This window comes from Tamandua tetradactyla, chromosome 3, assembly GCF_023851605.1.
Source record: "Tamandua tetradactyla isolate mTamTet1 chromosome 3, mTamTet1.pri, whole genome shotgun sequence".
NCBI classification, from domain to species: Eukaryota; Metazoa; Chordata; class Mammalia; order Pilosa; family Myrmecophagidae; genus Tamandua; species Tamandua tetradactyla.
In genome coordinates, this window is record NC_135329.1 from 1,688,749 (window position 1) to 1,832,255 (window position 143,507).

General features: G+C 47.5%; 2 protein-coding genes and 1 long non-coding RNA gene across 12 annotated transcripts; 1 reads left to right on the forward strand and 2 right to left on the reverse strand.

The window, feature by feature from the left end:
* Positions 1-9,146: 9,146 nt before the first annotated feature.
* NT5C1B (5'-nucleotidase, cytosolic IB) lies at positions 9,147-92,757 on the reverse strand. Of its 9 annotated transcripts, XR_013172268.1 has the most exons (11): positions 92,414-92,750; positions 90,619-90,711; positions 90,151-90,333; positions 89,453-89,590; positions 87,216-87,644; positions 86,828-86,995; positions 85,842-85,971; positions 83,647-83,769; positions 82,533-82,717; positions 81,497-81,609; positions 77,225-77,334 (listed from the first exon to the last, which is right to left on the reverse strand). XR_013172268.1 is itself a non-coding variant. In XM_077152153.1 (10 exons), exons 1-10 carry the CDS (start codon positions 92,444-92,446, stop codon positions 9,233-9,235), a joined length of 1,512 nt encoding a protein of 503 aa, XP_077008268.1. In that variant the 5' UTR covers positions 92,447-92,750; the 3' UTR covers positions 9,147-9,232. The 9 variants fall into 9 exon arrangements, 8 of the variants coding, with proteins under 8 accessions (XP_077008268.1, XP_077008265.1, XP_077008264.1 ...); XM_077152153.1 differs by lacking the exons at positions 77,225-77,334; positions 81,497-81,609 and adding an exon at positions 9,147-9,262; XM_077152150.1 differs by lacking the exons at positions 77,225-77,334; positions 81,497-81,609 and adding an exon at positions 25,201-25,524 and having other exon boundaries at positions 92,414-92,751.
* On the reverse strand, positions 68,355-74,093 carry RDH14 (retinol dehydrogenase 14). The gene is made up of 2 exons (XM_077152154.1): positions 73,734-74,093; positions 68,355-69,585 (listed from the first exon to the last, which is right to left on the reverse strand). Exons 1-2 carry the CDS (start codon positions 74,088-74,090, stop codon positions 68,968-68,970), a joined length of 975 nt encoding a protein of 324 aa, XP_077008269.1. The 5' UTR covers positions 74,091-74,093; the 3' UTR covers positions 68,355-68,967.
* Positions 92,724-110,957, forward strand: LOC143676891 (uncharacterized). 2 transcript variants are annotated; one of them, XR_013172270.1, is made up of 5 exons: positions 92,724-92,959; positions 102,280-102,402; positions 103,234-103,356; positions 107,888-107,970; positions 109,856-110,957. It is a non-coding gene; the product is annotated as an uncharacterized LOC143676891 (long non-coding RNA). The 2 variants fall into 2 exon arrangements; XR_013172269.1 differs by lacking the exon at positions 102,280-102,402.
* Positions 110,958-143,507: the final 32,550 nt, after the last annotated feature.

Consider the following 143,507-nt stretch of genomic DNA (forward strand, 5'->3'; position numbering starts at 1 on the left):
GAAAGGAAGTGCAGGGTTCTGCGGCAAGTGCCTTGAGAACCCACCACATCCCCCAGGAGCCTCTGGACCCTGCTGGAAAGTCCTGCCATAGCCGAGAGAAGCCAGGAGATAGAGAGAGGCAGGGACGGCCCCACGTCCAGCTGGTGAAAGGCGTCTTTCTAAACTTCCTAAACTTGGCACAAGCAGGAGGAGCGTGGGTGGGCTCCCGTAGGTACAAACCGCAGTTCCTGCTGGCCTCAGGGCAGCTGGCTTCAGGAGCGCATTGCAGCATCTCGGTGGGTCTTGCTTGGCAGCACTGCTTGCTGAGTCCCTTCTGTGGAACAGGTGCTTGGTCTGCATGTCCGGGATTCAGCAGTGTGCACCCCCCACCCCATGCCGGGGAGATGACCGAGACCTCTGGGCAATCGAGATCAGTGTCCTTTGGTGTTTGTAGTTCAGTTGCAGATGTAATGTCCACATCGAGATTGCCGTATTTGGTAGGGCCGAAGGGACAGAGCTGCACCCCTGGCCACACAGGCAAGACATTGAGGGGCTGGCTTGTGAGGACAGCTGGGGTGCTAGGTGGAAAGGGGGGCCAAGACCACGAGTCTCCGGAGGGTTAGGATTTTAATCATTTTAAGAGAATAGCCATTTACCCAGTGTGTTAGCTGGGCTTCTCTAGAGAAACAGAAGCGGCAGGAGATATCTGTAAGTACAAAGTTTATAAAAGTATCTCACATAACCATGGGGATGTAGAGTCCAAGGTCTGTAGGGCAGGCCACGAGCTGGAAGCTCCGATGAACGTCCTCAACGAACGCTCAGGAGATGCCGGCTGAAGCAGGAGGAGTGACTGCCTTTTCTGAATCCTCCTTAACAGCTTTCCAGTGATTAGATTAAGCATCATCCATTGCAGAAGACACGCCCCACAGCTGATTACAGATGCATTCAGCTCTGGATGCGGCCAGCGTGATCATGATTTAGGTCCATGAAATGTCCTCACAGTGGCAGCCAGACCGGTGCTTGCCTGACCAGATGACAGGGCACCACCTCCTGGCCAAGCTGACACATGAACCTGACCGTGACAGCTGGTGAACCTCCCTGGCCTGAAGACACTCCTTTAGTCGTTGTTAGCCCAAGCTTAGATGTGGTCTGGTGGTCCCTCCCTTCCCTGCTCCTTCATTCAGCGTGAACGCCACACCACACTACACGCGAAGCGCTGCGGTTAGACAAGCACACAAGACGCCGTCCTGCTCCTCGAATGAAGGTCCTCAGTGCACATGGTGCAAGGAGCAGGGTGGTCTGGAGGCAAAGGGGGCTCCCCAAGTGGCCTGGACGCTGCTCCCCTGGCCACACAAGCAAGACATTGAGGGGCTGGCTTGTGAGGACAGCTGGGGTGCTAGGTGGAAAGGGGGGGCCAAGACCAGGAGTCTCTGGAGGGTTAGGATTTTAATCATTTTAAGAGAATAGCCATTTACCCAGTGTGTTAGCTGGGCTTCTCTAGAGAAACAGAAGCGGCAGGAGGTTTTCACGCCTCTCTCCATTCTGAACTCCTTGGGCTCCAAGAGTTTTGCAACTCTGACAGGGACCAGAAACGAAACAGGGATCTCGAAACAAATCAGACCTTCACGGAAGGCAGCAGGCTAAGAACCTCTGAAGGCCCCACAGCGCTTTGCCCCGGGAGGTGTGGCGCTCGCGGTGAGGGCCCGTCTGAGCTGACATGGGCGCAGCGTGGCTGGCGTTTCCCTGCTGGCCCCAGCTGTCAGGAGGGGCTGATGGCACCCTCACACTCACGTGCACCCCAAAGCCACCGACGTTTAAAACCTCGTCTTTGTTTACCAAGTCCTGTCAGCCCGAATCGGGGATTTCTTGCATTTACGTGTTTGAAGAAAAAGTTATTCTGCCCCTGCTAACCACCCGCCTTGCAAAAACAGGGAGCAAGTGTTTAAACAAACCAACTACACGCAGTGTCCCCTCCTTCGGTTGAGGGGGGACAGGTCCCAACTCCAGTAGAGAAATCAACTTGGTATTAGAATGAGTAATTACACGCAGACAGCGCTTTAGCCTAGCACATCGGCTTTAAAACCCTTTCTGCGAAGAGTCCAACAGACTGTAATGTGTCGAATGATGCTTTGTAAATTATAAAATGATTTTAAAGATATTTTTAGTACTTAGGCTCTCCCACAACCCTGCAAGGGGGTAAAATTATTTGCATTTATGGGCAACGTTCAGAGGTGCTTAAAACCCCTCCAAGTTTCCATAGTCTGAAGACAGAAAGGGTGGGATTGAGTTAGGTCAGTCTGACTGCAGCTGCAGGCCTTGCCTCCTTGGCCAGTGTCCTGTGGCTGCAGCTCCCTTCCTCTAGGACTTAGACAGGCTGGCCCAACTGGAGAGGCAGCGTGGGCACAGACAGAAGGCAAAGTGCAGATGGGGGAGACCCGGAGTCTCCGTGCCTGCAGTGGTCCCGGGATTCGGGTCACCCAGGCTGATGACACCCGGTTTGAGACTCGCAGTGCACAGGACAGGGCGCTATGAGAGCAGTGCAAGTTTTAGCACAAAGAGGAACGTCCAGCCATCAGAAAACACGAGAAAGGACAGCACTGCAAAACCAGCCTTGATTTCTAGAGATGTGATGGAGCTGTTGGCAGGTTCTGGTTTCCAAATGGCTCAGGTAACCCCTCCTGCATGTGCAAAAGATCTCCATGGAGGGTTTAGGTTTTGTGACTTGGAATGTAGAAGTTCCCTTTCACATTTCCATTTCCAGCTCTCTGTGTGCAGTGCAGTATGTTAAAATGGGTAGAAAATATTAAAACCCCGGCAGATATATTCTGACTTGGGGTTTCCCAACCTCCGCACCATCGATGTTTTGTCCAGATAGCTCTGTTGTGGGGCCGCCCTGCAGCACGGGGTTAGTGGTCCTGCCCTCCCCACTAGAGCCCACAAGCACCTGGCTGTGGCCACCAAAACTATCTCCAACCATTGCCGTATCAGTCTCTCTGGGTGAAAATTCACCCCCTGTTAGGGACACCACTTTAATGGTTCTCTAGAGTGAACACTTACGTGTTTTTGCTGTTTGTAATTTCTCTTACTGATCTGGAAGACGTTAAGAATATCACATGCCTTTGCCGTCATCCAGGAGACAGACTGGAGTCCTCACAGCTTCCAGGAGCTTTCTCCCGCTGTCGGGGTCATCAGTCTAGAGCTAAGTTATTTAATGGTTCAAGGATGGCAAGGATGTTCTCATTTTCAGGCCTTGAGAAGATAGGTCAGGCTAGAGGCTGTGGAGCAGACACCAAGGGGTGAGGGACATTTCCTAGCTGGGTGACCGGGGGCTTCGCCTGGCCGTCACCCGGTCTAGCCCTTGAAAGAGTTGTTGTGATTATTAAACAAAACAACATGAAGCAAACAGCCATCACACGCAGGGCTGCCAGATTTAGCAATGAAAATATATGGCACTCGGTCCCATCTGAATTTCAGATAGACACTGAATATTTATTTACTATAACTGTCCCGTGCGATGTCTGGCAACCCTGGTGATACAGTAAGTGTGCAGTGGCTGCTATTATCACGTGCAAACTTAGAATTAAAAAGAGTCCTTTGAGGAAACCACGTGTCGCTCCAGCCTTTAAGGCTAATGGCTATTTAAACCACCCCAGAGCAAAAAGATTTGGAATCTTCCTAAGGAGCCAGTTATAAACACTTCAAACGTTTCCCAGCTTCCAGTTGTTTGCCTGATTTCCCTCTCATTACTCACTACTCAGAAGTTCTATCACGTAGTGACATAACTTCTACTTTATTTCGCTCCTTTCTTGTGCACATCTCCAAGGATATGTGGATAAATAAGAAACAACCTTCCACTTATTTTGATTCACAGCTAACACGGCAGTCCAAGTGGAGGGTCAGGAAGCCATGCCGGGACCCCCGTCCCCTAGGCAAGGCACTGGGCGGTGGGGAGATCGCGGCCCCTCCCATGGGCAGCGCCGCAGGGGCTGAGTTAGCTCAGCCCGTTAAGACCCAGTTAGGAGGTGATGCATGCGAGTTCAGTCCCGTCCCTGCTTTGCGTTTCTTTGCTTCCTTTCTCCCCACCTAGGGAAAAGATGTTTGATTCTTTTAAACTAAAAAAGCCAATTAAAGCCATTCTTAGAAATCAATTGAAAGTAAAAAAAACAAAACGAAACAATTTATGACTCAGCAGGCAGAGTCATTCTCACCTGCCATGCCGGAGACCCAGGTTCGATTCCTGGTGCCTACCCACGCAAAAAAAAAAAAAAAGAAATGAAAGGAATGATTGGATACAATTAAATGATAGAATATGGAAGATCACAACTAACTAGTTAAAAAATAATTCTGGATGATTGGCAGTTTAACAGTCTATTTTCAGATTTGGATTCAATAATCCAGTTTCTTAAAAAAAGAGCATTGAAGAGCGAGCTGTGGATTAAATCTTGCCCCAGCTCCTTACAACTTGGTACCTTGGAAAAGTTACTGCCCCTCTCTGAGCCTCAGTTTCGTTCTTGTGTGACAGCCACAAAATATGTACTTCTCATGATTGGCGTAAAATTCAAGTAGATAATGTAAGGGACCATTGTTTTTCAACTGTGTACAAATATTGGCCAGAAATATTATTTTTGTGAAAGTAAAAGAAATTTTATCTCTGAATTTGAAATTCAGAACCACCAATTGACAACCAGCCTCGTCAATCGGTTGTTTCGGTTAGAATGTGGGTTGTGAAGCCCAACTGTGGACGGGACTTTTAGTTGTCTGTGTAATATTCATTCTTCCCTTGTTGTTAGCTAACAGCACACTGATTTTACCCAGAGGGACGCTGGGCCGAGATTACGTTCCCGGCCTGCTTTGCATGAGTGACCAACAGGACACAAGAGCAGCTCAGCCACTGGTGGCCGGGCAGAGCCTCCCACGGGCTCTGGGACCGGGTCGCCCGAGACGTGTGCTGCTCTCGCCCCTCCTTCTCTCCTGCTGCTCGGATACGAGCAGGGTGGATAGAGCCACCGCTGAAGACTTGTGACCATGGAGTGGCCTTGAGGATGGAAGCTGCATGACAAAGAAAGTGGAGAGTAAAGGTAGAGTTGAGCTGTTTCTCGCGACACTGGGGCTCTGGTGTCGTCCCCAAACTACCTATTTTTTCTCATCTCATAAATACGAACAAACAGCCATCACCATTCCTATTGTGTTGAAGGCCCTGGAATTGTTGTCGCTGTTGTTACATGCAGCCCTATTTATCCTTAAACAACACCCCTGGGAAAGGAAAGGAAAGGGCATTCAGATGCATCCCTCATTTGCAAGCAAGGACCCTAGAAAGACGACTTTGCATCTTCAGTGCAAACCAGAGGCTGCACCGCCCCATGAGGGCAAAGTAGCAGCTGCCTTCCATGTCCGAATCCACAGCCACCGCTCTCCGCCTCGTGCACGGTCAGACTGGACACATGGCCGGGACCCCGCGGACCGGCTTCCCTGCGCCTTCGGGGAGCAGAGAACGTCCCCGTGGCCCCTGCACGTGCCAGGGCTGACGGCCAGCGGTTTGTTTCTGCCACATTACTCGTCGTGTACGTGTGCAGAATATTGTTTTATGAATTCAACTTTTGGATTGTTTTTCAGTTTCGCAGAAGATTATTTCCATCGTTGTATTTGTTGTCATCTACATATCTTGTTTCCCATTTCTAGCTTATTGACAAACACCTATTAGTCCAAAGCACTCCCTCCTGCTTTTGCATAGTCACAAGAACATTCGGTGGTGGGCCCTCATAAGCCTCAAAAATCCTGGGAACTGACCAAAATGAGACCAAATTGCTTATAAGAAATCTAACTCTATTCTCCTGTTTTTCCTCCCTATTTCAGGAATTACTTAACTGTCCAAGCATTAGGGAAAGCAGAGACTCCTGACTGTGGCACACAATCCTGTCACATGCTGTTGTTGTTATCATAAACCACCTCCGTGGACTGGCCACGGTGGGCTGGGCCGGGGCTCAGGACGGGGCTAACTGGTCCCAGCACAGAGGCTCCCCCGGCGGCCCCCACCGTAGGCAAGACCCGAGGTCTAAAGGGGGTGGCGGCCCCCAGGCTCACAGAGCAGGGTCTGCCCCTGCCTCGGGACCCGCACGGGCAGAGGGGACAGTGAGGATGCGAACCCAGGCTCAGACCCAAACCCCACATTATCCGCGTTAGACTCTGCAACGTCTCATCCTATCACTCTCATTTCATGGCACACTATGACAAAACACCAAAGAATGGCTCAACCTCAGCTTCCCCCTGACAAAGCCTCACCCACGCCTCTCGTTCAGGTCGGGAGCTGCCCACGGAGGAGGGGACGGCCTGTGATGTCAGCACGTGGCAGCCTTGAGGGCAGGCTGGTGTGGCCCCGGGGAGGGGAGGTGCAGAGGGGGTGGGGGGAAGGGGTGGTGGAGGGGCGAGGAGGGGGAGGGGCGAGGAGGGGGAGGGGCGAGGAGAGCCCACGGCCTGGGGGGAGGCTGTTCTCTGGGCTGGGACCGGCCACGTGCCCTCGCCGACTGGCCGGTTGCTTCCTCAGCGGGACAGGGACGGGGCCAGGCAGTGCTGTCCTTCCTGACTAGAACACACACTGCACGTGCGCCCGGGACCCGCGGGACCCTGTGCCGCGAGAAGGTGCAAACGGAGGGGCAGGTGCACGGGTCTCGAGCTCCTGCGGTGCTCGCCCTGAGCAAGGCCCTTTCCGTTCACGTTCTGGAGAACGTCACAGGGTAAAGAACTCTGAATTTGAGGCAAAAATCATCCTGTTCTTTTGTGATCAATTAACAAGGTGTCACCGCGTGCTTTCTCCCCGGCACAGCCGCTGTCGGTGGCACGGCTGTACAGGCTGGCTTTGCAGAGGGCAGGAGGAGGGACTTACAGAATTACAAAACCAACGTGTCCTTTGACCCAATTCTCTGTCCACCCAAAACTGACCTTGTCATTTCAGTTTCCAGAGGAGAAGAAAGACAAATTCAAAGATTTGCTAATACAATCAAAGACTTATTATTAAATTCCTGTGGGCTTTTGTGAATGAGGGTCATAATAGTCATTTCCACACAGCTGAGATGCCAGCGTTGCCACTTTCTTTATAGAAATAAAGGTAACCGCGTCTCTGACTTCTGGAAAGGCCACATCGACCTGTGAGTGCTGTCTCTCTCTCTGTCTTTGTCTCTCTCTGTCTCTCTCTGTCTCTGTCTCTCTCTGTCTTTGTCTCTCTCTGTCTCTGTCTCTCTCTGTCTCTCTGTCTCTCTCTCGGTGTGTAGATGTGTGGCATTTGGCAGGTGGGCTGTAGCGTTTTTCCGTTCATGTATTCACACCTGTTCCACTGTTGCTATGCAGGGCACCTGCGAAGTAGCGCCGTGTGCCCGGAGGGGGAGGTGAGGGGCTGGGAGCTCTCCCCATGGCCCCGCCATGCCCAGGGGACCCACGCTCCATGGGGGACTCGGCGGACTGAAGTAGTGCCCACGGGAGGAGCACAGTCCTCACTATAAAGCAGCCCAAGGCCCTGCGGTGGGGCTTAGAAGAGGAACTGGCGTCTTGGCTCTTTGTCCTGGACAGAGGCGAAGATTGGAAGGAAACACGTGCCCCAGGCGCAGCCCCGATGGGAGGCCATTCGGAGACGTGTCTGTCCCCTTGGCCATCTGTCCCTGCTTGACGTCACAGTGCCTGAAATGACACCATAGCTGAGAATCGCTGGAGAAAGAATCCTGAACAGCAAAGAGGTAAATTTAGACCCTAAATGTCATCTTGGGGAAAAGGAAGCAGATCTAAGCAGCTTCTCTGCTGACAGCCCCAACCGTGTATAAATATGCCACGTCTACACGTCTGTGTGTTTGCATCCGCAAATGGAGAGACTGAGCTCCATTCCCCGTTAACTCACTGTTCGTTTTGTAGGTAGTTGATTGACCCTATTGATTTCAGTGCCTCACGGACAAAGTAGACCAATGGGGGGTGCTGGGGGGCGGTGCGGGTGAGTTGACAATGCCTGTGAGCACAGCTGGCTCCCTGGATCGGCCCGCAGCCTCCTGGACAGGGGACATCTTTGTGGCTTGTGTCGACGCAGACATTTGGTTCCATCCTTCACTGCTGTTTCCACTTGTCCTGACTTTTCCTAAAGTCCTCTTTTTGCTCTGAGATTCTCCAGGATATTTCATACCACTTAGGGGACTTGGAGATGGAAATTTTGAGTAAAATGTGTTCACTCGTTTTCATGTTATGCAAGACTGAAAACAAAATAACCTCAAACTCAATTTGGGAGGGAGCGGGATGGGGCGGAGTGGCACCCACGCAGTGAAAACTCCCAACCGCTAACGCGCCAGAAGCAAAACTTTCCTGGAGGTTAATTTTTGCTGTAGGAGATTCTCTGGAGGGATTTCAGAAAAAATGATGGAATTTTAAAGCAAATGAGAAGCACCGCTGGCACATGTCCTCACTGACACAGGCTTTGAGCGACATGCGTATTTCCAGGTGGCGGGCTGACAAGCACAGGGAGTTATGCCAGCGGGTTCTCGGGCCAGCAGGCAATGATTTTAGGAATTGTGTCTCTCCCTCTTCCCACCACCCCTTTGTCTTTAATGCCCCGGGACCTTAACGCTCTTCTATGTTTTGATGTTTGTTCAAAATAACGCTGCAGACTAGGTTAAACCTCGGAGACACCTGGTAGAGTTCCTGTGGGAGGGAGCTGGAGCTTTTGATGTCCATGCAGGAAGGGCAGCTCAGCTCGGCCTGGCCACAGGGCCACAGGGCCACGCATCCGTGCTCGTCAGATACGCCCGAGCAATCTGGAAATGCTCCCGACCCACCCGCCTTCCTTCCCCTCTCCTGACGGGTACTTTGGAAACTGCCTCGTGCTCTCATCATTACCCTTTCCTGCGGGGCCCTGAGCATCATGCATGCATCCCCTTTCACCCAGTGCCTGCTGCTTCTCTGTTTGGGGCCCATTGCAGAGTTCTCAGGGTGTGAAAAAGAAAAACATAAAAGCTGGGTGTGTGCCTGCTATGACCTCCTGTCAATCAAGTTGGGGAATCCAGGTAAATATCCATGAAACAGAACAGGAAGCACTGTGAGAGGGGATTGCCAGGGAGTTGGAGGAAAAGCTGGCGTGGATAATGAGAACTGTCTTCTCCAGCATCGAGAGCCCTTTGGGCAAGTACAGTCAGAGAAGTTTCCTGCAAATGACAGGTGATGTGGGGGAAGAGGGTGACTTCAGCTGCTTCTCGAACATCAGGAGCGTTTGCACTAAAAGCTCAGTTCATGTCAGTTCTCTGAGTTCCAGTTTCCTCTGCAAAGAAATGGTACATATCAGTGTGATTACTGAGGATTAAATTAAGTAGTATGTATCAATAAACTAGCAGAGTGCCTAATACCCAGTAGTGGCTTCATAATTAGGGTTATTATCATTGGTTCCATCTCAGCTGGAGCAAATCCTAATAATAAGCTGCATCCAGGTACAAATCAGACCTCCTCGAACTGCTTTTGTATTATCTATGTGTTAGGAGCACAGACCTCACAACTCCTTAGGCCGACAGGGCCAGTGGCCAGCTGGGCATGAGTGCGACCCTCACCTGCTGCCCTGAGGTCGGGAGCTGGAAAACCACACTGTGTAAGGTGCATCTTCTGTTCACTTCCAACTACTAGTGAGAAAGTGGCTGCTTTCAAATTACGCTAAAGTGTGTATAAACTGATTTCCATTCTCTGGGGCCCCCTAGAAAGTACATCCCACCCCCACCTTGAGATTGCAGGAGGTCCTTCTCTCCTTCTCCTCACCGTAAAGGAGAGGCTGGCACAGTAGAATGGCTGTGACTTCACCTTGGAAACATGTGTCAAGCCTCTCTGAACCATGTCACAGAGTAGGAGGTCAGGAATGATGCAGTGTTGTGAAAGAAAGCGAGAGGGGAAGGAAGGAGGGAAGGGGAGAAAGGAGAGAAGAAAGGAGGGAAGGGAGAGGGGGAGGGAGGAAGGAGGGAGGGAGAAAGAAGGAGAAAAAAGAAAGGGCAACGTGACAATATGTTCTTCGTTAGCAGGCTGCAGCTGGAGAGAGAGCTTTGATGGCTGGAACTGGACCTTCTGTGGCATGGTCAGGGAAAAGAAATCAGATTTCTTCTTCTCCTGAGGGCAAAACATTGGCAGGCCCTCATGGAAGATGAATGCAAGGCCTTGGCATCCCAGGCGATGTCTGCCGGGGGTTGCTGGCAATCCAAGATGGAAGGAGGGCAGCATGGAATCTGGAACCTGACATTGGCACTGCACTGGCAACTTGGAGTGATGACCGTTCACTTTCCAGAGTGAGGCATCCAGAAGGATTACTGCACAGCTAATCTCTCAGACCATGAGCAAATCCCCACAGCTTGGGAAGAGCTCTGGGGTGGGGGTGGGACCTGTCAGGGGGCTGGGTGAGTCTGCCCAGATCCCTGCCTGCCTTTCTCCTCCCTCCTCTCTTCCCCCTCCCTTCCTCTCTTTCTCTCTTCTCTCCCTTACTTCCATGTCAGAACATGTTCCTATGGTGAGATGCAGATTGACAAGTACTAACACAGATGGGCTGTGCTTAAGGAAAGAGTAATGAGGGGGCGTCTTTATGAAAACATCCCAGGTGAAGAAATACACATCTATATTCTAGAGAACTCCAGAAGCCCTGCTCTGCCTCAACCATTGCATGCACGGGGGCCAAGCCCTACTAGTGTCACTATCATTTCTTTGTTTTCCCAAAGAGCTTTAACACATATATTTTCCCAAAAAATGTCATTTAGTTTAGGCTATTTCCAACTTTTTCCAAGAGGATTCAGAGTGTGTGAGTTTATCTACATACATATGTATAGACGTTTTCCCGTGGCTTGTTCCATTTTCAACAGCCCACGTGGAGATGTATCTGCTGCTGGGCATAGCTGCCATGCATTTATTTTGGTTTCATCTAGACTCCGCTGGCAGGGGCAGCCCGCAGTGGATGGAAGCGCTGTACTGCTGGTGGTCAGCTGGGGTGTCCCGGCTCAACTTGTTGTCGATAGGCCCGCCCCTGCCCAGCGACACGGAGCGCAAACTCCTGGAGCCTGGTCAGCGGGCGCAGGACGGCCGGACCACTGGAGGGGGATCCTCACCCTGAAGCCGGGACGCCGAGCTGCCCCCAGTGACCGCATCGACGTGCGCTCCAACCAGGAGGGAGGGCAGGGTCCCAGGACCTCAGTCTTGCTGAAGTGGGCATCGCCCAACTTCTTAATGTTTGAATTTCTTCTCCGTATTCCGGTTAATTTCATTTTTCCGATTGCCACCGAGGCTGAACACCTGTTCATCATTACGGTCAATTTAGTCCCACCCTTTTGTGAAAGGCCCGTTCCCATCTTTCGGCCTTTTGGTGCCGACCTTTTCGTGCGGACGCCTAGCTCCTCACATATTCCGGACAGCCGCTCTTTGTCAGTTGCAGGCATGCAGGTATCTTTTCTAGTCTATGGCTTGAATTTTTGCTCTTTCTATGGTGTCTGTTTCGTTAACTGTGGTATCTTTTAATAAACAGAAGTTCTTTATTTTTATATCATTCAATTACTGATTTTTTACCTTGTAACTGGTGCTTTTGTCTTCTTTTTGGCAGACCCTGAAGATATTCTCTTGTGCTGTTATCGAAGGTCTTTGTATGGCTTTGTCTCTCTTATGTGGGCTTTTAACCAACAGAGAATTATTTTTGTATAAAATGTGAAGTCGAGATCTGACTTCTTTTTTCCCATGCAATTAGTCAATTATTTACACACCATTCATTGAAAATGCCATACTTTCTGAAATAAAATCTTATTTTGATTGTAGTTCAAGGGTTCATTATATATGTGATTCTACTTCTGAGTTTTCTATGATTTGCTCGTGGCCTGTTGTGCTCCGTGAACCAGTAACGCACTGCCTTAATTATTCCATGTTCACAGAAGTATTCCGTCTTTTTTAGGCAGATACTTTCCCTCTGGCCTTCTGTGGCCGCAGTGTCTTGGTCACTTCCATCCCTTTGCTTTTCGATTTACATTTTCAGAACCGCTTGTCAAGTTACACACGCGCACACACAGATACATAAATCTTTGGAGACGTTTACTGACATTGCATTGAATCTGTAAATGAATTTGGGAGGAATGGCCACCTTTAAAATATTAAGACTTCCATGTATCATAACCACAGTCTATCCTTAAGTAAGGCTCTGCAATAACGCTTAAGTTTGGTTATTTTTTCCCAAAATACCTAATACAACTTTTGCAAGATTTATTTCCAGATAGTTCATATTTTCTAACATTATTATAAATGATATAATTAATTTCCTTTTTTTCTAGTGATTTTGTGCAGGTAAATAGAAATATGCATATATATATATATTGTCATGGTTAGGGACAGGTGTCAACTTGGCCAAGTGGTGGTACCTGTTCATCTGATTGGGCAAGCGCTGGCCTGTCTGTTGCAATGAGGACATTTCATAGGATTAGGTCATGATCATGTCAGCTACATCCACAGATGATTCCATTTGTAATCAGCCAAAGGGGAGTGTCTTCTGCAATTAGTGATGCTAAATCCAATCATGGGAAGCCTTTTAATGAGGACTCAGAGGAGACAGGTTGCATTCCTGCTTTGGCTGGTGAGCCTCTCCTGTGGAGTTCATCCAGGCCATCCATTGGAGTCATCAGCTTCGCAGCCTGCCCTGTGGATTTTGGACTCTGCGTTTCTACGGTCACGTGAGACACTTTCATAAATTTTATATTTGCAAGTGTTCCCTGTTGATTCTGTTTCTCTAGAGAACCCTAACTAATACATCTTGGTACCAGGAGTGGTTCTTAAGGAACAGAATCTTAAAAATGGGTTTTTATGAATGGTTTTCTACTCTGACTGGGCTCAGAGACACTAAGGACTGTGATTCCCGTAATCAGAATGACACTCCCAATCCATGGACTGAGTTGGCAAAGGAGATAGTCAAAATATCATCATTCGATTCTCCTAATGCTTCGCTTGTACGAAGCCAGACTCTGGGGGATAATGTTTTTGACACCTTTACAGAGTTTTGTAGGAATAAGAGTTATAGAGATGTTGGTTTGTTGTTGTTAGATACACTGTCTACATTAAAGGGTGAAAGGGATGGGCTTAAGGCTTCAAACAAGAAGCTTAAGTGCCATCTGAAAGATGTAGAGGTTTCTATGAGTATCCTGAAGGAAAATTTTATTTCCTGTAGCCGTAGACTTGAGATCTCTGAAAATCAGACTCAGAATCTTATTGTTAGAGTAGCAACTTTACAACGTAAACTGAAATCTCAGTCTTGCATGGTGTCTGCCGTTAAAGTGAGGGCATTGATTGGAAAGGAGTGGGACCCTGAAAAATGGGATGGTGACATATGGATTGGTAATGATGTTGGGGGTGAGGTTGAAACCCTAGACCATGCTGAGCCTTCTTTAGATAACCCTGTAATAGTCTGCCCTGAGGACATAGCCGCCCCACCTCCAGCCTGCTTTGAGGAATTGGCCACCCAACCTCCTCCTGAAGGGATTAGCCCTAGAGTTATTAATCCTGTTTCACCAGATGAAACTGCAAATGAAAGCCCTGAAGCAAATGGCTTGGAAGATATTTCTAATTCTTTTCATGACCCACCCCCACCACCCCTCATTTCTTCTAGACCTATAACTAGACTAAAGTCCCAACAGGCCCCTAAAGGTGAGGTACAAAGTATCACACAAGAGGAGGTACGTTATACTCCAAAAGAACTGTGTGAGTTTTCCAATTTATATAGACAGAAATCAAGGGAATATGTGTGGCAATGGATTTTAAGAGTGTGGGATAATGGTGGGAGGAATATAAGGCTGGATCAGGCTGAATTTATTGATATGGGCCCACTAAGCAGAGATTCTGCATTCAATGTTATAGCTAGAGCAGTTAGAAAAGGTGTTAACAGCTTGTTTGGGTGGTTGGTTGAAACATGGATCAAAAGGTGGCCAACATTACCTGAGGTTGAAATGCCAGAACTGCCCTGGTATAATGTAGATGAGGGGATCCAGAGGCTTAGAGAGATTGGGATGTTAGAGTGGATTTATCATGCAAAGCCTGCTCTTACACCCAAGGAATGTCCAGAGGATGCACCTTTTACCAGAACAGTGAGAAATAAATTTGTGAGACTAGCACCATCATCCCTCAAGAGCTCTGTGGTTGCACTTCTCTGTAGGTCAGATATTACTGTAGGAACTGCTGTCACTGAGCTGGAATCCTTAAACACAATGGGGATGACAGGATCCCGAGTTAGCAGAAGCCAGGTGGCAGCACTTAATCACCAAAGACAGGGTAGACGTGGGTATTATAATAGACAACAAACTCAAAGGAGGCATCAAAATTATATGACACGCAGAGATTTGTGGCATTGGCTAGTAAATCATGGGGTGCCTAGAAATATAATAGAAGGGCAGCCTACTAAATTCTTGTTGGAGCTGTATAAACAAAAGAGTTCTAGGTCAAGGGAACAGAAGTCTAACCTGAATTACAAAAACACAGAGTCACGGCCCCTTAACCAATTTCCAGACTTGAAACAGTTTACAGACCCTGAGCCCCTTGAATGAAGGGGAGGCCAGGTCCCTATGGGGAAGAAACCTGTTACACTGCCACAAATTTATACTGTTAACCTTCCTCTAAGTCTTCCCCAAGGAGACCGGCGGCCTTTTACCAGGGTAACTGTGCATTGGGGGAAAGGAAATGATCAGATATTTCGGGGATTATTAGACACTGGTTCAGAAGTGACATTAATTCCAGGGGACCCAAAACGTCACTCTGGACCACCAGTCAGAGTGGGGGCTTATGGAGGCCAGGTGATCAATGGAGTTTTAGCTCAGGTCCGTCTCACAGTGGGTCCAGTGGGCCCCCGGACCCATCCTGTAGTTATTTCCCCAGTTCCGGAATGTATAATTGGCATAGACATACTGAGCAACTGGCAGAATCCCCACATTGGTTCTCTAACTCGTGCAGTGAGGGCTATTATGGTGGGAAAGGCCAAGTGGAAGCCACTAGAACTGCCCCTACCAAGCAAAATAGTAAATCAAAAGCAATACCGTATACCTGGAGGGATTGCAGAGATTACTGCCACTCTTAAGGACTTGAAAGATGCAGGGGTGGTGATTCCCACCACATCCCCATTCAACTTTCCTATTTGGCCTGTGCAGAAAACAGATGGGTCTTGGAGAATGACAGTGGATTATCGTAAACTCAACCAGGTGGTAACTCCAATTGCAGCTGCTGTTCCAGATGTAGTATCATTGCTTGAGCAAATCAATACATCCCCTGGTACCTGGTATGCAGCTATTGATCTGGCAAATGCTTTTTTCTCAATAGCTATTAGTAAGGACCACCAGAAACAGTTTGCTTTCAGCTGGCAAGGTCAGCAATATACTTTCACTGTCCTACCTCAGGGGTATATCAACTCTCCAGCCCTACGTCATAATCTTGTTCGCAGAGACCTTGATCATTTCTGCCTCCCACAAGACATCACACTGGTCCATTATATTGATGATATCATGTTGATTGGACCTAGTGAGCAAGAAGTAGCAACTACTCTAGATTTACTGGTAAGGCATTTGTGTGTCAGAGGATGGGAGATAAATCCAACAAAAATACAGGGGCCTTCCACCTCAGTAAAATTTCTAGGTGTCCAGTGGTGTGGGGCTTGTCGAGATATCCCTTCTAAGGTGAAGGATAAATTGCTGCATCTGGCCCCTCCCACAACCAAAAAAGAGGCACAATGCCTAGTTGGTCTTTTTGGATTTTGGCGACAACATATTCCTCCTTTGGGTGTGCTACTCCGGCCCATTTATCGAGTGACCAGAAAAGCTGCTAATTTTGAGTGGGGACCTGAACAAGAGGAGGCTCTGCGACAGGTCCAGGCTGCTGTGCAAGATGCTCTGCCACTTGGACCACATGACCTAGGAGATTTGATGGTGCTGGAGGTGTCAGTGGCAAATAGAGATGCTGTCTGGAGCCTTTGGCAGGCCCCTATAGGAGAATCACAACACAGAACCTTGGAATTTTGGAGCAAAGCCTTACCATCTGCTGCAGATAACTACTCTCCTTTTGAGAAACAGCTTTTGGCCTGCTACTGGGCCTTAGTAGAGACTGAACGCTTAACCATGGGCCACCAAGTTACCATGAGACCTGAGTTGCCTATCATGAGTTGGGTGTTGTCTGACCCACCAAGCCATAAAGTTGGGCATGCACAGCAGCACTCTATTGTAAAGTGGAAATGGTATATACGAGATAGAGCCAGAGCAGGTCCTGAAGGCACAAGTAAGTTACATGAAAAAGTGGCCCAAATGCCCATGGTTTCCACTCCTGCTGCCACATTACCTTCTCTTTCCCAGACCAGAGCTATGGCCTCTTGGGGAGTTCCTTACAGTGAATTGACTGAGGAAGAGAAAACTCGGGCCTGGTTTACAGATGGTTCAGCACGATATGCAGGTACCACCCAAAAGTGGACAGCTTCAGCATTACAACCCCTTTCTGGGGTGTCCTTGAAGGACAGTGGTGAGGGGAAATCCTCCCAGTGGGCAGAACTTCGAGCAGTGCACCTGGTTGTTCATTTTGCTTGGAAGGAAAACTGGCCAGAGGTGCGTTTGTATACTGACTCATGGGCTGTTGCTAATGGTTTGGCTGGATGGTCAGGGACTTGGAAAGACCATAATTGGAAAATTGGTGACAAAGAGGTCTGGGGAAGAAGTATGTGGATAGACCTTTCTGAGTGGGCTAAAAACATGAAGATATTTGTGTCCCATGTGAATGCACACCAGAGGGTGACTTCAGCAGAGGAAGATTTTAATAATCAAGTGGATAAGATGACCCGTTCTATGGATACCAGTCAGCCTCTTTCCCCAGCAACTCCTGTTATTGCCCAATGGGCTCATGAACAAAGTGGTCATGGTGGTAGGGATGGAGGTTATGCATGGGCTCAGCAACATGGACTTCCACTCACCAAGGCTGACCTGCCTACAGCCACTGCTGAGTGCCCAATCTGCCAGCAGCAGAGACCCACACTCAGCCCCCGATATGGCACCATTCCCCGAGGTGACCAGCCAGCTACATGGTGGCATGTTGATTACATTGAACCACTCCCTTCATGGAAGGGGCAGCGATTTGTTCTAACTGGAATAGACACATACTCTGGATATGGGTTTGCTTTCCCTGCACGCAATGCTTCTGCCAAAACTACTATCCGTGGGCTTACAGAATGCCTTATCCATCGTCATGGTATTCCACATAGCATTGCTTCAGATCAGGGAACACACTTCACAGCAAATGAAGTGCGGGAATGGGCACATGCTCATGGAATTCTCTGGTCTTACCATGTTCCCCATCATCCAGAAGCTGCTGGATTGATAGAACGGTGGAATGGCCTTTTGAAAACTCAATTACGGTTCCAACTAGGTGGCAAAAACTTGAAAGGCTGGGGTAATGTTCTCCAGGAAGCTGTGTATGCTCTGAATCAGCGTCCACTGTATGGTGCTGTTTCTCCCATAGCCAGGATCCATGGGTCCAGGAACCAAGGGGTGGAAATGGGTGTGGTGCCACTCATATTACTCCTAGTGATCCACTAGGAAAATTTCTGCTTCCTGTCCCTGCTACCCTGAGTTCTGCTGGTCTACAGGTTTTAGTTCCAAAACGGGGTGTGCTTTCTCCAGGAGAAACAACAGTGATACCACTGAACTGGAAGTTAAGATTGCCACCTGGCCACTTTGGGCTACTTATGCCTCTGGATCAACACACCAAGATGGGGATTACATTACTGTCTGGGGTAATTGACCCTGACTATCAGAAGGAAGTAGGACTGCAACTACATAATGGAGGTAAAGAAGAGTTTTCTTGGAATATAGGAGATCCCCTGGGGCGTCTATTAGTACTACCATGCCCTGTGATTAAAATCAATGGAAAACTGCAACAACACAATCCAGGCAGGACCACTAATGGCTCTGAGACTTCAGGAATGAAGGTTTGGGTCACCCCACCAGGCAAAGAACCACGGCCAGCTGAAGTGCTTGCTGAGGGGAAAGGGAACATGGAATGGGTAGTGGAAGAAGGTAGTGATAAATATGAACTTCGACCACGTGATCAGTTACAGAAACGAGGACTGGAATGCTGTTTTGTTTGTGTTATACTATTTAAGTTGTAAGATATCAAGTTTAAGAATGAATGTTGCCCAAGGATTTGCACGCTATTCTGGAGAGATTTAATGTGTTTCCAGTTATATGCAGGACAGTTGAGTATTGTCAGGTAAAAAAAAAAAAAAGTGTGCTTATTTGTTTTCATTTGGAAATTAAGTATGGTCTAAGGTGATATATATATATATATATATATATATATATATATATATATATATATGTGCCAAGTTGACAAGGGGTGGACTGTATGGTTAGGGACAGGTGTCAACTTGGCCAAGTTGTGGTACCTGTTCATCTGATTGGGCAAGCGCTGGCCTGTCTGTTGCAATGAGGACATTTCATAGGATTAGGTCATGATCACGTCAGCTACATCCACAGCTGATTCCATTTGTAATCAGCCAAAGGGGAGTGTCTTCTGCAATTAGTGATGCTAAATCCAATCATGGGAAGCCTTTTAAGGAGGACTCAGAGGAGACAGGTTGCATTCCTGCTTTGGCTGGTGAGCCTCTCCTGTGGAGTTCATCCAGGCCATCCATTGGAGTCATCGGCTTCGCAGCCTGCCCTGTGGATTTTGGACTCTGCATTCCTACGGTCACGTGAGACACTTTAATAAATTTTATATTTGCAAGTGTTCCCTGTTGATTCTGTTTCTCTAGAGAACCCTAACTAATACATATGTATTATGTGTATGATTGTTGCAAATTTTCTTCTTTAATCCCTATAATTTATGTTTAGAGTCTTTTGGATATTCACATAAAAAATCATTCTATTGGCAAATAGTAATTTTGTTTCCACTTTTCTAATTCTAGCATTTTATGTCTTTCTATAGCTTTGTCATACCACTTTTGACTTTGGTACAAGGTTGAAAAAAGTGACAATAGCAGCCATCCTTGCCCTGGTAAAAATTCAAACTGGAAGCTTTCAAACACTAATTATGAATTTTTTAGCAGGGTTATTATTTATAAAAATAATTTTCAATTTTCAGACTACATATCCCCTTCAATTTCTATTGCTAAGATTTTAAAATCATAAACTGTTGTTTATTTTATCCAACGCTTATTTTCTTTTTGTTGTTGTTTGCTTTTTTTGAGAGTGGGCTGGTTTTACCGATTACTAAAAGAAGTGTGGTAAAATCTCCTATGATTGTAAATTTACCTACTTCTATGATTGCAAATTTACTTATTTCTATGATTGCAAATTTATTTATTTATGGTAATTTTGCCAATTTTAGCAAAATATATTTTGATGCTGTGTTATTGAATGCATATAAATGTAGAATCATTATTCCTCAATCAAAAAATTTTCTCATTGTGAAGTGATCCTGTTCATAGTAATATTTTGCTTTTTGCCTTAAAGACGTCTTTGCCCAATATTAGCATAGCTATACCAGCTTCTTTGGCCTGTATTTCTTTTCCATCCTTTTACTTAAAATATTTTTGTATCCTTAGAGTTTATATATGTCTTTGTAAACAGCTTACATTTGGATAATTTCATCGTCTGATAACCCTTACTTTTAATTAGAACATTTCTTCCATTTATATTCCATGTCACATTTTTGGATTTATATTTTTCACCTAATTATGGCCTTTGTATTTGTTACAGATCTTTTTTTTTTCCTGCCTTAACTTTTTTTGGTGGAAATTTATTTAATTTTTATCGTTTCCCTTTTTAAAATCCTCTAATAACTGTGCACTCAACTTATATTATTTTAATTACCTTACAAATGGAAGCTTAAATACTGAATTTATCAAAATCTAAAATCCACCCTTTTTCTGGACCAGATGAAGACCTCAGACCACACTGACTCCAGTTTCCCACTGCCTGACGTGTGTTTATTTTGATTTTGCAGACTCCCCAGACACGATCCTCATTTTTACATAGATAGTGTTTGTTTTAGTATAACCGCGTATTTCCGCTTCCTCTCGCCCATCGCACACCTCAGGCCCTCTGTCGTCTCTGTTCCCTTCTGTCTGAAGCAACATTTTTCAGAATTTCCTTTCCTGGAGATCACCTGGTGTAAAGTCTCTGTTTTAATTTGCCTGAGGAAATCTTCATTTTTTTTTCATTCCTGAGGGATGCGCTTGTTGGGTAGAAACCTCCAGCACAACAAAGAATTGCCTCCACTTTCCTTTGGCTTCCACTGTTGTTGTTATAAATTAACTCAGCCACTGTTCCTTTAAAAGTAATGCATGTGTTTTCTCTTTTAACTTCAACTTCTGTTTACCTCTGTCATTATGGTATTCTGCAGTTTTTCTATAAGGTGTTTAGGTTGAATTTCCCTTAATTTAACCTGTTTTTAATTCATTGAACCTCCTGAATTTATAGATCGGTGGGGTTTTTTAAAAATCAATTCTGGAAAATTCTAAGCCTTTATAGCGTCAGATACCTCCTTTTCAGTATTATTCCTGTACTCTCCTTTTGGATATGCATTTTACTTTATCCCCTTTGTCTCATAACTTCTCTTTCATAGTTTATGTCTCTTTCTCTGTGTTGCACTGTAGATAATATCTTCTGAAGCTGACCTACAGTTCATTAATTTTCTTCTTACTTGTTTCTAATCTGTTGTTAAATATGATCATGGGGTTTTTAATTTCAAATATTGTCTATTCCTAGAGTTTCCTCTTTTTTCAAATCTACTATGTCACTTTCTATAGCTTCCTATTCCACACAGGTACTTTTAAGCTTTTCTTTTTATTTCTTTAGACAAAGTAGGGGTAACTATATTTATAAATTGTATCTTGGATCTTCAAAAAACTATTTCTGTTGCCTCTATTTTTTTTTTCTGGTTCTTGCTCATAGTTCATCCTCTTCTTGTGATTTTTGACTGTGAACTGGTCCTTTTGCTTGGAAAACTATTTGTGGGCCTTCTCCCAGCCTGGGATGATGGTGTGTTCCTGGAGAGGGCATCCACTGCTCCTTCTGCAAACTTAGTCTACCTGTAGGAGGCTTCTTGAACCCAGCTAAGGTGGATTGGGATTGCCAGCATGTGCTCAAGGTAACTTGTGGGTACAACTTCTCAGAGACTTTATTTTTGCTCATTACCAAGGCAGCTTTCCACTGGCATCTCTCCCTGGGGGAAAGGAGGGATGCGAGTGGGGTGGAACAGATAGAGCAGGTTTATTTGGAGAAATCGGACAAAGCAGGTTTATTTCTGGTTGGAATTCTCCTCTATTGGCATGAGTTGCCTATGAACCTGCCCTCTTGGGAAACCTTGAGCCTAGTCTCATGCCTGCCACACCTTGCTTTCTAACCTGGTTTCCCCGATGTGCTCAGGGCAAAAGGAGCGGTGGGAGTCCCTTCATTCATGGGGTTCCATGGAGGTCTTTCTGTAGATTTGGCCAGATAATCCTTTATCATATTACTAGCTTTTTAGTGTTTGTAATATAAATAAATATTTCATGCATCAGTGTAGCATTTTCCAGAAGGACAGTTTATTCTGATAACCAAGGATGCCACATTACCGAATCTGAAATTTCCTTACTTACTGACATCATGGATCTGAAAGGAAAGGAACACTGTTTTATGTGGATTCCATAGTTTTGCAAACAATTAAGAGCAGAAAATAGTTAATGTCTTTGATTTGTAAGATAAATTGTATATTTTCTCTGATAGTTAAAATAACATGAATTCATTAAAAAATTTCTAGGAAAAACTACATAAGTGAGAAGAATTGAGACGCCCAGAGATACTCAGTGCTCACTTAGGGTTTCGGTCTTCTGCACACGTGTGTGTGGCTGTGGATCATATCCATGTGATGTGGATAAGAGTGACAGCCATGTCCACACATCAATTATAATCAGGGGTAGACGTGCGGACATGGCTAGTGTATATTATATATCATCAGTCCACCATCCCTTATTTAACTCTTCTTTTTTTAAAATTTCTTACTACCCAGCTGCAGCCCCTTATACTGGAGAGTGAGTGTGTGTGTGTGTGTTTATGTGTGTGTGTGCATGTGTGAGTGTGTGTGTGTGTGTGTGGTGGGGGGAAAGTGCCGGATAGGGCGGGGCGGCCTGGAGACGTGGCTCTGCCTTGGACGTCCAGAGGCGGCTCCTGAGTCAGTGGTGTCCCCCAGTGCCGCCAAGAGGTGACCCCTCCTCAGGCCGGAGCAGACCTCCTTCTGGGTGCGAGAGGACACATTTGCAGAAATAATAAAGTTTCTCGGAGCCAAACATACGCCTTTGTTTCGAAGGGGCTCCCCAGGCCACCAAGGACTGAGCCAAACAAAATACTTCCGACGGCTGGATGTGATCTGTGACCGCCAGTTTGAATCCTCTTTTCTACGGAAGGGAAATCTGTCCACAATCAGCTTCTAAGGACTGGCTTCACCTTATTTCAAAAAGTCACTTCACTTCCTTTCTTTATCTCTCTCTTTTCTTTTCTTCTTTCTCTTTCCTTCCTCTCTCTCTCTCTAGCTCCCTCTCTCTTTTTCTTTCCTTCTTTGGTACCGTACAAGCTGTGTTCCCTCCCTCGAGCCTCCTAGTCCTGCATTAACAGCAGCAGCACCAGCCAGGGTCTGCCGAACTGGACAGAAGAAACAGAAGCTGCTGCTTTCCGAGGGTGTGGCATTGGCTATCTTTTGGCAAAGGAAGGAAAGGGGGAAGCTGGAAATGATTTGTTCTGCTTGACTCCAAGTGCCAAAGTCTCTCTCACACTTTGATACTTTAGAAATGATAACCAAATTCATTTCAGATTTGCTCTCCAGACCTTCCACCCTGGAGAGATGGCTGCCGGGCACCAGTTTGGAATCTGCTGCCCGGCACACACACACTCACACTCACACATGCACACACACACATAAACACACACACACACACTCACTCTCCAGTATAAGGGGCTGCAGCTGGGTAGTAAGAAATTTTAAAAAAAGAAGAGTTAAGTAAGGGATGGTGGACTGATGATATATAATATATGCTAGCCATGTCCGCACGTCTACCCCTGATTATAATTGATGTGTGAACATGGCTGTCACTCTTATCCACATCACAGGGATATGATCCACAGCCACACACACGTGTGCAGAAGACTGAAATACTGAGGTTACAGTGGACGCAGCTCTGCCTCTGGGCCCCTGCAGTTTCCTGGAAGGAGAGGAGAGAGCTGTCCCCATGAGCTCCCTGCAGAGGTGGCCAGAGGCCGACCCCACCCGTGTGGCTGCACTGGCCCTGGGCCTCGGACCTTCCAGAGCAAGGTGGTGTGGTGACTGGACGGGTGTGGGGCTATCGCCAGGACCCGCGGCAGGCGCTGGAGGGTGGCAAAGTCCTGCCCTGAGTTGAGCCTCCAACCGTAGAGAAAAGGTCTCTGGTGGGTGCCACAAAAAGGCCCCGATGCCATGGACCATAAGTGGGCCTCCTGCCCCACGCGCTCAGGGCTCCATTTGCAGGTTCAGTCTCTGGGTATGTTTACTTGATGTTGTCCTCCCAGGGGCTGTGGCAGGAGGACCGTGTCTGCTGTGGCTCCATGGCCGAGCATCTGATGGACGGTGCAGGTGTGGGAGGGTCCCCGGTGCACTCGCCAAAGGTGCAGGGGCAGCAGGGAGGTGGGCTGCAGGGAGGTGGGCTGCAGGGAGGTGGGCAGCACGGAGGTGGGCAGCAGGGAGGTGGGCTGCAGGGAGGCAGGCAGCAGGGAGGTGGGCAGCAGGGAGGTGGGCAGCACGGAGGTGGGCAGCAGGGAGGTGGGCAGCACGGAGGTGGGCAGCAGGGAGGTGGGCTGCAGGGAGGTGGGCAGCACGGAGGTGAGCAGCAGGGAGGTGGGCTGCAGGGAGGTGGGCAGCACGGAGGCGGGCTGCAGGGAGGTGGGCAGCAGGGAGGTGGGCTGCAGGGAGGTGGGCAGCAGGGAGGTGAGCAGCAGGGAGGTGGGCTGCAGGGAGGTGGGCAGCACGGAGGCGGGCTGCAGGGAGGTGGGCAGCAGGGAGGTGGGCTGCAGGGAGGCAGGCAGGAGGGAAGCGGGCAGCAGGGAGGTGGTTAGCAGTGAGGGGGCGGCACGGAGGGCAGCAGGAAGGTGAGCTGCCGGGAGGGGGGTAGCATGGAGGGGGCGGCATCCAGTCTGACCTGCAGGAGTGTAACCACCTTAAACCCGGAATCCAGGGTCTGACCCACAGACCTGCGGGGGACGGACCTTGCGATGTTCAATCTGCCTAATGCAGTCCAGCAGCATTTAAAGGCAGCTTTGTGGATTTTAACTAATATCTCAACATTCACCGTCAGGCTGGAGGTTAACAGGCTACGCAACCCGTAGGGTCCCAGAGCATTTCTGAGGCCCCTGAGCCACCTCCCGGCGGGGGGGGAGCCTGAGGGATCCTCTCGAGGGTGGGTGCCACTGCGCTGCGGAGGGCAGTTGGCCGGAGGTCTGGGTGGGAGGTGGGTGCTCACAGGAAGCAAATACAAACTCAACCACCCAAGAAGGTGTCCAGAGGTACAAGGTCCAGCCAGGTGTGGAAGGGGCTGGGAGGGTGTGTTCACGTTCTCCCCGCTACTGGGGGCGTCAGGTCTGAGAGAGGAGCCTTGGGGGCCCCGCCTGGAGACAGACACCTCCTCACGCAGGTGAAAGCATTGGGGGTCTCTTCAACGTGCCACCCTGAGCTGCTGGGTGGTAGCTGCAGGGGCGCTGCAAAGGGAGAGGGGAGGGCAGTGATTCCTCTCTAGGTGCTGGAGTCCCTCCTTTGCCTCCCCCCTTCCCGTGCCCCCTCCCCAAAACCCTTCGGAGCTGACCACAGAGCTGAGGATGAAGGGACAGTCCCACGGTCCCCCTGTGTCCCGTGCCAGCTCATTCGCCCTGAGGCACCAGGAAACTACCTTTCCCCGGGCCTTGGTGAGGGCCTGGAAAGTTCTCTTCCCGAGGACATGTCAGGGTCCCAAAGTCAACCAACCCAACCCCTAGAACAAGTAGAAACAGGCTGTTCCGGCAACAAAGTCTACTTTAAATTTAACAAGATCATTGTATAAAGTCAGCCTTAATTTTTCCTGCTCCTTACATTATAAAAATAGTTGAAAGCAAACCAGATGCAACTGTGTATTTACACAACTTTAGTCCTTTCCAGAATCTTTAAATATAGAACCGCCTTAAAAAGAATCTTTCTTTTTTTTTGCCCCTGTAAGTTTCTTTGTTTCATGGACATGCATGAAAATAACAAAAATATTTCCGCTCTTTGATAATGCATTCCAACGGAAGAACTGTCAGTGAGAACGGAGGCAGTGGCTTCACTCGGCCTCGCTGGCTGTCCCTCAGCACCTGCGGCATGGCCCCTGTGCCCAACGCCGGGCACAGAGCAGACATGGTCCCTTCTGCAGTTCTCCACGAGGCTGTGGCGAAGGCGTGCTCTCTCTTTTGTCGGACAAAGAGCTCCCCAGGAAACACTCTAAAGCATCTTCCATCCCACTTCCTCGTGACTCACAGCAAAAATTTGTGGGCTGGACTGAGTCCGAAAAAAGAAATAAAATGGGAAGTAAATACATTTGACAATAAATTCTAGATCATAAACCCTGGGATTTTTTTCATAATATATGCACTTCACAATCAGCAGTATTTTTCATTTGACGTGGATTTAAAGGTAGCTCAAAGAAAACACAGGATTAGCTGTAAGGAGGGGGACAGTCCGCATGAGCCAAACTCCCAAATAAACACATCAGGGGCTCGGTCTAAAAAAAGACAGAACACAAATAACCTCGTCTTGAGGGGCCCACAGTTTCGGGTAACTGTTCCGAGGTCATGAACCAATTTGCCAAAAAGAGGTTAACTGCAGTGCAGCCACGCAGCCTCTGGGGACGCGGGCTCGCGCGGGCTGGCGGGCGTCTGTCTGGGAAGTGGCCTCGGGTGGGCACTTCTAAAACGCTCCAGCGTGAGTGCGTGCGTGCCTGGGCAATGCTTCTGGAAGTTGGAGAACACGGGCCCTAGCGAACATGGCTTACACACAAACGACTTCCCCAGATCAGAGAATTAGCCAGAATAAATCTGTTTTGAGAAGACGCGTGAGCTTGGGCAGCTGCTTCCCCTCCCCAGAGTCGGTGTCCTTGCTGTAAAACGAGGAGCTGCTTTCTCAGAGCCCTCCCCAGGCGCAGAGGCCCTTCTGCAGGGGCTCCACCAGGAAGGTCTGAGGAGGAGCACAAAGCCCTGGGCCTCAGGGAGGGGCGTGCACACCCCCTGGGAGCCCAGGGACTGGAGGACGACCCTGCTATAGTATAGCATTCCCAGGCGGAGCCGAACTCTCCTTCTCAGTCCATGTGCTTGCTCCTTGCAGTTTGCACCTCTGGCTTGCTGCCTCATCTGTCCTAACTCAGTGAGTCTCCTGATTCCAATGTGTGCGGAAGTAACACACACACACTGGGGACTCTGTCAGCCCTGCACGTCCATAGGCCCTGCCTCCCCGCGCTCTCTTCCAGCAGGACTGTCTGGGCCAGGAAATGGCCGGTCAAGCCCCCGGGAACCGATGCTCAGGGGTTCCAGGGACACTGGTCTAGCTCGGCGTGAGGTAGGGGTCTGTCTCCCTCGAGACTCAGGCCCAGGAGGAGGGGACGGAAGGCAGGGCCCAGCTCAGAACACAGCAGGGAACAGAGCAGGGGAAAGGACGTGCTGGGCATTCCCCCTCAATGTGACGAGAGTGGGATCCACACGGTGGGGAAGGCCGCTGTGACCGTGGACGACACGGGGTTCGCAGGCCAGGCCTGAGAGGCTGAAGTGACTGTGGGAAGTGGAAGGAGGGGCCTGGGGGCTGGGTCCCTGGGGCGGGGCGGGGGGCTCCTCACAAAGGTGCTGCTTCTGGAAGAAACACTTCTGTCCAGGGGGAGTCCGCTGGGACTAAAGGGCAAACAATTGTCAAATCTCTCCTGCTCTGGTGGCGCTCTGCTGAGCATTTGGGGATCTGGGGCGGCCAGGGGGAGAGGGTGGGAGACGGTCCTTGACAGGAACCGAGTGGGAGGCTCCCGGTGCAGGGAGCCCGGGGGGCCGGGGGGCCGGGGGGCTCGTGCAGTTCCCAGGCTGCTGCTCCCCGGTGACACGGCCTTCTCTGGGGGAGAGCCAGGGTCTTACACTCATTGCTTCCAGATGGGAAGGTTGGACAAGACAGAGAGGCCTTGGCTCTGCGGGCCGGGATGCTGGGGTGCGATATGGATGTGACATATTGAAGTAATCGAGATAGAAGATCTGGCTTTAGCCAAGGCTGTCAGAGAGATACTTTTTAAAACATTACATGGTTTGTAACAAGGTCTTGTGTGCCCTCCCAGAAACCTTGCAGCCTCAGCCTCTGGGAAGGCAGTGGGGGGAAAACTGTGCTTATTTTGCTTGAGTTACTAAACTCCTTTTATATATGAGGAATTTGGCGTCCCCTGGCCGGGGCGGAGCCAGCAAGGCCAACGCACTTGTACTGCGGCTCCTGCTGGCGACTTGCTGCTGCTCCCCTCGAGGCAGGGTCCTAAGGACGCCCCGAATCTGTGGACTAGATCCTTTACGGTCACCCGGGGGCCACGCGCGGGCCACCCTGCTTGGATCGGTCTCAGCTGCCCGCACGCTCCTTAGTGGTGGCTGCCCTTTGCGTCCAGGCCGGGGAGCAGGCAGCAAACGCAGGCGGCGGGGCACACAGCCCAGGTTAGCCGGCGGGGCGCGTGGGCAGAGCAAGAGCGGGTCAGCTTGCCGGGTCCGCTGCGGTGAGCTGGCTTCTGTGGGGTGCTGTGAGTGGCGAGCGGCCCCTTCCTTGGCTGACTTCACACCTGAGAACATGTCAGAGCATCCCCGCGGACAGAGCGTCTGCTTCGCATTTCAAAAGTTGGGAACTGTGAAGCTTGTATTTTGATTAAAATTTGTATTAGCTTTTTTTTTTTTGTCGCCCCCGCCCCCCAACAATGTAATTTCAGGATATTTAATTTCAAGCAATCATCTGAGGGGCAAGGGGGAGGAGGCACTTGATGTGAAACAGCACACGGGGAAAGTCAGCCAAGTTAGGAAACAGAGCAGCGGGGGCTGTGCACATGTGACAGCTGAAACCTCTTTTGTTCTCCCAGGCCATGGCTGAAACCAGAGCCCCACAAGGACAGGAGATTCCGCTCTGGGCTGCGGATCAGCAGGACCAATTGTCCACTGCTCTCCCTGCTGCCTCTGGGCCCCTGGGCAAGTCCCTGGAAGCTTCCCGGCTCTGGTCATCTGGTTGCTGGGGCGGAGGGTGGGGGGGTGGCGAGGGGAGGGGGGATGGGGGCAAATGCCCGCTGCTCCCACAGCCCGCGGGGTCTGGGAGGAAACCAGGGGTCTTCCATAGTTCAGCTACAGTGTCCTGGCTTCAGAGCTCCCCAGCCTTCCCGTGCCGCTGGCTGCACTGCGAGAGAGAAGGGACGTTAGTCAAGTATTAGTCCCTCCCCATTCTTGCTCTCGGGCAGAAGTTACTCATTCAAATGTCCACAGGGCCGGCAGGTGAGGGCAGGGCCCTGGACACAGCAGGTGCACTGTAAATATTTGTTGACTAATTAATGAATCAAAGTGGAGCTGATGAGACAACACGAAGTAGTGTTAGCCACGTCAAACGGAAGGTCTGTGATGTTCAAATGATTGCTTTTTTAAAACACAAATTTATATACCTTAGGGCTCAAGGCTGCCCATGTGAACCTCTGCATCCAAGTTAATACATTTTAGGCCCACTTACAAGACCAGGAAAAGAGGGAAATAAATCTGGTAGATAAGAAGTCCTGAATCTCAGCAGTTCTCTGTGGCTTTAATATCCTGTCTTAGCTCATAAATACAGTTCATTCGCCATTCCACTCCCCTACTCTGCATTACGTACATCTGTCGCTTTGGAAACCACACTTAGAGCTGGTACCAAATGGGTTGCAGGGTCGCAGCAGCATCCTGCCTTGCAGACCTCTGTATGGAGGGCAGAGTCTGCCAAGCTCCAGATCACTCGCTCCTGCCTCGTGCTCATGGGATGCCCCATCAACAGAACCAGGGTGGTCACCATGCAACCAGAGGGAAAGCTGGCCTGATTGTATACCTGGCCAGGGGGCCGCGCTGGTTTCCTAACCTGAGCTTTACACTCCCCCGCCTGTGTGTGAAGACCCACGGGGCAGGGCCCCATGAAAGCAGCACTGAGCCAGCATGAAGAGCCAATCCTGCCCGATTTGGGCGCGGAAGCCGAGGGATGCTCCTCGCACTGCTCCCCCCGGCCCTCAAGTGCTTGGGCCGTCCGTGCAATTCCCTCTGTAGTTGAACCATGTCCTCTGATTATGGAGTCGACCTTTACTTTTTCCTAAGGTCATTTCGGACTCGAGTCAGTGAGTCCCAAGCCCATGTTTGCGGGTCACCTCTGACCCTCCCGGGTGCTCAGCTGCCCCTCGCCTCCATTCCTAGAAGGGACGGAAAGGTGGCCCTTGAGCTGCTTCCTGCACTCGGCCGCCCAAGGCCCCAGCAACGGGGCGTGCTCGCGGTCACCTGCTGTTCGTGTTTCTACCGTCTCTGTGTTCACGGATATGTGGCTGCGGAGTCCTACATCCCTGCAATTTTAGGGAAATGTGCAAAACGACTCCATCCTGGAGTGCGGGGGACGTGCCTTGGATGGCTCACAAGCAGGTGAAGTGGAAGGGATGGTCGGAACAGAGCGAGTGCTCTGCTCTGGCGGACGCAGGTGCTTGGAGGTATGTTTCCAATAAGAGGCGTGGATTTGCACCGCTTAGTGATCAAAGCCAAACTCCTAAGACTGGAATTTGAGGCTCTCCAAGTCTGGCCCTCTCTTTCTTGCCTTATCTTTCTCTCTTCCTCCTGCCCACCCCAGGCCGCAGGCACCTTGGAACAGCCCTTCTGGTACATGTCCAACGGCTGTGCATTTCCAAGCCTTTATAATTATACTTTCTTCCTGTCAGAAATTATTGTTTTCTTGAATGTCTGCCTGCTAAAATCATGACCACTTTGGGGAGAAATGCTTATGCACCCCTCATATTGAAGGGCTGGCAAGTGGGAGAATGTGGAGCTTTCCAGCTTCTTTCTCCATCCTCTACTCGTCCTTCCCTAGGGGAAGGCGGTGACCGAGACACGAGGGACATGGCAGGCTCGGGGCCTCCCCCACACTCCGCAGCTCATTCTTCCCTAGGGGAAGGCGGTGACCGAGACACGAGGGACATGCAGGCTCAGGGCCTCCCCCACACTCCGCAGCTTGTTCTTCCCCAGGGGAAGGCGGTGACCGAGACACGAGGGACATGGCAGGCTCAGGGCCTCCCCCCACACTCCGCAGCTCGTTCTTCCCCAGGGGAAGGCAGTGACCGAGACACGAGGGACATGGCAGGCTCGGGGCCCCCCCCCACACTCCGCAGCTCGTTCTTCCCTAGGGGAAGGCGGTGACCGAGACACGAGGGACATGGCAGGCTCAGGGCCTCCCCCACACTCCGCAGCTCGTTCTTCCCTAGGGGAAGGCGGTGACCGAGACACGAGGGACATGCAGGCTCGGGGCCCCCCCCACACTCCGCAGCTCGTTCTTCCCTAGGGGAAGGCGGTGACCGAGACACGAGGGACATGGCAGGCTCAGGGCCCCCCCCACACTCCGCAGATCGTTCTTCCCCAGGGGAAGGCAGTGACCGAGACACGAGGGACATGGCAGGCTCGGGGCCTCCCCCCACACTCCGCAGATCGTTCTTCCCTAGGGGAAGGCAGTGACCGAGACACGAGGGACATGGCAGGCTCGGGGCCTCCCCCCACACTCCGCAGATCGTTCTTCCCTAGGGGAAGGCGGTGACCGAGACACGAGGGACATGCAGGCTCGGGGCCCCCCCCACACTCCGCAGCTCGTTCTTCCCTAGGGGAAGGCGGTGACCGAGACACGAGGGACATGGCAGGCTCAGGGCTCCCCCCACACTCTGCAGCTTGGAGGGTCCCTCCTGCCTCTCACCTGGCTCCTGCTCCCTGGACAGGACCTGGGCTGTGTTCGGAAGCAGTGATGGGGACAGGTCTCCATGCACAGCTTCCATGGGGCAGGACTGGCAGGAGGGCGGCGGCTGCATGTGGCAGGGTAAGCCCATCTGCTCTGCAGACGCAGCCCTTGCCCCTGGGGTGACCCCAAGTTTAGACTGCAGGGGGGGTTGTGGGTGGGTGGCCCCTGCTCCCCTCTCCATCGCCGGCCGTATGCTGGTGTCTTCTGCTCCTTCTCTGTGCCTCTTGCTTAATTGGCTGTGAGTCCTGAGGGGAGAGTTATTAATTACACCCTCAAATCTCAACATGCACGCACCATCTTCACAGAATCTTCTCCGGTTCCCCCTGCCACAAGCAATCATTCCCTCCCTTTATCTTCTACAGCATTTCCATGGCACTTCATTCATTCACCCTTTTGTTCAACACATATTCACGGGGTGTGAATCACTGGGATTCTCCTGAATTTGGGGTGTGATGGAGGTTTAATTTCGAGTTGTGATTCCTCTCAGACCCAGTCCTTGGCATCGGTGTAGTGGACAAGGGCCCACCTGCAGCGAGGCCCGGGCTGGATTTAGGGTCTGAGTCGAGGCCTCAGAGCCGGCCGGAGCTGCAGAAGGGCCTGGCGTTCCCGGACGCCCAGCCTTGGAGAGTTGATGACATCATCTCCTTTGCGCAGTGAAGATAACTGAGGCTCCCAAATATTTAAAACAAATAAACCAACGAAGCCAAACACAGCAATGAAGGCGTCGGGACTGGCTCGGGCCGCTGGGCAGTAGCTGGCGGAGCCTCAGCCACCACGCTCCCACCTCGTGAGGATCCCCGAGGAGACTCAAGTCGCCCAAGGCGGTCTGAGTGTCCGAGCCGAGAGCTGATGCAGCACGGGCATTCGGGTTGTTGGTGTGCTGAGGATGGCGAGCAGCCCAGAGCCGGGGCCTTGTGCGTTCGGGGGGCACTTCCCGGAAGGGCGGGAGTGACGGGGCTGCAGGTGAGACCTGGCGTCTGCCGGTGGCCAGGGGAGAGCCCAGGAGCAGGCCCTGTGGCAGCAAAGGAGCAGAGGCCAGACCGGCAGGAGCCTCAGAGGGCAGGACACTCCCCAGCCTGGCCTGCTCAGTGAAGGAGGGTTAGGGCAACCTGCTCCATGAAGTGCAATTTTCTCATTTTAAAGAAGACGATAACAGGGTGGCCACTTCCCTCAAAAGGCCACCTGGATTAAAAGCAGAGTTTTGCGTGTGAAAGTCCCACCACAGCACCTGACGGAGCAGAGGCCATGGCTGGGGCGTGAGCTGAGCCGGGGATTGGGCTGAGTGGGGGGTGTGTGTGTCGGGGCGTGAGTACGTGGGGGGAGGGGGGCGGGAGCGTACCTGCAAGGCAGGGGTCCACTGTGAGCCCCAGAGCTCCGGGAGCGCGGCCTGGAGGACTCGGTGTGGCCCCTGGCCAGGTGGATGCGGCTTCTCTGTGGGTGAGAGGCAAGGCAGCCTCCACACCTAAAATTAAAAGCAGCCTCTCCCAGCGCTGGCCTGGGTGCCTGGAATGATCGGCGGGCAGGGGGACAGAATTCTAATTTTAAGAAAGTCGGCTCTTTTCAGTACAACAGCTGGACTGAGGGCGGGGTGGGGGCAGTGTGTGTGAACTGCCCACCCATTTAGCTTTCCAGGAGATCGCCAATGATCCCAAAGAGGTGTGTGTGGGGGTGCGTAGGCATGAGGCCCTGGGGTGTCCGGCTGGAAGCGGGGCAGATGACCCAGCCCTGGGGGAAAAAGCGGCGAGTCATTTTGCGCCGCTGTCCCTCCCACGTTGGTCCGCCTGGGGCCCAATGACAATTCCCTTTGATCCTCGGTTGGGGGGGCAGCTCTGCTCTTCCTGCTTCCCTCAGCTCAGGACCCATTATCTCGTGAACTTTCCCCAGACCTGGGAGATAAGTACTTCCTTATGGTAATGCCTTAGCCTCTTTCTCAGCTCGGGCTGGAGAGAGGTCGGTCCTGGAGAGAGGGAGCCCCCTCTTTCCCCCTCTCTGGACTCAGGCAGGTGCAAATCCTAAAGCGGATCGTGCAGGTAGGCACCGAGCATTCCTAGACTCCAGGTAGGAGTGACACTGGGAGAAGGAGCAGGGCATGGGTAGGGAGAACTGTGAAGTTTATGCTCAACCTGGGGGCACGGGGTGGGTGTCCTGGGTAGGCAGCCAGCGGCCATTTTCCTGTGTCCATCAAGAAAGATGGGGTTCCTGAAATAATCTTCACTTTACACATAAGGAAACTGAGGCCCAAGGTGGGAACTCGATAATTAAGCAAGGGGAGGGGATGTGGGGGGGAGCAGAGCCCCAGGTCCACATGCCCCGTCCCGCTGCCCACCACGCCCCCCCCTCCTGGGTCCTGCTGCCTGGCCCAGGGCGCTGTGAGAGCCTGGCTGGACGCGGGACTCGCTGCCAAGTTTGGGAACCACATGGAATTATCACCACCTGCCATGCCGCTGCCGTGTCCACCAGCGGTCACCACCTAATCGGGCACCCGGACTTGAGCCTGACCGTGGTCCTGGGCACCCTGCAGCCTTCGGCCCGGCCCCAGGCCTGGGCGAGGGGGAAGGGGGTGCTGGCTGCGCAGACCCCCAAGCCTCTGCCCTGCGTGAGGGTCTGCACGCCCTCAGGGGCGCCCAGCTCCACATCCTCGCGTCGTCAAAGCGCCGGGAGATGCGCGGCCACGGGGATGGACACTCGCGGGAGCCTGGAGGCTAGGGCTGGGGCTGGGGGGCCGGGGGGCCGGGGGGCGGGGAGCTGGGGCCGGGGGTCGGGGACTGGGGTACCGAGGGGCCGGGCGCCAGGGGGCACCCACTCTGCACCGAGCCTGGATCCGCGGTACCTCCAGCGGTGCACACGGGGTCGGCGGCGTCTACGCAGGGGATTTATTATGGGGTACTTGGCACAGTTACAAGTTTGAATAATTGAAAGCCACTTTTGTCACAGGCTGCAGAGTAAAGAAGAGAGGATCCATTTTTGAAGCTTATAAATCTGTGAACGCTGCTAAAGAAAACTAACTTTGCTTTTGCTTTCAAACTTACTTTTGAAGCAATAAATACATAAGATGTAAATAAACGTGGGGAATTTAGAGACGCTTGTTTAATGCTTTCTCTTTTCTCACGGTTATCTCTAATGTGTTCCTAAATCACCTGCTGTACGTTATCCTGGCAGATACTTGGTTGTCTTCATAGTATTATATCACTTCTAACTCTGTTTTCTTATTTTTTTATTCTCAGGAATGTTTTTGACCAAATGTCTTATCCCCACCACTTAATCCACCTTTGGATGCCACTGATATAAGATGTAGGAAAAAGGCTTAAATTCTAAGAATTTCACTTGAGTGGCGAAAGAAATGACAGCAAAAGTGCACCCCTGCCGGCAGACATCAGTCAGCATGGGCGAGGAATCTGTGCATGGGAAGGAATGAAATGCTGTCTCCAGGGCAGTACTGAAAACAGAGTTTACCTCTAATTCCGCTCTGCTGATCATTATAGGACTCTCATTATTCCTATACATTTTGGAGATTTGGATTATTTCAAATTCTGAGCACTTTATGTACTATTTTTTAGATTCATCTAAAATTCCACTCTATTATATATGTTTGGTTTATACAATGTAAAGTCTCAGAGGAAAGGGTGGGGGAAATATTAGAATCAGAATATACAATAACAGCTTTATCTTCTGGACAATTTCATCCATGATTTGGCCAGCCACGTAGCTCTGCAAGGTACACCATTTTTACATTCTGAGTGGATTTCACATTTCCTCTTTAATCACTGCCGAGAAGGCACAGTGTTTGCATGTCGATGCTTACAGTTTTATTAAGGTATCACGATACAATGGCGCTGGTATCCTTATACCCAAAACCCAGGGAGTACTGTCTCCTGACCCTGGGCCTCCAGTCTCTCCAGAATTGTGGCCCCTGTGTCTGGGCTGCCCGGGCACCTGTGGAAATTCTGACTTCACTGTTTGGATGCCCAGCAGCTTAGGGCTGTCCTTAGCAACTTCCCTTGGGCAGGCTTGCGGCCCTCCCTGCCCCAGGAGTTGGCGAAAGCACCCACTGAAAAGGCTGTTCAGAGGACCGTGTATACGCCTCGGCCGCACGAGTCTTGGCTGCCTCAGCAGCTCTCTGCAACCTCCAAGCAGATCTTTTATTTTATTGGACCTGCTTTTCTGTGTTCTCAGCTAGGGCACAATTCCACAGCTTCTGCAACCACTGCATCATGATCAGAAGTGGAAGTCAACCTGTTTTTGAGATTTGTATATATAGCTCCTAGTCATTGGTTTTAACAGATGAGTAGAATTTACGTATTGGTAGGCTGTATTTGTTTATAGATGGATATTTAGGTGTGTAACAATTTGTCACTGTTGAAAGCAATACCGTGATGAATTTTCTTGCACATATTTTCTGCTGTCCATGCTTGAGGGTTCCTCTAGAATATACATCTTGGAGGAGAATTACAAATCCAGAGAGGATGCTCATTTTTATGTCACTATTTATTGCCAAAATTGTTTCCAAAAGTAGATGAAACACTCTACACATTCACCAGCATTGTGTGAGCGATTGTGTTTACCTCTAGCTAGGATAGTATTTGGTTGTGAGACTTTAAATTTTGTCCATCAAATGGGAGTGAATCTGTATCTTCTTGTTTTCGCTGTTAGTGCTGCTCTCGAGTACGTGCATTTCAGGGCGCCTCCTTTAGGAACTCTGCTACCTCTGGCAATGCCTGGCCGCATCTCTGTTCTTCATTTTCGTTGGGTTTGTGCTTCCTGCCTGTGGTAAATAAGGACCTGGCAGTGGGTGAGATGGACTCTTCCTATTTTCATGGTGCTAGTACAGGGAAGCAGTGCATCACGAAGCAAAGGCAAAATTAGTAAACCAATTTCAGATCATAAGAAGTGCCATAAAAATAAAATAGGAAAATGAGGCAGAGAGTGGAAGAGTGAGAGCATGGAAGCTGTGGCTATAGAACGAGGGGCTGGTGGGTTGTCAGAGCCTCCAGCTGTGGCTTCTTCAAGATGGGGGAGCACCCCGTGGTGTCCAGCTCTTCCTTTGCTCTACGCTCAGCCTCCCCGGCCAGGGACCCTGGGGAGCCTGCTGTCCTGGGCTCCAGCAGGGCCGTGGTCATCTCTGGCCTGAGCCTGAGCTGTGGCAGCGTTGCTACGGCTTGCTGACCCGGTGGAGGAGGTTTTGCGCACGCATCCGGGCAGGGGAATCAGCAAAAGCAGCAGCCTGGTCTTCACGGAATAGCCCATGCACTCTGGAGAGCGTCCTGGTTAAGAGAGTGACCTCTGGAGTCACACAGCCCAAGTCTTGTCTTGCTTCCACCACCCTGTGACCTCGGAGAGAGTGACCTGAGCTCTCAGACCTCCGCTGCTTCTTGTGTGAAATAGACATCATGTCTGTAGTAAGCAGGTCTCAGATGCTCTCTGCCTCCGGGCATTCACACCCTCGTGTGACTCCCTCCCCTGGAGTGTGGACTAGACTTAGCAACTTGCTTCTAATGTGCAGAGTATGGCAAAAATATTGGCATGTCACTTCCAGGTTCTAAACAACTCTCCTTCCTCTGAGAACCTCCCACGGATTTTGGAGACGGCTGTACACAGGGTGTCCCCTCCACCCCTACCCTTTGCCCTCCCCACCCCATCAACTCTAAACCCTCAAGAATAGGGTGTGGGGCCCTCCTGGCCTCCGGGGACAGGTCAGGCACGAAGCTCTACCTTCAATGAAGTGTCATCTCATCTCGGGCACACATATAAGTGAAGGTCATTTCCTCGCCTGCTAAAGGAGGAAAGCAGCCGAACCTGCCCACATTGCTGGGGAGGTGACGTGAGGTCACGCCTTCCAGCCCTGAGAAGGTGGCCTGGCGACACCAACCCTCAGAGGACCTTGGCCCCTGGCCAGCCACCTTGCCCTTGTGTCCTTCCAGCCCCGGCAGCGCCTGCAGGGCCTCCACCCGTGCCCATCAGCCTTACCTAGGGGCCCCTCTGATAGCAACACTGACCTTCTCGCCATCACCTCCCACCACCTGCCGGTGGGCTCTTCCCAGCTGCCTCCCTGGACCGAATGGTCGTGAGTGTGGGCGCCACTCCCGTGTGGTGCATGGCAGGGGCTGGGGGCAGCTTCGGGACGTCTGCAGGTCTCAGGTAGCGCGTGGGAACCATTGAGTTGGCGAAGCTGGGATGGGAGTCCACGTGAAGTCCTTGCTAGCGGGGGGGGGGGGGGGTAACCGTGGACAGCTCGGCTCCCGGGCGGCGCTGTCACAAGGCTAGGAAGCGAGTTTATTAGACCTGGAGCTTCAGAAACTCCAAAGCCTCTGTGCGATGCTTTGCTTTGCGGCTCTGAGACTCCCACGTGCGTGCAGACTGCACCCACCGTACAACCCGCAGGGCGTCCACGCCTGTTGCGTCAGACGGTCTCCAAAGTGAGGCTGGGAGACACCCGGGGACCATCGACCAGAGAAGGAGGACACCTTGCCCAGGATCATAAAGCCGAGAAGGGACAAGACTGGGCTTGAATTCAGGACTTTCAAATCTAATGTTGATAGGAGTTGATACTCGGGGCTCCCGCCGTGCCAAGCCCTGCGTCCCCTGCGCTCACCTGCTGATTCCGCTCACACGCGTCGCCCACACTGACAGGACACACTGAGAAGGAGAAGGCCACTGGCCCCGGCACGCGGCTGACAGCAGAGCTGAGACTGCAGCCTGGTCTCGGGCATGGAGCCTTGAACGTGCCCCCTGCACCCCCCGCCACCGCCGCCCCTCCCCCCGCCGGGGCACTCACTGCAGCCCCACGACCTCCGGGGCCCCACCCAGCGAGCAGCCGGCCTGCCGAGGGCCAGCGATGGGCCCGAGGGAAGGAATGAAACGTTTTACAATAACTGCACGTCAATCTGGAGGTGGGAATGTGACATGGGAGCAGGCTTCGTTTTCCACAGGACTCGGCTGTGCAGGACAGGGTTGGGCAATCTTCAGAAGTCTAGTGATTTATCTAGTCCTAATGAGCTGAACTTAAAAACCTCATTTGGATGTAGAGGAGACCAGGAAGAAACGTCTGTATGGAAAATCAGCAGGGTTCATGGCAGAGCCTCCCGCCCGTTCCTCCCCAGCTGCGCGCCCCAGCCCGGGCCCCACCTCCAGGCCGTCCCCACTCGCTCCGAGCTTGCTGGAGGGGGCCGGGCTTGCCACCCCCAGGTCTAGCTGCAGGTTCCCTCGCCGTGCTGTGGGTCACAGGGTGCCAGGGCCAGAGTTCAGCTGCGTGGTGTCCCAGAGAGTGGAGGTTCTCTCAGGCAGAACCCCTGCCTGGCTCGAACCCGCCTCGGTTTCCTCAGCAGAACTGACATCTTCACGAGGGTCCCAGGCCCTCCCTGAGCTGCCCACAGCCTCTGGCCCTTCTCCTCACCCGCTGCTCTGGCTCCCTCTGCTTGCACGCCCTGTCCTTGCTGCTGACCCTTCAAGGTGAGCCCCACCTCTGGCCCTCTCCCTGGATGTGACCTTGGTCTCCTCCAGCCTTCTGCGAAGGTAACTCACCTCCTGCCACAGCAACCCTGGGAACCTATTTAAAATGCCCCCACCCTGGTAGCGCAGAGCACCCTCCCCCCGTGCTTACCTGCGTGCCCCTTAGTACCTAGCTTATGCATTCAGTTTACTTGCAGTGACGTCCTCCCTGGCAGAAATCAGGCTCCCTAAGGATGGGGTCCGTGTTTGGGTCCCGATACATCCAGGACTTCCCCAGTGCGTCGTGTGGGGGAGTTTCTCATTTAATTATTGTTGACTGAGTTCATGAATAAATAATGTGTGCACACCACTTCACCTCTGTGCATGCCGGTTTTCTCCTCTCTGCACAGGAGTTCCAACAGCCCTGCCATGGCAGCTGCCACTGCCCACCTGGCACCTGCACCCCCTCCATACCTGCTAGCACAGCACCCATCTGCAGAGAAATGAAACCCAAAGTTTTTCCCTGGAGCAGCTAAGTGAGGGCCCACAGATGCTTAGAGAGGAAGCCACTGGACTCAGAAGCTGGAAGCAGCAGAAACAGGAACAGGGACCAACAGACACCAGCCACATATTTTCCCATATGACAGGCATCGGTCTTTCTTGAGCCAAGGTATGACTTCCTGGATGCCTTAGTTTAGACATTTTTATGACCTCAGATCTGTAAACTTGTAACTTAGTAAATCCCCCTTATAAAAGTCAACCAACTCCCAGTATATTGCACTCTGGCAGCTTTAGCAAACCGAAACGATCCTTGAGATTAGATCCACATGTTTGGGGAAAAGGACCCTCCAGATGAGCCTAAGCTGGAAGAGCCATGGGGACTGCAAGCCGTCGGTGGCATCTTGCAAACATACGAAGGCAGCTTACCCAAGGGTGAAGCCAAACAGAGGCAGTGGCCTTAAGAAAGAGCAGGCGGTACACTCTTTCCATTAGTAGCAGCTGGCTGAGAGAGAGCTGAAGGAAAAAAAATCCTGAGACTGGACCAGGGAGGGACTGAGGAGCAGAAAGAAGGAGTCCCTCTGTTTGGAATGCTATCCGTTCTTGAATTTTTCCTTGGCAAACTCCTGTTCATCCTTCAAAACTATTCAAGGGTTTCTCCCTTCTCTAGCTTTCCCAGTTAAATTGACCACATTCCCTCATGCCCTGTAGTATCAAAACTCATCATTACAAACTGCAGTTTTATGTTTATGCATTTTCAGCAAACTGAGTTCCTTGAGGTGCTTAGTAAATATTTCATGAACAAAAGAATGGAAGAATGAATGAGGGAGTGAAGAAATGCATTGCTTCCATGTAAGATGGTCCCTTCAGTGGTCCACTGTGTGCACACTCTTGGCCCCTCCTCCCTTGGTAGGTCTGGGTAGACCCCAGTGCATGAGCTTAAGTCTTCCAGGGAAATGATTCTATCTGAGATTTTAGGAGTTCCTTTGAGGTGATATTGGGTGGGAGGGAAATGCCTACATTTGAATGGTCAAGAATCAGATTATTTATTTTAATTCCGCTTAAGTCTTACAAGTCTTTACTCTCTAACATTCTTCTCATATCCAATAAATTACCAAGAGTGGTCCATTATCTTTGTAAAGCCAATATAATTCCTTTCAACTCCTGCAAGGCTAGCATAAATTCTGACCAGCTCTTGCTTGAACTAGAATACCAATCTCCTAAATGGCTTGTCTGTCACCACCTTTCCCCATTTGCATATCCTCTCTTCCTTATGATAGTAATAGATCTAAAATTCACAGCCAGCCATGCTATTTATCTGCTAGAGTCCTAATGACTCTCTACTGCTTAAAAAAGTAGATCTACTTTCCATTCCTTGACCATCATTCAGAACTTCAGGACAGTTGTCCCGTCTGCCTCTCCAGACTCCTCTTCATTCTCCACCCTCTGGCACACCAGAGTCAAGAGTCAAGGCTTGGCTGGATCTTTTCCCATTGGCTGTGGTTCCTTCTCTCCCTCTCCTCTGATAGACTCGTGCTTCATAGGTCAACTCAGATGCTGCCCCAAAGTGTTTCCAATGACCAACCTCTGCTGCCCTTTGAAGTCTTAATCATCTCCTCTGTCACTTAGTGTTGCAGCATCTTTTGTTTGCATCTTTCATCCCTACTAAACTGTGCATACACTGATGGGAAAAACGTGGTCTTGATTATTATATCAGCAGCACACAGCATAGTACCTAGAATATAATAATGCTCAAAAACAGTTATCTGAATTTTTCTGGATGCCTAATACATGCCAGACCTAGAGACACATAGGGATCGAGAGACAGACTCGAACCGTGACTCTTACAGGCCTGGGCTAAGGACTGGGTGGGGGTGGGGTGGGAAGGCTTCCAGGAGAGCTGGCGTGTCACCGACTCTTGTCAGAGGGGCAGTTAATTTGGGGAGTGCGGTGGAAAGCACCCTGGACACACAAGGTAAAGATAAGGAGAGGCATTCCCAGTGGAACGGCTCATCTGGAAAGACCTCAGGAACAGCCGGAAGGAGCTTTAGGAGTACTGACTGGCTGGACTTAGCTGGGACGTAGGAACTGTTGGCTGAAAACCTTCATGTTGAAGTGGAGGTCTTCGGCTTGCAACACAGTCACCTGTTTCTGTGAACTTCCAGAGAGCAGAGTAAGGCAAGAGCCCACATATGGGAAGGCTTAAACTGGTGCGAGGGAAAGAGTGTCATTCCACTCGGGGTGGTATGTGCCGCATTATGGGGCCCAGGCTGAGGCCATAGGACGGTCATAAATCAAGAACTGGGTGTTTAAAAAACAGTGGAAGTGTTAAGGAAACATGAAGTGGCTGACCTGTGGGGCTGGGCTGTTACTCCCTACAAGAATTTCGATGACTAATGATGTGGATAAATAATTGCTTAACTTTCTCATAACCACACGTGTAATTTATTTAATTCTTAGGGTATTACGCGTGAAGTTATGGAAGTCCTTTAAGATGATGGCAATCAGTTGAGAAAGGTCTCCTGCTCCTCACAAGGGGCTGGAGCTTTGTTCTCCTAAACGAGCTTCCTGTTTCTTGGATAACTGGGATTAATGTATAGAAAGGTGGGATTTAGGAGTAACCACTCACCTTTGTAGTTTAATTTATAGCTCTTGAAATTCTACCAGTAGGTAATCATTCTGCTGGGTCTTTAAGAACCTCTTAGAAAAATAAATAAAAATAACTGGGAAGGAGGTGGGTCTCACCTTAGGATTTATTGGATCACCTTCCCAGAGATTCATGAGGGTCTGCTGAGGGAGAGACGTGCAGCCTGCCAGGGTGGGGGAAGCGAGTGCTCGAGCAGAAGGCGGGGGCCCATGGCTGCTCCCCTTCATCGACTACGGCTTCACCGCGCTGGGCCTCCATCTCCTCACTGATGGAAGGGAGCTTGTAACATCTCCCTCACGAGGCCCTGCAAGGCCCAGCCAGACAGGTGCCTATTTCCATACAGGATGAGCTTCTCAAATGGTGTGTGAAAGTCAGATACAGTGAAGCTGAACAAGCAATCTGGATACATCATAAGGAAGGGTTGGTCTCAGAGAGTTGTATAAGATTCCGGATTACATCCACTATTTTGGTATAGTCTTGGAAAAAAGTGTACTTAGCAGTCTGTTTATGATCGTCAGAAGTTTTTTTCTTAAGCTTTTGTTTACAATTGAGCACAGAGATAATGAGCTTAACTCTAAAGAAAATATGATTGAAGTTATAGATTGTTTGCTTTCTGGATGCTCATTTCATTCATCACTGAACAACAAAAAAAGTGGATATTCATTTCTTGGCACTTTACTCTTACATGTGTTAATTTTATGAGGCTTAGGCTGATTTATCACCTTTATTTTTTCTAAATTTGCTCTTACATGTGTTAATTTTATGAGGCTTAGGCTGATTTATCACTTTTATTTTTTCTAAATGTTTAACCTATTTTAGAATATGTTGACATATATATTTCAGTCCTGTTAATTATGATCACAATATTAGGCAACCACAACTTCTCTAATAAAAACATATTGACAAAAAGCAGCCAATATCCAAGTAAATTCACAAACATTTGAGAAGACGATTCTGCTACCAAAAGGCATAACTGACAGCAATGGCCTAGGAACGGCTCAGCTGCGTTCTCGTTAGTGGTGTATGGGAGAGGCCATTTTCAAGAGAGATGTGTATTTTAAGGGCACCAAGGTAAAATATAGATGGTAGAAAAACAAAAGCCGTTAGTAATTTATATACAATGTTTTGGTTAAGTCACCACCCAAATCTAAGGGAAGATCAGGAATGCGACATCAGAGAGTGATGCCAGTGGGAGAGAATAAATGTGCAGAGAACTGAAAGCCCTGTTTGCAGGCTCCATGCTCTTCTGAGAGCCAGCTTAGGTGCAGATGAGCTGGATACTCCAAAATGGCAAACTCTTGTTCCATGGCGTGCAGAGTAGATGCTTTAGTTCAGTGGTTCCCAGTTCTGGCTGCATTTTCAAAGCCCTCATGGTTCTTTTACAAAATGCCAATCCCTGGACCCACCCAAGACCAGTTATCGGGATTTCTAGGGAGGCATCCAGTCGTGGGAATGTCGTCCCAGGGGCTGACTCTGCTTCTGTCTGGGAGTTTGCACGTTTAAATGGCCCATGATTCCTGCCTCATGGAGAAGCTATGATGGTGTCTGATCCATAAATATTTCCCTCTCTCTTAGTAAATAATGCTAAAATGGGCAGATGAGGAGGAAAGAAGAGCATTCCTGAGAGGTCCTTATAATCCTATCAAATAAGGAAGGGTCCCCAGATATCAGCAGGTAGGAAGGCTGAGGCTATGCATGAGTCAGAATTTCCTGGAGGAAATAAGTGCCTGCTTCCATAGGCTGTCATACCCACTCATAAAGGCTCTGCAACGTTGAGCCTTAGACAGAGTGCCAGCCATAAGCCCTTAAGCCCTGACCCCTGATTGTTTATCTCACCCAGCCACGGTTGATGGGACGTGGAAAAGAGAGAGCTTGCTGGTGGGTTGTGGAGGAGATGCAACATTCCTCAAAGCACACCCTGAGAGGACAAGTTGCTTAACCAACCTACTTTCATCAACTTTTCTCCAGCCTCTTGTCTTATTTTGCCAGCCTGCTAGGACAATTTCCACACACTGGTTTGGCTTAAACAACTGGAATTTATTGTCATGGTTGTGGCAGCTGGAAGCCCTGGATCAAGGTGTTGGCCACCACCCAACACTGGACACCTCTTTCCTTGTGTCTGTCCCTTTGATTTCCATTTACTTCTGGCTTCCGGCTTCTCCTGACTGCTACATCCGAATTTCCTCTGCCTTATAAGGACTCCGGTCATCTGAACTAAGGCCAACCCCGATTCCATCCTGCCTCATCTCAACAAGCTCTTCAAAGAGCCCATTCCCAAAAGGGCCTGCATCTTAACTGACGACAACATCTTTGAAAGTCCTTTCTACAAACGGGTTCACACCCACAAGAACATGGAAGAAAGTCTGACTGAGATTGTTTTGGCGTACATGATTCAATCCTTAATACTTGCAAATATTCGATTGGATTACCTCTCTGTTTGGGTTTGCTGAAGCTGCTGGAATGCAGTATATTTCAAATGGGTTGACATTTTCAATGGAAATTTATTAGGTTACAAATTAACTGTCTTAAGGCCATAAGAATGTCCAAATTAAGGCTTCAAGATGAAGGTAACTTCTCGGGAGAGGCTGCTGCTACCCTGCCTCGGTCAGGTGGGGGGCACATCCAGTGTCTGCCTGTCCTTCACTACCAAAGGTCCCTGGGCTTCTGGAGTCCTGGCTTGTTTCTCTCTGGGCATTTCTGTCTCTGAGTTCTCTCCAAAATGTCTCTGTCTTTTATCCTCTCATAAAGGATTCCAGCAAGGGGATTAAGACCCACCTTGAATGGGCTGGGTCCCATCTCAATTAAAATAATCTAACCAAAATAAAGGTCCCACCTAACAATGGTTCTGTGCCCACAGGGATGGATTAAAAGAACATGGTCTTTCTGCGGTGCATAGCAGCTTTGAACCAGTGCACTCTCTTTGTGAAATACCATGTGCTTTGAAATGGAAATACCATTGGTCTGGTATTTAATTAAACTTTTTATTTTGAGATAATTGCAAATTAACAGGCATTTTAAGAAATAATACTGGAGGATCCCTTGTACCCTTTATCAATTTTTACATCTTGCAAAAGCAAATTATGTACAGTATCTCAATCAAAATAGTAGCAGTGATATAGTTAAATTCACAACACTCCATCACCAAAATGATTCCTGGTGTTACTTTTTTATAGCCATGCCTACCTACAAGGAACCAAGGGTTCTGTTGCTTTCTGCTTCTGATTCCTGTGGCCTTTATCTGAGTATCTGTGTGTCCTCTCTTAGCATCTCCGGACATTTCTCTCTAAGCTTTCTCTTTCAGTATTTCTGCCTTTTATCCTCTAATAAAGGGCTCCAGCAAAGGATTGAAACCCACCTTGCATGGCTTGGTCACATCTCAGTTGAAACAACCTGATCAAAATGTCCCACCCACAACAGGTCTGCACCCACAGGAACGGAATAAAAGAACATGGGCTTTCTGGGGTTCAGAACAGCTCCAACCCACAGACCCCAAATGAAATTGAGGCTCTCAATGCTCAAGAGAGATTTCATAGTGGAGAAAATACATGGTTGCTGTGCCAGGAGAGTGACACATTCTGGCTTCATGTGGAAAGGACACGAGCTTACACGTGAGAGCCTTCCAGACATTGCATTTTGTATTTCTTCTTTTGGTTTCTTAGTTGTATCCTTTTCTTATGATAAAACTATAATTGTAAATAGAGCACTTTCTGTGAGTTCTGTAAGTAGATTACCAAGCATGAGCAGGGGTGGGTGGGAACCCCAACTTTGGAGCCAGTGGCCTGAGCCGCAGAACTTGCAAACTGGTCTTTGCAGGACAATCTTACAGAGGGCTGCCATACGAGAATTAGTCTAGCCTAATTCTGGGTAGAGTCAGATTGAATTGAATTGAGTTATAGAAGTCTTTTCAGTTGCTGATAGAAGTTTTAGATAACCTTACAATGTGTAAGAGATCTGCAGTGCTGAGTCAGCAGTACTTGGACCAAATAACCCAGCAAGCTCTGTGTTTTTAGAGGTATCTGTGGTGGAAAATAATGCCAGGGGACAGGTATGGTAAGCCTCAGGAAGAGAATCAAAATGGAGCAAGGCCATTCCATCTGCAACCAATAATTATATCCATTTATAAGGCATCTCCTATTGTGCTTTTGGACCCTAGTTGATATAAAACACCTGAATATGGGACAAGAGTGACCACTTGGCCAGAACTACCCATCAGGAGCTGGGTTCTGTCAGATCCACCAAATCACAGAAAAAAGTGGGCTCAGCAGCAAACCACTGTAGTATGGAAGGAATACATCCACTGTAGTATGGAAGGAATACATCCACAGGTAGGAGAAGCGAAGTCAGAAGGCCTGAGCAGGCAGCATAAGCAGGTGGTCTAGACTATTATCTACCACTGTTGGTCTGGGAGCTTTGCCTAAGCTCACACTTTTGGCCCCATGGGGAGAGTGTCCCTTTTCAGCAATTGACAGAGTAAGAAATGGCCAAGTTTGGTTTACAGATAAGTTGGCTTAGGAAGTAGGAGCAAGCAAAAATGGACAGTTGTTGGAGCACTAGAACCTCATAAGTGGTGGACCTAAAAACAGTGGTGAGAGAAAACCCCCCTAATGAACCAAACTTTGAGCAATATACTTGTCATCGGCTTTGTGAAGAAAGAAAAGTACTGAGACAAGAATCTATATGGATTCATGGGCAGTTGACATATGGCTTAACTGTTTGGTCATGGACATGGAAGGAGAAAGATTAGAACATTAGGGAAAAGAGAGTGGGAAAGAGGCATGTGGGTGGATCTATGAAAGTGGACACAAAGTGCAAAGATCTTTGAGTTGTATATTAATACCCTCCAGAGAGCATGTGCCATGGAATGGCACTAAACAATCAACTGAACAGGATGGCAGGTTGAGGGGACACCAGATAGCCTCCTTATGGCCACATGGCTGGAGTAGCCAGGATGGGCAAGATGGAGGACATGAATGGGACAAGGGCCATGAGCTCTAGCTTATGATTTCTAGCTACTGCCACTGATGGATTTTCAGCGAATAGCATCTGAAGCCAGTGCTGAGCCTCTAATATAGTACCATCCCTTGGAGACATCAACTGGTCACTTAAACCTTTTCCAACATACAAGGGCAGTGATTCATCTTGCTCAGAATTTAATATTCAGGTTGGGGTTGCTTTTCCTGACCACGGAGCAGGATCATGGTAGCCAGCATGACTATTCAAGGACTTCCAGAACGTCTGGTCCACTGACATGAGACATTACATGACATCACTTCAACCAAGGAACAAACAACAAACAGCGACAGAAAACATGGCAGTGGGTGTGATCACAGGATGTGCTTGTCTTATTGTGTTCTACGTCTGTAAACTATTGACTAATGGAGCAGTGGGATTGCTTAATTTGAAGCTGAGACACAATTTTTGAAGCGAGGCACTATAAACTTGAATTAGCAACTCTTACATGGTGTCATATTCCTGATGAGTTGACTACATGGCTCTGGGAGCCAAAGGTGGAAACAGGAATGGTTTCACTTACCATTATTCTCAGTAACCTATTTGGGAATCTGTTCTTCCCTTGCCATTGCAACTTTAGGCTAAATAAACCTAAAGGTCCTTAATCCCAAAGGAGCATAACTTCCAGCAGGGGCCAAGCAAAAGTTCAATTAAATTTTAATCTAAGGCTACCATCCAGTCACTTTGGACTCCTCAAACAAAATGACCAGTAGGCAAGAAAAAGAGTCACCATCCTTCGGGGTAATTAACCTTAGTATGAGGAGAGGTGAGGATTTTGTCACACAATGTGTAAGGGGAGACTGTGCTTGATATTCAAGTGTTCCATTGAGAAGCCTCTTGGTACTGGCCTGCCGAATATTGATGGCAAGTGGACAAATGCAGTAGCCATGGCTTGAGAAGAGCAGGGTGACCTGGTACGCAGACCCTTCAAGGATGAAGGTCTGGGTCTCCTTACCAGGGAGGGCACCTCAACCAGCCCAAGTGCTATCTGAGGATGAGGGAAATAAATCTAAAACTGCTAGTAAGAGAAGGTGATGTAAGTATCACTTTCTGCCCCAAGTTTTGCTATTAAAACGATTATAGTATAGTCCACTAACATTCCCAGAAAAGAGCTGTTCCTGGAAAAGCTGTTCCCATAGGAAATGAGCTCATTTTCTGAAGCAAGAGGATTTGAGTTGCATAAGGTTAGACTATCCTGGAAGCTTTGGTCCACCATGCCCCCGAGATTCTCTCCTTTAAGACCGAAGCAGTCTTTCCCCATCTGTTAGCTGTATGGCTTGTGGACAGCATAGACTCTTCCATGGACTCTCCCTTGACTGAAAGGAGCTGACTCAAAAATTATGCCCCTCCTGGGGGTTGGGATGGGTCCCCATATGATGCAAAGGAACAAAAGTACAGGTCCCTTGCCTGGACTGGGACATCTTCGAAGGACCACCACAGTATTAGTGACCCTTATGTGATGCACAGGGGCCTTTGGTGCTGCTGCATCGCAGTTCAGCTCCTCCCACCACCCACTGCTGCTTTCCCTTATCTTCTTTCATGGGCTACACAGTCTCCAACGAGCTACCTGCATGCATACTTCCATCTCAGAACCTGTTTCCTAGAGAAGGTTCCTTGTGAGGCATAATATAAACAAAATGGTATTTTTTTTTTTACATGGGCTGGCACCGGGAATTGAACCCGGGTCTCCAGCATGGCAGGCAGAAACTCTGCCACTGAGCCACTGTGGCCCGTTCCAAAATGGTATTTTTGATGATCAGAAATTGGAGGGTGTAAATTTAGGTGGATGATAAGTTTTAGAGACAGATTCTGTATTATTTGTGACTCTGTGATGATTCTGATATGTTTCCAAATAAAAATATTTATTGTTTTATACATTGTTATATACATCAAATTAAATTAAATGTATATACATTATACATTGTAATGGAAAATGTTGCAAGTTTCAGAATACTGTGATTTAGGTAAGTGTACGCAGAGTATTAGATTATCAGAGGAAATGTAATGAATTTGGATTAGTGAGAAGGGACAATATGGATTATTATTTATAAACTAGAAATTGTTTCAAATGTGCACCTTTCCTTAGAAGACAAAGTCTAAACGAAATATAACAACATTTAGCAATGCCATTTAAATGTGTAGTTGAACAATTTCTCTTGCCCAGGTGAAACATTACATTTTGATTTTGTTTAATGTACTTTCTTGTCAGAGAGTATCATGGTAGCTCATTTCATGTCCAAATTCTCAATTAGTTGATTGAGACTTGTTTTTATGTACAATTTAAGAAAAAGATACATTTCCAGGTTATAAGCATGACAATTTTAGTAATGTTGAAGCTATACTGTAAACATCTGAAAACTTACGGGTATAAATCCAATTACTTTATTTTATTTTTTAATTAAAACATAAAATATAGAATATTACCAACCTCCTCAAAACACGGCGCCCCTTCTTGATTCAATCCTCTCTCTTCCTCCTACACTTACTATTCTGCCTTTTGTGACCGTCACTTCCTTATTTTGCTCTATTATTTTACCACCTATGCATAGATTCAAGATGATCACAGATTCTCTGAAACTTCTCCGGTATGGAGTGGAGCCTATGCCCCTCCTCTTGAAAGCGAAAGGGCTCAGTGACTCCTTTGGCCAATAGAATCTGGCAGAAGTGACATCTTAGAGGTTTCCAGGTCCAGACGCGCGAGCTGCGACCTGGCGCACTTGCTCTTGGAATCGGAGGCCATGCCATGGGGAAGGCCAGCCCATCTCATTGAGGGTCCCGTGTGGCAAGCAACCAGCTGACAGGCAGCACCAACCCTCCACCTCGTGAATGAACCACTTTGGTGGTAAATCTTCCAGCCCAGTCCAGCTGCTCCAGTCAGGTCTATCTACATCATTTGTTAGTCCCTGTGCAAAATGAAAATGCATGAACCGTGTTTAAACAGCAGGATTTTTTTTCCCTTTCTTCTATGGTCTTTGGGCAGACCCGACATGGTGTTTTCGTTTGCCATTTAATGTTGGGCTCTCTTGGACTCAGAGAGATGTACCAGGTGAGTGCAAATCCCCAAAGGCCCCTGGGGCTCCCATAAGAGTGGGGAGTACAAAGTATCTCCGGGAAGAGGCAGAGTCCCCGGCAGCTGAGTACCCATCCTAAGGCATCTGGAAGGTAGCAGGAGGATGGCCTTCACACAAGTCAACACAAACTCCATTGTCCCATCAGAGTTCACTTATAAAACTCAACTCCACACATAAGATTATTAAGAATTTGGAGACTTCAGTTGAGTCCCAAGCACAGGGCCCCCTTCTGAGTGTGAGGCAGGCCCAGTACAAATCCGCTGGCTGCCCTCTCCTGAAACCAGCCAGGGCCCCAGCTGACGTTGTGAGGGGCAGAAAGAGATGAGCCACTCACCTGCACCCCACCTGAAATTGAACACTCATACACAAACTATGTGCTTCTTGTATTTAGGAATAGAAAATAACAAAAGAAGTACCAAACATATACACTGAAAACTGCAAAACGACATTGACAGAAAATAAAGAAGACAGAAATAAATGCAAAGACATCCGGTGTTCATGGATGGGAGACGTGGAAGGCAATATGGCTAAGTGGTGTTGAGGACTGAGCCAGGCCCCCACAGAAGGCATGCTCAGGTCCTCTGGCGTGGACCCCTTAGGAAGCAGGACCCTTGAACATGTTATCCTTGTTAAACATGACCAGGCCTTCATCCTGTATGGCTGAGTTTTCATGAGCTCAGATTGGACATGGAAGGAAAAAGCCACAGGAAGGACCTAAAACCTGGAAGAAACGGAAAATGGGAGAGAAAGGAGAGGACACACCATGTGACAAGTAAAAGGCAAGGAATCCAAGGATCACCATCCAGCGAGAGTGCTACCAACCCCAGGAGGGGAGGAGCCCTCTAGCCCCTGAAAATGTGAGCTGATATGTTGTTGTTGTAAGCTAACCTATTGTCCGGCATTTCATTTATCTTAGCAGTCTTAAAACTAAGACAGATGGAACTATCCCCCAATTCGCTTTACAGATTCATGTTACATTTATCAAAATCTCAGCTGACGTCTTTGCAGAAGTTGACAAGCTGATACCAAAGTTCATATAGAAATGTAAGTGAACCATGATTGCCAAAAAAAAAGTCTTGGAAGAGCAAAACAAAGTTGGAGGACTTACACTTCCCAATTTTAAAACTTAATGCAAAGCTATATTAACCAGGACAGAGTGGTACTGGCATAAAGTTAGACTTATCCATCAAAGGAATAGAATTGAGAGTCTAGAAATAAAGCCGTACGTTTATGGTTAATTGATTTTTGACAAGGATATGAAGAGTATATGGAGAAAGGATCATCTTTTCAATAAATTGTGTTGGGAAAACTGAATATCCACATGCAAAATAATGAAGTTCGATCTCTACATGATAATATTAAATCTGAACAGGTCAAAGACCTAATTTTAAAAGCTAAAAACTATAAAATTATGGTAAGAAAACATAGGTGTAAATCTTTGTGACTTTGGAGGAATTATTAGATATGACACCAAAAGCAGAAGCAATAAAAGAAAAACACAGATAAACTAGTATCATAAAAATACAAAAAAAAACCTTTTCCCTTCAAACAACATTATCAAGAAAGTGAAGAGTCAACCCACAAGTAGGAGAAATTTTTTGTAAATCAAGTATCTGATAAGGGACTTGTATCAAATTATGGTTCTAATTATAGTCATATAAATAACTATTACATGTAAGTAATTAAAAGACAAATAATCCAGCTAAATAAATGGGCAAACAATTTGAATCAATATCCTTTGAAAGAAGATTAAAAACGCCCAATGTGTATTTGAAAATATATTCAACATCATTAGCCATAATGGAAATGCAAATGAAAATTCAAATGGGATACAGTGTCACACTCATTCGGATGGCTATAATCAAAAAGACAAATAAGTGTTGATGAGGATGTGAAAAAAAATCAGAACATTGTAGCTCTCTTACACTGCTGGTGGGAATGTAAAGTGTTAGACTCTTTTTGGAAAATAGTCTGGTTGTTCCTCAAATAGTTAAACCTAGAGTTACCATATCCTCCAACAATTCCACCCAGGTGTATACCCAAGAAAATTGAAACCATAAATCCAAACAAATCTTGTACATGAATGCTCACAGCAGCATTATTCAAAATAGGCAAAAAGTGGGAACAACCTGAGTGCCCATCAAGTGATGAAAGAGTAAGTAAAGTTGTTCTACCTATATCATGGGATATCATTTGGCAATAACAAGATGTGAAACGTTGACAGGCTACACCATGGATGAGTCTTGATAATATTACGCCAAGTGAAAAAGCCAGTCACAAAGGACCATATGTGTGGGATGCACAACTCACTGAATGGTATGCTTTAACTGATGAATCCTATGTTATATGAATTTTATATCTCAATAAAGCTGGTTTGTAAAAATTAAGATGCAAAAATAAAACCAAACTAAGCAAACAAGAAACATCATTGATCTTTTTTTTTGCTTCTACAATTTGGAAAGGGCTTAACAGGAGTAGCTCATTTGTGCTCCACACAGCATCAACTGGGGGGAGCTTTTTTAATGTAATTTTATTGAGATATGTTCACACACCATAAAATCCATCCAGAATATACAATCAATGGCTCACAGTATCATCATATAATTGTGCGCAGTCATCACCACAATACACAATCAATTTTAGGATATTTTCATTACTCCAAAAAAGAAAAAGAGAAAGAAAAAAAGAACACCCCAAACATCCCACACTCCTTATCTCCCCTATTATTTATTTATTCATGTCTTCATTTTGTTACTCATCTTCCCGTACACTGGATAAAGGGAGTGTCAGTCACGGGTTTGCACAACCACGGAGTCACAGCATAAAAGCCATGTGGTTGCACAATCCTCATCGAGACTTGAGGCTATTGGATCACAGTTCCACTAGGTTTCTCCATCTAACTATCCTAACAACTAGAAACTGAAAAGGGAAATCTACGTAGTACATGAGAATAACCTCCAGAATGACCTTTCAGCTCCGAAACCTCTCAGCCACTGAAACTTCATTTTGTCTCATTTCTCTCTTTCCCATTTGGTGAAGAAGGTTTTCTCTATCCCATGATGCCGGCACCCAGCTCATCCCAGGAGCCATGTCCCACTTAGGGGGAGGGCAGCGAGTTTATCTGCAGAGTTGGCTTAGAGAGAGAGGCAACATCTGAGCCACAAGAGACGTTCTCTGGGGGTGACTCAGGCATAATCATCCCTGGGGGGACCAGCTATTAAAAGAATTTTTTTTTCACTTTTTAGCAGCTCATTAGAGAAAGCCTCAGGCACTCTCAGTTGTTAGCACTGACCCAGGCAAGGACAGAGTTAAGATAGGTCTGAGAGACAAAGCAGCAAGTGACAGAGGTTAAGTCCATAAAGAGCTTATCTTCACCAAGGAGAGGGGGAGTGGGGCCCAGCTCAAGTGACAGTCCTCCTCAAGAGCATTCAGACACCAGGTGCTGGGAACCAGAGACAGCATGAGCTTTGTCTTCCAGCAGCCCTGTGTCAGCCACAGCCCTGGCAGGCTGAGAATTAAAGGCACCACTTTAAGCGGGTGGGGAGCTGGGGTTGACAAGTGCCACCTGCTGGGCAGGGCAGGAAAGGCACAGAGCCTAGGGGCTCCACGGGAATCTCTTATAACCTGCTGGGTCTCATCCTCAGGGAAACCTGACACTGCTGCGCCCTCCTCCTGAGACCCGCCTATCTGGTCCCAGCTAGGGGCTTGAACAGGGCTGAGGAGTCCATTTCCAAAATGGCTTACACTTGTGGACGGCAGGTTGATGCTCAGACTGTGAGCCCCACTGGCAGGCCACGTCATCCAGCTGCGTGGCACCTGGATTATAAGACAGAGTGTTTCAGGAGACAGGGGGTAGAACATGGCACCAAACCACTTCTGTCTCATTAATGGACAAAGTACACGCATCCATCTGATTAAATGAGAGGGGACAAAGAGGGACCCTCAACTCACCAGTCCACCCGACAGCCGCAAGTTACTCACACTCCTCCCATGAGTAAAATGCACTCGCCCCTTCCCAAGACCTCTGAACTGTGACCCACACCAGCAGCAGGCTTGGGCTTGAGTCCAGGATTTCATCACATGAAGTTCAGTTGAATGTGAGGCTTCTCCTATCCAGTTTATTTTTATTTCAAACTGAAAGCCCATGAAGAAGTTATCTGTCCTCCAAAAACCGTGCATAGGATGACTTCATTAAAGTATCTCATCAAAAAGAGGGAAAATGGTAAACACACAGTAGTCGCTGGTCCAATTCAATTCTGAAATCCAGCCAAGGACATGTTGGTGTTTCCTTGATTAGGGCCAGTCCTGCTTTGGAATGAAATCCCCAACAGCCCATCTCCAGGCCCTTGAGCCCTCGTGCTGAGTCATTGTTCTTTTCACACTGAATGGTCTCTACATGCAACTGAGCCATGTGCTCAGCCTGCTTCTTGTCTGTAGGCTGGGGATCCAATGCCCTGCTTTCCTTTTAGACCGTCTATGCCCTGTACATCAAAACTAGTATAGCTGCTTTGAAGACATTGTAGAGTTCCGATATATTAGTTATAATTCACCCTATTGTACAAAAAGCACATCCATATTTCTCAGACAGACAATTTTTGGCTATCTATGAAATTTTGTTCATTATAATTCTTTCTTAAATGCTTAATATATCTTTTAAATAAAATATCTGGGTTGTAATTTCTGCTTGGGAATTTTCTCTGACTAGAAATCCACTTTCTTTAATGTTTATAAGACTATTCACACTTTCTGTTTCTTCTTCAGCCATGGTTGATATGTACTTTTTCTCTAAGAATGGTTAATCTTATCTAAATTTCCAAGTTTGGTTTTGCATAATTGAGTATGGATGTAAGATGACTGTAGCATTAGCTGATGCTCCCTTTTATCAATCCTGATACTGATTATTTGTGCTTTCTTGATCTTTCTCCTCTACAAGAGATAGGTTAATTTTTTAAGCTTTTCAAATCAACAACATTATTTATCTTCTTTATTACACACTTGTTTTTTATTTCATCAACATCTACTCTTATCTTTTAAAACTTTTTTTTTTTTGCTTCCTTTGGATTAATTTTTGCCATACATTCTCTTAATTCTTGAGATGATCTCTGGTCATTCCCTTTTCCTACTATATTTATTCAAGGCTTTCATTTCATTATAAATCATTTCAAAATATTTTTTAAAATTCCACTTTGACTTCCTATTTAACCCGTGAATAACCTAGAAGTGTATTTCTTAATTTTCAAACATATAAGAAACTTTCCAATTATTGATGTTTATCTTAGTGCATTATGATTAGGAATACATTCTAGGTCTTTTCAATCACATGGTGTATGTTTAAATTTGCTTTATGCCCTAATAAAAAGTCGACTTTTGAAGTCCTTTATATGTGTTTGAAAAACTGATATATTCTACAGTTATTTGGTGTAGTTTCCTATATCTCTCCATTAAATCAAGTTTGATAAACTGAAGCTCAATTATTGACAGAGACATATTAAAAACAATTCTGTTATGACAGCTATGCCTGGATACTTACACATTCTTCTTATAGATATGCTTTTTATTTATGTATTGTATATTTAAAAATTTCATACATTTTTAATACATTAAAAAATATGTTATACCTTCTTGGTGAAGTGAAGTTTTTATTATCATGAAGTGAACTCCTCTGGTAATGATTTTTGTATTACATTTTAGTTTATCTTAATGTAATCAAGCCCGTTTTTGTCTGGTTACTGTTGTCCTAATGCCCTATCGTCTTTTTGCTTTCTTTTACTTTCAACCTTTCTTTATACTTACATTTAAGATGTATCTTTTGAAATGACAGAAAATTGATTTTTGAAAATACAGTCTAAAATTATCTGTCTTTTTTACAGGAATATTTAATCAAGGACTTTTTATAATTATAGATATTTTGGGTTAAATCTAGCACATTTTGAGCTTTACATTTTTCCCACATTTTCTAATTTTTTCTCATTTCTTATTTTCTTTCAAAATATTATACTTTGTCTTTCTATTTTTCTGTTGTGTTAGTTGAAGATAACTTTTTAATTTTACTTTAGTGGTTACTCTATATCACAACATGCCCCCTTGATTTACTAAAGGCAAATACCAAGCTTACTTTTTATCTTACTCCTGGACCATGCAAGAACTTTGGGAAACTTTAACTCGGTTTACCACTTCTTGACTTATATCTAAATACTGTCAGATACATTTAATCTATCATTTTTACATTACTATCTTACATTCATTATTGTTTGATGTTTGTACAATTTCATAATGAAATTATTAGTTTTTTACTCCATATTTTGTTGGTATTTATTCTTTCTGGTATCTCTGAACTTCTCCCTGGAATTACTTTCTTTATGTCTGAAGTGAATCCTTTAGAATTTCCATCTGTGGTTCAGTTTAGGCCAGTCCTCACAGTTCTACATGTTTGTTAATGCTCCCGTTTCTGCCTTTTGATTTTTGTGTGCTGTATGGTGGGCATCACATTTCCTTCTTTTTCCATGTGAGTATCCTATTACTGCAGCACCATTTGTTGAATTATTTGTTTGTTTGTTTGTTTTACTTGTTTGCTTGTTTGAGAAATGCATGTGCCCGGCGTGGAACCTGGGTCTCCCGCATGGGAGGTGAGAATTCTACCACTGAGCTCCCTTTGCACCCCCTTTCCCACCATTTTTGAGATACATTTACTGGGCATAGAATTCCAGGTCGCAGTTATTTTCATTCTGCACCCTACCGTCTTCCAGCCTCGACTCTCCTGGTGAAAAGACACCTGTGCATCGATTGTCTCTCATCTAAAGGCCGTGGTGGTCGGTTCAGGTGTCAGCTGGGCCAGGGGACAGTACCCAGTGCTGCTGCCGTGGACCTGAGTCATCAGCAAGTGAAACTCATCTACGGCTGATCACATCTGTGGTCAGCTAAGGGGAGTGCCTTCCGCAACGAGTGACCTTTAACTTAATTAAGTGGGTTTTAAAAGAGAGGTCAGAAGAGAGCTCAGCGCAGCACAGCGCAAGCAGCTCAGCACACCTCATCTCAGCACTGGCAGCTCAGCCAGATGTTCGGAGATGCAGAAAGCAGTCGTCCCTGGGAAAGCCACTGGAACCCAGACGCCAGGAGAGAAGGCCAGCAGACGTCGCCCTGTGCCTTCCCATCGACAGAGAACCTCAGATGAAAGCTAGCTGCCTCTCCTCTGAAGAACTGTTCATTTGTAACTGAGTAAACCCCCTTATTAAAAGCTGGTCCGTCTCGGGTGTGTTGCATTCCGGCAGCTTTAGCAAACTAAAGCAAAGGTCGTCTGTTGTTTTTTTTCTTTCTTCAGCTTTTAAGATCTCTTTGTCTTCTGCTTTTTGCAGTTTCTTTTATATGTTTAAGTACAAACGCCTTTTTAACAATCTGTTTGGAATTTGTTAGACTTCTTGAAGTTGTGGATTGCTATTTTCTATTCATTCTTGAAACCTGTCATCATCTCTTCTAATATTGTCTCTGCCCCATTCTCATTTTCTTCCTGTAACTCCAATACATTTTGAATAAAACCTTTTCATTTTATCCACCAAATATATTCTCTTTTTAAATATTTTGATTATTTGGTCTCCCTTTGCAATGTTCTAGAAAACTTCTTCTGATCTGCCCTTCAGTTCATTTCTCTCTTCTGTTGTTTTAAGTCATTCTTTTTCAAAACTGTTTATCACTTTTGCAGTTTTCTTTGTGCTCTTTTGCTCTCGGCTGAAACTTTCAAGCTTCACTTTTGTTTCTTTATATAAAAGAAGCAGAGTTATTTTATCATCTGTGTTTGATAATTCCTATATCTGAAATATGTGTAACAGTGCTTCTGGTTATTCTCACTCGTGTGATACTTGTATCCTAAGCATGAGACACTGGCCTCAAAAAGATTCTATTTATATATAGAGAGAGACCCCGTTTATATGGAGGTCCCATATATATATATATAGAGAGAGAGACCCCGTTTATATGGAGGTCCCCATATATATATATAGAGAGAGAGACCCCGTTTATATGGAGGTCCCCATATATATATATATAGAGAGAGACCCCGTTTATATGGAGGTCCCCATATATATATAGAGAGAGAGACCCCGTTTATATGGAGGTCCCCATATATATATATATAGAGAGAGAGACCCCGTTTATATGGAGGTCCCCATATATATATATATAGAGAGAGACCCCGTTTATATGGAGGTCCCCATATATATATAGAGAGAGAGAGACCCCGTTTATATGGAGGTCCCCATATATATATATATAGAGAGAGAGAGAGACCCCGTTTATATGGAGGTCCCCATATATATATAGAGAGAGAGACCCCGTTTATATGGAGGTCCCCATATATATATATATATAGAGAGAGAGAGACCCCGTTTATATGGAGGTCCCCATATATATATAGAGAGAGAGAGACCCCGTTTATATGGAGGTCCCCATATATATATATATAGAGAGAGAGAGAGACCCCGTTTATATGGAGGTCCCCATATATATATATAGAGAGAGAGACCCCGTTTATATGGAGGTCCCCATATATATATAGAGAGAGAGAGACCCCGTTTATATGGAGGTCCCCATATATATATAGAGAGAGAGAGACCCCGTTTATATGGAGGTCCCCATATATATATATAGAGAGAGAGAGAGACCCCGTTTATATGGAGGTCCCCATATATATATAGAGAGAGAGACCCCGTTTATATGGAGGTCCCCATATATATATATATAGAGAGAGAGAGACCCCGTTTATATGGAGGTCCCCATATATATATATAGAGAGAGAGACCCCGTTTATATGGAGGTCCCCATATATATATATAGAGAGAGAGACCCCGTTTATATGGAGGTCCCCATATATATATAGAGAGAGAGAGACCCCGTTTATATGGAGGTCCCCATATATATATATAGAGAGAGAGACCCCGTTTATATGGAGGTCCCCATATATATATATAGAGAGAGAGAGAGACCCCGTTTATATGGAGGTCCCCATATATAAATATATATATAGAGAGAGACCCCGTTTATATGGAAGGTCCCCATATATATATAGAGAGAGACCCCGTTTATATGGAGGTCCCCATATATAAATATATATATAGAGAGAGACCCCGTTTATATGGAGGTCCCATGCTCTTCTATAAGGACACTTTCCTCCAAAGAGGATTTGAGTTTTCTCCTGCTGGTCTTCTAGGGCACTGCCAGTCTCTGACTATTTTAGACCAAATTGATGGTTTGAGCTTTTTTTTGGATTGCCCTGGTGAAATCAATTTGGGCTACTTTTCTGCATGAGGGTCATTGATAGTTAGAGGCTTCTAGGGGTAGGTTTCCTTTGTTTTCCTTGATATGTTCCATCTTCTGCTCTGTGTTTAGGCAGCTGCCCTGTCCCACGACGGAGCTGGGCCACGGCAGAGTTCATCCTTGCTCAGCCTGGGCTGAGCGTGTCAGCCTCAGAATGCCACTTTCCTGTGCATCTGGATAAATAGCTGTCAAGCCCCAGTCTTGTGCAGGCTTTCAGTTCCACTCCTTTCCCGGCCAGGCAATTAGAGCAAAAGCTCCTGCTCCCGTCCTCTCTTCCAGGGTTACAAATACTCTCTGGACAAAAGTCATCTGCACGCTCGCTTCCCTTTTAGGGTTCTCACCTCCACGATGACCGATCTTTAGGATTCCTCACCGCCTTGTCAGAACTTTGATGTTCTGAAGAAATTATATTTATTTAGGTTTCATCCAGCATTTTAGCATTTAGATAAGTGTTGGTCTAAGTAACCTAGTCTGTCATTTCCAGAAACCAAAGTCCCTTCAAATTGTTTTATGTGTGTAAATAAAAACGCAAAAAAAAAATCATTTTCTGTTATCTCTCACTTTATTCAAAAAATTTTACATGAAATAATAGTGGCATGTCAAGTTGTATTAGTGGCATAATGGGAAAACTATTCTAAGTATTCGGAGTCTTTAATTACTGGGTTTTCACTACTACGATATGTCTAATCTCTTTCAATTCCCAGCAGATGTTGGAGAGTTAAAACTTGCATTTCAAAAGAAATATATGCATTTACTATACAACACTGTAATGTGGTTCTTTTGATCATTGTATTATGATTTAACTTAGACATCTTCATTGTTTGTGCAATTTATCCAAACCCATGAAAGATGATATATAACCCCTAGCATTCAACCAGCACGCTCGATTGGGCGCTGGGTTTTGTAACCATCCTGATAAATAATTTACATTTAGGGATATTATCCAGAAACCTTTTCAATTAACTTCTGCTGGCAGAGAAACTAAATATAGTGGCAGTGGAAATCTTTTTTTTTTTTTTAACACATTCTTGACCTATCAGGGAGAAATAATCTTATTTAAAATAATATCTACTCTAGAAAATGAACATATTAAAGGGCAAGATTGGGGATAATAATGATTCTAAATATGAGAATTAAACATTTACTGTTGTTTTTATTTGAGAGGACATTTTAATTTGTTCTATGTAAGTTATTTAGTTCCCTGAAATATGTGTATACTATTATGGTGGAAGGAGACAAAGACTCTAAAGCCTGAAAGATTTTACTTTAAATCCTGAGCTCTTCAGGCTTCGGACAAGTCTCTTAATCTTTTTTTTGGCATGGGCAAGCTTCAGGAATAAAACCCGGGTCTCTGGCATATGTCTCTTAAGCTTTTGAAGACCATTTCCTTATCTGCAAATGAGGAATAAGAATAACAACCTTGCAGTGTTGCCACAAAACCTCGAAATAATGTATTTTAACTATCTCACACATAATTAGTAGTTATTATTATAGACGGAACCTTCTCTAGTGAATTTATCACGTCCTGATTTGTCCTACTGATCCATGGTCTTAAGGGTCTGCAAGGATGTGACATTCTTTAAAAAAAAACACTCAATTTTTTTCAATGTGTATAAACTTATTTGAAAACTAATTATCAGACAGCGTAAATACATGTTGGTTATGGTAGAATTAATCATTTTAGTTTTCTAGGCTGCTGAAAGCAGACACCATAAAATGGATTGGCTTTTAACACTGGGAATTAGTGGCGTACAAGCTTACAGTTTTGAGGGAGTAAAAATGTCCAAATCCAGGCACTATCTGCCAATGCTCTCTCCTGTAGGCTGGCTGCCGGTGACCCTGAGCCCCTCGGCTGCACTGCGAGGTATGTGGCAGGGTCTCCCTTCTTCTCTGGGTTTGGTTGCTTTTAGCATCTTGCTTCCATGGCTCTCTCTCTCTGTGTTCATCCTGTTTATAAAGGACTATGGTAAAAGGAGTAAGACCCACCGTGGGCCACGCCTTAACTGAAGTGACCCCGCCACAGGTCCTATTTGCAATGGGCTCACCCGCACGGGGACTGATCGTCTTTAAGAACATGGTCATCAGGGTACCTGCAATTCCAAACCACCGCAGTCTGGGCTCGTTTTAGTGAGTCATGTCTAATCAGCTGAAGGCAGGCTGTTTGCTAGAACAGGCATCTCCAGAAAGAACTGGAATGCAGAAATCAATAATTTGTCTGAATAAAGAGGCTCCCAAGGGAATTTGTGACAGGATTACATTTGTTCAGTCTTTGACGCTTCTTTGAAAACATTTTAGCTTCCCTCATACTGATTCCCAGTTCTCATCAACGACAGTATCAAAAAATGATGACACAATTACTCATTGCTCCTATTTACCATTTTGTGCGTTGAGTAAACATCACCTTAGCAAGCCAAAGGGACTCTCTCCTTCCAGGGCAGTTCAGCTCATTTTCTAGCATGTAGGAAGAGACCATCCGCTTCACTAGCTCAGCTCCATCTACCCTGGACTTCAGTAGGTGATCATCAATTACCTAATTAATCAATAAATATTCATATCTGCTGGCCCCATGACGGGTGTCAGCAGGATGCAGAAAAGATTCAAGACTCTTCCTGCCTTCCATGAGCTCCTAATCTTGCGCTTGACAGTTCCATGTCAAGCCTTTGATTCCCCTTATGTTTACTGATCTGATTGGATTTGCAGCAGTTCATTAGAAATAAATATTCCTAGGGTAGCCAGGGCTTCAGTGATGAACGTCTTTCTAATCCATGCACACTGCCCAAAACAGCTGGGCAGGATTAGCCTCACAGGCGGTCCTAGCCCTCATCACGCCGCCTGCTGCAGGGAGCCCGCGGCACCTGTTTCCCGAGAGGCCAGCAACGGCCACGCGCAACCTGCAGCGCCACCTGCAGCGCCACCCGCTCAGCCCCTGCAGCCCTCCAGAGGCCGCTGGACGCTAAATGTTTCCCAAGCCAAACACAGCCATATCAACTGGTAAATACCTACTTTAAACAGGGCGACCACTCAGCAGTGGCATGGTCAGCAGCAGGAGACCGCGTCACAGGCCTGCGTCGAGGGCTGCTGGCAGCGCATGCCGTGGCTCGCGGAGGCGCCCGCTGCAACCCTTACTGCCAGTGACCTCAGGTCGCCTCAGAATCAGCTTCCGCTGCTCTGGGTCCTGATTAGAATTCAGGTGCCCAGATGGCCTTCAGTCGGGTCAGATATGCTTCCCAAAGAAAAGACGTGTCCAGTTCCTTTAGTGCTTTCTCATCGTCAACTGATATTTTGATAAATTCAAATACGTGAGGTGGAAAAGTCAAGGCCCAAACATCGTAATGTTGTGACCGAAGCAATGCCATTTGGTGCCAGGGGACGGGCCAACTGGTCAACTCTCTTTTCCCACCCCCCTCTCTTTCAAGCCGTAATACTCGATGTTTTTGTCTGTACCTTCTATATGCGTTGTGACTTAGTCATTTGCAAAGTGCTTTGTACTTGCAAATTTATGGTTCTCCTCTATTGTCAGTAATCCTGTGAGTATCATTTCTTTTTAGGAAACAGAAACCATCCCAGATATTTTAAGGAGAAAGGCATCTGATACAACAAAGTAGATGCCCACAAAGTAGTGGGCAGAGCCAAAAAGAGTGGACAGGCTCTGATAACAAGATTGACTCCAAAACACTACAGAACTGATCTGCTGGGGAAGTCACAGCTACTTGTGTTATGACCAGGGAGGTGGGAAGCCGGGGGACGCTGCTGGGAGTGCTGAGTCGGGACACACAGCCGCCCAGCTATGGTCCATGCACAGGACACTGGGGCCGCAGTGCTGTGCCCCGCACCCCTCGTGACAAGGAGGAGGGCACGGACGCGGAAACGTGGTGCCTGCCCTAACTGCCTCTTGTTGTTCCACACAGAACCAAACATATGGACAAAAACCCCGATTATGTTTCCGTGACCTTTCCTGCTAGCAGAAAATAGCCAAAAACAACAGGGAGAAGCCTTCCCTCTCGATTCTGCCTTCAAAAGCTCACTCTAGGGGCATCTATTTGGTGAAGCTGGTTTCCATCAAAAAGGTTTTTCTTTTATTTTTTTTAACTTTCCTGCCTGTGCAAGGCAAAAAAAAAAAAAAAGACATTCTATAGATGTAGATAGGAAAGGAAGCTGAATGACCATCAACTGCATCCAATTGTAGTTCAGGTTCAATTTGTCTTCCTCTGTGGCTGTAAATGTTAATACAAGTTGTGTGCAAGCTCTCCTCTACTGAATGCATCCTTCTGTGTGCAAGCTCTCCTCTATTGCACGCATCCTACTGTGTGCAAGCTCTTCTCTACTGCACGCATCCTACTGTGTGCAAGCTCTCCTCTACTGCACGCATCCTACTGTGTGCAAGCTCTCCTCTACTGCACGCATCCTACTGTGTGCAAGCTCTCCTCTACTGCACGCATCCTACTGTGTGCAAGCTCTCCTCTACTGCACGCATCCTACTGTGTGCAAGCTCTCCTCTACTGCACGCATCCTACTGTGTGCAAGCTCTCCTCTACTGCACGCATCCTACTGTGTGCAAGCTCTCCTCTACTGCACGCATCCTACTGTTTGAATTATCTCTTAACGTACGTTTCTGCATGTGTGGATATGATCAACACTGCACTGGAGTTGCCTGTGAGTTACTGACTGAGTGTAATGAACTGTGCAGTCCTCAGCTGATAGCCTCTGTATGCAAAGCCCGAGCATGCTACAAGTAAGTATTCAGATGTAACGTGGGCATCGCCCAATGTCCCCAGGTCTTCTGTAGAGTGAAGAGATGGCAGGACCCACAGGCCACATCCCCAGAGCACACTCAGTCCTTGCTGTCATGTTAAGAAAAATAGGCTCTTTGACTTCTTGATCTCCATGTCAATTTAATGAGATAAAGATTCCCCAAATCTGCTTTCTTTCCTTTCTACTCTCTACATACTTTTCTTATTTAAACATAGTAAGTCTTCATGACTTCAGTTATTTTTAATATCCAAATGTAGCTGTCTTCTTTTGCAGTTCACAAAGAGAACTTGCATGTAAAACAACCTGCATTCAGAGAATGAAAATATACATTCCAGCCTTCACAAGCCCTTCCCCAAAAGGCCTCAGTGACTTCTGTGACACCCCCAGCTTCGCTTGTCCATAGGATGGCTCTCCATAGCTTTGTGTGAGCTTTTTAAAGTTCAGCCAAGCCAGCTGCATGCTCCACACAAAGACAATAGGTCCCCCCCACAGGGTTACATGGATTAAAGAACCCGACCCATCAGTAAATCTGCCAGATGGCAGTGGAAGAAAGGTTGTAAGTCTCTCACTTTCATTCCAACAGCAGCAAACAATGTTCAATGTTTAAAATAAACTCTTCCAGATGAGCTAAAGATAAACTCTGAGGTGGGTGGACTTGAGCTTGCTAGGCTGCAGCTCTGAAGTGTTTGATTTTATTAACACAACCCCTGGGCAGGACCCGCTTCTGTCAACAGAACACTGGGGCTGCAGTGCCTACTGCATGGAGCCGTTTCCTGTGCTCGCAGGGCTGGGGGCAGAAACTCGCTTCGCTTTTCTCAGAGACTAATAATGATTATATATTTCTTTGTGCTCAGTATTTCCTCAAACCATGTGCACAATTTCAAGACACCTAGAGCACTCATAACCGCAGGTCTGAACAGACAAAATCCTATTCATTTATTTGAAGCTTAAAATTCTACTTATTTGTTCATCTAACTGCTTCATGTTCAGGGAGCCCCATGTGACAGAATTCAATTCTTCTAATCTCTCAGAGAAGCAAAAATCAAAAGGGGGGGGCATTAGAAGGATTTAGAACAACCCCCCCTGTGCCAATAGCTGGATGACTGTCTAGATTTGTGAGGTATGCCAAGAAAAAAGAAAGCTACCAAGTACAAACCTTTTTCTTAAGTCGGAATTCATAAAGGAAATTAAGACGTTGTGTGTTGGGGTGTGTGTGTGTGTGTGCGCGTGTTTAATAGACTCTAAAATCCGCAACTGATACCGTTCTTTGACTATGCATCCACTTAAAAGTTCAAATCCACCTTCTTATATTATATCCACTTAAATAGTATGGTCTGTTTTCCAGTCTTCGTGCCTTTAAAATCACTTGCAAAGTTTAAAATTACTTGCAAAGCACTAAAAATACACTTTTTAGATATTTACAATACCTATTTTTAGTAGTTGACCATTGTTTTGAAACTTTATTCAATAGCAGATTTCTACTGATTTGTCTTTATTTAGCCTTTACAAAGCACTCGGCTTAATTTTCACAGAAATTCTTTCTCTTTGCACTCTTACTTCATTGGCTTGTATTATGATGAATCACTCGCATTGTGATACATAATAAGCACAGCTAGCACACCCAGCATTGATGGTGGGGCAGGGGGCAGGGGTGTGCTGGAGGGGAGGTTCAATGGTCAGTAGGTTTCACTGAATGAACCGAGCATCGCAGCAAGTCTGCTGGGCGGTGGCTGGTTCAGAGAGCTTCTTCGGGGCTTCTGTTGGCATAGTGGAAACTTCCTTCCAGTCTGCATAAAGCTGAGAGCTCCATCTCACTGGCCTCTAGAAACAAACCACCTTCCTCCCCGTTAACCTGAAACTAATTTAGCTCCCCATTGTCCAAAGAAGGTTTGGGAAACATCTGAGGCTGTGTGTGGGGGCCACGCTCCTGATGGGTGATTAGTAACATGTTCTCTCCTCAGTTCTCTACAACATTTGGAAGCAATTAAATATTCAAATATGGGTTCTCTCAGATCTCTGGCCAGGCCCAGCAGGTTTTTGGGGGGAGGGAGTTGTTGAAGGCTGATAAATGCTAGTCCTCACACCAGAATCCATGGCTGGAGACAGATATTAAAAATACACTTTCTAGGCTTCCTGGGCCTCCAAGGAAACAGTCACACAAGATTAGAGATGCTCTGGGAGAACAACCGATTAGGAAACAGGCGTTACAATGCACAGGAGGACTAGCACAGTTGGGCCTCTGAAAGCAAGTAAGTCGCCACTGTCCCCAGCTCATCACACAACGGACGCTGCCCATCAGCCATCAGCCTGGAGCTGGGAAAACAGCACTCATGTACGGTTTGCATGCCCATGAGCTAAAAATGGGTTTCACATTTTTAAAGGATTGTTTAAAAAAAAGTTAACAGAGACTGCACATGGCCCATGAAACTGTAAATATTTAGAATTTGGTCCTTTACAAAAAAAGTGTGCTGACCCTTGGGTTAGTGTTTTGTTTCCGTAGGTACTCACCTAACCGCTATGATGACGAGTTACCGTGACTCTTACTATTTCTAGTACTGATGGGTGCATCAAGGAAGGGGGAGTGGATGAGTGCTGCTTGCAGGCACTTCGCTAAACACTCTTCACTTTCATTCATGGACCCACCCCTGAAGGCAGGCATTTGCCCAGAAAACTAAAATCAGAGGTTAAAAGTGGCGTTAATACAGTGTTCTAAGCAGAGAAGCCCTATTTCCAGGAAATGGTACTTAGAAACCTACAACACAGAACAGCTACTCTAAGTGGAGCTGGGGCAAACGGCCCACCAGTCTCACCCCCTCAGAACAAGTCGTTTCAAACAGAAGTCAACTTTTCAGAAAATGAAGCCAAGGACTGACACAACCATCGCCTGGCCCGTTACACCCTTCCTTTCCTCCCTAACAAAATGCAAGTGCGGGCGACAGCAAGTATCCAAGTAGCAGAGACGATTTTTACTATTTCTTTGCCCAGTGGAATGGTTGGGAGTGACTCGGCAGAAGGGAGAAAGAAGAGAGAAGCAGGGGATTTAAAGAGTCCTGGAAATCTAACTAGTCATACTTCAGCTGTTCGTTCTCCGTTCCCTCAGACACTGGGGTGGGGATGACATCTTCCAAATGGCAGCTCACTTTTCCTTAATACTTGGTGTTACCAGATGAGTTCCTAGTTTCTCATTAGGACAAATTAATGTGGCCTATTTTATTAGGGTGCCACAAACAAGAACTTGGAAAGGCTCAACCCTTACAAAGAGGCCCAAATCTCCTGAAAAGCATCAAGTATCAAAATGAAGCCAGAAAGATGGTATGGAATGAAAAAAAGGTTCCTTTTTAATGAAGTCAAGGTGTAGGACAGATTTATTAGCTTTCATTTTTCCAAGTTGCATTCTGGTGTATTTCCTGCCCATATTTCTAAGTTCAGCAGGTCTCTTTGTAGGATTACTTTTTAAAAAATATGTTTCAGAGAACATGATGCAGCTATACCCCCCTACACCTGCAGAGACACACCTGTGATGATATAACAGTGTTTCTCATATTCACAACCCAACCTTCTAACAGAAAACAGGACTGCTGTATGACCTGCCAAGATCCTGCCATTCTCAAAAAGAACTGGTCCTGGTAACCAGATATTATAAATTGTCTTAAAAACTGTTGGTAAAATCAGTGTAGTTCAGCCTGTCCTTCACTGCTATAACTCCTTCCCTAACATGAGCGATGGCTAAAACAAAGTTAAGATGGCAGGCTGGAGGCTGTAACAGATGCTGGGAATACTCCCATCTAGATGTAGTTATCTTTCACGCACCCCATCCACTCTTTAGTTATTGAATGTTTACTTGTGCTAGGTGCTACACTTGATTCTTCAGGGAGGAAAATTAATAAGAGTTTCTTTCTTGGAGAATTCTAATTGTGTAACTGGACCTGTGAACAAATAATTAGCACAATCAGCTCCTGGGAAAGCTACCAAAGTCAATGAAAACAAGGCAGAAAGAGTGAATTTGTTCTGACTATAGGGACTGGAGAAAGGTAATCACTAGAGACTATCCTTAAAGCATAAGTAATATTCCCAGGGAAAGGGAGAAGGATATTCTAGATTAAAAGAACAATATATGCAAATGCCCAGAGAAGCAAGTTTGTGGACTGTTCTGAGGTCTGGATTATTCTCTGGAATGTTTAGAGTTGTGCTGCCCCAAATACTAGCCACTGGCCATGTGTGCCTATTTACATTTCAGTCATATACATTAAATAAAACTAGAAACTCAGTTCCTCCGTTGCACCGGCCACATCTCAAGAGCATAATAGTCACGTCTCTCTTCTCTACCCTACCCTGCATATAAAATGATCTCCATCGTCGCAGAAAGTTCTACTGGGCAGTGCTGAATACAGGAGTACAAAGCAATCTATGGCCAGGCCACGGAGACCTCAAATGTGTGTTAGAGTTTATACTTTAAATAGCAGGGGTTTATAAACTACTCTACAAAATCCCTTCAGGAATAACCTTCGGAGAGTCCACCCCTGCAGGACCGCTATGGTTTTCCACCCATCTGCTTCTACATTTGTATAAAAGTCTTCTTCTGAATAAAGAAGTCTGCAGCCAAAAAGTAAATAATAATAAATTCTGAAACCCACGGCTATGGGTTACCGGAAATGACCAAAGGTTTTTAAGCAGGGAAATGATATAATCGGATTCAGGTTTGAGAAATGTTCCCTCTTGAAAGCAGTGTGCACAACATGTAGAAAGAAGAGACTGGAGATAACAAAATTAGCAGAATGATAATAAAGGACTGCATTCAGTGCAGCTTGTAAAGAAATATGCAATGAAGATTATGCATCAGAAAGTTTATTCGGGCAAGAACTGTAATTGCACACACATTCCAGGCATATCGTTTTCACACAAACACCAGCATTGTAGTAACAACATTTAACAATCTGGCCATGAAAGTCAAAGATAAGTGAAAAACATCTCCAAGTGTCTCTTTTTCAGTCACTTAATTCTCTAATAATACTTATAACCCACGCTAGTTCAGTCATAATGTCTAAGTTACACTGTGTATGGTTCATTTTTAAAACAGGTTGCTGAAATTTCATATTATCTATGGAATAACTTTGAGATATCCACATGAATCTTTTAGCAGTACCATGGTAAAAACAAAACTTCTTTTTCAAAGACCAGGTGATCAAGGCACGCTGGTCCTGGCCACACACAGCCGACACTCAGTCTCCTAAATGGTTCCTTTCCTCCCTCCCACTATTTCAGGATGCCAACCATCACTTCACTGATATCCCAGAGTTTTCTTGCAACAGACTCATCCATAGCTTTGGGCAACAGCTCTTCCTCTTTACAGTCCCCGAAGTACCTTCCTGACACACCTTCCACGTCAGGTGAAGACGCTAAATAAACAGACGTCTGGGCGCCTTCTAGAGGAGTTTTGAAAAAAGCCCAAGACACCAAATCAAAGAGTGGCTTGACCAGCAGTGGGAGGCGGATGTGCCTCCCAAGATTCGTTCGCACAATGCCGGGATGCAATGCGTTGGCGGAAACCTGTGTGCCTTCCAGGCGGCGGGCGAGCTCCCTGGTGAAAAGAACATTAGCTAGTTTGCTCCGACTGTAACAGAAGCTTTTATTATAGCTTTCTTCACTATTCAAGTCTTCAAAGTTGATCTCTCCATATTTATAAAGCTTGGAAGAAACTACCACAATCCTGCTGGGAGCTGAACTTTTGAGGAGTCCAAGGAGAAGATTGGTGAGCAGGAAGTGGCCGAGATGGTTCACTCCAAACTGCATCTCAAACCCATCTTCGGTCTTCATGTAAGGACACTGGAAGATCCCTGCGTTGTTAATCAAGACGTCCAGTCTGGGCTCTTCCTTTAAATGTCAGAAAGAAGGCAGCGGCATTATGAACGGACAGAGAAAATCCAGGGCGCCCAACATGGAGGTGCCCATACTCAGCCCCATGTTGGGAAAAGCACAAAGCTAGGCGGGTTTCTATTTTTTTGTAAACCTGCCCTGCTTGCCCAGAAAATCAAATGTAAATACAGCCCAACAGTTGCGGCCCACTACCTGCCTCATTCCTAAACAATCACCTGCTTCCCACTTTGTAAGACTCCCCCAACCCCCGCCAAGTAAAATGGAAACTTAACGCCAGCCAATCGGAACACTTCCTTATTTGCTTTAGAATTAGCTCTATTACAGACTTCTCCTCCATCCCCCCTCCGTGTTTCCTTCTGTTTCTGAATAGGATACTGCCCCATTCACGAACTGCTCATAAAGCTCTGGGATCTTACACTGCATGAAACATTTTTCTTTTATCAGAACACAGTTCTTTAATCACTTTTTCTGTTCATGGAAGTAAGTTTTAATAAAAAAGGGACTAGAGACTGGCACTTTTGAATTTCAGTTGTTAGCCTATGGATTAGAAAACTATTTGAAACATTGGCAATTTTGTTTTGAATCAGTGGGACTAGGAATTCCTTTGTGGGGATTCCTGGTTAGTATTGATAGTCAAGATTTTTCACCCAACAGCCCTTTTTTCTCATTTATTAAAATCATATGCAGAAAATAACCTGCCAGCAGGAGATTTAGAAACTGAATTTAAGACTTCATTTCTGGTCTTATGCTTTTTTAACTTAATGACAGTTGCAAACACCAGTGCGAACTTCATAGGAAATTGGAATAATCTAATCAGGGCCAAGAGCTACCTAAGACAGAAAGGCTGCTGGTAGGACAAGCGCTCCTTTGATTTCAGGTTTCTCCCCTTAAGTTCAGTTGATCTACGAAAATATCAATTTGGAAGTTATCATGTAAATACTCAGATCATACAAAAATCATAATAAATGTACATATAAAATTGAAAAAAATATTGCAAACCATTAAAATTCTACTAATTAGCTCTATGAGTACAATTGAAAGAAAAACAAGCTTCCTAGGGACCTGGTCCTCAGCGCTTTTAGCATGTTCTCTCATTTACTTCTCTCCAACCTTCTAAGAACTGAAACATGGAAACTGAGTGACTTGTCCAATGGTACAGTGCTTGTTAGATGGCAAAACAAAGGTTGCAAGATGAAAATTTGACTCAATGCACCTTCTGTAAATTAGTAAATTAATCTGCCTCTCGAGTTGGGATTTTCAAACCGTAGCTAGCCAGTCCACGTGAGTCAGAGTCCATGGACAGCAGATAACAGGTCAGCACCATTTATTCCCCGAGTTTCCAGTATCAACACCAGGAGTAAAGTTAAGAATGCTCTATTCTGAAGTTGTGTGAGGGTAAATGGCACCACGGGGAGAGGCTCTTCAAGTCATTTCCTTAAAATGGAGCAAGCAGTAGCAGTCAGAGGAGCAAACCAAGGATAGAGAGAACATCATTAATAACTCAGAGAAAGCCTAAGAAAAAAATAGTTTAAAAGGCAACATACAAACACCAGAAACAACCCAGCGGATCATAAACACGGCGTTTCGTAGTAACAGCAGTGAAGAGTAACAGAGCTGGGTTAACAAACACCTCTACTTCTACTTTGACTCTAGAATTCAGTGGTTTTTTTTTCTGATTTGAAAATACCTCTTTCATGCTTCAAGGGGCCGAGACCTAAGAGATCATAAACTGAAAACTGTGTACTTTGACCACATCTCCTTGCTCCTTTCAGATTAAAATTCTAAAATTCAGACTGCCCTGATAGAGAAGTCCTTCCATTCCCTAAATGATTGAAGCTGGACTTATCTAGCACCTCCTGGCTTCTCTACATCTCTTTTGATGGGGTAGAGAAAAAGAAATGCATAACATGTTCCAGGCGCGAAGACACAGCGACGACCCACTATTAAACTAATTCGAGGTTAAATTTCAAATTTCACTCACCCTTTGGCCAAGTATAAGTGAAAAGAAAAATGAGCCAAATTTCACAACTGTTATCAAAGCCTACCTGTCAGAAGATTAAGTATCTCTCATTCTGTCTGTCTCAGCACCTTTGGCTTTTCCAATAGCGAACTTCAAAAAGAAGGCAAGAGTTCATTGGTGAGGGGAAAGCAAGGAGTGTTCTTTTTCACTAATCCTTTGGAAGCGTTTCTTGAATTAATCATTTCTGAACCATCATTCTTTGCTGAGCTTGTGTTATTCTAAGACTATCATTTATTATTTTTTAAAGTTCTAGGAGATAAATGGCATAAATACCAAAAATGCCAACCTCTGTGAAATCTACATTTCGGGTTTCTTTTTTGGTTGTTGTTCTGTTTTGTTTTTCCTTCTCCTTATAGCCACTGAACATGAGTCCAGTAAGAACTTAGAGAAAAACCTTAGAAGCAAGGACCTTACTTATCCCTTTATATAAATAACTTTTAATTGGTTCTGCCCCATATTTCCAAAGCAGCACAGGTATCAAGGATGAGAAAGCGACTTGGCCCAACTTCATTTTAATGAATACAAAGGCCTACTTCTAATGCTTCAAAAATCTTCTATCCATTAGTGTAATTTCTTATTTTCCTACCCTTTGTGTGTTACTCCACAATGAAATACTTGCAGTGAGAAGAAACCCAACCTGCTGTGGGATATTCTAAACATCTGCTCGAAACCCAGTGACACTTTGCTCAACACCACAGAACTACCAGCCCCAGGGTGTTCCGAGTGCCCACATTGTACGGTGCTGTATTCCTTCTCATGAGGTCAGGTCTTTGCAGAGCTGAGGTTACAGCACTCTGTAATAAAAAGTAAACACTGTGCTAAAAACTCAATGTGAAATAATAAATGAGAGTGGCAGTGTCCAATCTGATTCTAAAGTTTAAAAGTTGGTGTAGTGACCAAAAGCCCCTATTTCCCAGTAGCAATGTTTATTTAAGAATTTAAAAACAGATATTTTTTCTTTCAATTATATGTATTATTTTCTTAAGACAGCTACTAAGTTCTTAGGACATAAACACTTAATAGGTTCTTTGGACTTAACTGCTTAGTAAATGAACTGGTGGGTGATTATTTTGTCCTCAGGACACTGGGTGCTGTTTACTAAGGGTTCCCTGCTGCAGTTTCTCCTTCCTCGGGGCACCTATGCTAGCTGATTTACAATCTCTCTCTTTTGAATTGAATGCCCTGGTGCATGCCACCCGGTAAGAAGCGGGCTCTTACTGTCCACAGAGGACTGGCACTTCTGCAGACTACAGACTGCCACCCCCCTGCCGGGAAGCTGAGTATACAGCAAGGGCCTTGGAGACAGAGCTCCGGCCAGCGGCTTAGTTTACCTATGCCTCAGTTTCCCAGGCTGTAAGTGGGGATGTTAATTCCTACCTCGTAAAGCCACTGTGAGGATTCAAAGGTAATCAAATTGCCAAGGGCACTTTAATTTGGTTGAAACTAAAAGAAAATATCTGAAATGCCTGGCACAGTCCCGGCCACAAAGTCCTTCCTAAATGTAGATGTTGTTTCTCACTGCTGTCCCGTTTAGGAAATTCCCCTGGACCCCGAGCTCCACTCTATTTGGCTGAAGACCTGGGTCTGAGTTCTCTGCGAAACCGGCCAGCGGGGTAGGGGATGCCCAGGTGCCTGGCCTGGCCACTGGCGACCCCGCGCCCGGAGGCGGGGGGCTTGGCGCAGTCACTCCTGACCCGAAAACGCCAGCCCGGGGCCTGCCGAGGCCCGCCGGGCCCTCCGCACCGGGGTGAAGCGTCCTTCCGAGACTGGCTTAGGGCTTTCCTCTGGCCCCTCTCCCGAGACTCTGGGGCAGCGGACGGGCCTCGCAGCCGCGGGGGCAGCCCTGGCCCAGCGCAGGAGCTCACGTGCGTCCGATGCGCAGGGAGCTTAGACAAGCGTGGCCCGGCCTTCCTAACCAGGGCGGGGCCTGCGCTGTCGCGGGGGCCGAGAGCACCGCCGCGGCCCCGCAGGCCTCAGAGCGGGTCGGGTCTCCGCGCGGTCGCGTCCGGCCCAGGCCAAGGCTCCGCGTCCCCTGCCGCGCCTCTCCGGCCTCAGCCCCACCCGGCCCCGCCCCGGCGCGGCCCGGCCTCCCCGCGCGCGACCCAGCCCGCGCCCAGGCCCGCACCTGGAGCACCTCCTGGCAGAAGGCGCGCACCGAGCGCAGGGAAGCCAGGTCCAGCTCCTTGACCACCAGCTCCCCGGGCGGGCGGAGCTCGCGGCGCAGCTGCCCCGCCGCCTCCTGGGCGCGCCCGCGGTCCCGGCAGCCCATGATGACCCGCGCCCCGAGGCGCAGCAGCTCGGCGGCCGTGGCGCGGCCCAGGCCGCTGTTGGCCCCGGTGATGAGCACCGTCTTCCCGCGCATGGGCGCGGCGTCCCCGCCGCCGTGGAGCCGCGGGGCCCTGGAGCCCGCGAGCCGCCGCGCCGCCAGCCACAGCCCCCCGCCCAGCGCGGCCAGGAGCGCCAGGCCGGTCGCCACCGCCATGGCCGCGCCGCCGCGAGGTTGCCCGGGCGCCCGCGCTCCCGCCGGGCCGAGGCCGAGGCCGCCGGGTACAGGGACGCCGGGGCGCCGGCGCGCAGGAGGGCATGCCGGGACTCGTAGTCCCCGGGGACGCGTGCTCCGAGGGCCCAGCCGGGCGGCACTGCCCGCGCGGCGCGGCGAGCCCCGGGGCGCAGGTTGACCGCAGGGCCCGGAGCTGTGCGGCCTCAGGGCGACTCGGGACCCGCAGGTGTCCGCAGGGCCGTCCCAAAGGCCGCGCTTCATGGCTGGAGGGGCCCCTGGGACGGGCCATTCCTTACCCGCCCTGCCCGCCGAAGTCTCAGGAACGGCCCTTGTCTTCCGAGATGAACGGAGAACTCCCTGAGTATGAATAGGCCTGAAAGGGAGTGCACCTGGGCTCCCCAAACCTTAGCCTCAGGATCGCCAGCGGGCTTGGGAGACAAGGGGGTTTGCGAGTCAGTGTTTCTAACTCAGAGGGCCACAGTGAGGCCCCAGGATTTGCGTTTCCACCAGGTTTCCAGTGATTGTGATGCTGATGCTGCTTCCTCAGGGAACCACACCTTATGAACCATCAAAGAAACTGGGCACTGGCCCTTTTAGAGGAGGGCGCAGTCAGATGGTCTCTCTGTGGGACAGGCTTGCTTGGGCCCTGCCCTCCACAGAGCACCCGGTCCCCCTGGGGCGATTAAATGTAATAATAATAATGGAGGGGAAAGTGCTTCCTAAACGGCAAAAGCCTCAGTGAGTCAGGAGGCCCATTTTTGAGCTGTGAACCTTTAAGCCAAGTTACCCTTAAGATGCGATTATTCGTCTACTCTCCGGTCCCACAGACACACACCAATCTCATACCACGTGCCAGGCCCTGGGAGGGCCACAGAGCAATAGGACACCATTCCTGTCCCCAGGATGCTTACGTCTGCCCCAAGGTCCTCACTCCCACCCCCAGATTCCAGAATCTTCAGGATAAGGGGAGGAGGCACAATAAGACCCCCCCCCCCCGATGATTTTGATAAACCTTCCCTCCCTTCTATGTAAGGAAGATATGACTTGTAACATACTCATAACACAAATGGAAAAAGGCTCAAGGCAGGAAAAAAGTCTTCTTAAAAGTGCTGAAAATGGAGATCAGAGGTGGGAAACAGCACTATCACTGGGGATCAGACAGGGCCCTGGTATCGGGACCCCTGAGACTTGGGCCTTGGTTCCAACACTTTGTCCCCAATCGGCTGCTCAAATTCCCTGAGGACCCAGCACATCCCTCTATTTCCCCTCTCTCTCCCCATCCGCATTTTCCCCATTCTTCAAAGCCCACCTGAGGTCTCTCCATTTCCTGACCATTTCCAGCCCATCAGATCTCTCCTTCCTCAGCCTTGTCTGTGCCCCTCATTTGCACTGAGGACAGACCTCTGGTGTCGGCTATTTGAGCTTGCACTTTTGACTTTATCTACCGGATTGCTAAGGTTTAAAATTTCCTAAAGGAAATTAGGTCTGAGTCCCTCTTGTGGTTTTCACATAAACAATTGCCCCAAAACAGCAGGGACTCAAAAAATGTCATTATTGAACATATTTTGGACTTGTTACAGCAAATTAGGGAGCAGATAAAAAGTTGTCTATCAGTTGTGGCTTTCTCGGAACTAGAGTCAGGAGTGGATTATGCATGTGTAAGTGGGGTAAAGACGGAATAGGGAAGAGAGAGCAGGAGAGCGTGTGGGGGAAAGAGGTGGGATCTTGAAGCATGTAACTCTGTAGAGCTTAAGCATGGAGCCTGATGGAACAACCAATCTGTTCAGTATGGGTTTTAAAGCCATGAAATTAATAAGATCTTGATTTAGAAGGCAATGCTACACCTAGGTAAGAGACTGCAAGTAAACATGACCTGGATTTTAATCTTAGGCCTACAAATTATTAGCTGTACATCCTGGACAAGTTGCTTAATCTCTTTGATTCTTGGTTTTTCACTGACAAAAGGAAAGTAATTATAAGACTGTGCTACAAAGGTTTGGGCTTAATAAAACAGTGAGGTCACATGTAAAAATAACCAGTGAACTGTTAAACTGTTATATAAACAGTGAATTGTGCATCACGTGGGTAGATATGGCTAATGATTAATAATTGCTGAAAACAAGGCATCCACAACAGAATGACAACGACAAAGGGTCAGGTCTTGGCGGATGGCGCTTGGCACGTTTTGAAGTACTGGACATGCCCCCACCCCTATACCATACAAACTTGAGCCAAGCTTTCTGGTCCTAACCCAGAGACCTCAATTATGAAGCCCTGTGGGAAAGGTATTTAACCCACCAAGTAAGCCTCCAAGACCCTCCTCCTAGATTTTGCTGGAGCTCTTAGATGGCAAGTGTGCTACAGGGACAGCCAGCTGATTTCCTTCTTAGGGCAAGTGCCCAAATTAGTATAAACAGGCAGGCAGTGACATTCTCATTTTGCATTGATTCAAAGGCTGATGACAGAGGCCACAGAATAAAAAGCTCTAAGTTTTCGAGAGTGCACATGATCATACTATTTCAACATCTGGAGAATGGTGATGGGTAACAATACATTCATCTACCCACATCCCAACTGAGCCACGCTTTGTAAAACTCAGTAAACATATGAAACAACCCCCGGCACTGAAGCCTCCAAGTTATAAGTACATCCTGAAGAGTCGTCATTAGGACTTGCACAAAGACAGGGGTAATGGCACTCAGCCCCACAGATGGCAGAGAAATAGCTTGGAGGTACCTGACGGTTCAAAATGTTTTCTTAAACAATCCAGAGAAAAAACATCCCAAATGAGCTAGGTTATGAGGTCCAGTCTTCTCAAATATCTATCTTATTCCTGCAAAAGAAGTAGCTTCCGTAATACCAGACTGTCAGTGCTTTATTTTCTTCCCCGTCCCTAAGGGATGAGTTTTTGAGCGATGCCATAAGGTACGTGAGTTGTGATGGTGCCAAACTTCTGTGCCCCTTCAACGTGGAACATCTGGTCATCAAAGAAGATGTGGGGCCGGATCTTCACCAGGATGGGGCCTTTGGGGGCTCCAGCGAGGAAGAGCGCCTCGTCGATCTCCAGCCCCCAGCGGCGCAGCGTCTTGAGCACACGGGCGCCTGAGCTGGCTGCGCTCCTGGCTGTCACCAGATAGGTCCTGATGGGGCAAAGTAACCGCTCGTCTTTGGCATAAAATTTCTTCTGCAGTCTGCCTAAATCTTCCAGAAAGCCTTTCAAGGGGCCCTGTGAAAGGAACATATGTCACAGGGGTGAGGAGCCAAAGGAGGAGGACTCTGAGATGAGCGGGCTTTCAAGAGCAGATAACAGGATGGACGACTGCCTGATCCCTGCAGCTGTGCAACGCTGGGACTCCCCACGTGTGTGCTAATGCATGTCCTGCTATGGAACCGCCTCGCATTCCTGGAGTAGACCCAGGGGATCAGTCATTTATCATCTAAACGCACATATACTAAATGTGAAAGAAGGTTCTACAAATAATTAAGCCAAGACGATGGGCATAAACTGGGACTCCCTGTGGCAAATTGGGGTGGATGCTCACTGTAAATAAAACCAGTTGGTCACCAAAAGCACTATTCTCGTGGTTTATGTATTTTGCTTTATAAGGTATTTACTCCTTCATCTAGTTCAACTTTTTTTTCTTTTTGGCCTGGATTCAACCTTGCCTGATATTGACCCTTGCTTGGTGTATCTTTGCACATGCTGTTATCTGCAGCTCTTCAGAGGACTTCGTGTAAGGTGTGTCACTCGCATAGAGTATAGAATTAGACTTTGCTGTCTGATTCCATCGGAAAGTGTTTTTTTAAAAACAATAGTTGTGTTTTAGTTCATTTAAAGTTATTAATATTACAAATATACTTGATCCTGATTCTATTATGATTATTAATTTTCCTTGTTTATACCTTTTAAAGAATTGTATATGTATGTCTTTCTTTGCTTTGTGTATACATGTATGCTTTTTCTGACATTTAGGAAGTTTGCATTATTTTCTTCAAGTGTATAATCCTTGAATCCTCTATTTTATTTTAAATCCAAAATCTACTCTTTACAGTGAAAAATAATTAAATTAGGGTATTTCTTTAACCTCTCTTATATTCTCTATTTATTCTCTACCACCTGATTTTCTCACTTCTTTAATCTTTCTTAGTGTTTGCATTTGAATTGATAAGTAAATATTCTTATATTTCTATTTATTATCTTTAAATTGGATTCTTTGATGTTGGCTGTTTTAGTTGAGAAGTTCATCATACTCACTCTTCTTTAGACCTTTCTTCTATATCCTTCCAGGTTTTATTAGTTACAGAATTCCTATATTATTAGATCACATAATGTATGCTTTCCTTTCTGTCACCCTAGTCCCTACCGTTGTTTTGCTTTTAATTCTATGGTTAAGTGTGTCCTATGTCCATTTGTGCCTTCCTGCTTCCAGTCCTAACATTTTGACCCAACCAGCCCTCCAGCCCTGGTTTTTTCTGAAGGTCTCATGGAAATAATATTCCCTGAGAACAGTATGTTCTAAACTATGTGTTTCCTCTTTATCTGGATGACTTCTGGCTGGATATAGGATCCCTGAGTTACATTTCCTCTCCAGTAGCATCTGATAAATAGCGCTCCACTGTCTCTTCCTTTTGAGCGCTGCTGACATGAGTACTGAGGGCAGCTTTTGCTCCCCATTCAAGTTTTTTAGAATTTTATTTAAATATAGACTATTAGTAAATGATCGGAAAATCTATCTGAAAAACAGTTCGTTAAATATTCTGCAGCTGCACTTTTGCTGTGAGGGCGAGGCTCATGGAGTATGGTATCAGTGGAAATCTGGATTTGCACAAAGAAATGGAGATTCCTGCAAATGGTTAAATTGAAGGTAAATATAATACACATATGTTTGTCTTATTCTTAATTACTTTAAAGATGACTGATAACCAAAAGCAAAAATAATAGCAAGATACTGTGAATTTATTGACATATGACAAAAACATAACAAAATGTGGAAGGGAGGAATTGGGAATATACTATTGTAAATTTTTTATAATACATATACTGTGATATTATGTTGTTTGGCAGTAGACTGTGATTACTTCAAGCTGGATATTTTAAACAGTAGGATAATCAGTGAAAAAATTAAAATGTGTTGTAAGTTAATAGTGGAGATAAAAAAGACTCCTAAAAAAACTCGATAAATTAAAAAACCAAAGGGAAAACAACCAAAGAACACATAGAAAAAATAGAGAAGCACTGAAAAATGCTAGATTTTAATCCAACAAAAGCAACGATTAAATTTTATGTAAATGATCTAAAAGCAACAACTAAAAGACAGGGATTGTTAATTTATGTAAAAGCAAGACCAACTAAATGATGTCTACAAGAAAACTAATTAAATATTAAAATTTAGATAGGTTGAAAGGTGAAAGATAGAAAAAAAATACTATGTAAATGTTAGGGTTAAATAAGTTCAAATAGTTTTATTGATATCAGACAGGTATACTTCAGAATAAGACACCTATTATTCCCACATTTAGCTATAAAATCAGCAACAGTTCCAATAAAAAATCTCGCAGGATTTTCTTTTTTTTTTAACATAAATAGACAATCTGCTTATGAATTTGTATGAAAATGCAAAGGAATTGGAATAGCCAAAACAATACTGAAAAATGACACAGCTGGAGGATTCATGGCACTTGACGTCAAGATTTTCTGTAAAACCACGATAGTCAAGACAGTGTGGTTACTGGTAGTAGGGTGGATACATAGATTAAAAGAACAGAACACAAACAGTGCTGAAAGAACTAGTACATCCATATGCAAAAAACCCCACAAATTAATTCACACTACATCATAATCCTAAATATAAAATCTAAACCTCTAACATTTATGTACTATGACATGGGAGGGACTCTTTGCCACCTGGGGTTGGGCAAAGATTTTCTACATATGATACCAAAGGCACAATTCACAAAAGAACAAATTGACAAATAGGACTTCATTAAAATTAAAATTCCTGTTCTTTGAAGGACACTGTTAAGAGAATGAAAAGACAAAGCCACAGACTGAGAGAAATATTGGAAAATACATATCGGATCAAAGGACTTATACCTGGAATATATAAAGACCTCTCAAACATCAATAATAAAAATGGAAACGACCCAATAAATATGGACAAAAGACTTGAACAGACACTTAAGATACATGGTGCTAAGTTAGTACATGAGAAGATGCTCAGCATCAGCAGTCAATAAGAAAATGCACATTAAAACCATAAGTGAGATACCATTACATAACCACTAGAATAGCTTAAAAAAATGCTACAGTACCAAATGCCTGACAAAATGCAGAGCAGAAGGAATTTTCATACCATGTTGTCAAATTGCAAAATGGTACAGCCATTTTGGAAAATAGTTTGGCGGTTCTGTATAATGTTAGATCTAGTTACCATGAGATCTAACAATCCCTTTCCCACATACTTACACAAGAGAAATGTCAATGCCTTCAACAGGTGACTGCAGAAGGAAACTGTGCTATACCCACACAACAGCATTCTGCTCAGCAAGAAAAAGGAACAATGATTCAAGGCACAACGTGAATGAACCTCAAATGCACTATGCCAAGTGAAAGAAGTCGGATTCAAAAGACGGCATGCTGTATGATTTCCTTTAGATAACATCTGAGAAGGCAGGATTACAGGGATAGGGTCAGGTCAGTGGTCAACAGGGCCTGGAGACTGAGGGCTAGGATGGCTCCAAATGGGCATGAGGGAATTTGGTGACTTCATCAAACTGCTGAGTATCTTGATTTTTGGTGGTAGTTTTACAACAATATGTGTTTGCCAAAACTCTTAGAACTATACAGTAAAAAGAATGACTTTTATTATATGTAAATTATATCTCAACAACTCTGATTTAAAACAAATGCACAGAAGCCACAGAAAATGTTTGGGACGTGGCAGAGGTTAAATTTAGAATGCAGTAGTGACTTGTCACCAAACCCCACCGCAGCCTCATAAACGGCACCAAAGATTGCAAATTCATTCTCCCCAGCTGTCCCATTTGAAGACCCTGGAACACTGTCATGACCACACCACATGCTCCCCACTACCAACTCTACTTGGCAGGAATTGTACTTCATAACTTCTCTCTCATCTGGGCAGCCCACCTGGAGCTGCCCTTGATGGAAAAGCTGCCCTTTCCATGGGAACAGTAGTCTTTGCACCCACTGCCAGAGGGATGGTACATAAAGGCAAAAATGCTTACTAGGAATATGTTGGGTACTTCTGCTACCACTAGCACCGAACTTCACAACTTCAAAAAGGAATTTAATGAAGGAAAAAAGACTGAAAACACGGAGAAAAAGAAACGATGTAAGACAAATATTAAATAATTGGATTACTTACCTGAGATGAGAAAAGGCCTATTTAACATTGTTTTGAAGTAATTCTTTCTTTCTTTCTTTTTTATTGAAGGAATTCTTCTTTGAAGTTTTTCGAAGTATCCTTTTTTAGGAGATCTTCCAGATTTCAAGAACAATGAAAGGATACTATGAAATGGACTCTGAATTTTAGCAATGTAGACTGTTATCAAATATAACATGGAATTTTCCTCTCAATAATGAAATTTGTTAGTATTGGACTATTTCATGACACATGGTGAATGCATCTAAAGGAGCTATGTAGGAAGGAGAAATGAGCTTACATGCACATACAGTTTAAAATCACTTGCTGTAATGTAATACAACAAAGTAGTAAGACCTTTCAGCTTTCAGCTAGTCTGTGCCTCCTATAAATTAGGTCAAAATAACAATAATTACAGTAAGTGCAAGGAAATGTGAGACAGAAAGGACAATTTGGATTAAATTCCTATGGGAAGAGCCATGGAATGAAACAGTTCAGATCCAGTTTAGTCAATATTGTGGTGTTTCCAGTTTCCTTGGGTCCCAACGTTGTAGGTTCTGCTCGTGTTCACGTTGTGAGTTTAACAGTTCAGCTCATGGGTTGATTTGAAAACATGTAAATATTTAGCTTCAGTTTGATTGGATATTCTTAGTTTGTACTTGTTTAAGGATCTTTATTTGGTTCAATGCAAGCTGTCAGTTTTGCAGACTTTCTCAATTAGGCAATGTCTTTCTTATTGAATTTGAGGTCATAGGCAGAGCTTTAAAAATGTTTACTGGCCTATTTGAAATGACCTTACTGATTTGAGACCCTATTATGTGGAAATGATTTATTCCTGGGCATCTGTATTCTCTTTGTCACCCATAATTTGGAGGTGGTGGACCCCTTATGGAAGGTCACAGAAGCATTTCAGAAAGGGTAGAGAAAAGAATGTGAACACAAAAACGTAAGGATGTGTCCAACTAAAATCATTTAAAAAGCCAATGCCACACAATAGTTAGAAGATAAGTAGATGGAAATTAAAGCTCACTGAGCCTACCTGAGCAAGAGGCTTGTTCTCAAGTAGTGCTTCATGTTGACAGAAGGCGTCCAGCCCGTGCTCCTTGGTGACAAGGTCCGGCTCTTCAGAGAAGAGGACAGAGTCCCCGTCAAAGGCCACACGGACCTGCATGTCACAGTAAACCATGTCTTTGGCTCCATCAAACATTGTAGCAGAGGCGATCCCTGGCAAGCCATGAGCACTAGTTAATACCTCCTCTGGACCAGGCATTTTGGTCTCTCTGGTTAAACATAATGGCGATAATGCTCCCTGTACCTTCCCTCTTGAGCTATCACCCAATACCTCAACTCCCTGCACAGGCACGTGCATCAAAGCAGCTGTCTAGACCCTTCTAACATGAAGATGTTAGAATGGCCATAGCCCAGACACCCCTAAACAGAGGGAGGGAGTGGCCAAAGGTGATGGTGGAGTTATACAGAGAAGGTTGGTTTAACAAATGAACATGAATGCTGAATCCCTAAATTGATATCTCTTTTAGTCTCCAGTATCTTAGAGTAGCTAGAAGTAAAAACCTAAAATGGTGGAATTGTAACCCATGTCAAACTCTGAAATATGTTCTACTATTAATTGTGGTGCTGTGCTTTGAAATTTATAGTTTTTTGTATATATGTTACTTTTCACACAAAAAAAGAAAAAAGTCGATTGTGAGGTTAAAAATATTTAAGCCCTCTAGCCTCCTATATCTTGGAGCAGCTGGAAGGAAAACTCTGAAAGGATTGTATGGTAGCCCATGACAGACTCTTAGATCTGTCCTGAAACTACTTGAAGAGTGCTTTGAAAACTACAGCTTTTTATTTCTTTGCTTTGTATATATGTTATACTATACAATTAAAAAAAAGTTAAATAACCCAAACAAACACTGTCTATGTACGCTCTCTTTCTCTAAGGGGTGGTAAAGTGCAGAATGGGGGGACAATCACTGAGGCCGGCCACCCTGCCAAGGCCAGAGGATGAACTTGAGGATGGCCCACTGCAGAAACACCTTAGCGGGAAGCAGGTAAAGAAGCCATATAATCACCTGTGGAGCCCAATGTGTAAATAACTGCTAGAGCAAATCTCTTGAATAACTAGCGGGATAAAAGCAGGTTAATACCTTCTTGTATTGCTTCTTGTACTTTCTCAGGATCTGCAGAAAGATACAGGTTGGTGAGATATGCCTTCAGGTAGCCAATGGGGCTCTTTCCGCCAGTCAGACAGAAGCGGTCAATGAGTAACCCTATTATCAGACAAGAGAGACTTTGTGAGGTCAGAGGCTAAAGTGATGTACGGTAAACCCATGGTGCCAACGGAAGTCATTTCAGCAATAACTGGGGGCCTGAAGTAAGGTTTCAGATGACCTCATAGCACCCATGTTGAAAAGCGTATGTTATTTTGTGGGAGAGCTGGCGGGTTTGGTGCATTACAGCCTGTGAAGCACACCTACACAGACGTGACAGTTTCCTTTCATGATTCCCGTGTGGCAGGCCTCGTTATCCCCGTGACATAAAAGGCACCTGAGAACTGAAGGCTTGGCTAAGCTCACGCAAATATGCTCCCCTGTGGGACTTCTGATGAGAGCAGAGCAGCGCTCTTCTCCTTGGATTACAGCAGTCTCGTTTGGTGAAAGGGGCAGTTAAGATGTAGGTGAATTTTAAGGCCCTGGTTTTCCATTTCTTCAGTAACAATACACTAATAATATAAAGTAATGCTTATATTTAAACTATTTTCCAAAAACAAAAACAAAAAGTCTAAAATTGTCACTTTCCTCCCTTGAAATTTTAAATGCAATTCTGAGCAGACTAATTAATGATTATTTAAAAAAGAACAACACTGGATGTTTTTCTGAATATTCTGAAATTCCACTAAATATTTACGTACAAAACGCTCAGTGCTGGGTTATTTATAGAAGCAAAACATTGTCCAAAAATGTGGGAATAAACGTTAACACTACGCATATGATGAAATATCATGTGCCTATTCATAGTCTTTTTAGATATATGATAAATAGGAAATAAGCACATGGGATAAAGCAGAAAACTATGTGTGGTCAGCTGTTTCTGCTCTGCCTGTGCTAAGAGGACAGTACATAGTCGGGGTGGAGAGGTCTGCTTTGTTCTTAACAAGTGGCCTCCCTTTTATACTTATGCCAAAAGTGGACTTAAGTGGCCCAGTTTACTCTTTGCGGACAAAATTGATTTAATGATCCAGAACTTATCTGATGCCACTGGGACTTCAGACAGGGTTAAAACCGTTGTCCCGTTCTTGAGGAGATCACAGATTACTGAGGACTTAGGCCTATCAAGAGGCAATTATCATACAGTGTTATAAAGACCCCACGGCTGTGTGAGGGGTCAGGGCTTTGGCCGGTCATCAGCAGAATTAGTACGGTGCCGACGTGATCGGGTGCCCCATGAGCTCTGTGGCGAGGGATCCATGGACTTGCTGACTCCCGTAAGGTGGTGACCTAAAGTAGTGACCACGTTCACCAAGAGACTGCTGCAGACCGGCTCCATATAAGGCCTCTGCATGCATTCTGTCTTCTCCATCAAGGCGCACTTTTAAAAGGTAAGATTTTATTTCGATGTATCAGTAAAATATGAGCTTTACAATTAGAATAACACAGAACTCATAACTTGGAATATATGCCGATTATTTAGAAGTATACACGACTTAAGCCTTGAAGAACATAATGGCTTATTCTGTCTCCAAAGGAGGCAGGCTGAAGGTACCCACACAGGGTGGCAGGGAATTCCCGAGCGGCCAAGACGGAGGCCTTGCTCTTAGCGCTCCCACACGCTGACGGGAACTCGAGGAAGAGACGAGAACCGACGACGTTTTCCATGTAAAGGCATAAAGGCAATGTTACTGCCATAACTATGGATTCGATGTGTGGGGAGGGCGCGCGGACGGGGCAAATCAGAGTCTGCGAGTGGAAAGGAGAGGTGAAAACCTTTAAACCGCTAACATATATCTGTGGCGAGCAAGAATTTTGATCACAGAAAGCCTTCGGGTTGACGGCTCCTTGAAGTCAAGTTCAGAAGTGAAAAACATAAAACAGAGAAATATATGGCAGCACCTAGGATTAAGACTTTGAAATTCACACATGACAAGTTAAGTCCAGAGCTTTGGATCCAACTCCATGCTGAAGTTAAAGCTGAACACGCCTCTCCTGCCCTGACATAGGCAAATAAACATTCCCCGCGCAGACGGGGGTGTCACATCAAAGCGCTGCGCTCCGGCCCCCGCCAGCAGAACAGCGCGGCCCCTCCTCCCGGGTGCAGGCAGGGCTGGGGGGGTTGTTTTTCTTACCGTAGTGGCTGACGCTGTTTATGAGCCGCAGTCCCACCTGGGCGTGGTCACTGGCCATCAGCACGATGTCAAACCGGTCCTGCTCGTCGGGGTACAGCTCGCAGAGCCGCGCATTCACGTGCTGCAGGGCCTGCGGGGCACAGACGCCAGCGCGTGGGGCGGGGGCCGGCGGGCTGGGGGTCTGCGGGGGGGGGGGGTCAGCTCTCAGTGCCCGCCTGCGCCAGCGTCGCTGAGGGTGGCGGCTCCGCCAAGGCAGGGAAGTGCCATCCGTTTTTCCACGGAGGTCTCCCAGGCCTGCGGCCTTTGGGTGACGTTCACCGCGGAAAGGGGCAGTTTTGTCGGGAGTTGTTAAGATTCGTGGTTTGTTCTCTCTGGGCGAGAAGCAGAGAGAAGGGTCAGGCTAACTTTTGTCCCTATTCCTTACACTGGAATTTTGGACTATGGTTGCCAGTTTCCTCCCAGCTTCCACCACACCCCAGAAGGACTTTCTACCTGCAATCTGTAGGGCTGTCGTTTATTTCTGCAGAGCTATGATGTTACTGGGCAGTATTTGTGCACGTTTGTAGGGGTGCGTGTGACAGCCGCTGTGCTTCCGTGAGTTCAGAGCCCCTTGCCCGGCCACCAAACATGCCCCTGAGTCCCAGACCACCGTGCTCGCCTTCCTGGGGCATGTTTTGGGGCCAGAGCAGCTGAGCTGAACTTCATTTCACAACTGAGGCCCATTAGTGCTTCTGGCCACTCCTTCTAAGACGCCACACAGGCCTGAGGTCCCGGGACAGAGCTTCCACTCAGGCCCGGCCCGGCCCGGCCCGGCCCGGGGCATGGGCAGCAGGCCTTCCTTGCGGTCTGGAAGCCCCGGTGGGCGCTGGGCCCGGCCAGGGCGGACCGGGAAGGGGCGGCGGGCGCGGGTGGCCTCGGAAAGGGAAGCTGGTCGGCCAAGGGCGCCTGGGTGCGCCCTGGTGGCTCGGCCCAGGGCTCTGGAGTACCTTGACGAAGCGGAAGGCGGGCCCCGGGGTCAGGATGACGTTTTCGTTGTTGAGCTGATACTCCATGTACTTCTCCAGACCCTCTTCCTCATAGATCTTCCTGCCATCCCCCATGTTGAAGAGGGCGCGCGAAGACACCGCGATGGTGATGGCGTGCTTGGGCTTGGGCTGCGGAGAGGGGCGCGGGGTCAGGGCTGGAAGGACCAACGGGGCCTGGAGGGAGGGCTGATGCAGGCAGCCCGGACCTGGAGGGAGGGAGGGAGAGGTGTGGGCAGCTGGGGCCTGCAGGGAGGGCGTGTGCGGGCAGCGGGGCCTGGAGGGAAGGCGCGGCTGCTACTGGCGTGGCCCGCTCTCCCTGCCCCTGCGAGGGCGCGGAGGGGAGGCTCACCCGCCGCGGGCGCGAGCCGCTCGGGCTCTTCTCGTAGGGCGCCTTGGCCGAGGCCCAGCCCGCGTCCGCGTCCTCGCGCTCCTGGCGCCGGTACTCCGACATGCAGTCGCGGTCCTGGTAGGTGGACAGGGAGTAGTGCGCCCTGCGCGCCGTGTGGGCCTTCCACTCGCTGGGGGCCGCGGGCGCCACGTCCCGCGAGTCGCGGGCGTCGCGGAGGCCCCGGCCCACGCCGTGCGCCCAGGCCTCGGGGACGTCCTGCGTCCGGCTGCTGCGCTGCGAGCTGGGCTCGGGCTCCGGGGGCGTGGGGGGCCGCGAGTCCTGCCGCACGGGCGGGGAGGGCTGCGCCGACAGCGGCCGCTGCGGAGAGTCGCGTCCGTGCTGGCTCGGGGAGGAGGATGAGGTCCGGGAGGTGTCGGAGTTGTTGGGGAGCTGCCGCAAGGAGACGCCAGTGAGTGCGAGGCCTGCCCACCTCCCTGTCCCCATCCCTGCCCGGACCCGTCTAGGTCTCCGCTCAGCGCTGTCCCCTCCCCCTGGCCGGTTTCTGCTCCATTCCTAGGCCCTGGAGGGATCCTGATTGCCCTCACCTTTCCTTCAAGTAGGGCGGGGGGTGGGGGGGAGGGTTGCCGCATTTCAGGCCCCCAAGGATTTGCTATTTCTGCAGAATGGACAGTCAGTCTGCCTTTACCACCCGCTAACTACCCCTCAGCCACTCACACAGGTTTTTACAGCAGGGACATAGTTTGCAACATTGTGCACTTCCCTGCTGGGCCTGTTTGAATCTGCGGTGGACCCAGAAAAGCCATGTCCTTTAATCCACATTCAGTATTGCTGGGTGGGAGCTTTTTGATTGTTTCCATGGAGATGTGACCCACCCAATTGTGGGTGATAACTTTTGATTAGATGGTTTCCATGGGGACGTGTCTCCCCCCATTCGAGATAAGGTGCTGAAGCCTCAGAGCCACAAGACCCTCGAGAGCAACCAGAACCCCAGAGCCCTTTGCAGGCTCTTTGGAGATGAAGAAGGAAAAGCCCCCAGGGGAGCATCATGGAACAGGAAGCCTTGAGAGAAAGCTAGCAGTGCTGCTGTGTGCCCTCCCAGCTGAGAGAGAAAACTGTGCCCTTAGGACTGTAAACTTGCAACATAGTAAATTCCCCCTTTTAAAAGCAATTTTGTTTCTGGTATATTGCATCCTGGCAGCTTTCAAACTGAAACACCTGCCCTATACCTGCCGGGAAGAACCTCCAGGTAAAGCAAAGGGTTTGAATAAAGGGTGCTGCCTGCCTGGTCTCCTATACCTGCGGGGAACAGCCTCCAGTAAAGCAGAGGGCTGGAATAAAGGGTGCTGCCTGCCTGGTCTCCAGTTTGCTTGATGAGGAAGTCACACCACATGCCCTCCCCAGAAGTCTCCACTCTGAGCCTCAGGGACACGGCTCTTCCGGTTTGCCACATGAGTAATGCAGTGATTGCTGGGAATGTGCACAGGCTGGGGAGCACATAGGCCCCTCCTCTCCACGGCCTTCAGAGCTTCACGCTCCACTGGGAATTACCTGGAGAGACTCATCTTCCCACAGAAGAAGGGGCCACTCTAGAGAAAGGACCTCCTTACTAAGGGGTGCCGTGGGTTGAGTATCCACCTATTCCCGCAGTGCTCATGACTGCCTCCCCTGTGACTCAGGGAAAATTCTTGGCTAGATTATTGAGCTGAATCTGACAGAGAGGAAACGGTATCGATGGAGCAGGCAGGGACACTTCTCCCTAGGATGAGCCTCCTTTGCTCCCTGCCTTCAAAAACAATTTCAGAACTGTTTTTTTTTGTTGTTGTTGTTGTTGTTCTGTGGCCTATTTAAGGGCTCAGAGTAGCACATAATCCTATGCCTTTCAGTGATTTTTCTGTTCAGGTGGTCTTTCCATCCCCTTTTTTCTCTCCTCTGCGATCACAGATACCCAGTAACAGTGAGAAGGAATGAATGAAAGAGTGCAGAGCATAACGATGAAGGAAGGGGCTTCCAGTCCCAGGGGCCCTGGGTCTTAATCCTAGCACTACCATTTATTAATTGAAACCTTAGGCTTCGGTCCTGTCACTGTAAAATAGGGTGGGGTGGGGGGTCTAGTGGGGGCTAAATGAGCTAAAACGCGTGAAGTGCATAGCATGTGGCCTGGCACATAGGAAGCATCTATAAATCTTAGCCATGACTATTATTTCATCATCTTGTCCTCCCTTTCACCTCTGCTCTACCTTAACACTTGTGTTCCTACTTCTGGCCTCGTCCATGGAAGGGGCCCTGGTGGACGGACTGCGAGACGTTCGAGACCACTGATTTCGCACGAGGTACCCGCGGGAGTCTGTCTTCGGCACTGCTACTTCTTGTGATCCCTGTTAAGAAGAAGAGAGATTTAGGGGTATCCCACCCATCACCTCCTCCTTCCATGCATGTGCCCACAGAATAGCCAAGTGAGGCTACAAACGGCAGGACCCAGTGTGAGAGTTCCTGCCCTCTGTGCCCCTTTATTTATCCTTGGCCCTTGGGTGCTGTCCTGGCTCAGGTGCGTTGTAAATTCTGTGTGGGGCACCCAAAGCCCAGAAGCAAATCTGATAATGTATCTTTTCCTCTGTGACTTCTCTTATTTGCTACTTAACACCATTGGCCATCCTTCCTCCCTCCTACCCACTCTGCCCTTAGGTATGAGCCTGTCAGCAGATGCTAAAACAAACACATCCACCAGCTTTGCGCTGGTCCAGAAACAAGGTCGCAGCAGGACTCGGAGGCTGTTGCTCCAGAGCGGTAGAGACTCCGGCATTCCCTTCAGCTGCACGAGAGCCGGGAGGCCATGGCGAGGCAAGTGGGGTGGATCTTGCTCCTCCTGTCCTTCCCCCCACCCGGGTTGCCTGCGGTGCCCTCAGATGGGGACGCCGGCCGTGCGGCCTCCGCTCACCCTGCTCGGCGCGCTCTGCCGGCCCTGCTCCCACAGCAGACACAAGTGAATGTAAATGCGTGTTGGGCGGCAGGGGCCAAGGAGGGTTGTTCCCTCGGCTGCACAAAGGCAGCGTCTACACGGCCAGGGGCCCCGCGGGGCACACCATCTCGGTGGGTGATTCGGTTTGACTGCACGTCTCATCTGAAAGATTGTGCAGAAATTGGTCAGGGCGGCGACCAGCGTCCCTTTCCCTCCCTGATTGGAACCAGGCTCCTCCCAGAGGCTGAGCAGCCAAATCAGCACAGTGTCGCGGCCACGCGTGGTCGCGGTGGTGCGGGTGGGAGGGGAGGGCAGGGACCGGCTTCTCCTGGACGTTCCTGACGCGGGCAGCCAGGGCTGAGCTCGCAGCTGCGCCCCTGCTCCCCTGCCAGCTGCTCTCTTTTGCGCCAGCTCCTGCTCTCCGCCCACCTCACCACGGCAGCTCACCTGGGTGCCAAGAGGAGCGCCTCCCGATTTCTCAGACCCTTTTCTTTTCTCTGCTTCTAGACTCTCTGTCGAGTACCTCATTCCAGTCTCGTTCTTAACATGGAGACAAAGAATGTTTGTTATTATTTTTTTGTTTCAGGGCCATTTGAAAGAGACCTTGGGTTTGGGAATAAAAGGATAAGTGAAATGTAGAATTTGTCTCTTTGCCCATATAAAAATATATGTAAACTGCCCCCCTGTTCTAACAAGCATTAAGTGGAAATAACAGGTATTAGGGAGCTATAGAAACAGGTGTTTTTGTTTTAATAACATAGAAATTTCTTGATTCAGAGATTTGAGACATGGGGTGCTTATCAGTAAAAACATGGGATAACATGGAAACTCTGTTCTTTTTATGGGAGAATTTTCCAGAATTTCTAAAGATTGCTGCTTATGGAACTTTTTCTTTTGCCATGTGAATTGAAAATATTAGTTCTTTTTTCTCTTTTTTTTCCCTAACTCTATCTCCAATTTTCTGTGGCTCTAAGCCTCAGCAATCATTTTTTAGTGTGACTTTTAAAATCAAGGCCCTTAATCCTGTACAGATTTATTGGCAAACATGTCCTCCAGAAGCTTCAATCTTATCACTAAGTTCTCATAACATCTAGAGTGGAAAGGGGGTTTCCTATCTACAAGCTTATAGGGAGAACAGTGTAGGAGAGGACAACAAAAAGATAATTCACATTTTGAAAACCTATTCACATGCTTATGTTTTCACTCTCAGTTGGGGGTGGCACTTAAGGAGCAGTATTTGTACTGTTCTAAGTTAATTCAGTAGCTGTAATGAATATTGGTGTTGTTTATTTAAGGAGCTCAGCTTCTAGGTCAGACAAAAGTCCCCTGGGTCACTCTTCCCAGTTCCTCATGCCCAGAGCCTTGCACCTAAAGAGAAACCAGATCAGCACCAGCTTAATGATCGATTCTGTGATTGCAGAGATTGGTATTGCCATATGGCCTTGAACTCATCCTAAAATCCGTCCATCAAACCCACCATAAACCCCTGACTCTTCTAACTCCGAAAGACCTCTTAAGTCAATCTGTCTCTATTGCCATTGCCTTGTGCCAGGCCTCAGATGCCTGTGGGCTTATGCTCTTAGGCTGTAGACCTGAGCAGGTCTCACGGCCTCCGGTGCTTCCCACCCACTCCCGTGGGTCCATCCATCCTATGTAGAGTGGTATTTATACAATGCAAATCTAATATGTTTTTTCCCTGAACAAATGCTCATCCACTGTGTTAGGTAGACAAGGGCCTCTGCGATGGATTCCTGCATGCCCTCCATTTGTCTCAGTTTTTCTCTGTGCTCTGCATTTACCACATAACTCAGTTTCCCCTTGTAACCTCTGCACCCCTTCAATTTTCTTTAAAACCAGCTTAAAGTGTCCTGGGGTTAGCTCCCAGAGTTAAACATCCTCCGTGTTCCCTGTGACTTTGGTTCATACTTTTAATGAACACTGAGCTGGACCTTGCCTCTGGATTCTCTCCTCCAGGGCTGTGCGTTCTTCAGAGACAACAACTGTGGTTTCACCTCTGACCACTAATGCAGGAGCCTGTGCTCAATATACGCTGGCCTACGCACGGGCTTTTCCAGATGCTTTAAATGCCTTTCCCGCCACACTCTTCACTTCCTTCTCTTCTCCTTTCCTTTTCCTCTACACGTAGCTATTACCTGAAATTGTTTGCTTGCAGCAAAGTCCTCCCAATGTCCATATTTCTTCAGCTCCATGGCAAGTTTCTAGGACATTTCAATTCACTCACCTTATTTTTCTGTTTTAGGGATGTTTGACTCATTTCTGTCACTACTGAAATTCCTTTGATGTTATGAAGGTTTTCTCCTCCCCGGCCCCATTTCCTGTCACTTCCCCTGAACAGTCTAGCTTTGCATTTAGAATGCCAAATTTATGACATCATTGCGACCCCATAGTAACAAACAGATGGAATGCATGATGATGCTGTTTTATAAAAAGCAATACCACATCTTCATATTTGAGTCCATCCTACTTATAACCATTTTCTATGATTTTGAAAATCATGTCTAAACAGTGCTCAAATGTATAATATGTAGCAATGACAATCTTACTGCTTTCTTCTTTTTAAAACTTTTGAAGCAGTACTCTGTCCCTTGTCCTATCAGCCCCATTGTGACTTCATTTCCTGGTACTGTCAGAACGAATGGCGAACTCGTTGTGGGCCCTTTCCTTTGTTATTGCCTTCCTGACGATGTTGGAGGGTCTCCCCAAATCTGGTGCTGATTTTTGACAGCTGAGATTTTCCTCTAGACACAGAGTCTAGCTTCAGTGGGAAGTATGTTTTGGTGTTTCTTTCACGATGAAAAGGCCCTCAGAGAAAGGTGCTGCCCAAACGCTTCCCTGGTGTCCACCCCACCCCCAGCCCTTTAACATGTCCCCGCCCTCCGTGTGCACGGGGAGAACATGTGAAAACCAGCCCCTGGCTCGCTGAGAATCCAGCCCAGTCCTGCCTCTCACCTGTCTGCGTTCATATCACCTGAGCTTCCCGTGTGGGCAGGTGCGTGGCAGCTGCGGCTGTGAAACCATCCGGGGCTGGGTACAGCTTCTGGCTGTATTCAAGAGAGGCGTTAACTAAGTTTGAGTATCAAACTTAGGAATTTGGGGCAGTTTTAACTGCGTTCTCTAAGGGGTCTTCTAGACAGTAAAACATGCATGCTTGGGGTGGGCTGCCTCTTCACATCCTTTGTTCCTCTCTCTGGCTGTGATCATGGGCAAGTTGTTCAATCTTCCTTCATCTCAATCTCATTTATAAAGTGGAAATGGTAGCGTTAGGAACCTCAGGAGGTTGCTTTGGGGTTGAAATATTGTAAAGTACTTAGCACACTGCCTGGCATGTCAGGGGTATTTAATAAAGGTTAGCTATTACTTTTACTGATGCTTTTTGCTAAAGTTATGCTACAGAGTTCAAATATAAAATCTTTTAGTTTAAACCCACTGCAGTCTACTTGCAGCTACAAAAGTTTTTTTAAATTACCGTCATGTGTCCCACGTTGGTGTGGTGATTCGTCCCCCTTGAGCTCTGCTGTTGGAGTTGAGGGCAGGAGGAGAAGGAAGGTCACTACGGAAGCTAGAGGGGCTCTGAGGCTTGTCTTTCTTGAAGACGCAGATGGGAGAGTCTGCAGAGATGAGGGGCCGAAAGAGTCTTTGGTTTCTTTCTTTTTTTTTACAAAACTTTTAATTGAATTTGAAGATGTTTATTGCATTCTGTTTTGGGTGGGAAAAACGTAGCATGTACTTCGCACAGCCTTGTGACAGGGGAAGAAACAGACGTCTACTCCTCGTCCACTTGTGGTTCCCCGTGACTCCCTCACGTCGGAGCTCAGCTTTCAGTTATTCCGAAAGTTCTCTAACTGTGGCTCTGCCCATGGCACAGAATAGGAGCCTAATAAGTGTTTTTTTTTTTTTAATTATAAACCTTAGCAAACAAACACACACACACCCTTGACATGCAAACATTCTATACATGGTTACAATCAGTGGCTCACAGTGTCATCACATAGTTGTGTATTAATCATCATGATCATTTTCTTGAATACTTGCATCTTTCCAGCGAAAGAAATAAAAAAGAAAAAAGAAAAAACTCATACATACCAACCCCTTACCCCTCCCTCTCATTGACCACTAGTATTTCAATTTACTCAATTTATTTTAACCTTTTTCCATATTATTTATTATTTTTTATCCATATGCTTTACTCATCTGTCCATATTGTAGATAAAAGGAGCATCAGATACAAGGTTTTCACAATCACACAGTCACATCATAAAAGCTGTATCATTATACAATTATCTTCAAAAAACATGACTATAGAACACAGCTTTACAGTTTCAGGTACTTCCTTCTAGCCACTCTAATATACCACAAACTAAAAAGGGGATATCTGTATAATGCGTAAGAATAACCTCCAGGATAACCTCTCGACTATGTTTGAAATCTCTCAGCTCCTGACACTTATTTTGTCTCATTTCTCTTCCCCCTTTTGGTGGAGAAGGTTTTCTCAATCTCTTGATGCCAGGTCCCAGCTCATGCCGGGATTTTTGTCCCATGTTGCCAAGGAGATTTACACCCCTGGGAGTCATGTTCCACATAGGAAGGGAGGGCAGTGAGTTCACCTGCCGAGTTAACTGAGAGAGAGAGAGGGCATATCTGAGAAGGAGGTTCTCTGGGGGTGACTCTTAGGCATAATTTTAAGTAGGCTTAGCTTATCCTTTGCAGGGATATGTTTCATAGGGGCAAATCCCAAGATCGAGGGCTCGGTCTGTGGATTTGGTTGTCCCCACTGCTTGTGAGAATATCAGGAATTCTCCACATGGGTATGTTTAGTATTTCCCCCTTTCTCCCCATTCCCTCAAGGGGACTTTGCAAATACTTTCTTATTCACTATTCAAATCACTCTGAGATTTCTCAGGACATCACATTAACCTGGACAAAGCAACAAAATCTCATACCCTATTCAAGTTTCATGTATATATGGTGTTACAGTAAACTGACCATACAGGTTAAATTAGGAAATGCATTAGTCAGAATATAAATTTTGTATCAAATAAACGTTTCATCCTTTAGTCTCACACAGATGTTGAAGTTTTAAAATATGGATGACCATCTGTTTTCATCACCCTGCAATACTGACGTTCCTTTGTTCTCTCTCATGCAAAACATTTTTTAATTTGTACATTTGGTCACCATCATTGTCCATTCTAGGCATTCCTAGGTTATACCATCTCAGTCTTTATCATCTATCTTTCCTTTTGGTTTCATCCATGCCCCCAACCCTTCTCCCTCTATCATACTCACATTCAGCTTCGTTCAATATACTTACATTATTGTGCTACAATCAGTATCGTGTCATCCATTTCTGCATTTTTACAATCAGTCCTGTTGTACAATCTGTATCCCTTCAGCACAAATTACCCAGTTTCTACCCTATTTCTATCTCCTGATAACCTCTGTTCTTAACAAATTCTCCATGTTCACTCATTAATGTTAATTCATATCTGTGAGACCGTACAGTATTTGTCTTTTGTCTCTGGCTAGTTTCATTCAGCATATTGTCCTCAAGGTCCCCCCATGTTGTTACATGCTTCATGACTTTATTCTGTCCTACAGCTGAGTAATATTCCATCATATGTATATAGCACAGCTTGTTTCGCCACTCATCCATTGATGGACATTTCGGCTGTTTCCATCTCCTGGCAATTGTAAGCAATGCTGCTATAAACATAGGTGTGCAAATGTCCATTTGTGTCCTGGCCCTCAGGTCCTCTGAATAGATACTTAGCAATGGGGTTGCTGGATCAGATGGCAAATATATACTCAGCTTCCTGAGGAACCACCAAACTGCCTTCCACAGCAGTTTTACCATTTTATATTCTCACCAACAGTGGACAAGTGTGCCTCTTTCTCCACATCCTCTCCAGCACTTGTCGTTTTCTGTTTTATTGATAATGGCCATTCTAGTGGATATGAGATGATATCTTATTGGGGTTTTGATGTGCATTTCCCTAATAATGAGTGAAGTTGAGCATCTTTTCATGTGCCTTTTAGCCATTTGTATTTCCTCTTCTGAGAAGTGTCTGTTCGTGTCTTTTGCCCATTTTGTAATTGGGTTGTTTGTCTTTTTGTTGTTGAGTTGAAGAATCTCTTTATATATTCTGGATACTAAATCTTAATCTGATATGTGATTTCCAAATAGTCTTCCATTGCGTAGGCTGCCTTTTTACTTTCTTGACAAAGTTCTTTGATGCACCAAAGTGTCTAATTTTGAGGAGTTCCCATTTATCAGTTTGTTTCTTCAATGCTCGTACTCTGGGTGTAAGATCTAGGAAACCACCTCCTGTTACAAGTTTTATAAGATATTCCCCTACATTTTCTTCTAAGTTTTATGGTCTTAGCTCTAATGTTCAGGTCTTTGATCCATTTTGGGTTAATTTTTGTATAAGGTGTGAGATATGGATCCTCTTTCATTCTTTTCCATGTGGATATCCAGTTCTCCAAGCACCATTTATTGAAGAGGCTGCTCTGTCCCAGGTGATTTGGCTTGACCACCTTATCAAAGATCAATTGTCCATAGATAAGAGAATCTATATTTGAACACTCTATTCAATTCCATTGGTCAGTATATCTGTCTTTATGCTGGTACCATGCTGTTTTGACCACTGTAGCTTTGTAATATTCCTTAAAGTTAGGTAGCGTGAGACCTCCCACTTCATTTTTTTTTCTCAAGTATTTTTAGCTATTCATAGCCCCTTGCCCTTCCAAATAAATTTGGTTCTTGGTTTTTCTATTTCTGCAAAGTAAGTTTTGGGGATTTTGATTGGCATTGCATTGAATCTATAATCAATTTAGGTAGAATTGAAATCTTAAACTATATTTAGTCTTCCAATCCATGAACACGGTATGCCCAGTAAGTGTTTGAATTACTTTATGTAATGTTATATGACTATATGTGTTCTGTTTTGAGTGCTTGAGGGCAAAATCAAAGAATTATTCATATGCCTTGTTTTTTCAGAAGCTTTTCATAATGTAAGACATGGATTGAGTCGTACAGCTAGCATCTTGGTAACCTGAGACCACAAAACATCTTTTTCTTGATCCTAGTCGCCCTGTTCCCCCATGATCTGCTGAAAATTTATTTTGACAGAAAATAAATTTTGCTGAAAATGGCTCTATGGCCTTCACAGCTTTTTCCCCAGAGTCTAAAGATACAAAAGTCACTAAAATGTCAGAATGTCAACAGCATTTATTAATATGAAGTGTTCATTAGATATGTGAAGAGACAGATTCAAAGAAAATGAAACTTAGTAAAAATTAAGAGGTTAGAAAATGAAGGCATCTGTGAACTCACTATACTAACATAACCATTATCAGAATTATGGTTCATTTCTTTCCTTTTTTCCCATCCATTTTCTTAAAGTTTAACTCTTCCTCCTTTAAAAATATTAGTGTAGTTCTATAGATTAGCAAATTCAATATTGTGCCTTCTCCTACATAATATTGAATGTAAGTATTTTCCATGTAATAATGTGATTTGAATAATCAAACTTTTTGGTGATTCCATAATATTTTAAAGTGGGTACACTACAATTTTCATAACTGTTTCCCTCCTATTAGATATTTGGGGTTTCTCCGAGTTTTGCTATTTTAAATAACGTTTTTTTCAGCTAATGTGCACATTCCTTAGTACGAAATCTTTCTGTAAAGACTAGTATATTCACACTAAGCAGACAGTTGGATGATTACTCACATCTCCAGCTTAGCATTCCAAATCAGAACTCGGCTCCAGCCCTTCAGACCTGCTTTCTTCTTAATGTTTGCCATCTCATAAAATGGCTCCTCATTCATTCATGTTTAAGCCCATAAATGTTAGTCATCCTAGGTCCTTCTCTTTCTCTCAGACCTTCATCGAATCCTTTGGCAGATCCTGTCTGCTGTAGATTCAGAATAGGTCCAGATGCCAGCCAGACGTTGCCAGGAGCGACACTACCTTGCCCTAATGCCTTCCGCCTGGACCTCTGCAGTAACCAGCAATGGGCCTCCCCATGGCCTCCTTCGTTAGCTGTGGTCCAGAGACAGCAGCAGTAAGCAGAGGTTCAAAAACAAAGCCAGGTCATGCTCAGAACCTTTCAGTATCTTCCAAAAATACACAAGTAAAGGTAAACAAATTCCAAAGTCCTTTCTATGGTATCTCCCTGATCTCATTTCCTACCACTCTCTCCTTTACCCACTGCCTCCAGGTACGTGGGCCAAGATGCTCCTGTCCCAAGACGTGCTGCTCCATCTGCTAGAGTGTGCAGCATGCTTGCAGTCTAAACACTCAGCTTGGTGAAGGCTCAGCTCTCCTGCCATTCCCTCAGCGAGGCCTGCTCTGACTGCCCTCTGGAATGGACCCCCATTTCCATCATCTTCTAACCCTTACCCACCTTTATTTTTATTTATCGCATTTTCATATTTGTAGATCTCCTTTTATTTATAAAGTACATCGTTATTGTCTTCCCTGCCTCCACTGGAACACAAGTTCCTTGAGAGCAGACATCTGTATTTTCCTAGTGTCTTACAGATTTCCTAGGTGGGAGCTCAGAAATATTTATTGGATGAATATATTGAGCCCTTAAGAAATTCTTCTCGATTAATAGAGTGATAAGCAGGATACAGAGTACTGTGTTAAAAGTATGGTAGAGATAAAAAAGCTACTTTCCTGTACCTCTGAAATAACCTCTAAAGTCAGTGCTGGGAAGGGGGCCCTTGAAAAGTGCTGTTTCTCTCACTTGTCTGCGGAGGACAAAGGGGTACTTCTTCAGGACCTCGTGTGAGGAGGTGATTTCTTAGACTTTACCCAAAATCTGAGCAACTCAGGAAAAAAAATAGATCAATGCAACCTCAACAAAATTGAAACTTATGCATCAAAGGACTTTATCAAAAATGTGAAAAGACAACCTACCAAATTGGAGAAAATATTAAGAATCCATATACCTGGAAATGGTGTAATATCCAGAATTTATGAAGAACTTCTACACTCAAATGCAAAAAGACAAACAAGCCAATCAAAATATGGGAAAAATACTTGAACAGACATTTCTCCAAAGAAGACATGCAAATGGCCAAAAAGCAGATCAAAAATGTTCAGTCATTATTCATCAAGGAAATGCAAATTGAAACCATAAGGAAATAATACCTTACACCCACTAGAATAGTTATTATTAAAAATAAACCACAACAGAAAATCACAAGTGTTGGAGAGGATGTGGGGAAATGGGAATACTTGGTCACTGTTGGTGGAAATGTAGAATGGTGCAGCCACTGTGGAAAACAGTTTGGGTTAAGTATAGAAAAACATTTTGACCCTGTACATACCCTCACCTGAGAGCAGGGAAGGGAGCAGGCGTGTGCTCACAGATGTCCACGGTGGCATTCCTTATAACTGCCAGAAGGTGGACGCGACCCCAGGGTCCATCAACAGATGAATGGATACGCAAGATGTGATGTATACAGACAAGGGAAATTCAACTGTAAAAATGGGTGTAGGTCTGAGGCATGCTGCAATACAGATGGATCTCAAAGACGTCGTGTTGAGTGAAATAAGTAAGACACAAAGGGAAAATACTGTATGATCTCACTTGTGTGAAATAAGCAGAATAAGCCTAGTGAGGAGCAAACTTGAGTAGAGATGACCAGAGGCCAAGAGGGCAGGGGCATGCGAAGTCCATGTTTAATTGGTGTGGAGCTTCTGTTGAAATGGGAAGTTGAGGCAGTGGAGAATGGGGGATGGAGGCACAACTTTGCATATGTAGATAACACCACTGACTATGTATGGGGAAAAAGATAAGAAGGGAAAGGTAGGTTGCACAGTGTATGTAAAGTCTATTCGTTACCGCACACACAAACCCATAAACTGCACAACACAATGCACATGGTGCACCAAGCTTAAGAGCGTAATGATAATGGTGTTTCACGAGTTGTCATGGAGGCTTGCAGTGTTTGCTTTGCCTTTGCAGAATGCCTCTGCCTCGTGGATGGCATGGCACCTTCATGGCTGAAGAAGGGGGGTCCGGGAGCACTAATGTTTTTGAAGATATGAGAGACGCTTTGCATATCGTATGGCATTTTACTAAATTTAACCACCAGGCAGTGTACATGAAGCAACCTGTCCAATGTCACAAAAAATAGAAAATTGGTGGAACCAAGGTTGGTTTTAACTCACGCCACCTGCCTCTGGAGCGTGCACCGTGCTTCTTTGTGTGAGCATGTGTCCTCTCCATGCTCCCCCACCCAGCCACTGGAGGCCGAACGGGCACCCAGGAGGTGAATCAGGCGGGCGAAGAGACCAGTGGCTCTCGATGGCTTCTGAGCGTGGTGTCCTCAGTGCTCAGGGCTCTGCACCTCAGAGCGCTGTAGGAGCAGCTTCTCATATGTACCCTGTTCACACTGCCTGTTCAGAACACGCCTGCAGAAGCTCAGCGTGGAGATTCCAGGCCCAGAGTAGTTCCTGGAGACCAGGGAATCTATACCAGGCTCTGTGCAGGCGGCAGTTACTCCTCAGGTCAAGGCTGCCAAGTGCATGTGCTGGAACCGCTACCCAGAGCCGGCCAGGGTCTGCGAGGGAAGGGCAGGTCACCTTTGAAGTCCACGCGTGTGGCTCGGGGGCTGGAACACGTTGCCTGCGGGGCACTGGGAAAGCGTGTTTGGCTGTTTGGGTAGGAATTAAAAAAGACATAACACGTGCACTTTAAAAAATAATTTTAAAACATCATCCTGGAGCACGGGAGGGGGCTCAAAGACAAAAATGCTCAATAAAATTTAAATCCTTAGAGCTTCAAACTGCCCATTGATTGTTCCATAGACCAGGGCTCTGGGTCAATCTTAGGTGTAAAGTGGGAATTCAGCCACGTGTATGTGCGACAGCTTTGTGGTAAATCTCGGACGAGGTCACATGAGGGAAAGCACATAGCTGGGCTCACAGTAAGTTCTTAATGACAAATATGTCTCCAAGACAAGTGACATTTAAAAAGAATCTGCCAGTTGAGCAAAGAGACAAAAAGATAAAGATGGCCAAGGGGCTTGAAAACCAGGCCGGCTCTCTGGAACATGGGGTCGCTTCTCCCTAAAGACAAGGCAGCTCGGTGGTGGCCAGCGGGTCCTGCTGTCTGGAGGAACAACCTGAGCAGGTTTCCCACTTCTCATTTGGCTCAGCCAGAACGGCCCGTGTCAGCCTTTCTTTCCTGTTCTGCCTTCAGCACACTTTCTGCGGGAGAGTTAACAGACGTGCCTTTCTCACTGAGTGACAGCCGCCAGCAGGCACGTTTGACAAGCGCCTGCAGGAAGCAAACCCTGGCTCGCTGAGAATCGCTGCCCCCCTTCCTGACAGTGCACCCCTCTCTGCCACCACTCCTGCTGCGACCCTGCCCTAAAAGGAACATTTGCAGACTGCCCCCTTGGCCATCTGTCCCTCATGTCATCAACCAGCTCGCTACGCCTCTTCCGAGGAAGGGAAAGAAACCTCTGTCTTCCCGCTCCCTGCTGGCCGGATGCACGCGCCAGCGAGGGCTCACGTGGCCCCTCTCGTGGCCACGCCATGGGGGTCCACAATCCCGGGCGTGCGGGGGTGGAGGGCCGTGTCCCGGGGGTGGGGGGCCGTGTCCCGGGGTGGGGGGCCGTGTCCCGGGGTGGGGGGCCGTGTCCCGGGGGTGGGGGGCCGTGTCCCGGGGTGGGGGGCCGTGTCCCGGGGGTGGGGGGCCGTGTCCCGGGGGTGGGGGGCCGTGTCCCCGGTGAAGGGCCGTGTCCCCGGGTGAAGGGCCGTGTCCCGGGGGGCCGAGGGCCGTGTCCCCGCGTGAAGGGCCGTGTCCCTGGGTGAAGGGCTGTGTCCCCGGGTGAAGGGCCGTGTCCCCTGACCTGGACCCTGCACTGCTCATCAGCTCTGTAGGAAAGGGAGGGGGGAAGAGGATGAGAGCTCCGCACACAAGCAGGGGCTTCCTCACTGCCCAGCACCCACCAGGGGGTCCCGCGTGGAGAGGGGTCGCGGGAAGGTCCCATGGGAGCCCCCAAGCATCAGCTCCCCTCCTGGGGCAGGCAACCTGTGAAATCCAGTTTCCTGGTGTGCAGGCCGGGCTCTGAATTCCTGGGCTGTGTCTACTGTGTCTGCGAGTCGTCAGCCTCGAAGCGTGCTTGCTCCTTTGTGACAGGTTTGGCATCCCAGGGTCCACCCAGACAGAAGGACAGAGCCTGGTATGGGCGGGGCTCAGCACCCCATCTCCCCAAGCCGGGGCTCAGCACCCCGTCTCCCCAAGCCCCCTGCCTCCCCCTCACCTGCACAAACACACCCCAGGGGCTCTGCAGCCCCACAGCACCCTGCCCAGGCCTTCAGGCCGCACCCCAGGAGATTGGGAGTTCCTTCTCTTTGTTTCCTTTTGGCCTGGCTGTATCTGGGATCTGGGTGATTTCCCGGCAGGGCCTTGTGGGGGTGAGAAAATGGATCTGTTCGCTGAGTGATGAGGGGGCAGCTCTGTTCCTAGAAGCATCCCATAGCCCCCGATACTGTTGCGAAGTGTGGGTCGGTCCTGAATGCCTCTTCGTGCAGCTCACACCTCAGCCCAGGCTCTGTCCCCGCACGGATTCCGGGTCCTGGTAACACGTGTGGACAAAATGGGCTCCAGGGACATCACTCGGGCTTTTTCAGTTTGCTTCAAGGTGGGTGGGCTTCCACTCCTCTCCCAGGGGTCTCCTTAGCTGTGCACCCCTCTGCCCACTGGAGAACACCCCGTCTGCTCCTGCCCCTCATCCCTGCAGAGGTGGCACCTTCCTCCCGGGAGCCCAGGGAAAAGCCTTGTTTCCCCTGAGGCCGGCCTCTCTGTCCTATTATATTCCGAGGGTCACCAGGCCTGGTGGATTTGCCTTCCTAAGGCCTTCAAAATGCCTGGTCCCCACCTCCCAGCCCTCGGGGTGCCTCTGCCCCCCCCTCAAGCCGTGAGCCCTGCAGCCCTGACACCTGTCCCGCTGCACTAGGGTGATTTCTTCCTGCATTTCCTTTCTCACTGGAACTGAACGTCTTGGGGACAGGGACGACCAAAGATTCATCTCTGCGTGCCAGCGGCTAGAGCAGTGTTTGCAGAAATGTTCCCCGAATGAATACAGTGATGAGCGCAGAGGCTCACTTCCTCAGCTGGGAAGACTCTGACACAGGTAAACCAGGGTTTGAGGAGGCACTTTGACAACCCTAAAATTAGACCTGCCCTCCTGTCTCCACTCATCTTGTCCTGGGAGGAGATGGCGCCCATTTGAGCTTTTCCAGCTTTCAGCCAAAATGTCCTCAGTCATTATTTAGCCCACGCTACAGTTTGATAGGGACTAGTCCAAGTAACCAGGCATCAGACCCCAAAACCCCACGTCCTGCAGACCCCAAACCTCGATACGTCCGAAACGGACCTTACTGTCTCCCTGCAAAATCCTTTCCTGGTCCCAGTGCCCTGAGCCGGGGCAGGAGCAGCCCGCAACCACCCCTGCCCCCCACCACCCTGCAGCCCATCCAGTGAGTTCTGTCCATCCACTTCCATGACTTGTCTTGGCCTGTCCCTTCCCGTCGTCGCCCAGCTTCAGCCCTATCGCCTGTCCAGGGCACTTGGTAGAGGAGCGCGGACTCCCCAAGCAGGGGCCATCACTTCTTATCTGAAGCCACCCCTATGTCCAGTCAACGCTGTACTGACACAGGAAGTTGTTTAAATATTTTTTCCTACTAGACTGTGAGCTGATTGAGAGCAGAAATTATGGTTATTGAGTAAATGCATGATGTGGTTGATTTTTAATAGAATTTGAAGCTTAGACACAAGTAAACAATAAAGGATCTTGGGTTCACTTTCCCCAGTTTAGCAATTATTTACACTTTGCCATAATTTATCTCATTCTCTCTCTTTCTCACTCCCTCTCTTTATATGTGCTCTCTTATGTAATCACAGTGCAGTTATCACAATCAGGAAATTTAACATTAACATCACGATATTATGTAATCCATGGTCTGTATCCATACTTGGCAACGATCTCCATCAGTTTCCTTGTAGTATCCCGTGCCCTGTCGAGGGTCAGACACAGAAGCGCAGGTTTCACGTAGTTGTCATGTGGCCTTAGTCTGCCGTTTCTGGTACAGTTCCTCAATATTTCTTTGTATTTTTTGACCTTGACCTTTTTCTTAAAAAATACAAGCCACTTATTCTGTAGAATGTCCCTCAAATTGGATTTGTCTGACTTTCTGCCTCACTAGATGAGGTTATGCATTAGGGGCAGCAGTTCCACTGAAGTAGAGCTGTGTTCTCAGGGCGTCTCCCCGGGTGCCTCGTGATGCCAGTCTGTCCCCACACGCGTGGCATTGGTTTGATGACTTGATTGAATTTTCTCCAGTATAAAGTTACTGATTTTACCTCTGTAATTCATATATGAATGTGGGGAGATACACTGAGATTATAAATATTCAATCCTTATCAAACTTTCACTTACAGTTTTAGCTTCCATTGAATGCCTCTCTGGATCTATTATTTCTTTTATAATTGTTAGATGGCAATCTAACAAGTCACCGTCTCTTCTCCCATATTTATTCATTTTTGTCATGAACTCATGGATTTATATTTTATTCAATGGCATCATTCATTGCTATCATTATTTATTTTGATTCTCAAATTGCCCCAGATTTGGCAGTGGAGCCCCTTTCCTGCCATTTCTTACTTCCCGATTATGTTTCCTCTCCATCCCTGGAATCAGCTATCTCTCCAGAGCTCTATTTCCTTTTCATGGAGAATGGTGTTGAGAGTCATTAAATAGATACCAAATGTCTCAGTGCCACTAGTGTGTCATTGATTCTGGGCTCTTCCATAGACCGAGCTGTGTCGCACGTGCGCACACACGCAACTGCCTTCCCTTCCGTGGATCGAGCTGTGTCGCACGTGCACACACACGCAACTGCCTTCCCTTCCGTGGATTGAGCTGTGTCGCATGTGTGCACACATGCAGCTGCCTTCCCTTCTGTGGACCGAGCTGTGTTGCATGTGCGCACACACGCAGCTGCCTTCCCTTCTGTGGACCGAGCTGTGTCGCACGTGTGCACACATGCAGCTGCCTTCGCTTCGGTGGACCGAGCTGTGTCACACGTGTGTGCACACAAATAGCTGCCATTCCTTCCGTGGACCGAGCTGTGTCTCACGTGCGTGAACATGCAGCTGCCTTCCCTTCTGTGGACCGAGCTGTGTCGCACGTGCACACACACGCAGCTGCCTTCCCTTCTGTGGACCGAGCTGTGTCACACGTGTGTGCACACAAACAGTTGCCATTCCTTCCGTGGACCGAGCTGTGTCTCAACGTGCGTGAACACGCAGCTGCCTTCCCTTCTGTGGGCCAAGCTGTGTCACACGTGTGCACACACGCAGCTGCCTTCCCTTCCATGGACCGAGCTGTGTCGCATGTGCGCACACATGCAGCTGCCTTCGCTTCGGTGGACCGAGCTGTGTCTCACGTGTGCACACACGCAGCTGCCTTCCCTTCTGTGGACCGAGCTGTGTCTCACGTGTGCGCACACACGCAGCTGCCTTCCCTTCTGTGGACCGAGCTGTGTCGCACGTGTGCACACACGCAGCTGCCTTCCCTTCTGTGTACCGAGCTGTGTCACACGTGTGCACACACGCAGCTGCCTTCCCTTCTGTGTACCGAGCTGTGTCACACGTGTGCACACACGCAGCTGCCTTCCCTTCTGTGTACCGAGCTGTGTCACACGTGTGCACACATGCAGCTGCCTTTGCTTCGGTGGACCGAGCTGTGTCGCACGTGTGCACACGCAGCTGCCTTCCCTTCTGTGGACCGAGCTGTGTCTCACGTGCGTGAACACGCAGCTGCCTTTGCTTCGGTGGACCGAGCTGTGTCACACGTGTGCACACACGCAGCTGCCTTTGCTTCGGTGGACCGAGCTGTGTCGCACGTGTGCACACATGCAGCTGCCTTCCCTTCTGTGGACCGAGCTGTGTCTCACGTGTGCACACACGCAGCTGCCTTCCCTTCTGTGGACCGAGCTGTGTTGCATGTGCGCACACACGCAGCTGCCTTCCCTTCTGTGGACCGAGCTGTGTCACACGTGTGCACACACGCAGCTGCCTTCCCTTCTGTGTACCGAGCTGTGTCACACGTGTGCACACACGCAGCTGCCTTCCCTTCTGTGTACCGAGCTGTGTCACACGTGTGCACACATGCAGCTGCCTTTGCTTCGGTGGACCGAGCTGTGTCGCACGTGTGCACACGCAGCTGCCTTCCCTTCTGTGGACCGAGCTGTGTCTCACGTGCGTGAACACGCAGCTGCCTTTGCTTCGGTGGACCGAGCTGTGTCACACGTGTGCACACACGCAGCTGCCTTTGCTTCGGTGGACCGAGCTGTGTCGCACGTGTGCACACATGCAGCTGCCTTCCCTTCTGTGGACCGAGCTGTGTCTCACGTGTGCACACACGCAGCTGCCTTCCCTTCTGTGGACCGAGCTGTGTTGCATGTGCGCACACACGCAGCTGCCTTCCCTTCTGTGGACCGAGCTGTGTCTCACGTGTGCGCACACACGCAGCTGCCTTCGCTTCCCTGAACGTTTGTCCTGTCTCTGTATCTGCCTGTGAAAACCAGGGCTTCATGCAGGCATCTTCAATCCCAGTCCAACACTGCAGTCTTCATTCCAGTCCCCCTTTTCCTGTTTGTGACCCCCTCTTCTGGCTTCTCTCAGCATCTTGATTCTTTGGCTTTAGAGTACGTGTAAGATGACGTCATCCTTGTTAACCCTAGCACTGTACACACTACGGTTTTATTGAACAAATTGAGAGCTTTCTCCCCTGACTCCCTGCCTGCCACAAGCTCTGAGCTCCACACAGCTGCCAGACGCTGTTTACACCCCACGATAACCCCCCCGAGGTCTCCCACCACTTCCGTGTGCCTTGGTTGGCCCAGGCTGTCTTTTCAGGAGCCTTCTCTTTCCTCACTTGCGGTTCAGCCTCACCAGACTTTCACCATTCCTGAACATTCCGGCTCGTTCCTATCTATGACTTCCTGCACAGTCCCTTTAACCTGAATTATTCTCCATTCGCCACACTTCGACCTCCCAGGCAAACTTTGCTTTTCTAAATCTGATGGACTCCTACATGCTCCTCGGACACAGCTCAGTTGCCACCTCCTCTGGAAGTCCTACCTATGCTTTCAGGAGGGTTTACATAGTCCCTTCTCTGACGGAGCCAGCTTTTTGCATGATCTTCCATTAATTTTATTTATTTTAATAAAAATGTAACGATCTCTGACACATCCATCCATCTCCTAGCTAGTTTATAGGCCCATCAGTGGAGAGGCTGTGCATTCTTTCCTTATCCCTTTAAAAATTAATTTTTCATTAAAAATTATAATTTGTTGAATACCAGTTATTAAATATGCCAGCATATGCTTGTTATCAAAATCCCTTAACTTAGCTACATTACTAATGAATATATGTCCGTACAGCTTTATTCTTCCAAGGCAGAATTAGAGGCAATTGAGAATCTACATTTTTCTGAATTTCCGAGGCACTGACGAGTCGTAGACTTTCCTACCTGTTTTGGAACATGGGGTTTAGAAGCCAAAAGCACGTCTCCTTGTCAGTAAACTAGCTAAAAACTATACCTGAAAGAAACTCATTAGTAAACAAAATTCTGTAATAAGCATTTCCAATTGTTTCAGGAGTGGTCCAGTGCCACCATCGTATTTTTGCCACCAACACGGACACAGGCCTGTGAGGGAAAAGGGCTGTGATGACGGAAAAGGTAAAAACATCCTGTTGAGCAAACAGTGCTATCTGCTGCTTTACTGAGCGGCTGTTCTAGTAAACATAGGGAGCTCAGTTACAGAGTGTCAATAATTTATCACATTTAACCCTCTAAGCCCACGTGAAGTAGAGTAATATTCAAATTTTACAGATGAGAAGACCTACTAAAGCTCAAAAAAGCCAAGGAACTTGCCCAGTCACACAGTTCAAAAGTGGAGGAGTGTGGCTTCAAACACAAAGAGGTCTGTCTCCAGAGTCTTTGTTTATAACTATTATTTTGTCATCTCAGAGATAATGAAAAACAAAGGTTCTAAAGAGAACCTAGGCCATTTTCACTGATGACAATTTTTGGAAATAGAGTGGAAACCTTATGTTTATGATAGAGATGGAATTATAATCCTGATGATTTCTGCAAGTTGTTTAGCAGCTGGGGCATTGAAAATACGTGCTCCATGTAACGGTTTTTCATCATTGTCTGAATAATATTCTACTCGAGAGACTTCAGAGCTCCCTGCGTGGACTCTGAGCAGGTGAAGCCCTTGTGGGCATTTCATGCGTTTGTGTGCACCAGCATCGTGTGGCGGCGAGCACACCTAAAACACCATGTGCTTTCATAGATATGTAGGATCTTGTTTATAATAACCCTTTTATAGACATAAAAATCTGTGAAAATATTTAGATTTTCTTTAGGAATAATCATTCCATTCAAATTCCATTCCATGTACTCCTGTGGAGGACGTCCATGTTTACCCTGCTTTAGAAAACAGCCTCCTCGAGAGGGACTCCTGATGCTTCCTCCAGCGCTCTATTTTTCTTGCACTGATTCAGGCGAGAGCGTTTTGAAACTACCTAATCGGGGGCAGCGCCCAGCAAATTTAGCTGCGCCTTCATGCTTTCATCACATCACATGCATTTCTCTGTTACCAGGTGTGTCGTGTCACATTTTAATTGTCACTTTGTATGTCTGCCTCCCCCGCACACTGGGTCCCTGGGTCGTATTCTGTGCTCTGAAGCACAGCTGCCGCCTTGCTGCATCTTAAGCCTCAATAAATGTTTTTGAAGAGCGGAAGGATGTGTGACTAAGTGGTGGAGTGCCTGAGTTTCTCTTTTTCCAGGGTCTGTTAAGCCCATTTACTTCAAGACTGGGTCTCAGGATTTGAAGTTGTGGGATAGCAAAAAAAAAAGGGGGCATAGGTGGGTGCATTTCAGAGATAGGACATACACAGCAACAAATGGAGGATAAGTGGAAACATAAATTGAGAACCTGTCCGATGTCAGGTGTTTATCTTATTTCAGACTTATGACTACTCAGTGATCAAGGAAATAGGATTCTCACTTTGCAGATGCAAATTTCAGTGAAACTTAGTAACTTTCCAAGAAAACAAAGGAAGCAGAATCCAAACCGGTTGGTCTGACTTCAAAACTTGAGCTCTTTTTGCTATGGGACTCTGCCCCTCAGCAACAGGATGACACGGCGCCCATGGCAGGAGAAAGTCAAGATGGAACAGCAAGTTAGCTAATGGGAGAAATTATGTTGAGGGGCATCACTGCAATAAGTCAACTAATCCATGTAATTACAGCAGTGAGTATAAGCACAGGCTGCTGTATCAAGGAAGAAGGGTGACATTTCTGGTGGACCAACAGGTCTTTAAACACTTATGGGTTAGAGGAGGTGATAATTCAGATACCAGCAAGAAAAACAAACTCATTTTATAGATGTGAAGACTGAGGCGCATAAAGCAGAAATAACTGACCTAAAGTCACAGGGCAAGTTGAGGATGAAACCGGGCTAAAATCCAGGTCTTCTTGTTCAGTCTCTTCTGACTAAATCCATCTGCTCCCTTCATTTGATGACATTTTCTCTTCATCGGTCCACCTTTTAGGTTTGCTTTGACTCCGTGACAGAAGGCTTACTTGAGAATGGGGTTTGCGACCAGCCTGAACCCGGGCTCTGGGGACCCAGAGGCCAGGGCCCGGGGTGAGAAGAGCAGGGTCTCCTGTCTGGACGGGACGGCCTCCTCCCGGGCCGGAGAGCAGAGCCCGGGCGCCTCGCTCTGCGCACGTGTCCAGGCCCGTGAGCGCGGTGGGCACCCACTGGAAAGTCGCAGGCAGACAACGGGTGAGGACGCCCGTGGGGCGGAGAGGATGTCCAGATGGGAGTGGGCCATCGTGTTTTAATTTACAGTCGTGCTTGGGCTCAGCACCATCTCCAAAGGTTTGCCTTTGGTTTATTTGTGTTATCACAACAGTGACGATGGACTTAACTGCAGCCTTTGAAAACAGGATTTTTGCTTGTTTCATTTATATTCTACTGTTCTTTCATTAAACATTTCTAAATATCCACAGGGCCAAATTCTTACAAAAATAAATCAGATAAACCTAGGGTTCTTGCCAAGTCAAATATCTACAGTTTCTGGCAATTATGTAATTTCCATCTCTGCTGCAGTGACTATTGCTGATAAGTCAATCGTCATAAAGAGAAAAGTTCCAGACCAATCTTTATTAGTGTGTCCTTCACTGATATATGCAAAACCTTTGCTAAAAAGGCAGAGTTGTAACTTTTTTTTGTCCCCAGTGTATGACTTCTCATCATAACAATTTATGTCTGGAGAATGTCATAGTAAAATGTGAAAATGGTGAATTAAAACCAATGAAATTGGGTTCTGCTGTTATTAATAAAAGGGCTCTGGCTTTCTCCATTTTGTTATGATGGCACTGTCTTCTACTTTGCAGGAATGCATTTCTGGCATTGCAAGTCATTTGGCAAAAGCAATATTTAAAAAGTTAGTCAGTGGAACTTCTCTGGAGAGCAGGGGCTTGAGAACCCTGTGCTGCTTTAAATACCTGCTTGGAGTTATGGCGAACACATTATTGATTAGGAGGCCTTTGAAGGAGAGAGGGACTCTGCTTTTTCTCAGGGGTGGTATCAGATGAATAAACTTAGAATACCAGCATGTGATTTTTTTTTTCCAGTCACATATCTATTTGGTGCAGATATGCATTTTTGAAATGCGTATATTAAAATAAAAGCGTTACCCTCCAACATCGTTTCTGCGCGTGCTTTGAGGGTTCCCCCGAGATGCTGCTCTCCTCGTAGGAGGAGCTGACAGTGGCCTGGCCTGGTGCTCTTGGGGCTGGGGCGGTTGGCAGGCTCCTTGCCCTACGCTAGCCCTTCACTTCCTACAGTCGGGCCCAGGGGCAGGATGGACACCTGGGCTGGGGACCGGGAAGCAGGCGCTGGGCCGGGCCTGGCGGGGCCATCACCGTTCTCCCAGCGAGTGGCCGCAAGGGGGCCTGGCCAGGCGACCCAGCCGAGTCCCAGCTCCCTCCCTGCCCAGCACCAGCAGGACCAGGGGGGGCCTTAATACGCGCAGCCACTGCCTTTCCCTCTGGGGCCGACTTCCAGCAGAGTGTTCCGGCCATGCGTGCTGGGAAGGGATAGCGGCCTCAGAGGGTGGCCTTGGTTTAGATGCTGCCCTCCCCAAGGCTGAGTGTGCCCCCCACCTCCCGCTCAGGGCTCAGTGAGCTCAGGCTGACTGGGGCTGCGCCCTCCACACACCCACACCCTGGGGCCTCCTGCAAGAGAAGGCTGAAGCGCAGACTGTTCTCAGAGGTATAGCTGGGTGGGACAGTTCCTGGAAGATCATAACAAGATGATTGTCATCCTTCGCGGGAAATGCCTCTGTTTGCAGGATCAAGAGAGGAGACGGGGAAGATACGCGCTCACTCCTCATGGTTGGGATTATTTTCTTGGGCTATGCTGTGGGGCTGGCTGAGAGGAAACTGGCAGCCACAGGGCCCTTCGGGGAGCAGGGCCAGTCAGCCTAGGAAGGGAGAGAGTGAATTAAAAAGCCCGATTGAGTGAAGAGGACTTGAACCAGAGCTTCCCCAGCCTCTCAGGGCAAGTGACATGTAACTAAAGATTATGATATTTTAAAGGATGGGGCTACAAAAATATGCCTCACAGACGTCAGAGTAATATTGGCTTTGCAGTTAAATACCAAAAAAAGTGTTTGAAAGCAAACTGAATTTAAATTTTGAAAATTATTGTATAGAACGTATGATTGCTATTTCTGGGTCTATACCAAATCAGGATTTGGGCTAATAGTAGAGCTTCCAGAGAGTGGAACAAAGGTGCTGCCTTCACTTGGTGTCTACCCTTGCAGTGTAGTTTTCCAGATGGAGTCTGAAGGTCCTACTGTGATCAACAAGCCGGAGCTCACTGTGCTGCCACCTGTCCCTCATTCACCTCTCCGCTAGGCCACTGAGCCTCGCTGCTGTGGGGCATTTCTCAGTCACCTGGAGACGTCCTGGCACACTGGGCGACACAGAATTTACTGCAGTGGATTTGTACCGTTGGATTTCCGAGATCGGCTTCCACGGCCGCAGTTCTGCAGGACTCGGGCCTCAGGAGAGCCGTGACTCTACCGGACAGCGCGTCTGGCCCAGACGTCCACTTCCTCTCCGGGATGTTCCCCCACACGGCCACCGAGCACTCTGCTCCCTCGGTCTCCTCCTAACGCAGAGGCTGTTTCTCTAGACTCTCCTTTCCATGACCCTCTTCCTGAGCTGGGCTATTAAATGTTGGAAAGCCAGGGATTTGCCCCCCAATTCCTCCTCTTCTCTCTTTATTTCCTCCCTGTGTGAATCTCTGGCTTTAGATACCATCTGTGTATCCTCGGGTCCGATACCAGCCTTTAACTCCAGACTCCTAAGTCCAGCGTCCTAACAACACTGCGTGTGGATGCTGAACTGGCATTTCAACTTGACCAGCGTGAAATCCAGCACCCCAAATCCGCTTCCCCAAGTCCCTCCTCTCGGCTCCACTCGCCCGGTTTCTCGAGTCAGCACATTCCAGGACCACCTTCACCCTTCCTCCAGATTTCTTCACACGCCACTCCAGTCCGTCCACACTTCTGCCAACTCCACCTGCAAATACATCCGGAACCCCACAATTCTTACCTTTTCTCTTGCTGTTGTCTCACTTCACTCTGCTATTACCTGGATTTTATAACAGATGTGTGTCTAGATGGCCTCGCTAAGTCTTAATTCGACAAGTAGAATGCGAGGAGTGCTCCACCTCCCTGGCTCTCTTCTTTGTGTAGTGGCCAGAGCGATCCCTCCACAGGGCAGCTGCGTCCTGTGCTCTCAGCCCTCCCGTGAGTGGCCGCTCCTCGGGGGCAAACGGGCTTGCCCCTCTCACCCTGGCCTGCCTCTTGGTGCCCGCTGCTGCCTGCCCGCCCGCAGGCTCCCTGCACTCAAGACATGGCGGTGCATTGCTGCTCCTCGAGGGCTCTGGCAATGTCTTTTCACTGGCTGTTTCCTCTCTCTGGAAAGCAATATTCCTCGAGTCTCGAGCCTCTGCTCCGTTCCCTCAGGTGTCTTCTCAGACGTCAGCTGCTCAGACAAGCCTTCCCTGAGACCATAGCATCTAAAACAGAGTTTCTTTCCACAGTTTATTTCCTTATGCTGCTTTATTTTTCTTCATAGCATTATCTTTTTCTAAATCACTTGCTTATCTGTTTTTCTTTGTTTGTGGACTTTCCTGGAAGTAATGCATTGAGCATTGTAAAATATATGCATACATATAGGTTTGGGGGTGCACGTAGCAAAGGACCCAGAAAGCTGCCTGGCTCTGAACGCATCCTTAGGGTGTGAGGCCTCCTCTCCACTAGGCAGAGGGTTTGGATGGCTGCATCTTTTAAGTCCACATTTTGCACATTGTTCGTGAACGATGGAATAATAACCATGGAAGAAAAGTGCATCGGTTGTCCAAGCGCACTCCTCCTTGTCCGTCTTCCTTCTACTGTGCTCCCCATGAGCTTCGGGAATCTTAGGAATTAGGAGACTGTCCTTGCTTCTTTCAGGGGCAGCAGGCTCCCCCTTCTCTGTGCTTCAGAGCCCCCCGGCATGGCCCAGGCTGGGCCCCGCTTGCTGCCCTCAGGGCCTCGCGTGGCCGCCCCTGCAGTCGGTGGAGAAAGTGGTTCCCACGTATTTCCCTTAGGATTAGTGTGGAAACAAGGGCGCTTGGATTCCCTGCTGGTCTTGTTTTATCTGGGACTGTGCAACCACGATGAGGCCAGGGAGAGGTCTGCGAAGGCAGGCGCAGTGCGGAGAACGCGGCAGCTTTACGAGCCTGGGCTGGCTTCCCGTGTCCTCCCGGGAGCTTCTCTCTGGGTGAGAAGGCTCTGTTCAGCCTGAGGAACTAGCTTCCTGTTAATTCAGTTGTTCTGCTCCCTGCTGGAGCCAGAGTTATGGGTATTCAGAGCAGAGAACGTGGGTTTCTCAGATGAAATCATGAGGAAGTTGCCTGACTAAGCAAATAAAAATGCAGTTTGCCCAGTTAAATTTGAATTTCAGATAAACTCGAACCATTTTTTTTTTACTATAAGTATGTCCCAAATACTGCATGGAGGCTTCTAAATATTGTATAGGACATAATTAAGGTGAAAAAGTATTCAATGCTCACCTGAAATTCAAATCAGATTAGATATACTACAATTTATCGGGCAAACCTAATCAATAAAATAAAAAATAAAATGAAAGTTGATGTTGCTCTCTTCTCCACAGAAAGTAGTTTATTTGATCATTGACTAGGCTCGCTAGAATAAATAAATATATTTGATAATTGTCCCCATTTTTTTAGGTAAATTAGAATATATGATATGCATTTCTCCTTTATATGTATTTATATCTATATTTATTTCTCTTTTATACCATGGAAGTAATTGGGATTTCAGGTAGATATAAATATTCATTTATTGTCCATGTGGCAACATCCTACCCAGGTTTAGAAAGAGATTTAACCTGTGGTTGAAGAGTTAGAAATATGAAATTCATTTTGATTTTATAAAATTAATGCATTTAATAAACACAGTGGGTTGGATAAGCTGAAGACATTGAAAATTTAACATCTTCCTGATGATATTAATAATATATGTTCCTAGTAAAGATCTGTAAAATACACAGCAATATAATAAAAATGCATCTATAATGTTTCTGATCTGTTGTATAATTCTGTGAAAGCAATTTAAAAAAAAAATACGTTGAGATCATGTAATATAATTTTGTTGCTTTTAAAAAAATCAGTACAAAAAAATCAGCAGAACATGAATTTCTTTTGCATTTCATTGGAAGCATTTATAAAACATTTCACTGGCGACACACTCTTCCTTTTCCTTATGGTTTTGATTTTTTTCTGCATGAAGGCTAACATGAGGCGCGCAGTACCTGGTGCTCTGCACCCCAGGCCAGCTCTTTGGATGTATTTCTGGAAGTGCAGCAACGTGATTTAGATATTAAGCGTTTTTAGGACCTGTGTGGTTCCAAGTCTGAGCTGTTGTGAGATGGATGCCACACCCTTTGTGCTCTACTGCCATGTCCTGCTGGAGCGCGTGGCCGCCCCCCTCCAGCTCCCCCCTCTCTGCCCCCCACCCCTGGTTCCCCCTTTCCTTGGGGAAAGACGTGGCTTGCTGCTTGGTGAATTTGGAAGCGGGAAGTTTGGTTCGGCTCTTGTGCCCCGAGCGCCTTCCACTGGGCATTCTCCTGGCCACGTGGTACGACTCGCAGGACGGACTGTCCAGCGGGGCATGCCGCAGTTGTGCATTCTGCCTCTGGGTCAGTTGAATCCTGGAGGAAATATTAGGAAACCCATCGTGACCATTCTTCTAACTCATGCTGCCCTGTCTGGTGATTTTAAGCAACACAGCGGTGTTTGGTGTTTATTTCCCTAACAACTAATTCTTAGTTAGTTCCAAACTGAAACTGGAGAGAGAAGTGTGATTATCACAAGTTAAAACCCCAAATGTTAGCTCAGTGGCCAGGAACACTTGAGCCATGGCTAAAGGGATTCAGGGACCAACCTTACACATGCAGAGTGAGATTTGGGGAGTCCCTAGCGCTGACCTTAGGTGTTGCAGTTTTCACAGCGAAGCTGTCCTGGCTTTGGCCTCCAAGCCTGGCCATTTGCATGGTGTACACTGTGATTGTGTACTAGGCTGGTGCACGCTGTGATTGTGTGCTAGGCTGGTGCATGCTGTGACTGCGTCCTAGGCTGGTGCACGCTGTGACTGCGTCCTGGGCTGGTGCACGCTGTGATTGTGTGCTAGGCTGGTGCATGCTGTGATTGCGTCCTAGGCTGGTGCACGCTGTGACTGCGTCCTAGGCTGGTGCACGCTGTGATTGTGTGCTAGGCTGGTGCATGCTGTGACTGCCTCCTAGGCTGGTGCACGCTGTGACTGCGTCCTGGGCTGGTGCATGCTGTGACTGTGTCCTGGGCTGGTGCATGCTGTGACTGTGCACACTGTGACTGTGTCCTGGGCTGGTGCACGCTGTGACTGTGCACACTGTGACTGTGTCCTGGGCATTCCAGAGACAAAGACACATTTTGCCTAGGTTTTCACTTCCCAGATGTCCGAGCTCACGTACTTAATGCCCATGATTCTGGAACTGCTTGTTAGAGCACTGAACATTTCCAAGTCCAGTCCGGGAGGGAGAACTTCGTCTGTCTCATCTCCTTTCATGGGGAGGGTCTAGTTTTGGGGGAATCTGAAGCTTAAGAAAAAATACAAAATTAAGCATAAAAATTAGATATGAAAGTCAGGATCAAGAAAAAGAAATGAAATCACAACACATTGCTGGTGTTTGGAGCGCCACCCCCTTTTTTGAAATTGCTTTTCCCACTTATCCCATGCTCAGGCCGAGTTGCCACAGGGCATCCTGCTGTGCCCCAGGGGCCCTGAGCCGCCCCCACCTCCGCCACTCGCCCCTCCTGCTGCGTCCGCCCGGGCCCACCGGTCCCCTCCCCAGAGGCCTGGGACCGACCGCAGAGGGGCCCTCCCCGCGCGGATGCCGATTCCGCACACGCAGCAAAGCCGTGGTCCCGCGTGCTGCCGGCTGGCACCTTCTTTCGTAAGAGCTTATTCGGAGTTCGAGGCAGAAGGCGGGCTGTGCTGCGGGGCCTCCCGGCATGGTTGCCCGCGCCATCAGGCATCTCCCAGGTGGTAGGCGTTGGGGAAGGAGAGGTTCGTCCCTTGCGTCAGGGGTGGGCAGACTTCCGTGTCCCGGGGGCCCCTCTCTGCAGAACGGAGGGCGTCCCTTGAGCTGCTCCCAGGGCAGCCCCCGTCCTCTGCCCGTTGTTGTCTTGCATCCCAGTCTCTTCTTGTAGCCGCCCCTCCTGCTGCCCTCTCGCTCCTCAGGGCTCACAGGGGTGACCTTGGACGACTGGGGGTGTTCCGAGGGTGCCACCTGCCGCGCCCTGCACAGGGAATCCATTCCCACTCACCTGCGACTCAGCAAAATGCTGAAATGTTCAAGTAAACATTGCTGGGCGAATTCAGCTCAACAGTTTCGGCTGTGTGCTAGCCGTCACAGCCAAAAGGGGCCGGGGGCCCGTCACCCTGGTTCTTCCTCTGGGGCCCCACTGTCCCTGGCCACCTGCTGCCCCCCCCCACGCCCCCTCCAGGATGGACCTGCCACCTCCCGTTTGGTGCTCCCATAGAGTCAGCCCTGTGCTTAACTCCAAACTGGCGCCCGCCGCGTTCCGCTGTGCATGTGCATCAAGGAAACACATTCTGAACCGTAAGTTCCTTTGCGGGGCGATTGACTCATCTCTCTACCCCTCGGGGTTTTCACCGTTCCTGCCTCGGAGTCAGCACTGCCTGCGTGAGCCCCGGGGTGGCCCTCGCCCTAAGACGGGGGCGGGCTCGGTTTGAAGTGGGGCTTCACAGTGTTGACCAAGAACGCTTGGTCACGAGTTTTGTGTGTAAGGCTTGGCCCGGCTGCCTCTGGCTGGAAGGCCCCACCCGAACTAGAACTGTGAACATCCGGGCACACAGTTGTGCAAACTCAGCCAGTCAGGACCTGCCCTGACAAAGGACCCCACTGCACATGGCCCGTATCTGCATATGCCCACTGCACACAGCCCGTACCTGTGCCCACTGCACCCGGTCCCTAGCTACGCCCACTGCATACAGCCCGTACCTATGCCCACTGCACACGGTCCGTATCTACGCCCACTGCACACAGCCTGTACCTACGCCCACTGCACATGGTCCGTATCTACGCCCACTGCACACAGCCCGTACCTATGCCCACTGCACACGGCCTGTACCTATGCCCACTGCACACGGCCCGTACCTATGCCCACTGCACACGGCCCGTATCTATGCCCACTGCACACGGCCCGTATCTATGCCCACGCACACGGCCCGTATCTATGCTCACTGCACACGGCCCGTATCTATGCCCACTGCACACGGCCCGTATCTATGCCCACTGCACACAGCCTGTATCTATGCTCACTGCACACGGTCCCTAGCTACGCCCACTGCACACGGCCTGTATCTATGCCCACTGCACACGGCCCGTAGCTATGCCCACTGCACACGGTCCCTAGCTATGCCCACTGCACACGGCCCGTACCTATGCCCACTGCACACAGCCCGTATCTATGCCCATTGCACATGGTCCCTAGCTACGCCCACTGCATACAGCCCGTACCTATGCCCACTGCACACGGTCCATATCTGCATATGCCCACTGCACACAGCCCGTACCTATGCCCACTGCACACGGCCCGTAGCTATGCCCACTGCACACAGTCCCTAACTACGCCCACTGCACACAGCCTGTACCTATGCCCACTGCACACGGCCCGTATCTATGCCCACTGCACACGGCCTGTACCTATGCCCACTGCACACGGCCCGTATCCATGCCCACTGCACAAGGTCCCTAGCTACGCCCACTGCACACGGCCCGTACCTATGCCCACTGCACACGGCCCGTAGCTATGCCCACTGCACACGGCCCGTATCTGCATATGCCCACTGCACATGGTCCCTAGCTATGCCCACTGCACACGGCCCGTAGCTATGCCCACTGCACACGGCCCGTACCTACGCCCACTGCACACGGCCCGTAGCTATGCCCACTGCACACGGCCCGTACCTACGCCCACTGCACACGGCCCGTATCCATGCCCACTGCACACAGCCCGTAGCTATGCCCCCAGCCCTAAAGCGCGTGAACCCCCTAACCTACCATGGGAGGCTCTGTAGTCAGCACCCCCACCAGCTGGCCTATATCTAACCCCGTCACTTCTAGGGGGGGCGCGACTTCCCCGGCCGCACCCTGAGCACCCGGACCCGGGAACCTCGCCCCGGGACAATAAACTTTTTAAACTTGGACTCAGTTTCTCTGATTTCTCAGTCGGCTACCGTCTAAAACCTGGCATTGTTCTTTGTCAGATTTTTCTCTCGGTCACTTTGCCAACAACCGTGTTGGGCTCCGGCCGCGCCCCAGGGGTTCTGCTGGGCTCCAGGCACAGGCAATGTCTGCCGCCCAGTCGTTGCCCCAGGTCCTGACAGTCCACCCGAGAGGGGAGACCAGTGAATGCGTGACTCTGACCCAAACGGGGGCAGGGCCGCCCCCCAGAGCAGGGGCACGAAGCCTGGGCTCCCAGGTTCCAGGGGTGAGGCGGTGGGGGGGCCAGTGGGCTCCGAGGTTCCAGGGGTGAGGCGGGGGGGGGCCAGTGGGCTCGAGGTTCCAGGGGTGAGGCGGGGGGGGGGTCAGTGGGCTCGAGGTTCCAGGGGTGAGGCGGTGGGGGGGCCAGTGGGCTTGAGGTTCCAGGGGTGAGGTGGGCGGGGGGGGCCAGCGGGCTCCGAGGTTCCAGGGGTGAGGCGGGGGGGGGCCAGTGGGCTCGAGGTTCCAGGGGTGAGGCGGGGGGGGCCAGTGGGCTCGAGGTTCCAGGGGTGAGGCGGGGGGGGGGCCAGTGGGCTCGAGGTTCCAGGGGTGAGGCGGGGGGGGGCCAGTGGGCTCGAGGTTCCAGGGGTGAGGCGGGGGGGGCCAGTGGGCTCCGAGGTTCCAGGGGTGAGGTGGGGGGGGCCAGTGGGCTCGAGGTTCCAGGGGTGAGGTGGGGGGGGCCAGTGGGCTCGAGGTTCCAGGGGTGAGGCGGGGGGGGCCAGTGGGCTCCGAGGTTCCAAGGGTGAGGCGGGGGGGGCAGTGGGCCGGGGGTGGCCAGGTGAGGCCTCCCGGGGACGGTCACAGGCAGGCGGGCGAGTGCACAGGTGGACAGGAGAGCGGGAGAGGGAAGGAAGACCCAGCAGGAAATAGGAAAATTAAGCATTAATTAACATTAAGCATTTAATTAACATTTATTAAACATTTTAATTATCCCCTGACCATTCCCTTTACTACTTTTCTCTTAATGCTTTGGTGATTTACTTCCCTCTGCCATGAATGTCCTCCCTTCTCCCGGCCTCCTCCTCCCTTCCCCAGCACTGTGTGCTGCATGCCCATGGTTGTGGCTGTACGGCCACTAACAACAGGACCGCCCAGGCCTGGGTCTTGGCCCCAAGCTTTCAGGGGTCCACGCTGGCCTTCCTTAGCTACGCCTCACCTACAGGGTGCAAAGACCACATGGCCAGAGGGCATGTGTCTTTCCCAGGTCCCGCCATGCCTCTTTCTCCATTCTGTGCCACGTTCTGAGTATCTGGGATTCATAGGATTTCACCCAGAGGGCTCCAAGTCTGCTTCCAGGGGCTGCTCAGCTGTCTTTCCCGGGTCAGCCCCCCAGGCTGCGGGCTAGGCACCTGGAGGGCAGGACCCTAGAAGATGTGGAGGGGACAGAAGGGAGGGGCATCTTGTAGTGCCCCCCACCCTGCAGGTGGTAGGAATGGGGCTGCCCATAAAACCTGGGCCCACACTTCCCCTGCTTCCGTGACAGTTTTCTGATTCCCTCTCACTCAACCATGCTAAGACCTGACCCCTGCCTCCAGCCTCGGCCTCCGTCCCCCACCTTCTGGCCAGGCATCTGGTGGAGGCTCTCCGAGACCACTCACTACATTTTATCATAGCCACTTCTGTGCCACTTCTGTGCCCCGCTTCTCTTCTGCTTCCCCACTCATTGCTGGCTAGCAAACCTCTCAGCTTCTTAGGAGGCAGAATGGTACTTTCTCACCTGATTATGTAGGGCAGCTGAGCATGTAGATGCCGAGCAAATATTCAAAACATTCAGGGATTTCTGTGTAATATGTGAGCGTTTTCCCTGCCTGGAAGAAGCTTAGGCAACCGTGGTGAAAAGAGCGGTCTTTGGAGTGGACAGCCCTGGATTGGGCTCCATTATTTGGTACCAGTAAAAACATCTTGACTCTTCTAAACCTTAGTTGCCTTCTCTGTGAAAGGAGGCAAATACTCGCCTCGGGTAGGGATGGCTTGGTTGGTCATGGGGACAGAAAGACAAAACACAAGACGAGCCTGGGAAGTGTCCGTGCCAGCCCGTGCTGACCAGCACCCCGGCTGAGCATCAGGTTCGCCGAGCAGCTTCTAAACCTGGAACTGCCGGGGCCCAGCGCAAGTTCTGAACCGGGGACTCCGGGCTTTTAAAGCACCCTTGGGTGAACCTGCTGTGCAGCCACAGCGAGGAGCCGCTGCTCTGGACGGGCTCTGTGGACCTCAGAACATTTACAGGACCATCAGCCTTCTTGGCCTTTGTGAGGGACTTTTAGTTTATGTCGTTGTTTTGTGACCACGGGAGCCTGAGGCCACAGATGGCTCCAGGAGGGTTACGCCTTGCAGAGTGTGCCTTGGAACTGCTGTATGAACTATGTCAGTTTTCACTAATATTATAGTCAATCTCTTTTTCACATGTGTCAAGGAAGATAAAATGTATTGGTTCCATATTGGGAAACAATAAAACCTAGAGATATGTTTTCCAAAAAATTAGAACAAAATCACAGGTTTCTCACTAATTTGAATTAAGATTTCTATAACTATTGACAGCTCAGTAATTCTTTTTCCTGAAACATTAACCTCTTACTTTTTCAGCCTGTCCTACTTGGGTAATCTGTTATTCCTTCATTTCAATGCTGTTTGCTACCCAGATTCTTTCCCTCTATTCCCTGATACTTTCCTCCAAACAAAAACACAACACTCCTCAGAGTAAGAATGAGTTATTTTCTGTTGGTGGTACGCTTTTTGATAGATTTCCTGAGAGTAAAACTGTGCTTCATTTTGGATTCCTTTGTCATCTCCAATATCCAGTTACACTCTGGGCCCTGAAAATACCACTTTGCACATTTTTCTAGGCTGTGCGTCTTCTCCTCACTCTGTACTGCATCCTCCACCTGCCTGTTTGCATTCTGCCACTGCCCCTCCTTCACTGAAGGGGTCTGCTTCCCTCTCCCGCCATCCTGTACTGGTCTGGTCAGTCAGCACAGATGTTAGATTTGTTTTCTACTGCTGCGTAACAATTTATCGCAGCTCGGTGGCTTAGAGTGATGCCCGTCTCTGATCTCGCAGTTTCTGTACATCGTGGGCCTGGGCACAGCTTAGCTGGGACCTCTGCTCTGAGTCTTACAAAGTAGACTGTGTCCCCTGGGGCTGCAGTCTGGCCTGAGGTTCAGAGGCCCCTTCCAAGCTCTTGGGCTGGTGGCAGACGTCGTTTCCTTGCAGCCCTAGAACTCACGGCGGCTTGCTGCGTCTTCGGCTTAGCAGGGTCTCTCCAAGGCTTGCAGCCTCTGCGAAAGAGCTGCTCTGCTTAGTCCAGGCCCACCCACTACAGTCTTCCTTCTCCTCAACTCAAAGCCGCTTGAGGACATTAATTACATCTTCAAAAATCCCTTCACCGTTGACATCTATTCTATTTTCAGGCCCTGCCCACATTCAAGGGTAGACGAAGGTACAGAGTGACAGCCCACATTTACCCTTCAGGCGAGCAGATTTCCCATTGTTTGGCTGTCCATGGGTGGAAATGAGTCCCTGATGCATGCGCAGAGCCCATGGTCCCAGTTGGTCTGTGGTCCCTGCTGCTCTCAGGCTTCCAACGGGGCCCGAAGGAGGCGGCTGTGCGCGGAGTGTGTAAAGGCCAGGAGGGTCCCCAGCGGCAGTGGCAGTGGCAGGGGCTCTGGGCTGCTTCCCGTAGGCAGGCAGAAGCTTCCTGGACAATGTAAAATGTAAGCTGGGCTTTTAAAGATGACACACACTGTCAAGAAAATACCCGTCCTCTCAGTGTGCAATGTTTCTGTTACTTTATAGTCTCCTTTTTATTTATAGAGTTTTGGCATTTTCATTAAGTTGAATCAAATGTTGCTAAATAGCCATTAACTGAAACATTTTTGATTGCTTGCTTAGAGCGCAGCTCTCTAAAATGCTGTCCTTTGAGTTTGCTGTTCATTTTGGAAAATTCCATTGGGGAGTAGGTAGCAAGGCAGAGGGATCAATGCATCTGGTCACCATTTAGCCTTTGGTGCTCAACTTAATAGTGGGTCATAGTCAGATAACTTTTTTTTTAATTATGCTTTATTTAGAAACTAATACATATTTTCCATAGAATCAGTGTTATGGGAAGGTTGGATAAATTTTTAACACAATTCTAGAGCACTATTTAATGTGATTGTAATAAGAACACTGTAGAAGTGTTTCAATGGCCTGTTTTTGGGAAATCAAGTATATTTTATCCTTTCAGACTGTTTTATAGAAAGTAGTTCTGTATCTTATGCTTACCAGTTTCTTAGTCATAAATAACTGAAATATTTCCATAAATTACCTAACACGGTTTTGATTGAAATGACAATTTTTACAAAATTTCTTCACCTTGTGGGAGTAAGAACATGAGTTTTCATTTTAAGTCTCCATTAGATATTAAATTTAGAACATCTTGTCCAAATCCTGTAGCTTTTATCTTGAATAAATATTGCTAAACTTTCATTGAACAACTTGGCTTAACCTTAGTTTTGGAAAGTCATCAAAATCTTTCCCTTCATTTATTTCATCAGACGTGAATTCATTTCCATTTCAGCTTTGTTAAAATGACTTCATTGCACATCTCTTTGCCTGGTTTTAAAAGTTAAGTTCTTTTGAAGTGGTTCATATTTAATAGCTCCCATTTTCTGCTCTCACATTGAGGGACTGAGTGTGTGCCTGTAGCGCATGTCTGGCCCCCTGTTAAATTATTATCAGACTCTTTCAGTTTCAGGACTGGGAGGCAGCCTTCACGATTATCCTAGTCTGACGCCTTCAACTTACACACGGGGAAAAAGAGGTAAAGCGAGGCTCAATGATGTGCCCAGTGTCCCCTGCAAACTAAAGCAGAGATGTAACTAGAACTCTCATGTCTTAACACCTGGTTCCAAGACTCCTTTGATAGACCATGCTGTCTTGCCTGCTGTACTCATTTTCTTTTAGATTCTAGGCTGTATTTCTTTCCTATATTCAAAGAAATAGCTTATGTAAAATTTTATGCAAATTAATAATTAAAAAACCAACTAAATATCACAATGGGCCTCAGACTTAGCAGTCTTTAGAATGAAAGGGGCCTAAGATCATGTATTCCCTCTCAGGCTTTCTGCTGTTTAATTTATCCTGATGCCGCATTAGAAGAGGGGCAGCTGATGTTAAGTCAGCCCGAACTTCTCGGGAAGGGGAGGGACCCAGAAGAGTGGGGACTTCCGGGACTCACTTCTCCTCAGCTGCTCGTGGGCAGGCAGGGGCCGTCTGAAGTCCCTGTTCCGGGGCTCTGGCGCCGGGGAGTGTGGCCAGCACCCAGGGGGGAGCAGTGGAAGATGCTGAGAAAGTGTGATGAGCTGCGGAACTGAGCACAGCTCGCTCCCCGGCAGCTGCTGGCATCGGTCCCCCAGGTTGCAGGGCCGGCGGCCTCGGGTCTGGTCCCTGGCAGCTGCTGTGGACCGGGAAGGACATGGAAGTCCCCTCCCCCAGAGCAGGGCGGGGCACGCCGAGCACTGGTCACGCTTCTGACCGGTGAATTTGGACAGTTGTGCCATCTGCACGCCGAAGCTCCCAGCAGCGTTATTCACATCTGCCAAGAGATGGAGGGAACCCAAGTGCCCACCAGCCAATGAATGGACGAGCAAAACTGTGGGACGTACACAGGAGGGAGTGAAGCTCTCACATGCAACAGCATGGGTGGATCTTGAGTGAAATAAGCCAGACCCAAAGGGACCTGTGTTGTATGACCTCGCCGATGTGAAGTAGAACTAATAAGCAAAGTCAGAGTTAGCCTCTAGAACACAGGTTACAGGGGAGAGGATGGGGTAGAGGGTGGGAGCTGGTGCTTCCTTTGTGCAGAATGTCTGTTCAGGTTGATGGTAAATGTTTGGCCATGGATGGTGGTGATGGTACTGTATTGTTGTGAGTGTAATTAACAGCACAGAATTAGGATTGTGAATTTGGTTGAAAGGAGGAACTTGGGTTGTGTTATGTTACTAGAAGGAAAGTTAGAAGATAAAACATGAGATCGTATAACACATTGAACCCTGTTGTGGATATCGGACTGTGGTTGGCTACACAAATAAAAGAGTGTTCTTTCATGAATCATAACAAATTGGCTCACAAGGAGCTAATAATAGGGTGGAATATGGGAGAAATACACCTATTATAAACTAGGACTACAGTTAGCAGTAGTATTTTAATATTCTTTCATCAATTGTAACCAAGGTACATGTTAATGCAAAGTGCCAACAATAAGGGATATATAGGGTGCTGTGTTTTTTTATGTCTTTTCTATAAACCTATAACTTTTCCAATTAAAAAATAACAATAATTAAAAAAACATTATGGGGCAGTGCGATGGTGACTCAGTGGCAGAATTCTTGCCTGCCATGCCAGAGAGCAGGTTTGATTCCCAGAGCCTGTCCACGCCAACAAACAAACAAACAAACAAACAAACACAATGACGTTGTGCTAAGTAAAAGACACCAGGCACAAAGTACTGCATTTTATATTACTCCATTTATATAAACTGTAGATATAAATAAATCTGTAGGGACAGAATTAGAGTAGTGGTCGTGTAGTGCTGGAAAAGACAGAAGGATTGAGAGGTGACTGCTACACGGTAGGGGCTTTTATTTTTGGAGTAATAATGGAGTTCTAAAATTGATCTGGTGATGAATGCATACTCCTGTGATTATACTAAAAGCCGTTGACCGTGTGCTTTGCACGGATTGTTTGTTATGGGAATATATCTCACTATAACTGCTTAAAACAGGAGAGACTAAGTAGCTGGCCCAAGGTCCCTGAGAGCGTCAGCAGCACAGACACTTGTTCTGCAGCCCCCACCTTGCACAGGTGGAGAAGATTCAGGACCACACTATTCCATGGTTTATGTTCCTGTAAAAAGAGTATAAGCCTTTGCCATATTAACTTCTGAATGTGACAGTGACGGGCAGTAAGGGGGAAACATAGTGTGGCAGCTGTGGGTGCTTCCACGTTGAAAAGGTTGCCTGGGCATCAGTCGTTCTTTCAACGAGCCTTTGCTGAGTTCTCGTGGCCAGACAGACAGGGATACAGGCGCGGACGCTGCCCTCCAGATGCTCGCACTTGGAGGTCTGAGAGGAAGACGTGGCAGAGAGAAGGAAGGAGGGAAGCCTCTGAAATGGCCAGGCCACTTCTAGAGTGGGAGGAAGGGCCAGCAGCAGAGTGCGTGCCCTGCCCCTTTGCGTCCCCATCCCCAGTTCCCGTGCCGCCCCCTCCCATGGCCGCCCCTGAACTGGACGTCCCCTGATGATTCCCAGGCCTGCCAGCCTCGGTGTAGCCTTAAGGCCATTTATAGAGTTGCTCCTCAGGAGAACTCAAGGTGCTGTGCTTGAGAATTTTCATGTTTCCCAAGGAAAGTAATGCAAAAATTGCATGTTAGCAAGAATGGTTGTTTCAGACAAGTTCATCCAAGACAGATCATCCATGCTGCCAATTTCTGGAACAGCCCTGTCACTAACCATCCATCTTACCCATATTTGGGGGTGAAGTACTGGTCTGACCCCCTGCTCTTTCCTTCCCTCCTCATTTCCTGACATTTCTAATTCTTGCCAAATGTTTCTTTTTGATGAGAGGTTGCCTAGGTTACTGACTGGTCTGCGGCTAGTCTCACTCACCTGGAGCAAGAAGCTCTGTAATGGGGCAGCTACTTGTACAATTACGGGTCTTTTCTTAAAGATTTTGCTATGAATGCAGGTGGTGCTCAGGCCTGGCGTGGCTGGCTAAGGCCTCAAGGCCAGTTAGTGACCCACGTGCACAGTTCTGTTTAGTGGTGTAATCCAGTGACGGAAGCAGGGTGGAGAGGCAGGAGAAAGAGAGGAGCTGGGGAGCCAAGCTGAGCGAGGGCTGCGGCTTCAGGTACTGGGAATAAGGAGGAGCGACTGGCGTGCGTGCGCTCACCGCCAGGGTTACGGCCTTTGGTGTGTGCACAGGTGCAGCCCGAGCGTCCTGCTGGGCCGCAGGGGTCCAGCTGAGCCACGTGCTGGGTCTCGGGACTGGACCCGGTGAGCCCACCCGCGGGGCCCGAGGCTCCTGGGGCTTCCTTCTCTCTAGTGGCACTCGCTGTTTTTCCTCTGTTGTTTGTTTGCTCCACTTTTTCTCCTCTTTCTACCCAAACCACGGGAGCCTTCAGTGAGCATTTTTTTTTTTTTTTTTTTTTTTTTAAAGGAAAGACAGAGAGAAGGAAGGAAGGATAGAAGGAAGGAAGGAAGGAAGAAAGGGAAACATTTTTAAACATTTTCTTGTTTTATTGTATTCTGTTTCTCCGTTTTTGTTACATGGGCTGGGGCCGGGAATCGAACCGAGGTCCTCCGGCATAGCAGGCAAGCACTCTGCCCGCTGAGCCACCGCGGCCCGCCAAAGGGAAACATTTTTAAACATTTTCTTGTTTTATTAGATTTTGTTTGTTTGTTTGTTTGTTACATGGGCTGGGGCCGGGAATCGAACCGGGGTCCTTCGGCACGGCAGGCAAGCACTCTTGCCCGCTGAGCCACCGCGGCCCGCCCAGTGAGCATTTTAAGTATCTCTCCAGTTGAAAGGATCTCATGTGACTCCCAGACATGCGCGCTTCATTACTAACTTAATATTGTACAGAACATTAGGTTTCATGACTCCCAAACTCCTTCTACCGCGGACAGTTTTTGATTCCAGAGCGGATCTTGCTCTTTCCAGACGCATTCTAAACGGCCGCCGGGGCCGGGGAGCCGAGGGCACAGCTGTGGTAGCAGCCCAGAGGCTCCAGGCAGCGCTGCAGACGATCCCCCGCCACGTCACTTACTGAGTATGTAGGCACTGGCATTTATTTGTCCGTTTATTCTTTCTATGCTTGACAAATTTTCAAAGAATCCCTAATTAGAATGTGCCAATGGTATAATTTTTCATCCCTAAATCATTAAAACTACAAGTGGAAAGAAAATCTAGAGGGAAACAGAGTGAGTGTGCTAGAGATAGAGATGGTGGAGGTAGGGAGATGAGAAGAAAATGGAGAAAGAGGAAGAGGAGGAGAAAAGGAGGGGGGTGCAGGGAAAGAGAATGAGATGCATCCCGTGACATTGGCCGACATCCTGACTATTTCTCAATTTAGCTTTTATCCCATAATGCAAAACTGAACACAAGCAGCATTTGAGTGCATCTTAGGACTCGGAGAGGGCTCTGCACTGGTCACCCCTCAGGAGGACGTGCCCGCTCTGAGAGCTGGCCAGGCCCGTAAGAAGGGTCCACGTGTCTGTTCATCTATCAGCACACATGCCTCATGTTTGTCTTTCTATCCAGAATCACACCAGGCCTTGCTCGCCTGTTGTGCCTTAACTGTTTTTATTGCTGGGTAACTATTTCAGAATTTGGAATAATTCCACTTGTAATCCCGTTGCCTTTTAAGAAATCTCAGCAGGCTAGGAGTACACATTACCGTCAGTTGTGATGAGCTCATTCGTTACCGGGCGCGAGTTAGCCAAAGATAGAAGCACTTCTTATGCTATTAATCATGTTTCCCGCAAACTCTGCAGTTTCTTATAAAAGGGAAATTATATCAAGTATTTCATCCCTTCCTGTCATCATGATGTTTGAAGAGTTTCTTGTGCTTCTTAGGGGAAGATGAGGCATAATTTAGGAAAACTTCAGATCTGTTAGTCCATGATTTGTGAACTGGAAGCAGTGGACACTGCATTGTGCAACCCACAGGGAAATCACTCGGCGTTTGTGGAGAGAGACATATACGAGACCTGGGTAGGTTTTACTTGGAAAATAGTGCTTTTAGTTATGCATTTTTCATTATATTAGAAGCTTGGAGTTCAGGAGAAGAGTCTGTGTCCTCAGCTCGGCATCTGTGAATGAAAACGTAACTACACTTTGAGCTGGTCAGTGAAACTTTCACTGAATGATTTTATGTCCTTCTTCGTATGCGATAATCTGGCTCGACATTAGGTATTTTCTGTGAAGTGGCAAAATGAGTTACATTCAGTCACCAACCACTTAATGGGGTCCGCTAGGCATCGTCAACTGTGGGGCATTCAAGAAAAAAGGAGAAATGGGGTGATTCCTATCAGCGAGCACAGACAACGGATAAAGAGAAGGCTGAAGATACATACATCTCTCACGCATAGCGTAGGCAAAGGGTGGCTTCAGACTCTGGTCTTTGCTTAGTGGCACTCCACAACATACTTTGTTTTTCTGAGCCCGTTTCTTCATCTAAAAAGATGAGGACGATGATGACAGCACTAGTCTGTGGAGGCTGTCACAAAGGCCAGCTAAGAGCAGAGTAGCGCCTTTTACAAGGAAAGCCTGAACACTTGGGCGTTATTTTAAGGACACATGGGATGATGGAGGGGCATGACTCGGGTCAAATCTCAACTTCACTGCTCAAAAGTCACATGAAATTGAGTTATCATGATGATTAAATAGAATAATTCGTTCATTAATTCATCCATTTATCTGTTCAACAGCACTCATAAGTGCCTGGTGTGTGCCAGACACTGTTCTAATCCAGGGATCGGTGCACTTCCCCTGAAAAGGGCCAGTTAGCACATATTTTAGGCTGTGGGGGTGCACCAGCACCAAAGACGATTCATAAGATGAACAGCTTTGCCTGTGTTCTGATAAAGCTTTGTCTTCAACAACAGGTGGTGGGCAGGATGTAGCCTTCGGGCTGCAGTGTGACCACCCTACCCAGCCCAGACTCTAGGTCCTTGGGCTCCTGGTGGCCACAGCAGGCAAAACCCGAGTCAACAAACACAGGATCATGCAAAGGTTCCCCCTTTCTCCGGCCCCCAGGGCAGTAGCTGCTTCGCATGGCAGTGCGGTGTGGACGGGGCTGGGCAATGCCCGGTCAGCTGACGCGTGCACAGATCTTTTCCACTTGCCCCCTACTGTCCGATGGGTGATTTATAAGTGCTCGCCTCAGCAGAGTTCTGAGGCCTGTTGCCGATCTCTTGGGGACCGTTTCTTGTTTTACAAACTCAAAAGGGGGCAGTTGGTGCTTGCTGGCTTTAGAGTGTACCAGCCCCGCTTTCAGGCTGTGCTGGGTCTCAGGATTCATCTTTCCCCTCCTCCTCCTCAGAGTCTGTGGGGTGCACGAGCTGGGCTCCCTCCACTTGCAGCCCTGTCCTCGGGGCCACGGGGTGGAGAGCGCCTTCATGGATCACTAGAATAGCAGAAGTTTTACCTAGGGGAATTTAGATTTTATGTGCTCCAAAATGATCCATTTCACAGAGAAATAGTCTTCTAGGGAATTTGGTGATTATAATGGTTCTTTGGGTCTGAAAATTTGGGAGTGTTTAAAAATGGAATTAATATCAATTTGAAAATAGATAACTAGATTCTTTGCTGCTAATGTTTATAGATAATTATAGCTTTTTTTGATGGGAAAATTTGTTTTTCAAGCAATGAGGAATTTCCAAGAGAAAGGAAGTTTCTCAGAATCACTAAATCTCTAAGTATATTTTACATTATATTATAATTCACTGTAATTAGAATTCTAGAATTCAGCACACAACGCTGTCTTGCTATACGAGTTAATCATAGCCGGCATGGCTCACGCCTGCCCGGGGTGGGCACCTGTGGCCGTCCCTATCAGCCCTTTGGAGGATGAGGTTCCCAAAGTCATAAAACCTGCCCAGGGCTGAAAGCAAGGAAGTGGTGACGCCGGATTCGGACCTGATGGCCCGCCTGCGGGGTGGGGTCCCTTCAGGGTGGACGGAGGCATTTTATTTACTCTTTGGGTGAGACGGGAGCTGGGGCCTCTGTAGAACTGACATTTGAGTTCAAAGTGCTTGGATTTGCACGCCCAGTGTGAAATGTGGAGGCCGGCTCAGGCAGCGGCAGTGCACAGCAGGGCCGACCTGGGACGGAATGGGTGTCCGGTCTCTGGCAGTGACCCCTGGCTGGGCACAGTGACAGGGCCCCACGGCAGCGGGTCAGGGAGGCTGTCGTCTGGCCGGTGGGGGTCCGCCTGGGTGGCGACTGCCTCAGGCTGCCTGGGGGCCGGGAAGAATGTGTCTGTGGTTCTCAGGTAGGAGGTTCTGCAGAAGGGAAGATAAAAATATAACGTCTGGAGACAGGAGGCTCTCAAAATCTACATGGTGGTGGTTATTTTTATTATCAAAAAGAAAATAATAAACTCATACGAATTAAGTACAAATCCGAAGTCTTCGCTGTGGCTGGCTTTGGGCCCCCTTTGCAGCCACTCTGCCCGCCGCCCTCTCCTGCTGCCACAGCCGCACGGGCCTGGGGGTGGCCCTGCCTGGGGGCCGCTGCCCCAGGGGGTCGGCACAGCGCACCGCTGCGCTTGCTTCTGCCGCTGTCCAGTTGTCATTTGTCTGAGTGCCTTCATCACTCGCAATTTCCATGTCCACTCCCAACTGGACTGTCCCCACCCAGCTCCACCGAGACCCTCCGAGCACAGCCAGCAGGACCAGCCCCTCCCACGCACATCTTGTGCTTACTTGTTGAGTGCCCGTTTCTGTCCCTGATGTGAGATGAGGGAGGGCGGGGGCTGCTTTTGTCCACTGACTTACCTCCCATGCTAGGAAAGTGCCTGGGGCCCTATAAATATTTGTTGAATGAAAGAATCAAAGATGAAAAGAGGGTCATGCAAATGCATGCAGTTCCCTGCCAGACTCGCTGAGGATGTTTCCGAGAATGTAACCAAAGTCACTGCGTGGCCACCACGCCATTGCCCTCGCCGCCACTTGCCCTCTGCTGACCAGGCTGCACCAAGGACCTTTCGGGCTCTCATTCCTCCCAGGGGAAGGCGTGGGGTCCCATTGCCCAGGGGAAGGAGCCTTTGAATGACCCGGCCCGACTGCATCCACCGGGCAGCTTTGGAATCCACTCATTCATTCATTCTTTGAGTTATCAGCCATTTACTGGGTCCCTCTAGAGTGTCAGGTGCTATGTCCAGTGCTTAAGAAAGGTGAATTGTCTAGCATCCTTGCTTCCAAGGAGCTGGCACATCTACTGCAGAAGTCAAGTACAGAGAAAGTTACAATTCGTGCTGATGACAGCCCTGGCAGAAAGCGCTGGAGGCCCTGGAGTGGGTGTGGGGGCCAGGAGAGGCTGACCAGGCTGAAGTGGGCAGTGGGAAGGAACAGGCTTCCCAAATCGTGGTCGTTAGAAGCTTAAAGGATATTGAAGTTACCAGGTGGGGACAGAGGAAGTCTTTCTAGGAAGAGGGCGCTGCGGATAGTTCAGGATTTGAGAGAACTTGTCTCATTTGGCGCTGAAAGCAGATTATTCTAATTGGAAAGGAACACATGGGAAGGAATGGAGGAGGCTGGGAAATAGGCAGTGCTTAATGCTGCAGGCCAAAGTTAAGCTTGTAAAGAGGTAAATCGTCGAAATGCATATTTCTAGAACTCTGGGGATGGGGGAGATTTCCAAGGAATAGTCGAGGGGACTATAACCTTGGGTTTTAGAAGCTTATCATTGTTTTTGTGTAATTCAGGAAGAAAAATATACCATTCACCTACAGCCAATCATTTACCCTATGTTCATTCTACAAACTTTGATTTGAACACCTTGCGCATGTGTGGTGTCATGTTAGCTACTAGAAGTACAAGATTAAAATGAATACTTTATTCTGGAGGTACAAAACTAAAATATTTCCACGTCAATCAGTTATACTCAGAGAACTGGAAATGCTGCTAAGGGCTAGTCTGGTGGGCACGCAGCGTGTGTTGACACAGTCTCATCCCTGTGCCCCACGGCCGTGCCTGGTTTCACACTCACTGTTACCATCTGGAAATTCCTAATATGTTTCAAAACGGGGACGCATGTTTCCCTTTGCAATGGGCTCCGAATTGTGTAACTTATCCTGCTACCTGAAGTCAGGTTGAGTCGTTGATCTGGAGCACACAACCCACAGCCGTGGGCTCAACCCAGTGCTTCTCCTGCTTCAGTGTGGTCTGTGAGCTGGACATGATTATTACATTTTTGGATGATTGAAAAATAACCAAAAGAAAATAATATTTCATGGCATGAGAATAATATGAAATTCAACTATCAGTGTCCAGGAAAAAATTTACTGGGACACAGCTATGACTGTCCACCGGGGCATCGTCTGCGGCCGTGTCCCTACATGGTGCCGGAATTGAGTGATTGCAGCAGAGACTGCATGGCCTGCACAGTCTAACATATTGACTGTCTGAACTTTTGCAGAAAAAGCTGCCCCAGATCTAGAGGATAATCTGCTGTTTTAATGATTCCATTCCTTAGTTTCCATTGACTTTCCGTTTGCTGTCAGAGTTCTGACTTCAGTCTCATTCCCTTTCTGGCCCTAAATGGCATAAACCTTGGGCCCATCGTTGTCTCTCCAGGTCTAAAGCCTGACACATACCAGGCATTCCAAAGTGTTTCACAGAAGTTGATTGAAATGTGTCTGTGTCTATCCTCTCGTTCCCACTTCATTTCCTGTCCTGGAGACAGTGACTGCAGGGTGAGACGTCACTCCCGCAACCCCTCGCGCCCTGACCTTGGACGCGGCCGCGCCCTGACCTTGGACGCAGCCGTGCCGTCCGGTGGAAGGCCATCAGGAGGGCACGCCATAGCTGCTGTTGGCCTAGCGTTGCTGCTGGTGGTTGAGCTCTTTCAGAACTGGAAACCGCCCGTCAGCGGGTGAATTCTTAAAGTACGTTTGGCTGGTTTGAGATGGAAAACTGAAGATAACGTGTAATTTCTAATCTTAGGGTTAGAGGCAAAAAATGCAAAGACCGTCGTCTACGGAACGTCTTGCGATGACTAGAAGATGCCGGCACGCCATCAGGAGCAGGCTCTGCTCACACACCTCGACCTCCCAAATCCATATGTGTCAGTCTTGGCATCGAAACTGATACATTCGGCTGCCTACTTGGCATCTCCATTAGACGTTTAATAGACGATGCCAACAGGACGTGTCCCACACTGGACTCTTAAATGTGACCCTCCAACCCGGCCTCTTTCCAAGTCTCCCCCGAGGCAGTAACTGTTCCCCAACCGCTCACCACGTGGAAACAGGCATTCTCAATTCTTCTTTTTCTCACTGCTCCCTGCCCCGCCTAATTTGTGAAAAGTGCTTTCACTTTACCTTGAGATTATACAGAATTTCCCCCCTTCTCTCCATCTTGATCCCATCCCCTGAGCCTGAGACGTCCAGCAAATCTCCTCTAGGCCACTGCTAAGGCCTCCTATGAGCTGCCTGCTCTCAGTCCTTCCTCATCACATACTGCTTTCTACATGGCAGGCAGGGGAATATTTCTACTAAGAAATATTTTGAACATATAAAACATCATAGGTAATAATATAATGGATTCTTACATACCTATAACCAATTTTAGAAATAAGCCGTTATAAAACAATCAAAACCTCCTAGATAACTTGTCCATTATTCCTTTCTCCTCTTTCCAGAACAGCAGCCACTATCCTCAGTTTAGTGCTTGTTATCCTTACGAATATGTTCATATTTTCCCACAGATCTTTCTAAACAAGGCATAAAATTGTTTTTGCATGTTTTGACTATATAAATGATATCACACTGTTTGAATGAACTACTGTTTTATGCACATAAGTTTTTTAGATTTATCCATTTGACTCTAGTTTTTCATTTTCACTGCTGTGTAGTATTCCATTTTGTGATCCCACAATTTACTTATTCCTATCTATATTGATGAACATAGATATTGTTTTCAAGTGCTTACTTTATGAAAATACTGCAATGAACCTTTCCTTTTTATGTCTTCTTATACACATATGCAAAAATTTCTCTAGGGCAATGAAATTTAAATATATTCCAGTGTGACCACAATAAGATATAACTTTTACATAATGGCACTGTATGTGTTCTGTTTATTATATGCGTGGATATATAACTAAAACTCTCTCATGAAGCAATGCTTATCTTGACTACTTAGAACACTTTCTCATAATTTCTTATGCTATGCTATTCTAAGGTGTTCTAATTTATAACAAAAAAAAATAGAATTCCTGATATAAAAACATTTGATTTATGAGTCAACAGTGTTGGCTTTAAAATATTGTTTTATGACATATTTCTGGGTATACATATCTTAAACTTCACAAAATATTGCCAAATTACTCCCTAAAGTACCTGTAATTAGTTACACTCTCACATATCATTCATTCTTGGCACTGCCCAACTTTTTAATGTCAATATGACTGTCATAAATTGGCATCTTGCTCTAATACATATTTCCTTGATTAGAAATGACTTTGAGCATATCAATTTTTCTTTTCCTATTCTTCAAACCCACCGAGCTTATTCCTGCGTAACTTGTTTTTGTTTCCTAGAATAATTTTTTTTCCAGATTTTGCTGCATGCCTTTCTTTTTATTCCAGTCTACCTCTGTAGAAAGGTCTTCCCTACCTTAAAGAAAAAAGAACTCTCCATCAACCCCCTGCCCACTCAAACCCTTCGTTATGTTCCATTTCTCCTTGGGAGTCTGATATCTATGCCGTAGTGTCTCTGCTAAAATTTCCATTTTAGTATTCTGATATCTACAACAAAGTGCTCAAATGGAGACATCCGAAGGATCACCTGTGCTTTGCACGTGGCAGCAAAGGAAGTGGTGTTTGAGGGGGAACCACTTTCAATATGATTAGTGGCTCACTAAGTGCAGGTAAAGGGCCTAGAAACTGAGGCACATCACCTGCCAAAGCAGGTAAGCATGACAGGAGCAGAAACTGGCTTAATGTGGGTGATGCAGGTGGTGCATAGTGTCCAGGCAGAGTAGGCTTCTGGGGAAGGCTCAGACCAGAGCATGGATTTTATGCTATGGAAAAGCGTGAGTCATTGAATTCAGCTGACTGAATTCAATTTTAAGCCCAAAAGGGTTCTAATCTTTAATCACATCTTATCGAATAACTGGCCCATTCTAGAATCCCTGATGATCAATATTCTTAATTCTTTTCTGTATTGTGGTAAAAGAGACCTAAAAAAGTCAAAGGCATTTGGTCTACTTTGTTCACTTTTGTACCCCTTATGCCTAAAACTGACTCTTAGTAGCACTAATCATCTGTGGTATGAGATCTGATGCTATTGTATGAATGTTTCCACTCATTAATTCAGTGAATATATGATGAACCTACCTTTATGGGGCATGTTGGGGTCCTGGTCTTTGTCTAAAAGAATGCATGCGGTTAGATAAATCCATGTTGGGCACCACGCAGCCTGCTGGGGTGACACAAGGAGGATGTCTGTCCTTTGGGGTGGGAGAAAGTTGTCAGGCCTTCTTCCTGCAAAGAGGGTGACTGGACAATGTTACACTGTTGGAGTATAAAATGTGAGTCAGTAAATACAGCCGAAGAGAAAAGCAAAATCCTACTCATGGAAGGCCCTGCCAGACATGCCAAGAGCTGACCAACCACAGGGAGCCACTGAGGGGTGGCTGGGGCGTAGAGTGGTCAGCACATAACAGGAAGGGCTGCATGGTCGTGGGTTTGAGGAGTCAGACACCAGTGGAGAAACGTTCACTTCTGGCTAGGATATAAAAACGTTCAAAACATAATCACTTCTACCCTAATAACAAGAAAAAGCCAGTCAATCCACAAAATCATAGTTATTTTTAAACCTATCAAATAGATAAGTTTGCAAAAAAATTTAAATGAGCTAAATTATAAAAAGAGGTAAGCTTTATCTGGGAGAGAAGAGATCCGTGGCTGCTTTCACACCCGTAGGGATGGCAGGAGCCACATCTAGGAGTAAGGAAGAACCACCTGAAATTGAAATGGATGCTCAGTGGCCAGGTGGGGCTGCCATGAGCACTGGACTCTCAAGAACTCCCAGTCATGGATGAGTTTGCACCTATGCACTGTCTCTTTTCCATGGGCATTCATGGGATATGCAGACATGTCAGGTTGGAGGGCGTAAGAGCCAAACAAAATCCTGCGGAGGGACAAAGTTCCTTTTTCAGCCGATGGAAGGTGGGGGCAGGGCAGGAGACACGAAGAGATTTGCCCAGAGCACGCAGAGCTCTTGCTGAGTACAAAGTAGAGGCTGCCGGAAAGCCGTGGGCAGGGCAGGTGGGCTGAAAGAAACCTTCTGCTGGGCAGCAGGCTTTAGCGGAGGGCCCAGAATCCCAAGGCAGGACCCCGGGAACCAAGAGGACTCCAAAGATGGGCAACCAGGCCACAAGGTAGAGGCCTCAGTGGTTCAGAAGTCTGCAGGCTGGAAGGTAAACTTAGAGGAACTCCAGAGTCTTGCCAGCTCAGATCCCAAGCCATGTTGCAGAAAACGTTCTGATCCAATCCTCAAATCAGTTGAAACCAGTGACAAACTGTCTAACTATAAAGCCAGAGCCAAATCAACTATAAATTAGTTTGACTGAGCCTTACCCTCCCCAACAAGCAAAAATACACTAGTGGCTGGTCAGAGAAAAAATATACGCTTTTCTGGAGTAAATCTTATTAAGCCCAACCTCTATTTTTCATTTACATATAATATTTGCCACTAAATAAAAAAGTTGTGGAAAAGGCAAAGAAGCATGAAATATGAACCCATAATCAAGAGAAAAAAAAAAGTTGAAGCAGACACACAGATGACCTGGAGAGAATTATCATAAAATGTGTTTAAAGGTGCAGGGTGGCTCAGTGGTAGAATGCTCACCTACCATGTGGGAGACCCAGGTTCGGTTCCCGGACCATGCACTTCCCCAAAAAACAAAGAAGCAAACAAACAAAAAATCCAACAAATGATGCTGCAAACATGGAATGCGCACATGGAAAACTAATGAAATGTGACCCCACCATACAACATGCAAAAAAGCACAAAACAAAACAAAACGCTAAGCATAAGAAAGCGGTGCACCTATATTAAATCAGCAAAAAGCGTACCTCAGGAAAGGAACACTACTTCAATAGAGTAATTTCATAATACTTAAGGGCTTAATTTATTAGTTCAAAATGAGTAGAGTACTAAATGAGTGTGTACCTTGTGAGAGCTTTGAAATGTAAAGAAAAATTGACAGAACTAAAGGGAAATATAGAAAAATCCACAGTTATAATTGAGATATTTAAGACTTTCTCTCAGTACTTGATAGAACAAATTGAAAGAAATATCAGAAAAGAAGGAGAGGATTTGAACAATGCTATCAATAAACTTGACCATAACTGATGTTTATAGGACACGCCTGACGTTTAGAGAATGCGCGTGGCTCTAGAGTGTGCATGCAAAAGCCATCACACGCAGGCCAGAAAACAGGTCGCCATCGACCCACACAATGGAAATTCACATAGAATACAATGTCTGGCCACAATAGGAGTAAATTAGAAGTTGATATTCATAAAATATTTAAAACAACATCTAAATATTGGAGAACTTACTGAAACAGATTGCCCACTAAAAAGCTACAGTAAAGGAGAGTGTGTGTTATCAGCATAAATATAACAAATATGAAGAGATCAACCACAGATACATAATTGATGATTTTTTAAACTTGCTTAAGATCCTCACATGGGGTACAATTCTCTGGGGACTCAGAATTTTCCATCCCATCAATTTCTGGTTTCTTTTCATCCAATAGTTCAGTTCCCAGTTTAGTCTTTTCCTCTGGCATTTTACTATAAACTGCAAGCAAATGCCAGGCCACATTTTCCACATTTAATTTGGAAATCACCCCCCATTCTCAATACCAAAATCTGTTTTGGTTTGCTAAAGCTGCCGGAATGCAAAATATCGGAAATGGGCTGATTTTTACAATGGGGATTTAATTACTTACAATTTACAGTTCTAAGGCCATGAAAATGTCCAACTCAAGGCATCAGCAGGACGGTACCTGGACTCTGAAGACAGGCTGCTGGCATCTGGGATGCCTCTGTCTCACGGGAACACATGGTCAGTGGCTGCGGGGCCTTCTCTCTCTGGTTTCAGCTTTTTGTGGGTTCTCTCTTAGCTTTTCTGGGGCTTTTTACTGAATTTCATCTCTTAGCTTCTATGTGAATTTTATCTTATAAAGGACTCCAGTGAGAAGACTGAAATCGTCTCAGTCGAAATAACCTAATGAAAAGGTCCCACCTCCAACACATCTACACCTGCAGGTGTAGAACTGCTTCGAACCAGCACAGAGAAGTCGCAGTTTTACAGAGAAGCCACACAGAGTAAAGAGATCTCGTATAGCCACCCATTATTAACCGATTGCATTAGTGTGGTACTATAGCCGATGACAGAACATCATTATAACTGCAGGTTCAACCATGGCCCAGGATTCTGGCATTGCCTGAGCTCACCCAGGGGCCTGTGAAGGAGCTGGGATCCGTGTGCAGTGTGATGACGCCACAGCTGCTCTTGGCCACGCTGCGATGCCTTTGGCTCTCCTGTGCCCCTTCAGGTCACCCCGTTGAGCTCCCCGCCGCTCTGTGGGTGCTGTGATCTGCTCTCCATTCCAGCGAGGCTCTCTGTCTCCATTTCCTCCCAGCACTTCAGTGTCAGATGTCTTGTTGATAACTTGTTGGAGAAGGAACTTATCTCTTGTTTAACATCTCTGCATTGCTTGCTTTCTATGCACCAAAGACGCCCTGTGGTCCTTGGGGTTGAAACTCACTTCTTTCCATTCATGGCCGTGTACGTTTGAGCTCACGGTGCATTCTCAGGATTCCTTCCAGTGGGCTTCTCTTAACTTGCGCTACATTGAAGCTGCCCAAATGCACCCATGGTCTCTTGATGCCCGTCTGGTGCCCATAGCGGGTTTTAGAGGCTCCTTCAGGAGGCAGTCACTGACGGCCTCAAGCTGGATTTGTGGTCTCCTTACACATCTGTAAAGCTGTGTGCATCACTCCATCATAGGATGCTTTTCCCTCTACTGAAATTCCCATTTGCTGCCCTGTATTCCAGCTGCATCGCGAGCATCATGAATGCAGGAACTGTGACAATTCAGTTTGCTAATTCCCACGCCTGGCCTAGGGTCTGGCAAATAATGGACATGATGAAAAAAGTAATTTGAGTCTAACTATTCATTTCTTTTCTGAAATTTATAAAAAGTCTACGATGTACCAAGCTAGAAGCGGAGGATGTTGAGATAAAAGATGTAGCCAGTGCTCTGTGTGGCTCACAGATTAGATGGAGAAATAGATATTTATACAACTCATGTAGCAGTGTGCTCCAGGTTAGTGCCAGGGTGTGCAAACTGCTATGAGAACTCAGAGGACAGTGTCTGTGCTGTCGGGGACACTTCCCTCTCAATATTGCAAGAGAACAGTCGGCCCCACTGCCCAGGGCACCCTCTTTGGCACTTAGAATGAGATAAAATAGATATCACACAGTGGTCGACATCACTGGCTCAGGGGCCAATCTGCTTGAGCACAGGTCTTGCTATACGATCTCGGGTGACTCATTTTCTTTCTCTGTGCCTCAGTTTCCTCAGTTGTAAAATGTACCTACTAAATGTACCTGCCTATTTCATAGAATCGTTGTGAGGACAAAATGTGGTAATGCAACAGAACAATAGCTTATACTTAACAAATGTTGGCTTTATCAGTATTTTTATTACAATTTTATTGTGGTCCTCAGAAAACCAGCCATCTCCGTAATTGGAGAGGCTCTTGTTGAAGACAGCAGTGCTCAGACAGGCGGGTCGAACTCTCTTCCTCTTCCTGCGTGTGGCTGGGAGATTTGTGATGTGGGGGACAGGACGTGGATGAAAAGAAGGGGAGCTCTGCCTGGGCTGGCTGGGAGAACATCCTTCCCAGAGAGCTGGGAGGGCAACCACAACCTCCGAGGGAACTGCTGCTGAGGGCACTGCGGAGGCTGATTCCTGGGAGCTGGACAGAGTGAACGATACACGAGTATTTATTCTCTTCAACCTACTAGCAGGAGAGCTGTCATGCTGCAATTCTGCTTTCTCAACCAGATGAGAAAAACAGACTCAAAAGCTTTCCAACACCTTGAATGTTTAACGAAAGACGTGAATCTGATGGAGTCCCCTGGTCACCATTTGTAGCCTCATTACGCTTTCTCCCGGAATTTTCTGAATTCCCCTCGCAGCCCCAGGGATCCTCATCAGAGCCAACTCCGCCACGTGTTCCCTTCTGGGAATTTCACCAAGTCCTGGAATAAAGGGCGCACGGTTTTAGCTGCAATTTCACAAACGCTTGAATCCCTCCCCGCTTCTTCCTGAAGTCTTGACAGTTGCATTTGTCAACTCCCCATTCTAGAATCCTTGCCTCATTCACCAGGTAGCACCTCCATTTGTAAGTGCCTTTCGCCCCAGGGGGAGGGCCTGGCCCAGCTGACCCCCCATGGAGGGAGGGGGTCCTGGCAGCCGCCGCCCCTTGGGCGGCCCTAGCGTCTCCAGTTTTTCCTTGATTTAGAGTCTGTCACTGAGCCCATGGAACCACTGTTCTCAGAAGAAATCTGATATCCTCAAGAAGCCCCAAACACCTTCCCTGGCTGCCTCCCCATTTCTCTTTCCCTTTTCTCACCGCAGAGCCCCTGGGGACTAGCCCCACACTCCCCTCCAGTTCCTGGCCTAGCACTCGCTCCACTCCTCCATCCTGGCCTCCCCTTGTCCCTCCCCATGGCCTCAGGCTGTAAAGTGCTCTAGTCTCTTCTGGCTGGAGCTGCTTATCTGGCCCCGAATTCTTTCTTTCCCCCTCTAAAACACCGAGGAAGAGGAATGCTCATTTGTAATATTTTACTTTTCCAGGTTTTTTTTCTTCTCCAGGCTCCTTTAGATGACATTTTTGCTGCAGCTGCCATAAAATTGACATGTTCTTTTCTCACTTGCCCTAGAGATGGGGCATTTCCCCAGAACTGGTCGGGGTCCAATCCTTAGGACGCTGCCTAGGATGAGAGATAGTCTTAAGGAAGTTGGTGATGGGCTGTTTATCAAAACAGAGAGGAGCGGGAGGCACTGGCTGCTTTGAAGACAGTATCCACTTTCCAAGATGGAATTTCTGGCATAGTCTTCATGTTCTTGAATTTCCTTCCCTCTTTCCTCCCCTTGTCTGCAGCAAGGGTGTTTCACGTTATTTGGGCTTCTCCCCACCACGTCACTGCCCTGCCAGCTCTGTAACAGGCTGTCAGTAAAACCCACACAGCGCCCAATGACTGCTCTGATCCTCCTGAACGAGGTAGGAAACGTGCCCAGGACAGAGCCTTATAGCCTGGCGTGCTTTCACTTTCCCAAAGCACTTTCACATGCACTCCAAGTTGTCAACAACCGATTTACCTGCTTGCTGTGCAGGTGTTAGCTTCTGGCTAAGTGGCTACAGCGTGGTCAAACGACCTTCGTCTCCACCTCCAAAAGTAAAATGTTGAAACCAACAGATGTAGGAGATGTGGCTGTACAATTCTTTTCTGTAACACGGAGGTCATGGGAGCTGCTGGAAAAGTGCCCTAAGCATTCCGTTTGAATCGTAGTGAGTGCTCTGCAAAGAGCTGACGCGGGGCAAATGGGAATGACGTTGTTCCTGGAAGACGGTCACCTGTTCTCTCTCGGCTGTCACCTGCCCTGTGGACTGTGCTTTTCTCCTACAGGACATTGGTTCAGAGCGCCCTGGGCAGTGGCCGCCCTGACTGCGCAGCCGGGAGGCGTCTCGTCAAGATTCAAGCCCAGACCACCTGCGTTTATTCTTCCCGTTACGGCATGCGGCCGCTTGTGGAGTTCATTTGTGCGCTTGCTTATTTTGTTTATAAATATTTATTGAGCACCAACTATATGCCAGGTGCTGTGCTAAGTCCTGGAGATATGGACATAAGCAGACCTAGTCCCTCCCTTCAAGGAACTTGTATTCTGTGCTCCAGGCTCACTTCTGCCAAGTTTGTGGAAATGTGTGTATTTGTACTCGTTTTAAACCTAGGTTTTTATAAGATGCTCTAACGTATGCTTCTTCCTTTTATACTAATATCAAGCCAAATACTTTATAAGGCAGTAAAAATATTTTATGAGCAGTTTACAAAACTAAATATAAATGTGCTCACTTTACAATCAAGCTCACACACAGGCAGTGAGGAATTAATAGACTGCCGACAGCTATTGTGCATGCACACTCATGCACACCCATGTGGCTGTGTCTCAGGGTGAACATGGGAAGGAATCAGCCCTGGTGGAATATTTTGGTTTCTTTGCAAGAGATTTTGTTTATCCTTGTACACAGGGTTCTACTCAGCAATGCTTGGTTCAGCAACAGGTCCCGGCGAGCTGAGCTCGAGGACCTGCTGTTTCCACCGTTTCCACTTGTCGGAAGCACCCTGGTGCCAGCCGGCCTTGGCGTTGCCCCCGCAATGGGTGAGGTTTTGGTGATGGAGTCATCGGCCGCCTGAACAGCTATATTAGCAGAGTTGTT

What these genes read in the sequence shown, in the direction of transcription:
- RDH14 (XM_077152154.1), bottom strand. Translation starts at nt 74,090, where the DNA reads ATGGCGGTGGCGACCGGCCTGGCGCTCCTGGCCGCGCTGGGCGGGGGG. An exon ending in TCTGCCAGGAGGTGCTCCAG is followed by an intron (nt 69,586 to 73,733) that starts GTGCGGGCCTGG and finishes TGACATTTAAAG; the next exon opens with GAAGAGCCCAGACTGGACGT.
- NT5C1B (XM_077152146.1), bottom strand. Translation starts at nt 92,446, where the DNA reads ATGAGTCAAACATCCCTAAAACAGAAAAATAAG. An exon ending in GCGGCTCGCGCCCGCGGCGG is followed by an intron (nt 86,996 to 87,215) that starts GTGAGCCTCCCC and finishes CCCTCTCCGCAG; the next exon opens with CCCAAGCCCAAGCACGCCAT. An exon ending in CCGCCTTCCGCTTCGTCAAG is followed by an intron (nt 85,972 to 86,827) that starts GTACTCCAGAGC and finishes TGTGCCCCGCAG; the next exon opens with GCCCTGCAGCACGTGAATGC.